This window comes from Oncorhynchus mykiss, chromosome 9, assembly GCF_013265735.2.
Source record: "Oncorhynchus mykiss isolate Arlee chromosome 9, USDA_OmykA_1.1, whole genome shotgun sequence".
In the NCBI taxonomy this organism is placed as follows: domain Eukaryota; kingdom Metazoa; phylum Chordata; class Actinopteri; order Salmoniformes; family Salmonidae; genus Oncorhynchus; species Oncorhynchus mykiss.
This window is the reverse complement of record NC_048573.1, coordinates 55027270-55155002: the sequence shown is the minus strand read 5'-3', so window position 1 is coordinate 55155002 and position 127733 is coordinate 55027270. Positions and strand designations below refer to the sequence as shown.

At 42.1% G+C, this 127733-nt stretch overlaps 1 protein-coding gene across 4 annotated transcripts; it reads left to right on the top strand.

Moving 5' to 3' along the window:
* Positions 1-40262: 40262 nt before the first annotated feature.
* LOC110532402 (vitamin D3 receptor A) lies at positions 40263-120059 on the top strand. 4 transcript variants are annotated; one of them, XM_021616277.2, is made up of 10 exons: positions 40263-40377; positions 40857-40998; positions 91181-91328; positions 94050-94180; positions 106365-106549; positions 106765-106864; positions 107457-107640; positions 115386-115540; positions 118498-118614; positions 118773-120059. In XM_021616277.2, the coding sequence occupies exons 3-10, from the start codon at positions 91183-91185 to the stop codon at positions 119024-119026; spliced, it is 1272 nt and encodes a 423-aa protein (XP_021471952.1). In that variant the 5' UTR covers positions 40263-40377; positions 40857-40998; positions 91181-91182; the 3' UTR covers positions 119027-120059. The 4 variants fall into 4 exon arrangements, with proteins under 4 accessions (XP_021471952.1, XP_036844243.1, XP_021471953.1 ...); XM_036988348.1 differs by lacking the exon at positions 40263-40377 and adding an exon at positions 40558-40650; XM_021616278.2 differs by lacking the exons at positions 40263-40377; positions 40857-40998 and adding an exon at positions 49694-49899.
* Positions 120060-127733: the final 7674 nt, after the last annotated feature.

The following is a 127733-nucleotide window of genomic DNA, read 5'->3' as shown; positions in this document are numbered from 1 at the left end:
TACTCACTCACTCATTCTACTCACTCACTCTACTCACTCACTCTACTCACTCACTCTACTCACTCACTCACTCACTCTACTCACTCTACTCACTCTCACTACTCACTACTCATTCACTCTACTCACTCACTCTACTCACTCACTCATTCTACTTACTCACTCTACTCACTCACTCTACTCACTCACTCTCACTCACTCTACTCACTCTCACTCACACTATTCACTACTTACTCACTCACTCTCTACTCACTTACTCTACTAACTCTCACTCACTCACTCTACTCTACTCACTCCCTCACTCTACTCACTATACTCTCTCACTCTACTCACTCACTCTACTCACTCACTCAATACTCACTCTACTTACTCTCACTCTACTCACTCACTACTCACTCACTCTACTCACTCTACTCACTCTCTACTCACTCTATTCACTCACTCTACTCACTCACTCACTCTACTCACTCTACTCACTCTCTACTCACTCTATTCACTCACTCTACTCACTCACTCACTCTCACTCTACTCTACTCACTCACTCTACTTACTCACTCTCACTCTACTCACTCACTCTACTCACTCTATCCACTCACTCTCTACTCACTTACTCTACTCACTCACTCTCTACTCACTCACTACTCACTCTACTCTCTCACTCTACTCTCTCACTCACACTACTCACTCTACTTACACTCTCTCACTCTACTCTACTAACTCTACTCACTCACTCACTACTCACTCTACTCACTCTACTTTCTCACTCTCACACACTCTACTCACTCTCACTCACTCTACTCTACTGACTCTACTCACTCTACTCTACTCACTAACTCACTCACTACTCACTCTACTCACTAACTCTCACTCTACTCACTCACTCTACTCACTCTACTCTACTCACTCACTCTACTCTACTCACTCACTCTACTCACTCACTCACTCACTCTCTACTCACTCTACTCACTCACGCACTCTACTCACGCACTCACTCACTCTCTACTAACTCTACTTACTACTCACTCTACTCACTCTACTCTCTCACTCTACTCTCTCACTCTACTCACTCACTCTACTCACTCACTCACTCACTCACTACTCACTCTACTTACTCACTCTACTCAATCACTCTACTCACTCACTCTACTCACTCTATTCACTCACTTTACTCACTCACTCACTCTACTCACTCTACTCACTCTATTCACTCTACTCATTCACTCTACTCACTCTCACTCACTCTACTCTACTCACTCTACTCACTCTACTCTACTCACTCACCCTACTCTACTCGCTCACTCTACTCACTCACTCACTCACTCTCTACTCACTCACTCTACTCACTCACTCTACTCACTCACTCACTCTACTTACTCACTCTCACTCTACTCACTCACTCTACTCACTCTATTCACTCACTCTCTACTCACTCACTCTACTCACTCACTCTCTACTCACTCACTACTCACTCTACTTACACTCTCTCACTCTACTCTCTCTACTCACTCACTCACTACTCACTCTACTCACTCTACTTACTCACTCTCACTCACTCTACTCACTTTCACTCACTCTACTCTACTCACTCTACTCACTCTACTCACTCTACTCTACTCACTAACTCACTCACTACTCACTCTACTCACTAACTCTCACTCTACTCACTCACTTTACTCACTCTACTCTACTCACTCACTCTACTCTACTCACTCACTCTACTCACTCACTCACTCACTCTACTCACTCACTCACTCACTCTCTACTCACTCTACTTACTACTCACTCTACTCATTCTACTCTCTCACTCTACTCTCTCACTCTACTCACTCACTCTACTCACTCACTCACTCACCCTCACTCACTCTCTACTCACTGTACTCACTCACTCACTCATTCTTCACTCTCACTCACTCTCTACTCACTCTACTCACTCACTCACTCTACTCACTCACTCACTCTCACTCACTCTACTCACTCTCACTCACTCTACGCTACTCACTCACTCTACTCACTCTACTCTACTCACTCACTCTACTCACTCACTCACTCACTCTCTACTAACTCTACTCACTACTCACTCGACTCACTCTACTCTCTCTCTCTACTCTCTCACTCTACTCTCTCACTCTACTCACTCACTCACTACTCACTCTACTTACTCACTCTCACTCTACTCACTCACTCTCTACTCACTCTATTCACTCACTTTACTCACTCACTCTACTCACTCTACTCACTCTACTCACTTACTCTCACTCACTCTACTCTACTCACTCTACTCACTACTCACTCTACTCACTAACTCTCACTCTACTCACTCACTCACTCACTCTCTACTCACTCTACTCACTCACTCACTCTACTCACTCACTCACTCACTCACTCACTCTCTACTCACTCTACTTACTACTCACTCTACTCACTCTACTCTCTCACTCTACTCTCTCACTCTACTCACTCACTCTACTCACTCACTCACTCACTCACTCACTACTCACTCTACTTACTCACTCTCACTCTACTCACTCACTCTACTCACTCTACTCTACTCACTAACTCACTCACTACTCACTCTACTCACTAACTCTCACTCTACTCACTCACTCTACTCACTCTACTCTACTCACTCACTCTACTCTACTCACTCACTCTACTCACTCACTCACTCTCTACTCACTCTATTCACTCACTCACTCTACTCACTTACTCTAACTCACTCTCACTCACTCTACTCTACTCACTCTACTCACTCTACTCTACTCACTCACTCTACTCTACTCGCTCACTCTACTAACTCACTCACTCACTCTCTACTCACTCACTCTACTCACTCACACTACTCACTACTTACTACTCACTCACTCACTCACTCACTCACTCTACTCTACTCACTCTACTCACTCTACTCTACTCACTAACTCACTCACTACTCACTCTACTCACTAACTCTCACTCTACTCACTCACTCTACTCACTCTACTCTACTCACTCACTCTACTCTACTCACTCACTCTACTCACTCACTCACTCTCTACTCACTCTATTCACTCACTCACTCTACTCACTCACTCACTCACTCACTCACTCACTCACTCACTCTCTACTAACTCTACTCACTACTCACTCTACTCTCTCACTCTACTCTCTCACTCTACTCACTCACTCTACTCACTCACTCACTCACTACTCACTCTACTTACTCACTCTCACTCTACTCACTCACTCTACTCACTCACTCTACTCACTCTATTCACTCACTTTACTCACTCACTCTACTCACTCTACTCACTCACTCACTCTACTCACTCTACTCACTCTACTCTACTCACTACCTCACTCACTACTCACTCTACTCACTAACTCTCACTCTACTCACTCACTCTACTCACTCTACTCTACTCACTCACTCTACTCTACTCACTCACTCTACTCACTCACTCACTCTCTACTTACTCTACTCACTCACTCACTCTACTCACTCACTCACTCACTCTCTACTAACTCTACTCACTACTCTCTCTACTCACTCTACTCTCTCACTCTACTCTCTCACTCTACTCACTCACTCTACTCACTCACTCACTCACTCACTCACTCACTCACTACTCAGTCTAATTACTCACTTTCACTCTCACTCTACTCACTCACTCTACTCACTCACTCTACTCACTCTATTCACTCTACTCACTTACTCTCACTCACTCTACTCACTCTCACTCACCCTACTCTACTCACTCTACTCACTCACTCTACTCTACTCGCTCACTCTACTCACTCACTCACTCTCACTCACTCTCTACTCACTGTACTCACTCACTCACTCACTCTACTCACTCACTCTACTCACTCACACTACTCACTACTTACTACTCACTCACTCACTCTCACTCACTCTCTACTCACTCTACTCACTCACTCACTCACTCACTCACTCTTCTCACTCACTCTACTCTACTCACTCTACTCACTCTACTCTACTCACTCACTCTACTCACTCACTCTTCTCACTCACTCTTCTCACTCACTCTACTCTACTCACTCACTCACTCACTCACTCACTACTCACTCTACTTACTCACTCTCACTCTCACTCTACTCACTCACTCTACTCACTCACTCTACTCACTCTACTCACTCTCACTCACTCTACTCTACTCACTCTACTCACTCTACTCTACTCACTCACTCTACTCTACTCGCTCACTCTACTCACTCACTCACTCACTCACTCACTCACTCACTCTTCTCACTCACTCTACTCTACTCACTCTACTCACTCTACTCTACTCACTCACTCACTCACTCACTCTTCTCACTCACTCTTCTCACTCACTCTACTCTACTCTACTCACTCACTCACTCACTCACTCACTACTCACTCTACTTACTCACTCTCACTCTCACTCTACTCACTCACTCTACTCACTCACTCTACTCACTCTACTCACTCTCACTCACTCTACTCTACTCACTCTACTCACTCTACTCTACTCACTCACTCTACTCTACTCGCTCACTCTACTCACTCACTCACTCACTCACTCACTCACTCACTCACTCTACTCACTCACTCTACTCACTCACTCTCACTCACTCTCTACTCACTCTACTCACTCACTCACTCTCTACTCACTCTACTCACTCACTCACTCACTCACTCACTCTTCTCACTCACTCTACTCTACTCACTCTACTCACTCTACTCTACTCACTCACTCACTCACTCACTCACTCACTCTTCTCACTCACTCTACTCTACTCACTCTACTCACTCTACTCTACTCACTCACTCACTCACTCACTCACTCACTCACTCACTCACTACTCACTCTACTTACTCACTCTCACTCTACTCACTCACTCTATTCACTCTATTCACTCACTCTTCTCACTCACTCTACTCACTCACTCACTCTACTCACTTTCACTCACTCTACTCACTCACTCACTCACTCTACTCACTCTACTCACTACTAACTCTACTCACTCACTCTACTCACTACTAACTCTACTCACTCACTCACTCTCTACTCACTCTACTCACTCACTCTCAATCTACTTAATCTTACAAATCGGAAGAGGGAATTTATTGCAAACCATTAAAATCAAAAAAGGGAGGTGGTATTTTTTCCAGACTCTTTTCATCGTATGTGCCGGTGGACAGGGCCTGTTTCAATCCTGTCTTGCTGGAAATGAAAGTTACCTTTTATGGGCTGATGGTGTTACTGTTCGGTGGCCTAGTTTAACTAGATAGAATTGTTTTATTATTGTGAGAAGCCTTAAGTGTATACGTGATCACATGAACCTAATAAATAATGTTGGCCTAAATTAAATGTAGGCCTAATGGCGAATCCCTGTGCTACGCCATTGGCACAGGTTCATGAGGCGTCCACATATATATGCCTAATTCACTTTCCCAACAGGTCTTTAGTTGGGTGATGTTACTATTTATTGCAGATAGAAGTCAATGAAAGTGTAACTTTGCATGATTAAATAGGCCCACCGTAGGTTCCAACATTAAGATGGTGCTCTACACAAGCATTTTTCCGTAAGAAGTGTATGCTCTCCTCTCACCTGTGTTGCGCTCAGAATGACAGAACGGTGTGCAACATTGAATTCACCATAAATGGTACTGTAGTGAACGACCAATTGAAAAACATTGTAATTACGGTGGCTAAGGTTGCAAACTTTTGAAGTTTACCAGTAAACTACCAGAATTGTGGTCTCTTTCAAGGATTTTATGTAATCTATCACAAGACATCTAGTGTCCTTTTTGGGTACTTCAAATGATCACAGGTTTCTCTTCATGTTTGGCCTACTGTGTGGCCTTATCATATGTAAAAGCATTAAACAGTACCCGCAAAACACCAGTCTCAACGTCAACAGTGAAGAGGCGACTCCGGGATGCTGGCCTTCTAAGCAGAGTCTGTATTCTATTGCCCATCTTAATCTTTTATTTTTATTGGCCAGTCTGAGATATGGCTTTTTCTTTGCCCCTCTGCGTAGAAGGCCAGCCTCTTCACTGTTGAAGTTGAGGCTGGTGTTTTGCGGGTATTATTTAATGAAGCTGCCAGTTGAGGACTTGTGAGGCGCCTCTTTCTCAAATCAAATCAAATCAAAATCAAATGTATTTATATAGCCCTTCGTACATCAGCTGATATCTCAAAGTGCTGTACAGAAACCCATCCTAAAACCCCAAACAGCAAGCAATGCAGGTGTAGAAGCACAGTGGCTAGGAAAAACTCCCTAGAAAGGCCAAAACCTAGGAAGAAACCTAGAGAGGAACCAGGCTATGTGGGGTGGCCAGTCCTCTTCTGGCTGTGCCGGGTGGAGATTATAACAGAACATGGCCAAGATGTTCAAATGTTCATAAATGACCAGCATGGCCCAATAATAATAAGGCAGAACAGTTGAAACTGGAGCAGCAGCACGGCCAGGTGGACTGGGGACAGCAAGGAGTCATCATGTCAGGTAGTCCTGAGGCATGGTCCTAGGGCTCAGGTCCTAGGAGAGAAAGAGAGAAAGAGAGAATTAGAGAGAGCACACTTACATTCACACAGGACACCGAATAGGACAGGAGAAGTACTCCAGATATAACAAACTGACCCTAGCCCCCCGACATATAAACTACTGCAGCATAAATACTGGAGGCTGAGACAGGAGGGGTCAGGAGACACTGTGGCCCCATCCGAGGACACCCTCGGACAGGGCCAAACAGGAAGGATATAACCCCACCCACTTTGCCAGAGCACAGCCCCCACACCACTAGAGGGATATCTTCAACCACCAACTTACCATCCTGAGACAAGGCTGAGTAACTAGACACTCTAATGTACACTCTAATGTACTTGACCTCTGTACATAGCCCATCTGTATATAGCCCATCCAACTACCTCATCCCCATACTGTTATTTATTTATTTTGCTCCTTTGCACCCCAGTATCTCTACTTGCACACTCATCTTCTGAACATATATCACTCCAGTGTTTTATTGCTAAATTGTAATAATTTTGCCACTATGGCCTATTTATTGCCTTTCCTCCCTTATTTGCACACACTGTATATATACTTTTTCTATTGTATTATTGACTGTGTGTTTGTTTATTCCATGTGTAACTCTGTGTTGTTGTTTGTGTCGCACTGCTTTGCTTTATCTTGGTCAGGTCGCAGTTGTAAATGAGAACTTGTTCTCAACCAGCCTACCTGGTTAAATAAAGTGAAATAAAAGAAAAAATATATAATTGTTTTATTTATTTTATTATGTCAACAAATGTATTTGTTGTCAATGTTTTGGAGTCAAACTGGTGGCAGTAGTGAAGAAAGTAAATAGTTGGAAAAGTTGCAGAGTTAATTGAATGTTAATGCTCTTGTTGATTAGTGTAACGATCGTCGTTGGTGGAATTTGACCAAGATGCAGCGTGGGGTAGGTTAATCATATTCTTTAATGAAAAACAAGCAAGCGAGCACCAACACAACGTACAGCCTTGTAGGGCTCAACAGCAACAATACAAGGACAAGATCCCACAACATAGGTGTTAAAAGGCTACCTAAGTATGATTCCCAATCAGAGACAACGATAGACAGCTGCCTCTGATTGGGAACCACACTCGGCCAAACACAAAGAAATACAACACATAGAATGCCCACACAACTCACACCCTGACCAAACCAAATAGAGGCATAAAAAGGCTCTCTAAGGTCAGGGTGTGACAATTAGACAGTTTCAAATTAATTAGGCTATTTTCTCTTGAACCATATGGTATCTGCTACTTCCGGCGCCGACAGAGATGGCCGCCTCGCTTCGCGTTCCTAGGAAACTATGCAGTTTTTTGTTTTTTTACGTGTTATTTCTTACATTAGTACCCCAGGTCATCTTAGGTTTCATTACATACAGTCGAGAAGAACTACTGAATATAAGATCAGCGTCAACTCACCATCAGTACGACCAAGAATATGTTTTTCGCAACGCGGATCCTGTGTTCTGCCTTACAAACAGGACAACGGAGCGGATCCCATGCAGCGACCCAAAAAAACGACTCCGAAAAAGAGGGAAACGAGGCGGTCTTCTGGTCAGACTCCGGAGACGGGCACATCGTGCACCACTCCCTAGCATTCTTCTTGCCAATGTCCAGTCTCTTGACAACAAGGTTGATGAAATCCGAGCAAGGGTAGCATTCCAGAGGGACATCAGAGACTGTAACGTTCTTTGCTTCACGAAAACGTGGCTCACTGGAGAGACGCTATCCGAGGCGGTGCAGCCAACGGGTTTCTCCACGCATCGCGCAGACAGAAACAAACATATTTCTGGTAAGAAGAGGGGCGGGGGCGTATGCCTTATGGCTAACGTGACATGGTGTGATGAAAGAAACATACAGGAACTCAAATCCTTCTGTTCACCTGATTTAGAATTCCTCACAATCAAATGTAGACCGCATTATCTACCAAGAGAATTCTCTTCGATTATAATCACAGCCATATATATCCCCCCCCCAAGCAGACACATCGAGGGCTCTGAATGAACTTTATTTGACTCTTTGCAAACTGGAAACCATTTATCCGGAGGCTGCATTCATTGTAGCTGGGGATTTTAACAAGGCTAATCTGAAAACAAGACTCCCTAAATTTTATCAGCATATCGATTGCGCAACCAGGGGTGGAAAGACCTTGGATCATTGTTACTCTAACTTCCGCGACGCATATAAGGCCCTGCCCCGCCCCCCTTTCGGAAAAGCTGACCACAACTCCATTTTGTTGATCCCTGCCTACAGACAGAAACTAAAACAAGAGGCTCCCACGCTGAGGTCTGTCCAACGCTGGTCCGACCAAGCTGACTCCACACTCCAAGACTGCTTCCATCACGGGGACTGGGACATGTTTCGTATTGCGTCAGACAACAACATTGACGAATACGCTGATTCGGTGTGCGAGTTCATTAGAACGTGCGTTGAAGATGTCGTTCCCATAGCAACGATTAAAACATTCCCTAACCAGAAACCGTGGATTGATGGCAGCATTCGCGTGAAACTGAAAGCGCAAACCACTGCTTTTAATCAGGGCAAGGTGTCTGGTAACATGACCGAATACAAACAGTGCACCTATTCCCTCCGCAAGGCTATCAAACAAGCTAAGCGTCAGTACAGAGACAAAGTAGAATCTCAATTCAACGGCTCAGACACAAGAGGCATGTGGCAGGGTCTACAGTCAATCACGGACTACAGGAAGAAATCCAGCCCAGTCACGGACCAGGATGTCCTGCTCCCAGGCAGACTAAATAACTTTTTTGCCCGCTTTGAGGACAATACAGTGCCACTGACACGGCCTGCAACGAAAACATGCGGTCTCTCCTTCACTGCAGCTGAGGTGAGTAAGACATTTAAACGTGTTAACCCTCGCAAGGCTGCAGGCCCAGACGGCATCCCCAGCCGCGCCCTCAGAGCATGCGCAGACCAGCTGGCCGGTGTGTTTACGGACATATTCAATCAATCCCTATACCAGTCTGCTGTTCCCACATGCTTCAAGAGTGCCACCATTGTTCCTGTTCCCAAGAAAGCTAAGGTAACTGAGCTAAACGACTACCGCCCCGTAGCACTCACTTCCGTCATCATGAAGTGCTTTGAGAGACTAGTCAAGGACCATATCACCTCCACCCTACCTGACACCCTAGACCCACTCCAATTTGCTTACCGCCCAAATAGGTCCACAGACGATGCAATCTCAACCACACTGCACACTGCCCTAACCCATCTGGACAAGAGGAATACCTATGTGAGAATGCTGTTCATCGACTACTCGGCATTCAACACCATAGTACCCTCCAAGCTCGTCATCAAGCTCGAGACCCTGGGTCTCGACCCCGCCCTGTGCAACTGGGTACTGGACTTCCTGACGGGCCGCCCCCAGGTGGTGAGGGTAGGCAACAACATCTCCTCCCCGCTGATCCTCAACACTGGGGCCCCACAAGGGTGCGTTCTGAGCCCTCTCCTGTACTCCCTGGTCACCCACGACTGCGTGGCCACGCACGCCTCCAACTCAATCATCAAGTTTGCGGACGACACAACAGTGGTAGGCTTGATTACCAACAACGACGAGACGGCCTACAGGGAGGAGGTGAGGGCCCTCGGAGTGTGGTGTCAGGAAAATAACCTCACACTCAACGTCAACAAAACTAAGGAGATGATTGTGGACTTCAGGAAACAGCAGAGGGAACACCCCCCTATCCACATCGATGGAACAGTAGTGGAGAGGGTAGCAAGTTTTAAGTTCCTCGGCATACACATCACAGACAAACTGAATTGGTCCACTCACACAGACAGCATTGTGAAGAAGGCGCAGCAGCGCCTCTTCAACCTCAGGAGGCTGAAGAAATTCGGCTTGTCACCAAAAGCACTCACAAACTTCTACAGATGCACAATCGAGAGCATCCTGGCGGGCTGTATCACCGCCTGGTACGGCAACTGCTCCGCCCTCAACCGTAAGGCTCTCCAGAGGGTAGTGAGGTCTGCACAACGCATCACCGGGGGCAAACTACCTGCCCTCCAGGACACCTATACCACCCGATGTCACAGGATGGCCATAAAGATCATCAAGGACATCAACCACCCGAGCCACTGCCTGTTCACCCCGCTATCATCCAGAAGGCGAGGTCAGTACAGGTGCATCAAAGCTGGGACCGAGAGACTGAAAAACAGCTTCTATCTCAAGGCCATCAGACTGTTAAACAGCCACCACTAACATTGAGTGGCTGCTGCCAACACACTGACACTGACTCAACTCCAGCCACTTTAATAATGGGAATTGATGGGAAATTATGTAAATATATCACTAGCCACTTTAAACAATGCTACCTTATATAATGTTACTTACCCTACATTATTCATCTCATATGCATACGTATATACTGTACTCTATATCATCGACTGTATCCTTATGTAATACATGTATCACTAGCCACTTTAACTATGCCACTTTGTTTACATACTCATCTCATATGTATATACTGTACTCGATACCATCTACTGTATCTTGCCTATGCTGCTCTGTACCATCACTCATTCATATATCTTTATGTACATATTCTTTATCCCCTTACACTGTGTACAAGACAGTAGTTTTGGAATTGTTAGTTAGATTACTTGTTATTACTGCATTGTCGGAACTAGAAGCACAAGCATTTCGCTACACTCGCATTAACATCTGCTAACCATGTGTATGTGACAAATAAAATTTGATTTGATTTGAAACTCAGGGACAATATTGACACATAAATTAATACTATATATGAATACATACAGCTTGGGTGAAGGCCTTGTCTGCATAAGCATTGGACAAAACACAGAACCGTCGACATTGGAAACAAAATGTTGCATCTGCAGCAATCGAGCTTTGCAGCTACTCTCTTCCTATGACCAATTGTTATTAAATTAATGTTTTTGGACAGAAAATCTGCAGCGGCTGGATTCTCTGTTCCAAGAGAATCAGGAACAGTCGGAGGTGGAGGGGGCTGTGGAGCTATTATCGTGGCGGCGCTTGTGGAAGGGTGGGTAGGCTCTGCATGCGGAGCTACCTGGAGCTCGGCAGCCTCATTATTTTACTGTTAATAATATCCTGTTGTGACTAGGGGGCAGTATTTTAATTTTTGGGAAAAAAACGTTCCCGTAGTAAACGGGATATTTTGTCAGGACAAGATGCGAGAATATGCATATAATTGACAGCTTAGGATAGAAAACACTCTAAAGTTTCCAAAACTGTAAAAATATTGTCTGTGAGTATAACAGAACTGATGTTGCAGGCGAAAGCCTGAGAAAAATCCAATCCAACAAGTGCCCCATGTTTTGAAAGCTCTACGTTCCAATGAGTCCCTATTGAGCAGTGAATGGGCTATCAACCAGATTACTCTTTCTCCGTATTCCTGAAGGTGTCTACAGCATTGTGACATAGTTTTACCCATTTCTGTTGAAGAATACCCGTAAGCGGCTACATTGCGCAAGTGGTCACATGATGCTGCCAGAGAGATTCTTGCGTAAAATACAGAGGTAGCCATTACTCCAATCGGTCCTACTGAAAAACGAATTGTCCCGATGGATATATTATCGAAAAGATATTTGAAAAACACCTTGAGGATTGATAATAAACAACGTTTGCCATGTTTCTGTCGATATTATGGAGCTAATTTGGAATATTTTTTCGTAACTGCAATTTCCGGGCAATTTCTCAGCCAAATGTGAAGAACAAACGGAGCTATTTCGCATACAAAAATAATATTTTTGGAAAAAAGGAACATTTGCAATCTAACTGGGAGTCTCGTGAGTGAAAACATCCGAAGCACATCAAAGGTAAATGATTTAATTTGATTGCTTTTCTGATTTCTGTGACCAAGTTACCTGCTGCTAGCTGGACAAAATGCTATGCTAGGCTATCGATAAACTTACACAAATGCTTGTCTAGCTTTGGCTGTAAAACATATTTTGAAAATCTGAGATGGCAGGGTGATTAACAAAAGGCTAAGCTGTGTCTCAATATATTTAATTTGTTATTTTCATGAATATGAATATTTTCTAGGGATATTTATGTCCGTTGCGTTATGCTAATTAGTGTCAGGCGATGATTACGCATGCGGTATGGGGAGTCACTAGAGTTTTAATGTAACTAGCCTAAATATAGATTGTGTTGTTTACTAGGGCCTACTTGGTATCGCTGTTTTGTTCTGTTTGCATTAATTTGTTCTTATTCACAGTTGTGTCCATTTTCTAAGCCAAACTGCTATTCAGTATTTTTGTTTGCATGCATGAATAACTAGGCTACTACTTTCGGCATTTAGTTTGCATTCTTTTAGTAAGACAGCTGTGTGTACGACTGCATTCACATAGGATAATTAATCTATTACAAACAGTGTATCTATCTTGTAGCCTATATGCATTACCAAAACCGACTTGCTTTAGTGTGTAGGGCACGGTCCATTGTGCTGATACAGCGGAGATAGGCAACAGAAATACTGAAATACCCTAGCCATAGGTTTTCTGTCTAAAAAATGTCAAGTAATAACAACTGGTCATAGGAAAAGAGTGGCTGGAATACTTGGTTGCTGCAGATGCAAAAAAAACAACATTTCCCATGTTGAAAGTTCTGTGTTGGGTCCAATGTTAAAGCAGACAAGACCCCAGCTGGGTATTCTAACTGGAAGCATGCGATTGATAGTACCAAAGGATTCGCTAGGCATGCATCAAGCAAGGAGCATTTGAAAGACAAGGAACTAGCCAAGGTGTTTAGCCATACCCTACAATGCCACATACAAGTCACACGATATTAAAAATTAAATCATAGGGCTCATGAGTGGGGCGTCCACAGCTACATGTGAGAACTCATTTTCCACCTTGACAAGGTGTTCAGTCAGCGTAGAAGAAGCATGCTACACCTGAGGACAGATCAACTAATCCAACTAGCATTTGACTAGCATTTTACAAGAAGATTTCGGGGAGATTGAAATGATCAATTACTCAGGAAGTTCCACAGTGCTTCAAGGAGGCTGCAACTCTCCTGAAAAGGTAAGAAACAATCTAGCTGGTTGGTTATTATTAAAATCTTGGCGGTATAGCCAGTGGAGTCATTTCAGCAAAAATCTAGGGTATGGAATGACAAATTACTTTCTTAGAAAGGCCTAGGTTTTCAACAGTTTTGTGTGTAGGGCGCTGTTCATTGTGCTGATACAGCACAGCGGAGATAGGCTACAGATTGCGTGCCAACCTGTCACTTCAAAAGCACTCAGTGGTTTTGAATTCTCTTCATTTGAACTTTGTTGTGGTATAGCGTGATATAAGCATAATTCAATATAATTCCAACGCAAGAACCCTCCCTGAATTGTGCCCCCTTACCGATTACAACTGCCTCCTTAGTCACTTTATCCTCGAGGCGGATCTGCCTTTCTCTACTTCTCCAGAGTCAGATGAACTTGTGGATACCATTTTTATATCTCTGTGTGCAGTTTGAAGGAAGTTGCTTACTAGCATTAGCGCAATTTCTAGCATGTTAGTAGATGCTAGCCACCAGGGGTATTTTCACAGTCCCCAAATTCAGAACAAATTCAAGAAAGAGTACAGTATTACATAGAGCCCTTATTGCATGGAACTCCGTTCCATCTCATATTGCTCAAGTGAACAGCAAACCTGAAAAAGCAACACCTCACGGCACAACAGCTCTCCCCTATTTGACCAGGATAGTTTGTGTGTATGTATTGATATGTAGGCTACGTGTGCCTTTTGAATCTATTTATGTCCTTGAGCTGTCCTTGTCTATTAATGTTCTATATTATGTCATGTTTCTTGTTTTATGTGGACCCAGGAAGAGTAGCTGCTGCTTTTGCAACAGCTAATGGAAATCCTAATAAAACACCAAAAGCCTGTTATTATTTAATGAAGTGTACTTTAATATAGAAATTTCAATGCATCTGATTTTTTAAATATAAATAAAGACTTGCTGAAGTGCCAAAATTCAGCATTTTGACATGTCCCTCTGTGCTCCCTCTCTGACTTTGAGGAAGATTTGAACCCACTTAACCCCAACGTTTCACCATCATTGTAAAGCCCTAGTTATTTTGTTGCTTTGACAAAGTCATTTCTGAAGATTATTTATTTCATGTGATTCATCTAATCACATGAAATGTCTGTCCCTCATTGTAAGGTCAACCCTATTAAGTGAAAGGAAAGGGGGACAACCTAATCAGTTGTACAACTGACTGCCTTCAAATGAACAGTGAACTGAACTCTCATTTTAACATGGTTAAACTATTCATTTCAAAAGGAACATTGAACATATACTGTAACAGTGGAATCAGAGTGTAAAAGCAGGGTAGCTGTTTCTACTCTATTCGGACATGTTCTGGTGTTTTATGGTGGAAAACTGAACGGGTCGAGCATAACACGCCATCCCTGTTACGCATAGATAGACAGGTTAAAAATGTTTTAACAATAACATGTTTGGGTAAAGCTTGCATTCAATTGTCCCTTCCTGTTACACAAAGCAAACTTCCATCCCCCTGTCACAACAGGATTTATGGCTGATTTGAAATGAAATGGTCAACCCTGTTACTTTATTTGGCACTTAGTAGGCACTTACTATAATTTATTTTTCCATTTAACCTCTTGAGATGTGTTTTACTAAGCTAAAAATAGGTGAATATATACAGTACCAGTCAAGTTTGGACACACCTACTCATCAAGCGTTTCTTTTTTCTTTTTACTATTTTCTACATTAGTAGTGAAGACATCAAAACTATGAAATAACACATTTGGAATCATGTAGTAACCTTGTTTCATCGCGCACCAACGACTCCTGTGGTGGGCCGGGAGCAGTGCGCGCTAACCAAGTTGGCCAGGTGCACGGTGTTTCCTCCAACACATTGGTGCGGCTGGCTTCCGGGTTGGATGCACACTGTGTTAAGAAGCAGTGCATGCTTGGTTGGGTTGTGTTTCCGAGGACGCATGGCTTTCGATCTTCGTCTCTCCCGAGTTGTAGCGATGAGACAAGATACCACGAAATTGGGGAGAAAAGGGGGTAAAATAAAAAATAAAATTGCTTTTACACAGCCTGGAGGTGTGTTGTGCTGTTGAAAAACAAATGACAGTGGGACTAAGCACAAACCAGATGGGATGGTGTATAGCTGCAGAATGCCATGTTGCCTTGAATTCTACATAAATGAATTCTAAACAATGTCACCAGCAAAACACCCCCACACCATTACACCTCCTCCTCCATGACATATGGAGATCATCCATTCACCTACTATGTGTCTCACAAAGACAGGGGTTGGAAGAAAAAATCTCAAATTTGGATAAGACCAAAAGGACAGATTTCCACCGGTTTAATGTCCATTACTAATGTTTCTTGGCCCAAGAAAGTCTCTTCTTATTATTGGTGTTCTTTAGTAGTGGTTTCTTTACAGTAATTCAACCATGAAGGCCTGATCCACGCAATCTCCTCTGAACAGTTGATGTTGAGGTGTGTCTGTTACTTGAACTCTGTGAAGCATTTATTTGTGCTGCAATCTGAGGTGCAGTTAACTCTTATTAACTTGTCCTCTGCAGCAGAGGTATCTCTGGGTCTTCCTTTCCTGTGGCGGTCCTCATGAGAGCCAGTTTCATCATAGCACTTGATGGTTTTTGCGACTGCACTTCAAGAAACTTTCAGAGTTCCTGAAATGTTCTGTATTGACTGATGTCCATGTCTTAAAGTAATGATGGACTGTCGTTTCTCTTTGCTTATTTGAGCTGGTCTTGCCCTAATATGGACTTGGTCTTTAAACAAATAGGGCTATCTTCTGTATACCACCCCTACCTGTCATGGCTGTTGAAGGAGGAGGACCAAGGTGCAGTGTGGTGAGCGTACATATTCTTTATTTAAGATGACGCCGACAAAAACAATAAACACGACACACAAACCGTGAAGCTAAAGGCTATGTGCCCTAAACAAAGTCAACTTCCCACAAAGACAGGTGGGAAAAAGGGATACCTAAGTATGGTTCTCAATCAGAGACAACAATAGACAGCTGTCCCTGATTGAGAACCCTACCTGGCCAAAACATAGAAATACAAATAATAGAATATAGAATACCCACCCCAACTCACACCCTGACCAAACCAAAATAGAGACATAAACAGGATCTCTAAGGTCAGGGCGTGACACTACCTTGTCACAACACAACAGATTAGCTCAAATGCATTATGGAAATAAATTCCACAAATTAACTTTTAACAAGGCACACCTGTTAATTGAAATGCATTCCAGGTGACTAGCTCATGAAGCTGGTTGAGAGAATGCCAAGAGTGTGCAAAGCTGTCATCAAGATAAACGGTGGCTACTTTGAAGAATCTGAAATATAAAATATATTTTGATTTATTTAACACTTTTTTAGTTAGTACATGATTCCATATGTGTTATTTCATAGTTTTGATGTCTTCAGTATTATTTTACAATGTAGAAAATAGTAAAAATAAAGAATGTGTAGGTGTGTCCAAATTTTTGACTGGTACTGTATATTTATTTTACTAAGTTTCACTAAAGCTTTTGAAGAACAGTGCACACCATTTTGGGGAAATGTGTCATTCGGTACACACCGTCACGCAATGTAGTGTAGTGACCTTAATCAAACACCTAGCAATCTCATCAAGAGGTTCTGTCCTCTTGGGGTTGGCTTCACAGTCGCTGGACACGGAAATGTGTTCAATATAAATAAATATACACAAAATGTAGAAACCAGCTCCTCCTTCACCAGGGACCGACTAGCCAGCAGATCTGAACTAGTGTCGGACAGGCTTCCTGTGTAAATTATGAGACAATTTATGCTTAATCCAGAAATGTGGTCGTAGACTCCGTATGGAGGGTGTGACGCAATTCCTGAGCCTCCGGAGGCACACAGAGGCCAAAATGAGCCCCGTACAGCATCGCTGTGGGCCTCCGAAAAGTTGTAACAATGAGGAGGGCTCAGTATAGGTTGGTTGACAGTAGATGGGGGCGGGAGGTCCTGTATTAACACAAACTCACTTCCTTGGCAACTTCCTTCACAACAGTTCTGCTAACATCTCTGTGCTGCTCCTCGAAGCGTAATAAGTATGAATGTCCTGACTTCTGCAGAGGTCGTATCACTGTAAATGCTGCACGTCCAATGCAGACAATGGATAGACCATGCAGCGCCTTTAAGATGTGTGGAGCCAGCGCAAGATATGTCTCGGAAAACATACCTCAATCCAGGGATGACAAATGCATTGTACTCTGAATTGTCTCATTATCTAAACTGTTGCACTGAGAATATTGAACAAATGTGCTGTCATTGAATCTTCTTGGTGTAACAATTGGAATAATGGGACAATTAAAAAGTACAATGCATTTCTCATCCCTGGATTGAGGTACTTTTTCCGAGACATATTCCACGCCAGCTTCGTGGTGTCTTAATCTACACAGGAAGCTTGTCCAACCCTAATGCAGCTGTAAGCAAGCAGGTTTGATCTGTTGACTAGGGACTGATCTAGAGCAGATAAGATGCTTCGACCCACCACCGGTAATATCAGAACTCTGGATGACATTATAAGGTCCTACCGAGATTTGAACTCGGATCACTGGATTCAAGTCCAAAGTTCTATCCATTACACACTAGGAATGGATGACAACATGGCAGCTGAATTTAAGTTTATAAAAGATGGTCACAGCAACATTCTATTTCCTGTATTCAGAACAAACCTACTCTACTGTTTGACATTTTGATTCACCTGAGTAGTATTAAGTTCAAAGCAATGATGTGTAGTAGCTCAACAGCTTTTAGCCATCAGAACCCGCTTGGTTACAGCTGCACTCGGGTCGGACAGTCATTTAATCTTCTTGGTGTAACAGTTGGGATAATGGGACAATTTGGAGTTCCATGCCTTTCTCATCCCTGGATTGAGGTACGTTTTCCAAGACATATCTCTCGCCGGCTCTGAGGTCTCTTAATCTACACAGGAATGCTGTTCGACCCTAGTGCAGCTGTAAGCAAGGGGGTCAGATCTGCTGGCTAAATAGTAGTAAACCACATCAAAGATTATGCATGCGCATGCAAACAACCTAGATAGCTAGTTTAGCTCTTCCATGCTAAATTTGCACTGCAAATGTGAATAGATGCACAATAGAGTTGCTATACAGATTAAAATGAGTCTGAACTAAAGTATTGTTAGCCTGTTTCTATAGAAAATATTAATATCATGACGCCAGTGCAGACATGTCTATAATAAATGAATAATGGTTTCTGCAGGCCAGGCATAACCAGTGCATTGACATAAATGATGGAAACCCAAAGCTCCATGTTTGAATTGAGGCGTGAAAGTGATTGAATCCATTATTCATCATCCTAGTCCCTCTCTATGGCAATGTAGCAGGTTAGACCTTTAGGCCATTGCAAAACATAGACACCAAGAACTTTTCAGAATAGGCCTGCCAGTGATGGTAAGTGCTGTCCCTTTACAACACACCTAAGTGCCATTGCTGCTATATCTGGCAAGTGTTGCCATTGATAATATAAATATTATATCAGCTTTGAAGTGAATGTTAGCAATGGAAGACTAGACAGAGAACACGCCATTTCACAGTTTGTTGAGCCCCAACATGTTTATGAGTGCACACACTCTCTGGCCGTCGGAGAGACAATGGAAAACAAGGCACCTCACTCAATGTTTTTGTCATGACCATAATAGGTATCACAACCTGCAAACCTGCCCTTACACCACCATCACCATGGGATCACTCTCTGCAGGGTTGGATAAAAGCGGATGTTTCCCCTAAAAAACTGATATGGGGACTCCGCTCAGGTGTCTTTTTATGCATGCTATGCTAGGTTACCATGGGATTGACCAGTACTCAAGGACAACATTCGATGAGTCCCATTTGGGTAGCTTTAGATTAGCTGGGTTGACCAGACAGATAGGCTCTTGCTGAAATTGGATCACTATCTGTCTGGTCAACCAGGCTAGGGCAGCTTATCATAGGGCCAATGCTTCAGCTTTTTTGGGACCCCAACTGAAAATATTGTCTGGATGCTCATTAAGCATTAAGAAATTAGGTACACAGAACCCTTTCAAAATCTATGATGCCCTGGATCAGCGTTTCCCAAACTCTGTCCTCAGGACCTCAAGGGGTGCACATTTTGTTTTTTGTCCTAACACTACCCAGAATCAAATGATCAAAGCTTGATGATAAGTTGATTCATTGAATCAGCTGTGTGGTGCTAGAGCAAAAACTAAAACGTGCTCCCCTTGGGATTGCGAGGACCGAGTTTGGGAAACTCTGCCCTAGATAATCCGGTTGGTGTTATAGTAAGTGTCTTGTTTAGAAATATCTCAATCATAGCAGCTGGTTTCGCTAGGTCTAGTCTAGGTTACTACCACCAGAGAGCGCTAGAGCCTACAGATTTACTCAGCGTCCATCCGGCATGTTCTTGTTTTGATATGATGATCTTCATCTCTGTCTTGTGTCATACTAGAAAACACTAACAGTTTTGTCAGTTTAGAGGGTTATAATAGCATAATCTTATGTCACTCCATCCACATAAATTAGAAGAGGATAATTTAGTCTTATGGAAAAATTAGACCGAGACTAGAAGATGAGCATACATTACCTTGATCACCGAAGGCTTGCCATGTACACCGTCATGACAATCCTCCTATACTAGTGTGCGTTTGGTGTGCGTGTCCATACCGCCCAAATGCATTTGACCTCTTCATAATTCACCATTAAGGTCAACCACATGGGCTGCATTTACGCAGGCAGCCCAATTCTGATCTTTTTTTCCCACAAATTATTATTTTGACCAATGAGATCAGCGTTGAAAAACATCTGACGTGAATGGTCAAAAGTCAAACGTGAATGGTCAAAAGTCAAATAAGTGGAAAAATATCAGAATTGGGCTGCCTATGTAAACGCAGCCATGGCAGTAGCAACATGTCAATTTGAATCTTTACAGGGGACATCTACAGTCTTCAACGTGTAGTTCTTTACTATCTCCTGTGCATCAGAGGCAGGGGTGCAAATTTGTTTTTAGAAGTGGGGGGGACATATCTATTTCTTATTAAAAAATAAATAAATCCTGAAGGATAAACACTCCAAACAGCCTACCCGACCACTCGGCGGCATCTGCATGGTCCTAAAGCACACATCGTTTTGTATCCCAATCCAATATATTTTTTATTTTATAAAAATGTTTTACCCCATTTCCTTCACAATTTCATGGTATCCAATTGGTAGTTACAGTCTTGTCCCATCGCTGCAACTCCTGTACGTGTCCTCCGAAAATCAACCGTGTCAAGCCGCACTACTTCTTGACACACTGCTTGCTTAACCCGGAAGCCAGCCGCACAAATTTGTCGGAGGAAACACCATCCAATTGGCGACTGTGTCAGCTTGCATGCGCCTGGCCCGCCACAGGTGTTGCAACAGCACGATGGGACAAGAACATCCCGGCATGCCAGACCCTCCCCTAACCCAGACGATGCTGGGCCAATTGTGCACCTCCTCATGTGTCTCCCGGTCGTGGCCGACTGGGACACAGCCCAGGATCAAACCCAGATTTGTAGTGACGCCTCTAGCACTGTGATGCAGTGCCTTAGACCACTGCGCTACATGGGAGGTCCTCACATTCCAATGATAAAACTGGGGGGGACAAAAATGCAATTTCAGAATGTGGGGGGGGGGGGACAGAATGTATCTGAGACAATCCTTAATCTGATTTGAGCTAAGACCCTGATGAGTGTTAATCAACATTTTTGCCTAATTAGCACCACCTACTAGACCCTTTGCTAATCTGCATTTCCAACCCGTCCCCGGGATGCTGTACGGTCTCCTCTCATCCATTTGATTAACCAGAACAGAGCTGTCTTGACCTGCCTCCACAGCCGACATCTTGGAATCCCATGGCTCTTACAAAGTCCTCAGACTCACAATAAGACATTCAGACAAGGGCAAACCAATTCCACAATGGACCATAAGCAGACGACATAGGCTGCGTTTAGAGAGGAAGACCAATTCTGATATTTTCTCCACTAATTGGTATTTTGACCAATCACATCAGGTCTTTTCACATCAGCTCTTTTAAAGAGCTGATCTGGTTGATCAAAAGACCAAATATTTCCTGTCTAAACGCAGCTACAGAAACATAATGTTTACATTTGCAGGATGAATGGCTTTCTGTCAGAAACCTTTAGGTCTATTCCCAATGTATGCATTTATTTGTAATGAAGACTTCTATATGTATTGAATGTACTTAGACATACACTTACTATAGATTAATCACACGTCAGTGAACTGCCAGCGAGTAAAAATGTCCTTAGAAAAAGCCATTCTCTCTCCAGAGAATCTCAAATTGGGATGGAGCTACATAAAGGGTTCATATTCAAATTGTGGATGGTAATTAATGATGGACTTTCTCATTCCCCCTCACTCCATATCTCTCTCTCTGGACACACCTCAATAGAGCAAACAAAAACAATCCTTTTTGTGGGATTTTGGTACAGGGAACAGTTTGTGGACTTAGAATGTTAGCTGTGTCAAGTCAGGTCGAGAGCAAACACAACAGCTTTAGAGATTTATTGCAAGCCGGGCTTCAGGAATGAATGAGGAGTATTTGTGCTGCAGAGTCTCAATAGTGCTCTTGTCAAATGTACCATGCCTATGTGGCCAGCGGGGTGTGAGGATGCATATCTATTTTCATCATGGGTGAATCGGTCATGCCGATCTAACGGTCATCTGATGAGGAAGGATCGGACCAAAGCGCAGCGTGATAAGTGTTCATGATTTTTATTAGCACTGAACACTAGAACAAAATAACAAAGTGAGAAACGAAACCGAAACAGTCCTGTCAGGTGCAGAACACTAAACAGAAAACAACTACCCACAAAACACAGGTGGGAAAAGGCTACCTAAGTATGGTTCCCAATCAGAGACAATGATAGACAGCGGTCCCTGATTGAGAACCATACCCAGCTAAAACAAAGAAATACAAAACATAGAAAAATGAACATAGAATGCTTCTAGTGCGGGGACCCTCGCTGCCGACCCCGGACTGAGGGTGAGGGTGACTCTGGAGGTTCCGGACTGGAGACCGTCATTGGAGAGAGGAGACGCAGAGACAGCCTGGTGCGTGGGGCTGCCACAGGGCCCACCAGGCTGGGGAGACCTACAGGAGGCCTGGTCCTTAGAGGAGGCACAGGATGAACCGGTCTGTGGGGGAGCACTGGAGATCTGGTACGCAGCCTTGGCACAATTCCTCCAGGCTGAATGCCCACTTTAGCCCAGCACCTCCAGAGTGCAGGCACAGGTCGAACCGGGCTGTGGGGGAGCACTGGAGATCTAGTGCTTGACAATTGCACCTCTCCACTTGGCTGAATGTCCACTTTAGCCCAGTAGGGGCAGAGCGCAGGCATAGGACGCACTGAGCAGTCCCAGCGCACCGGAGATACAGTGCGCAGAGCTGGCGCAGGCTACCCTGGGGGCTATGAGCATGCACTGGAGACACCATGCGCTTTACCGCATAACACGGTGCCTGACCAGTTCCACGCTGCTTCTGGTAAGCACAGGGAGTTGGCTCAGGTCTATAGCCTGACTCCGCCAATCTCCCCGTGTGACCCCCCCCTCCAAAACATTTTTGGGGCTGCCTCTGATGCCTGCTTCACTGACTTGCCTCATATCGCCGCCTCTCAGCTTTAGCTGCCTCCAGTTCCTCTTTTTCGGACAGCGATATTCCCCAGCCTGTCTCCAGGGTCCCTTTCCATCCAGTATCTCCTCCCAAGTCCACGAATACTGAACCCTCTGCTCCTCCATACCAAGCTGCTTGGTCCACTTGTGGTGGGTAGTTCTGTAATGGTCATCTGATGAGGAAGGATCGGACCAAAGCGCAGCTTGATAAGTGTTCATGATTTTTATTAGCACTGAACACTAGAACAAAATAACAAAGTGAGAAACGAAACCGAAACAGTCTTGTCAGGTGCAGAACACTAAACAGAAAACAACTACCCACAAAACACAGGTGGGAAAAGGCTACTTAAGTATGGTTCCCAATCAGAGACAACGATAGACAGCTGTCCCTGATTGAGAACCAGACCCGGCCAAAACAAAGAAATACAAAACATAGAAAAATGAACATAGAATGCCCACCCAAATCACACCCTGACCAAACCAAAATAGAGACATAAAAAGCTCTCTAAGGTCAAGGCGTGATAGCCAGTGTATACTGTATCTGGAGGACTTCATAGGCCTGTGAGCACATTCTTGCTTCTTAGGATCAGAGGTGGAGATAATATGGTATCTGATTCAGCTGGATTTATTGTTTGTTTGTTGTTGACATTGTAATCTCATCCTTTGAGTAAGTGGCCATTGTGAATTTGGCTCTTGTTTCATCTAGTCTGTAAATAGTGAATTGTAACAAGAGACAGACCTGTCTCTATTGAGAATCAAAGGTGTAGTACAAGAAAGAACGAGACAACCATTTCACACTCATTTGAACGAATTAAGAGAATTTGCAAACACGATCATGTTTGACAGATATGTCTACCAAGGAACTCAACTATTTATTTAACCAGGTAGGCTAGTTGAGAACGCGTTCTCATTTAAAACTGCGACCTGGCCAAGATAAAGCAGAGCAGTTCGACAAAAACAACAACACAGAGTTCACATGGGATAACCAAACGTACAGTCAACAACACAATGGAAAAATATATATACAGCGTGTGCAAATGTAGTAATAACTATCACAATACATTGCTGCAGTAGCAATAAGTGTAAAGGGGAGGTTGTCTGAAGATGAGAAAGATAGACATGGACACAGGGAAAAAGAAAGGCCAGTGGCCTCCAGGGGGAGGGAAAGGGACAGCTAATCTGTGACGTCTGTTACATAAGACCTACTACTTGGGCACTGCAAATTATGCCAGAACTCTGGTAGGTCGCAGTCATAAGGAGGCCACCTCCAAAGGGCCCCTGTGACATAAATAGCAACGATGGACACACAGTTAGTCAAACATTTACTCATCTCGGGCAAGAAGCTAATAGCGTTGCCTGGAGAGTTTCACAAGGCCTGTTTACTTATTTTACGAACCGCCATTTAAAGATTGGACGAGTCCACATTGCATCACTGGTTTGGCAAAGAGGCCATCTCTCTACTGCGCTGTAAACAACCAGGGTAAATAAGACAGCAGAGTGCTGTTTTATTTACTTGTGTTCGGTCAAGATGTGATGGGAGCCCTCTTATTTTACCTCTCTGTCTCATCTTCCCTTGTATTTTTCAAGGGCAGTGTCGGCAGGGTTTGGCAGGGAAGGGTGTAATTTTCTAAGTATAACCCTGGCTAAGGGGGTAGTTGGACATGAGTTGCCAGTTTATGTTTGCTTTTTTAAATTGGATCCAAACACAGGCTCAGACGTACAACCCAAAGTCCTCCTGTAGCAGCTCAACTCTTATTTCCCACCTCTGTCTATTCTCTCTTTCTCTGCAGGAAGGAAGTCTCAGGAGAAATGTGAAGCTGACTACAGTGTTGGGAGGAGTAGGTGACGTCTGAAGGTCCAGCAGGATGACATGCTGTTGTCATGACTGTCCTGATCAGGTCAGGTTACAGGAGACCACAATCCTACAGATTATCTCTCAACCCCAACAGAGGAGGAGTGATCTAGGGGTCTGAAGATGTGTTTTTTTATTACCCCTCACACCCATGGTAAATCTTAGGCCACAGACAAATTCCTTTGTCCTGTTACTATGGAGAACCAGCCTCAGAACATTAAACATGAAATAAAGGGATTTGAAACAATGGTTTCCGTCAGCCACAATGGTGGTCATGACGATAGATGGAATATGAAAATGTATGTCATTTTTGTTTTGTTATTAAAGGTTAAATCGATGACGTTATTACGGAAACATTGTAACGTGAAGAGTTTTCCTAGTATATGTTTGATGTTTATACATTGTACGTTGTATGGAAAATATCCAAATCAAAGAGAATGTTTTGGGAAAGATTAATGCCCAGAGTATTGCCCTAAAGGCGGTTACGCCCACTTCTGACCCAAGGGTATAAAACCTGTGAGTAAAGAATTTACAGACAAGACTACGTGACCCAAGCTGCAGCCAAGGTCTAAAAAGTCAACTAACCCAAAACGCAACGCAAGTTTGAAGACAAACCTTTTTCTACCCAAGCTACGGATGAGTAGCTGTGTCTAAGCGGGTGAATTCAAGTAGAATCTACGCTGTTTCATTCCTATGCTGTGAGCTCTGAGCTACAGAGCTGTCTGTCCTCAGAAGACCCCTTCCAGAGAAAGAGTGAGGGAACAGACTCTTAAGCCAAAAGGACACTGACATCGGGAGGATGATCAGAGAGGTGCGCTGGAGAAGTGCGTCATCGAGCAGCCTGAACGGTCCCTGAACGGTCTACGCAGAGAATCCTCGGAGGTCCTCCCCACTTAATTACATCATTATATTCTGACCCATAAGAGTGGCAGTGTGGGGCAAGACTAGGGTTAGAATAGCATAGCTGACAAATTCACCCAAATGTATATTTCTCTCGTGTACTTTCTTTTTCCTCTTTCTCTTTGAAATCCCCATTTTGGGTAACATGCGCATAGTGTGTTGGCCCGTTATACTAATTTCTAATCAATAGCCCATAATGTGTATCTATCATCATTTTAGCTTTTTAGTAAATAAATATTCAACTAAGATTGGTGTGGTACGAACTCATTGGTGAGACCCGGGTCCGTGCAGATTCACGGACTATACGACGTTCAGAACCAGATTGTAGAGGTAACTGGTTAATTAGCGGCTGTTGTAAAATCGATATGCTGATATTCTTTGAGTTAATTTGGGAAATAGAAACTCAATAAAAACTAGTTTTCCCATGGTGCCCCAGGTTAATGAGTTAATAATTGCTTGATTCAGTTAATCACGCAATTAGAAACTTTTAATAATTTGATGAGCAACAGTCGTCATATGAACTAATACAACGTCACGACACTGTGATGCCTCATCATAAGTCAACCCTAAGGAGAACATGGCTGACTATACCATATAATCTCGTCTGCATAAATCAGGGCCGTTCAAAGAGCCGACCATCTACAATGACAAACATAATGGTCTGCATCTAGCTTGGATACTAACTTTGTGTTATTCCACCTGTAGCCTTGATAACTACTGTTTAAACGTTGTTCTGTTTAACTGAGCCATATCAAACCATCTATTCAGGACATATTCAGATGTTCCATGATCACAGTTATGAGAGGCCATGGTGCCATGGTAACTAGAGACCATTCTTCTCAGCTGTTGCAATGTTTCTGAAAGTGCATCTGACAGGGTGATGATATCCCACTTTATTGTTTCTGTGTCACAAATCTCACTCTGTACTATAAGGGGTAAAGGTATTTGGTTTACTAAACATTTGAACATGTACAGAGTATGCACCTGTTGTTTTTAGAAGATAATAAGACATAACTGAGGTTTGAGTTACAAGGGTGCCCTAGCAAGCAGGGCAATCCCATAACAAATCAGGGCACCCCCATGAGATAATGTATGCCCATTTCTTTCCACACACCCATTAGTCTGTGTGGCAAAGGTCAAATGATTGGGAAATATTAAACGTTGGTCCAGCGTTTTACGCACACCGTCTAGAATCAATGTGCAACAAATATCCTGCATAAAATAAATGTAAGTCTTTATTTATTAACATTTAAATATATCCTGATATATTTAAATATATATCTTCATTTCATCTTTCACTCATCAATGTATTTTATTTCCTATGGAAAAAAGCTAGTACAAAATTACAGTATATCAACATGTGCTGCATGTGCTGCCAATGCACGTTAATATGAACACGTGCAAACAAAGTAAATGAACATTTTCAAACATATATCAATATGAACATGTGCAAACAGAGTATATATCAACCTCCACACCCAAGTGACAACCCACTGGGCACAAACTGGTTGAATCAATGTTGTTTCCACATCATTTCAACAAACAAATTCAATTTGATGGATGTTAAATCAATATGGTAAATTGATTGGATTTGCAAAAAATCATCACTGTAAAGACCTTTTTGGGAATGTTTGTCTATTTTTCACCCACTTTTTTAACCTTCATCCAATGACATTGTTAAATGTTTTGTTGAATTCACATTAGTTGACACCTCAATTAAATGTAAATCAAAATTAGACGTTGAGCGGATTGTCTGTGTCCAGTGGGAAGCGCTAATCAATTCAAAACAGAAAACACTTACACACTCGGGTCTATGATTGACATGTCTCGTTCATTTCCGCTCTCTCTTTTGTTCTCTTCGCCATACGTTTTTCCAGGAACGGTCACATGTTCTGTGTGCTCCTTAACCTCTGATCTGGGGAAGTTCTCACATGCATGGTGCTGTGCTGTGTGTCCAACCCCTCCCTTATCTCCACACAGAGCCAAGTGGGGCAGAGGTGGAGGGCCGGTTGTTGTGCAACACTTGACATTGATCTGGGGCTGATGAGCAATGACACTGCAGTTTACTGGTGTTAAACAGCCGTACAACATGCCTCCTTCCTTTTCACTCTCTGCTCTGCCTGGATTCTCTAGTAATACACACATTGTTGTTGTTTTCCTTTTTCTCTGGTGTATCATGAGTCGTCCCACCTCCTCTCTGTCCTCTTTTCCTTTCCTCCCACTGCTCCTCTTTTCGTCTCTCTCACTTCTCTGTATGTCTTTCACCCAACCAATAATTTTACTGCAGTTAATAAGGAACCTGCATGTAGTATTTTGCGTCAATATTACATTCCAGTGTTCTACAAAACAATTACAGAATATTACAGTTTCTCTGTTGATATGGCCCAATGTGTAGTGGGTTAACAGTTGGAAGAAAATATGAATCAACACTCATGAAATGGGCTTTATGTAGAGACTGGCTGGATATAAAAATTCTGGGGTCTTGGCTGATTTCATTTGATTTCCCCATGATGTCAAGCAAAGAGGCACTGAGTTTGAAGGTAGGCCTTGAAGTACATCCACAGGTACACCTCCAATTGACTCAAATGAAGTCGGAAGTTTACGTACACTTAGGTTGGAATCATTAAAACCTGTTTTTCAACCACTCCACAAACTTCTTGTTCACAAACTATACTTTTGGCAAGTTGGTTAGGACATCTACTTTGTGCATGACACAAGTCATTTTTCCAACAATTGTTTACAGACAGATTATATCACTTTATAATTTACTGTATCACATTTCCAGTGGGTCAGAAGTTTACATACACTAAGTTGACTGTGCCTTTAAACAGCTTGGAGAATTCCAGAAAATGATGTCATGTCTTTAGAAGCTTCTGATGGGCTAATTGACATAATTTGAGTCAATTGGAGGTGTACCTGTGGATGTACTTCAAGGCCTACCTTCAAACTCAGTGCCTCTTTGCTTGACATCACGGGGAAATCAAATGAAATCAGCCAAGACCCCAGAATTTTTTGTTGTAGAAAACCACAAGTCTGGTTCATGCTTGGGAGCAATTTCCAAAAGCCTGAGGGTACCACGTTCATCTGTACAAACAATAGTACGCAAGTATAAACACCATGGGACCACGCAGTTGTCATACCGCTCAGGAAGGAGACGCGTTCTGTCTCCTAGAGATGAACGTACTTTGGTGCAAAAAGTTCAAATCAATCCCAGAACAACAGCAAAGGACCTTGTGAAGATGCTGGAGGAAACAGGTACAAAAGTATCTATGTCCACAGTAAAACGAGTCCTATATCGACATAACCTGAAAGGCCGCTCAGCAAGGAAGAAGCCACTGCTCCAAAACCGCCATAATAAAGCCAGACTACGGTGTGCAACTGCACATGGGGACAAAGATCATACTTTTTGGAGAAATGTCCTCTGGTCTGATGAAACAAAAATAGAACTGTTTGGCCATAATGACCATTGTTATGTTTGGAGAAAAAAGGGGGAGGCTTGCAAGCCGAAGAACTCCATCCCAACCGTGGAGCACGGGGGTGGCAGCATCATGTTGTGGGGGTGCTTTGCTGCAGGAGGGACTGGTGCACTTCACTAAATAGATGGCATCATGAGGCAGAAATTACACAAACAACAACACAGAGTTGAATAAACAAACATACAGTCAATAATACAATAGATTAAGTCTATATACAGTGTGTGCAAATGAGGTAGGATAAGGGAGGTAATAAATAGGCCATAGCGGCGAAATAATTATAATTGAGCAAATAAACACTGGAGTGATAGACGTGCAGAAGATGAATGTGCAAGTACAGATACTGGGGTGCAAAAGAGCAAAATAAATAAATAAATAACAGTATGGGGATGAGGTAGTTGGATGGGCTATTTACAGATGGGCTATGTACAGGTGCAATGATCTGTGAGCTGCTCTGACAGCTGGTGCTTAAAGCTAGTGAGGGAGATATGAGTCTCCAGCTTCAGTGATTTTTGCAGTTCGTTCCAAGGCGACCAAAGTACAGTGCCTTGCGAAAGTATTCGGCCCCCTTGAACTTTGCGACCTTTTGCCACATTTCAGGCTTCAAACATAAAGATATAAAACTGTATTTTTTTGTGAAGAATCAACAACAAGTGGGACACAATCATGAAGTGGAATGACATTTATTGGATATTTCAAACATTTTTAACAAATCAAAAACTGAAAAATTGTGCGTGCAAAATTATTCAGCCCCTTTACTTTCAGTGCAGCAAACTCTCTCCAGAAGTTCAGTGAGGATCTCTGAATGATCCAATGTTGACCTAAATGACTAATGATGATAAATACAATCCACCTGTGTGTAATCAAGTCTCCGTATAAATGCACCTGCACTGTGATAGTCTCAGAGGTCCGTTAAAAGCGCAGAGATGAGGGTGAGGAACAAGGAACACACCAGGCAGGTCCGAGATACTGTTGTGAAGAAGTTTAAAGCCGGATTTGGATACAAAAAGATTTCCCAAGCTTTAAACATCCCAAGGAGCACTCTGCAAGCGATAATATTGAAATGGAAGGAGTATCAGACCACTGCAAATCTACCAAGACCTGGCCGTCCCTCTAAACTTTCAGCTCATACAAGGAGAAGACTGATCAGAGATGCAGCCAAGAGGCCCATGATCCCTCTGGATGAACTGCAGAGATCTACAGCTGAGGTGGGAGACTATGTCCATAGGACAACAATCAGTCGTATATTGCACAAATCTGGCCTTTATGGAAGAGTGGCAAGAAGAAAGCCATTTCTTAAAGATATCCATAAAAAGTGTTGTTTAAAGTTTGCCACAAGCCACCTGGGAGACACACCAAACATGTGGAAGACGGTGGTGCTCTGGTCAGATGAAACCAAAATTGAACTTTTTGGCAACAATGCAAAACGTTATGTTTGGCGTAAAAGCAACACAGCTGAACACACCATCCCCACTGTCAAACATGGTGGTGGCAGCATCATGGTTTGGGCCTGCTTTTCTTTTCTCCTTTTGCAAGGAGGAATGGGGAAAAATGTCAGTCTCTCGATGTGCAAAACTGATAGAGACATACCCCAAGCGACTTACAGCTGTAATCGCAGCAAAAGGTGGCGCTACAAAGTATTAACTTAAGGGGGCTGAATAATTTTGCACGCCCAATTTTTCAGTTTTTGATTTGTTAAAAAAGTTTGAAATATCCAATAAATGTCGTTCCACTTCATGATTGTGTCCCACTTGTTGTTGATTCTTCACAAAAAAATACAGTTTTATATCTTTATGTTTGAAGCCTGAAATGTGGCAAAAGGTCGCAAAGTTCAAGGGGGCCGAATACTTTCGCAAGGCACTGTAGGAATTGGCTTTGGGGGTGACCAGTGAAATATACCTGCTAGAGTGCGTGATATGGGTGGGTGCTGCTATGGTGACCAGTGAGCTGAGATAAGGCGGGGCTTTACCTAGCAGAGACTTATAGATGACCTTTAGCCAGTGGGTTTGGCGATGAATTTGAAGCGAGGGCCAGCCAACGAGAGCATACAGGTCACAGTGGTGAGTAGTATATGGGGCTTGGTGACAAAACGGATGGCACTGTGATAGACTACATCCAATTTGCTGAGTAGAGTGTTGGAGGCTATTTTGTAAATGACATCGCCGAAGTCAAGGATCGGTAGGATAGTCAGTTTTACGAGGGTAAGTTTGGCAGCATGAGTGAAGGATGCTTTGTTGCCAAATAGGAAGCCGATTCTAGATTTAATTTTGGATTGAAGGTGCTTAATTTGAGTCTGGAAGGAGAGTTTACAGTCTAACCAGATACCTAGGTATTTGTAGTTGCCCACATATTCTAAGTCAGAACCGTCCAGAGTAGTGATGCTGGACGGGCGGGCAGGTGTGGGCAGCAATTGGTTGAAGAGCATGCATTTAGTTTTACTTGCATTTAAGAGCAGTTGGAGGCCACGGAAGGAGAGTAGTATGGCATTGAAGCTCGTCTGGAGGTTAGTTAACACAGTGTCCAAAGAAGGGCCAGAAGTATACAGAATGGTGTCGTCTGCGTAGAGGTGGATCAGAGAATCACCAGCAGCAAGAGCGACATCATTGATGTATACAGGGAAGAGAGTCGGCCCGAGAATTGAACCCTGTGGCACCCCCATAGAGACTGCCAGAGGTCCGTACAACAGGCCCTCTGATTTGACACACTGAACTCTGTCTGATAAGTAGTTGGTGAACCAGGCGAGGCAGTCATTTGAGAAACCAAGGCTGTTGAGTCTGCCGATAAGAATGTGGTGATTGACAGAGTTGAAAGCTTTGGCCAGGTCGATGAATACAGCTGCACAGTATTGTCTCTTATCGATGGCGGTTATGATATCGTTTAGGACCTTGAGCGTGGCTGAGGTGCACCTATGACCAGTTCGGAAACCAGATTGCATGGCGAAGAAGGTACGGTGGGATTCGAAATGGTTGGTGATCTGTTTGTTAACTTGGCTTTCGAAGACCTTAGAAAGGCATGGTAGGATAGATATAGGTCTGTAGCAGTTTGGGTCTAGAGTGTCTCCCCCTTTGAAGAATGGGATGACCGCGACAGAGAGGTTGAACAGGCTAGTAATAGGGGTTGCAACAATTTCAGCTGATAATTTTAGCCCAGCTGATTTGTAGGGGTCCAGATTTTGCAGCTCTTTCAGAACATCAGCTATCTGGATTTGGGTGAAGGAGAAATGGGGGAGGCTTGGGCAAGTTGCTGTGGGAGGTGCAGGGCTGTTGACCAGGGTAGGGGTAGCCAGGTGGAAAGCATGGCCAGCCGTAGAAAAATGCTTTTTGAAATTCTCAATTATCGTGGATTTATCAGTGTTTCCTAGCCTCAGTGCAGTGGGCAGCTGGGAGGAGGTGCTCTTATTCTCCATGGAATTTACAGTGTCCCAGAACGTTTTGGAGTTTGTGCTACAGGATGCAAATTTCTGTTTTCCTAACTGCCTGTGTATATTGGTTCCTGACTTCCCTGAAAAGTTGCATATCACGGGGGCTATTTGATACTAATGCAGTACGCCACAGGATGTTTTTGTGCTGGTCAAGGGCAGTCAGGTCTGGAGTAGACCAAGAGCTATATCTGTTCCTGTTTTTCTTTTAATGGGGCATGCTTATTTAAGATGGTGAGGAAAGCACTTTTAAAGAATAACCAGGCATCCTCTACTGTCGGAAGGAGGTCAATATCCTTCCAGGATACCAGGGCCAGGTCGATTAGTAAGGCCTGCTCGCTGAAGTGTTTTAGGGAGCGTTTCACAGTGGTGAGGGGTGATCGTATGACCGCAGACCCATTACGGACGCAGGCAATGAGGCAGTGTTCGCTGAGATCATGGTTGAAGACAGCAGAGGTGTATTTTGAGGGCAGGTTGGTCAGGATGATAACTATGAGGGTGCCCGTGTTTATGGATTTGTGGTTGTACCTGGTAGGTTCATTGATAATTTGTGTGAGATTGAGGGCATCAAGCTTAGATTGTAGGATGGCCGGGGTGTTAAGCATGTCCCAGTTAGTTCACCTAACAACATGAGCTCTGAAAATAGATGGGGGGGCAATCAATTCACATATGGTGTCCAAGGCACAGCTGTGGGCAGAAGGTGGTCTATAGCAAGCAGCAACGGTGAGAGACTTGTTTATGGAAAAGTGGATTTTTAAAAGTAGAAGCTCAAATTGTTTGGGCACTGACCTGGATAGTAAAACAGAACTCTGCAGGCTATCTCTGCAATAGATTGCAACTCCACCCCCTTTGGCAGTTCTATCTTGTCGGAAAATGTTATAGTTAGGGATGGACATTTCAGGGTTTTTGGTGGCCAGGATTCAGACACGTCTAGGACATCTGGGTTGGCAGAGTGTGCTAAAGCAGTGAATAAAACAAACTTGTGGAGGAGGCTTCTAATGTTAACATGCATAAAATCAAGGCTTTTACGGTTACAGAAGTCAGCAAAAGAGAGCGCCTGGGGAATGGGAGTGGAGCTAGTCACCGCAGGGCCTGGAGTAACCTCTACATCACCAGAGGAACAGAGGAGGCGTAGGATAAGGGTATGGCTAAAGGCTATAAGACCTGGTCGTCTAGTACATTTGGAACAGAGTAAAAGGAGCAGGTTTCTGGGCACGGTAGAATAGATTCAAGGCATAATGTACAGACAAAGGTATGGTAGAATGTGAATACAGTGGAGGTAAACCTATGCAGTGAATGACGATGAGAGAGATATTGTCTCTAGAAACATCATTTAAACCAGGTGAGGTCACCGCATGTGTGGGAGGTGGAACTAAAGGGTTAGCTAAGGTGTATTTAGCAGGGCTAGAGGCTCTACAGTGAAATAAGGCAATAATCACTAACCAAAACACCAATGGACAAGGCATATTGACATTAGGGAGAGGCATGCGTAGCCGAATGATCATAGGGGTCCCGTGAGTAGCTAGGCGGGCTGGAGACACGATGATTCAGACAGCTAGCGGGCCGGGGCTAGCAGGTTAGCAGAAGGGTCTTAGAGGGACGTCGCGACGGAAGAAGTCTATTGTAGCCCCCTCGTGCGGTTACGTCGGCAGACCAGTCGTGATGGATCAGCATCACTTGAGTGACTGAAGGATACAAAGTACATTGAAAGCAGGTGCTTCCACATATGTGTCGTTCCCTGAGAAATTCCTTAGCAATTAATATCTCATCATGCTTAGGGTCATGAATAAAAATGGCTCAAACCCCATATGATGACAATGCCCCCATCCACAGTGCACAAGGGGTCACTGAATGGTTTGATGAGCATGACCACGATATGAACCATATGCCTTGGCCGTCTCAGTCACCTTAAACCAATTGAACACTTATGGGAGATTCTGGAGAGGCGCCTGAGCATTTTCCCACACCATCCACAAAACACCAAATGATTGAATTTGGTGAATTTGGAAGAAGAATGGAAGAATGGTGTCGCATCCCTCCAATAGAGTTCCATATACTTGTCAAATGTATGCAAAAGTGCATTGAAGCTGTCCTGGCTCGTGGTGGCCCAACGCCACATTAAGACACTTGGGGGCGGTTTCTTGGACAGAGATTAATTTAAATCAGGACCAGGCTAATTCTACTTAAATTAATCCAGATTTAAAAAATGGCTTTCTGAGACTTTGCTTAACTTCAGACTAATTAGTTCTAGACTAGGGAGTCACAGGCTAAGGTAAATAAGGACTACCCAGTTAATTTTTGTGAAGCCTAATTAGATAAAAAATGTGGACCGTGTGCTAACCTAAGGATGCTTCTAAAACCAGGGATGGGACATTAATACATAATCTTACTGACACTTGTGGCTGCTTTGCGTGATGTATTTGGGGTCTCTACCTTTTTGCCTTTTGTGCTGTTGTCTGTGCCTAACAATGTTTGTACCATGTTTGTGCTGCTACCATGTTGCGTTGCTGCTTTGTTGTTGTCATTCTGTGTTGCTTGTGTTGCTGCCATGTTGTATTGTTGTCTTAGGTCTCTCTTTTATGTAGTGTTGTGGTGTCTTGTCATGATGTGTGTTTTGTCCTACATTTTAATTTTATTTTAATCCCAGCCCCCCTCCCCAGGAGGCTTTTTGTCCTTGGTAGACCATCACTGTAAATACGAATTTGATTATTGACTGGAATTGGAGCAAGTCATCTAAACCAAACAATGGACGGAGGTAAAATAAAACTTTGAAAAAACCCTCAAAGTGAATTGTGTCAAATCACCCAATTATTGAGAACAAACAGAATGATTCATCAACAGAAAATAAGAAAAAGAATGCCTGGACCACCATTTGTAATGAATTGAACTCTAATAAAGTTTTTTTTTAAATCACAAAAGGATGCTACAATAACTTCAAACAAAATGCTATATTTATTGTTGCCTCACTTTTACAAATCAATAGTTTTCTTGCGTAATAACACAGTGGGGCCTAAATGTATTTGTGACAGTAACAAACGCCTGAGTGGTGCAGTGGTGTAAGGCACTAGGTGCCATAGGTGTCACTACAGACCCGGGTTCGATTCCAGGCTGTGTCGCAGCCAACCGGGAGATCCATTAAGTGTCGCACAATTGGCCCAGTGTTGTCCAGGTTGGGGGAGGGTTTGACAGCCCGGGATGTTCTTGTCCCATCGTGCTCTAGTGACTCCTAGTGGCAGGCCGGGATGTTCTTGTCCCATCGTGCTCTAGTGACTCCTAGTGACAGGCCGGGATGTTCTTGTCCCATCGTGCTCTAGTGACTCCTAGTGACAGGCCGGGATGTTCTTGTCCCATCGTGCTCTAGTGACTCCTAGTGACAGCCCGGGATGTTCTTGTCCCATCGTGCTCTAGTGACTCCTAGTGACAGGCCGGGATGTTCTTGTCCCATCGTGCTCTAGTGACTCCTAGTGACAGGCCGGGATGTTCTTGTCCCATCGTGCTCTAGTGACTCCTAGTGACAGGCCGGGATGTTCTTGTCCCATCGTGCTCTAGTGACTCCTAGTGACAGGCCGGGATGTTCTTGTCCCATCGTGCTCTAGTGACTCCTAGTGACAGGCCGGGATGTTCTTGTCCCATCGTGCTCTAGTGACTCCTAGTGACAGCCCGGGATGTTCTTGTCCCATCGTGCTCTAGTGACTCCTAGTGACAGGCCGGGTGACTTTGTGTCGCCAGCTGACCTGTGTTTCTTCTCAAACATCGGCGTTTCTGGGTTAAGCAAGCAGTGCTGCTTGGAGGGGTTGTGTTTTGGAGGAAGCGTGGCTCTCGGGAGACCTTTTTCTCTCCCGAGTCCGTACGGGAGTTGCAGCAATGGGACAAGACTTAACTACCAATTAGATATCACTAAAAAGTAATACCAAAAAATATATATTATTTTTTAAATGTAACAAAACAATATCATACATAATTACGAATAATTTCTATATTATCTTGTCTTTCTAAGGTCCTGTGGAAAAACATAAAAATCAACTAAAAGAAGACAAATGCTGTTGCTCATAGGGAGTGTTTCAAGACTGGTGGCTGACCCCCTAGTAAGACCACAGACAGATCAGATTGGGGACCATTCCAATCCTCATTTGGTAGGAAAAATGCATTCAACATGTGCCATCCCCAGACTGCAGGGAATATGTAATGTTGTAAGTCATGTCTTGTACTCCCATAATAAAACATAATGCAAGGAACTCAACTCTAGAAGAAATAATGTTCTCTAATGCAGCAATGTCATCATTTTCTAGAGGCTGATGATCACCTTAGATTGTAGGGGACAAGACAGGATGAAGGGCAAATCACTACATCTGCAGCAGCCAGGAGGGAAGATTGTGTCACTAACTCGGGCTGGAAGACAAAGACAGAAGCTGAGCATGCATGAAAAACTGACCATGGAATTTAATGAGCGCAAACTAATGTATTTAAAAGAAGAGCATGACATGAAGATGCACATCCTTCATGTTGAGTTGTCTATGAAGGAGGAGGAGAGAAACATGAAGCAGCAGTAGTACCAATCTTCTTCTCAAATAAGCACCAGTTCGGGGTCCCGGTATTTCCATTTGTGAATAAAAAATGTTTTGGATATTACTTGTTTCAATCACCTGAGCTGTCTTTGTTGGGAGAAGTGCTGCATAGCAAAAGCATCTCTGCAGGCGAGTCCATTTCTGTCATTCTCTGCCTCAACCATGGGAACCATCCTCATCTTCAATGCGAGGATCTGGGCAGCCATGCTGTTTGGGGTAATTGTGAAGCACTGCTGTTGGAATTATGACAATGCAGCATCTTCTTGGTAAAAAGCGCAATGTGTTTCAGAGACACTAGAAACAACTCTTTCATACACCAAACGTGCGCTCCACTACACCACAGGTGCCGATGTGAGCTTGGTTGTAGCGTTGTTGCTAAGGTCCTATTACATGAAGATGAGCCTTCCCCTAAGAGTCAGATGAAAGCCTTGGCTCAAGCAAATAAATTATGTCAACAGGATTTTCTTTGTACATACGGAAATTGTCACACAAATTGATTTCATCAAAATCATTCAGAGGGTTGCTCCTCTCTATAACTGCCTTTCTGCCTGGCCTTGATGGTGTTCTGTGATCATCATTGAAAGTCCAGGCAAACAATTTTCCTCCATTGCCAAGGTCAACCTGGGGACCAACATCCATTCATCTGAAGTTTAACCTGCCTCTGGCCAGGTTTCATTTAAGGCTTCACTTAGATCTAGATTAAGGCCATTTCAGTTAGTCCAGTTTAAAAGTGCAATTTAGTCTATGATTAGGCTTAATCTGTGTGCGCAAAACCACCCTTTTATGTTGGTCTTTCCTTTATTTTGGCAGTTACCAGTATTTTTTCACATATTTGATTATGTGTTTATTACCAGGATGATTTGTGTTGTATTGTTTTTCTCTATACTTTATCTCAGAGGAAGGGTTATACGTAGATAGGTGAGAATCCTTTTCAGACAAAGCTGCTGCTTGTTAATGTTCCTCAAATAAGTGGAAATTGTCTATCAAACATTTCCCTTGGGTTAAGTGGGCTGGGAACTCACCCAAGCCGCCTACAGGCCTGTATAAAATGAAGTCAACTTTTGTAAATAAGGCATAATGCAGCAAGAGGTCACAATAAGTGTTAGGATTTATGAATATGTCATATCATTGATCATTAAATGGTAAATGATTACTTTTATAGCGGATAGAGCCTCTATTTCAATTCATTTTAAACTTACTACATTCCCCATGAGTTCAAGTTCAAGACAGCATTCATAGAGTCATGGGCCTGGTCAGTGAGCTTTTATTTGCTTTTCCAGCTGGACTCACTGTGGCTCTGGGGCTTTTTAAATAGGACAGTCTGGGATATGTGCCCTTGTGGTGAACACAGTAAAAGCAGAACAGTAAACATGATGGACTGAAAATTGCAAACGTCCTTTGTGCATCATCCTTTAATACACATTTCACTCACCATCAAGAGCACTGGGCAAACGGGAATTTCCACCAATGGAGGTGAATCCAGAGAATTTGTGGCTTGTTTATGTTCCAGTGGAGTCTGCATTCGGGAGAGAGGATGCCTAGTGTATGGAGGGGGTGTGAGCATGGGGTGGAATTTGAGAAGGAGAGAGTGTCTCCTGTTCCTCAGTTGCACTGTGTTTACACAGTGGACACACCCCTGACCCAGGAACCACCACACACCCCCATGCCTCACTTCCCCCACATACACTGATCCGCCCCTCAGACACAAAGCCACAGGGATGGCCTAGATTCCTGCACGTGCAGACGCAGGCACATAAAGGCACAGGGAAAATATTACATGCCTGTTCTGTTGCACATGCGACCCACATACCTTGCCAGATGTTAATTTACATGTACACATAGCACAATGATGCTCATGCCAGATTCACACACTCCATCATATGCTGTGTGTATGAGCATGTTGAAAGACTGGACTACTAACAATTGCCTACACATTCACACACATGTATACGCCCACACAAGGTATGCAGACAAAGCTTCATGCGGTCACTGTTACACACTGAGCCCCCTCCTCCACACTACACACATCTCGCCATCTGCAGAGTGCTTTGTGAGGAGAGTTCTGGTAGGTTCGATTTGAGAGACACACCCAGGTCGCAGGAAACCATCCGAGTGGGGCCCATGTGACTCTACAACAACACCACTTTCCAATGAGTGATGAGTGAGCATGTGTCCTACTGTTCACAATATGGCTTTGAGGAACCACTTGGTGCTATAACAAATCTAATAGCCTACTGGTCAAAGATGTGGCTCTGGTTTAAAGGTCTGAAATTCTCTATTATTTGTAAGTGAAACCAACCTACCCAAGCTCAGCTCGCAACATGATCACTGACAGACAAAGAGCCCTGACAGTCATTCCTTCAGACTACCTCCAGAAAGGCATGTGCCCCAAGTTAAGCTCTATATCAACAACAACACTGGGCTGCATACAAAATCAGTTTCCCTAACCTGCATTCGTTTTCAATGCAGAGAGGAATAGAGGTTTTGATGCAGCCTTTGACAATGTATAATTCATAACCAGAAACACTTTACATTTTTGTATCCACATTGTTCATGTCTCTTTCTTGCAATATAATCATAGATCACTGTAGAAAAACAGCAACATTCTCCAATTCTCCTTTCAGTCATTATGAGAAATCCCCAAATACACATACATAATTCCAAACTTCACAACAGCCGAATTGTTTAGCGTTTAGCTGGTTTTCTATGACGTCAGGACACACCCCTACATGGCAGGGGGGCATCGTCTTCAATAAATTCCGAGGAGTTCTATTCGACCAAAAAGATGAGACTGTCATGCTCCTGTCCAATAAAAAGAGAGATTATTCTTACATGTTTGTTATGATTGGTTGCTTGCGGTGATATACTTACAGATATGCCTTTCTGCTGAGCTATGGGGCGGGACAACGCAGAAGTGGTGGTCGTAGCTATTTATGGGTAGATTAAAGATTTGCCTCCGTATGGATTAATGTAAGTTGTTTTACTAATAAGCTTACAATTAGGTCCTTATAACATACAAACGTTTTAAATACATTTGATAATGAGCCACTGACTTTTAGTAATATGTGTTTTGATGCGTTTGAGACTGAAAAAAATGGTTCGCTCGCGCAGCGCTGCACGCTTTGCTGGCGCTTCGCAACTGCGCGGCTAGCTCGCGGCATTTTAGCCAGCTAGTTTGTTAATATTTTAACATGCTGACAATGTAGTTAGTTAATGTAATTTTACTGCGTTTAATTTGGAAATGTTGGTGAATAGTATTCTTATATACTTTACGAGCTACTTAATAGGTCTACCTAGCTATCTTGCTACAATATTACTTGTTAGCGAGTTATACTCCTAACGTTAGCTATTTTGTTCTGCATAATAAATGTTTTGATTTATCGTCTTTAGTCATAGCTAGCCCGTTACGGTTACGTAAAGTTTGTGTGATCCATTGCCATTTCTTTCAGTTTAACACCAGAAAAGTTTCCATTGAACGAAGAATACGTTCACCAGCTACCAAACATTTGGAAAATTCTCGACCTGGCTTCAAGTTTAACAGTCCCGGAGACCCTACCCAGCAAAGTAAAGAAACGTGACATGCCACATCAGGTATGAACATAACTAGCATTATGCAAACTTGCTAAAAAGCTAACTAACGTTAGTCACAAACTCAATTCATCCAATACAGCAGGGACTGTGATGCAGCTAGTTGAGGAACGCTCTAATCCTTTCTCTTATCGAGGCTGAATTGAGTTTTGATATCTGGTCGCGGGATTTTCTAGCAACAACATTCAGTGCGCTTACATGCACACAAAAGCGATTATTTTGTATAGTCTGATTATTATAATAGTTAGATTAAAACGTTTACTTTGCAAGAAGAACCTAATAATCATTTTTACATGAACACATCTGAAATCAGGTTACCTGATGGTAATCTGATAAATGCAGAAAATAGTGCTGAGTGATAGGTGCTTTTTGGTTTCGGTTCGATCATAAAAAAAACTAACATCAGATGCATTATGTGGGTTGAATGCTGTAACAAGACAGAATAAAACGGGTAATAAAAGTCCCATGATGGTAGTGACTGCCCATTACTGCTTATTACTTATTAACTATTTATTCACATTACTTTACTTAATTAAAATGTTTCAGTTGTGTATATTATATTTGTTTTATTCACTGACTATTTCATTCCAAGTCATCTCATCTCTATAGAAGTGCTGCCTATGCTATCTGACAAAATCACTATTTTGTAGTTATTCAAAGTAAATGAGGCATACTTTTGAATATCAACTATCAATCACTGAATACCAACTATCAATCACTTAGATCATGTATTTTCAAGTAGATGCTTCCCAAAGCAACTGTTATTAGTTGTTTGAAAACCGAAAAGTAACTTGCTCGGCACTAGCAGAAAACTGGCAATCAAAATAAACGTTCCACCACAGCGAACATGTTATTTTTGCTAAGCGTATTCGATGCGGAATTCGTACATATAAAGTTTGAATGTGTAAGCTACTTCTAAGATGCATGCATTCAGTTCCGAACACAGTTCTCATGCTTAAGAGGGAGACTTGCTCGGCTGGTGCTAGCACATGCGCAGATTAACTGCACCGCTGGTATGTCGATTTTAAGGTCATTACGTGTCGTAATCATTTTGAAAGATTGCTTAGAAATCCAGGTGTTTTAATCTGCGAATGCTCTCTTGATTTTGACTTTACGCAGATTAAAGCTGCAATATGTAACTTTTGGGGACCTGAGCAAATTCATGTAGAAATGTGACTTATCGATCTGTCATTCTCATTGCAAGCAAGTCTAAGAAAAGGTACATCTGTTCTACCTTCCCATTCTTAATTTTTGTTTTTGCATCTTTTAGTTTCTGTTTTGTACACCAGCTTCAAAAAGCAGAAAAATACAATATTTTTGGTTATTGAAAAGATGTTTAACAGCGATTTAAATGGTACAATGATTCTTTACATTTGTTTTCTCACAAACTGAAATGGATGGATGGATTTTAGCAACTAGGAAATGGCAGTGATTTTTCTGCCTAGTGTACCTTTAAGATAAGATAAGCAGAGTATGGTGTTTACATGACTATTGCATAATCGGTTTAATATAATTTTTATTGGGTAAACTTATTAATTGTAAACCTACTTATTGAGTTACTATCAGTCGATCCTTGTGAAAATGTCAATTCTGAAAACGATTCTGTTTTTCCTGTACATCTGCGGTCCTGCTGAAATTCATATTTTTAATAACTTTTTGCTAATACGAACACTGACTTTAAAAAAATCTTAACATTTAGGTAATGTACTTTTACCTTTGCTGCTATTTCCCATAGAAACACATTGAATTACTCATTTGTACATGGCAAAACAGATAGTCAAAAAATAAATCATAAGTTTCTGACAGGTCTGTCCTAAATTGAATCAAATAGGCTTTGCAAAAATGTGGTAGAATGTTTATTTTGATTGCCGATTTTCTTTTACGTGCCATCAGGTAGCCTGCTTTTAAATGTGTCCATGTAAACAAGATTATTAGGGAAATAGTTATTCTTGAAAGCATGTAGATGTTTTTTTAAACTATTATATTAAAGGGAAACTCTGCAACTTCATATTTACTATCTCTGCAGCAAACCAATTGTCTACATATGTGAAAAAGGCACGTTTCTATCATCTGTGGTTAAAAAAAGATCAGAAAGTTCCTAAAAAAAATGCAGGGTAGGATTTAAATGTAAAAAAAACAATGATTTTCATAGCCTGCCATTTGTTTCTAGCCACACGGATGGTATTTCTTTCTTCCCAAATCACTGTGAATCTGTTTGAACATCACTGATTTTAAAATGTTTAAACTTTTGATATCAGTTAACTTCTTTACGTTCCATTTTTTCTTCTTCTGCGACTTAGAAATGTGACATTTTTTTCTTATGTAGACACTGGTTTGATGAGGATGGAGATAATGAATATGAGGTTGAAAAGTTTCTGAGTTGCCCTTTTTAATGAGTATCCACAAACCCTAATTACTCACTAAAGTAGCTGTATGGGTCCCAAAAAAAGATAAGGGAACTAAAATGTTACATTTTTTATTTCAACCCTTAGTTTAGTGTCTGAAATATCTCCATATACTTCCATTCATTTTTTAAAAACTGGTTCCAGGGACCTTCAAACGAGGCTTGTGGGCATCCTAGATCAAAGCGGAGAACACCTTTGTGAGAGTCTCTGGTTTCAATAGTGGTCATAATAGGCCAAACCATTTGGATGCTACAGATGTTTTCATGAGAAGACCAATTTTCGGGAAGTGTATGGTCTGACAAACACCACTGTAGCTCTGCCACCTTTCACCGCAGATGCGGAAGGGAGATATTGGCGGATGTGGTGGATTGAGACACAGCCCATGCAAAAAAAACACATCTCTATCTAGGTTTGCAAACTGTCTGAAACTTTCCACTAAATTACCTGTAATTTCTCTAGAAATTTTCCATGGGAATTTAAGCCCTGGAATTTTGCTTAAATTCGTCAAAAAAGTTAGCTTGTAACTGAACTTTTTTTGTGGGATCTGATACACATAAGGAAATCTAGGTATTGTGGCTTATTTTGGTTAAACTATCCCCAATTCAATGAAATTGCAACCCTCTGCATGCACACTGCTTGCACACTAATGAGATTCTATTGAGCCCACACACTACTACACTGTCTGAGCCAAGGACTACATGCGTTCTGGTAAGTTTTGATTACAATACTGGGTGGGGTGAATATATTTTATGACACATGATTTGTTGTTAACTAGTAAATAGTAGCCTACAGCAAAGTGTGTTTAAATAATTTACAACTTGTTAACAATTTCTGCTAGTCAGTTTTTGCTACCATGTGGGTTTTTAGCTTGGTTAAGCCTGCTATAACTGAGTGTTAATTCACCTGTTTCCATACATGTTTCATTTTAAAACATTTATCTTATAAAGGAGTTTAATCTAACTGCTTAACTATTTATCTGTACATGGAATTATATATATTTTTTTACTAAGTTTTTATTTTATTTCATCAAATCTTTACAGGAAAAAGCCACAGGCACTATCTGATGTGTGGAGACATTTGACTGCAGCTAATATAGAAGGAGAAAAGCTGTGTACATTTGCTAATACTGTGCCAAATCATATGTGAAGAATGCAACAAAGATGCAGAATCATCTGGCCAAGTGCATAAAGTTCCCTCAGCACACGCAACAAACAAGCTCTGACAAAAGTCCCTCTACTTCTATTCAAGGTGAAAATTATGAATCTGACACCTTATTGATAGCAACAGCTCAGGGTCCTCCTGGAATCAGAAGTTTTTTTTTGACTCAATGGAGGAATGTAGTCAGAGATGCTGATGAATGTCTTGCTTGAGCCGTGTATGCAACTGGTTCACCTCTGATGCTCACAGGCAATGTGTGTTGGAAGAGATTTCTGAATGTTTTTTTCGCCCAGCATACACCCCTCCAACCAGACATGCTTTATCTACCAAGAGTTCAAGTGAAGGTCAAGCAAATCATAGAGAAAGCAGACTGTATTGCAATCATCTCTGATGGGTGGTCGAATATTCATGGGCAAGGAATAAGTAACTACCTCATCTCCACCCCTCAACCAGTATTTTACAAGAGCACAGACAAGGGACAACAGACACACCAGTCTCTACATTGCAGATGAGCTGAAGGCAGTCATCAATGACCTTGGACCACATAAGGTATTTGTACTGGTGACAGACAATGCCGTGAACATGAAGACTGCTTGGTCTAAAGTGGAGTAGTCCTACCCTCAAATCACACCCATTGGCTGTGCTGCTCATGCATTGAATCTGATCCTCAAGGACATCATGGCACTGAAAACAATGGATACACTCTATAAGAGAGCCACGGAAATGGTTAAGTATGTGAAGGGTCATGAAGTTATAGCAGCAATCTACTTCCCCAAGAAAAGTGAGAAAAATAAGAGCACAACATTGAAGCTGCCCAGCAACACCAGTTGGGTTGTGTTGTCATCATGTTTGACAGTCTCCTTGAGGGGAAGGAGTCTCTCCAAGAAATGGCCATATTACAGTCTGCCCATATGGACAGCACCATCAAGAGGATCCTCCTGGATGATGTATTTTGGGAGAGAGTGTTAAGCAGCCTGAAACTCCTGAAACCTATAGCAGTAGCCATTGCACAGATTGAGGGAGACAATGCCATCCTGTCTGATGTTCAGACTCTGCTTGCAGATATAAGATAAGGAATCTGTACTGCCCTGCCCAGTTCACTGTTGCTCCAAGCAGAGGAAACTGTAGTTCTGAAATACATCAAAAAGCGTCTGATGAAGTACACTTCCCAGCAAGGGCTTTGGGATGGAGATGCAATATGGGATTCGTGCCAACATATCTCATCAGCCACCTGGTGGCAGGGACTTTGTTTATCTGAGGGTCTTTCCTCTTTTGTCTCCATCATCCTCCAAATCCCACCAATGTCAGCCGCCTCAGAGCGCAACTGGTCCTTGTTTGGGAACACACACCAAAGCAAGCAACAGTCTGACCAATACTAGGGTTGAGAAATTGGTGGCCATCCGGGCAATTTTGAGGCTTTTTGAGCCTGACAACGAGCCATCCTCAAGTAGTTTGAAACATGAGGCCACAGAGTCTGAAGTTCAAGAGGTGGACATTGAGGAGGTTCAGGAATAAGACATGGAAGTCTGAGAGGAACACAACCAAAGCTTTAGTTTCTGGACTATCATTTTACAGATGTATGTTGAAAATGTTTTTGGGAGATGCGATGGATCATTGGGGATCATTATTCCCTTATCAGTATTCCCATGTGAAGCGTCAATTCATTTAATTAAAGTTCATTTTGTAACTAAATTGTTTTTTTTCTTCTATTGGAATGGTTTAATAATTTGCAGTTATGTCTACTTATGGTAAGGTAAAAGGTTTCTGTCTCCATATGATATTAAAACCTCTACATTTAAATGGTATCTTAATATTAATTGCATATAATCCCATGGAAAGTTTACACTTCTGAATATTCCCTAAGATGTGCAACCAATCTTAAACAGATGGATTTTTAAAAATGTATGTAAATTGTGTTAAAAGTAAGAAAAACAATGATTTTCAAAACCTGCAATGAGAGAGGGTATTTTTCCCCCCCATATCACTGCAAATCTGTGTTTGAAAATGACTTACTTTTTAACACACTTTTTGTTTTCTTCCTACAACTTACAAATGTGCCATTTTCACACACACACTGGTTTGATTCTGGAGATAATGAATATTAGATTGAAAGGTTGCTGTGTCGCCTTTTTAATCTGACTATCCACAATACTCATTATTGTGTGCATGTAACCCTACTCACTAAAGTAGCTATGTGGGTACTGTTACATCCTCCTGTATGTGAATCTATAGAGACATTCTCTGTTGCAGACACATTTCTAGTGACATGGCAGTGTTCATAACTTTACCAGACTATTAGCTTTTTTTTTTACCTTAGTGGTTAATTTAATTTATTTATAATTTATTTCCCCCCCAAATTCTGTTCTCTCTGTTTTGTTGCTTCAGGTTTTCACTGTCAATCACTTGTTTAACACTTGCTTAAACCACAGACTACTTTTGAGGCCTGGGGAAAAATATCAAATGTTTTTGTTTGAGTAGTTACTCTTTTAATGGAAGTGTATACCAGCAAGAGACTGTTTCATTAGCAGTGTTTCTGTAACCCTCATGTGATTGCAGAGTTTGCTAAACAAATGGCCACTGGATTCATAGGCTAGTTTGTAGTTCACATTTAATTGAGAAGGTTTTGGGAAAGCCTTTCCGTCTGATTCAGAAGATGCTTATCGTTAGCATTGTCGCTAATGGCTACACATGTAGACATGCGTACGCACGACACACAGACGAGCATTCCTGTGCTTTTGCATTTTGTCTTATGATGCATTTTATTCATGTCTTACGTTTAACTTGGGAAAATGTAATGCATTTTCTAATAAGTTAATACATTTAGTTGATTTCAATAAAAGTTAAATTTATTTAAAAAATATTGTTAATTTTTATGTCTGGATTCTTTTCAGCGGTCTCTGCAGCGCAGACTGTTCCTAAATGTTGTAGTCTGGCCTTATTTGTGGTCTGATGTATGGATAAATTTGATGTTTTTAGCACCATTATCCCATAGGCTAAATCTCGTACCTCTGTGAAAAGAGACTTTGTCTACGGTACTTTTTGTGGCCGATGGCCATATTACGTTGGGAGTCACTGTATTGTTTCAGAAGCCATTACCATGCAGAGATCTTTGCTGGCATGGTTGGGCTGTTTGATGTGGTCAGATTGTGAGGCACTCCATGCTTTTCCGAGGCAGTGCTGATAAAACCCTTTACCCCTCACCTCCCCAGAGCAGAACAGAGGTTCACTTCGATAGGGAAAGAGCCAGAAGATTTAGCACTGCCAATGATCTTTGTTTACCCTCAAACTGTAGGCAAGAGTTGTTATCAAAGAGATTTTATGTGATGGTGGAGTTTGAAAATAATCATATAATTCTGCCAAGTAAGCATAGGCTACTTTGTAGTTAACATTTAATTGAGAAGGTTTTTGGGAAAGAGTTTCCATCTACCAGAAGACTTTCATTAGCATCATTGCTAATGGTTACACAGTGGTACACTCGCGCACCACACATACCCAAATGGGGAATTGTCAATGTCTCTTCAGAAAGTTGCAGGAGATACAAATCACTGATGCATTCTGTTCATGTCTTATGATAAACTTGGGCAAATTAATACATTTTCATTACATTTAGTTGATTCCCTAAGTGCCAATATGTTTTTGAATATTGTTGAATACGATTTTAATGTCTTGTATTCCTTCCGCGTTCTCCGCATTGTGCATTTTATATGGCCCTACATAATAGGCCCCCATTCAGGCAAGTGTTCCCAGCTCATCTGAGTTCTGCCCTAGTAGCTGGTTAGTTCAAAGTGCAGTACAAACTGTCAAGCAGAAATGTTTCCAACACCATAAACAAACACGTCCAAGTATCTTGGCTATTGCTGGTCTACAGCAATTCCCTGGCTTGTGGTGTGAGTGCACGTGTTGCTGTACAGACGGTGAGCTTTCTCTTGACGGCTCCCATATGGGCAAGGCTTGTGAAATTTTGTGTACATGCTTTGAAAACAGAACTGAAGGTGTATCATTTGTGTTCCCCCAACCACACATTGCAAACAAATAACTTGCTGTGCAGGAAGGCCCCTTGTGCATTGCGTAGGACCACCCAGCTATGAGTGACACGAGGGAGATCATTCAACAAGATAAAAATGGTCAGTTTTTTTAATGAGTGGAGACCCATGCCATTATTAATTAATACCCTTTGCCTCACTGTCTTTCACTATTTTCCTTGAAGATGCAGGTTACGCCTAAGTATTTAACTGTTAAATCACTACACTCCAGTAGCCTTGCAGCCTGAGTAGTGGATTACTTTGAAAAGGGGGCTAATGGTTTCCACATGAGTGTAATTGCAATGGAACAAAATAAGTGTAGGTATAATTCAGGCCTTTAGAAAAATCGCTGATGTTATAGTTTTGTGATTAGGCCTTGGCCTTAGGGGCTTTGAGATCCCCAGGGGTGGCCAATGTTTGTAACAGGCAAGCCAGGCGGCTTTCTATGACTGATCTGTACACCTTGACACTGTTAGTCTCCAAGCACGTTGACAGAAGCCACATGGCTGGTTAATCCTGTGCTAGCATTCAATACCGACAGAGAAAACGACAAGTTGAAGTACTCCATTGAATTATTTAAGTTTTAACAAAACCGCTCTTGGAGAGGACATTGACTTTTTCAAAAGGTTTTCATAGTGTTAATTTTTTTCTAAATAGGTGACTCGATCAATGGTAAAGGCCTTGCACAGTGCATACAACATGGAATTAAAGTTACCAGAGAACAAGGATTACTTCAGATTTGTTTTACTTTTGGCTACTCGATTACACTAGTTTAACTACCACTACCTTAATGTTTTTACTGCTACAATAACATTTGCTCGTAGTGCTCATTAAGCCTTAATGGGCAGTGTTGATGTGCTGCTGTGTAAAGTGTATCCCTGGGGCTTGCAGTGCAGGAATTCACATGCTTTTGTCCTGTGCAGGGTATGATCCCTGGACTTGGAGAGAGCATAGCAGTAGGGAGGGGCTGTGTTTTGTAAAGGACTCTGGTCTGAGCTCTCCCTCTCTGACCGGTTGTCCTCACAAAGAGGCCCAGCGCAAGGGGGGTATCCACTCCTCCCTCCCGCTCTCTCGCTCCCCTCCTTCCTCTCTCCGCAGCTCATGGGTCGAGTGGATCAGGGAGGGATGGGGTGTAAACTGAGTCCACTGGATGGGATTGGTTGAGAGACAACAAGCCCCCCACTGCAGCCTCCTCCCCTTCCTGTTTGTGTCCTAGTCATGCGCACCCCAGACCCCCCACCCCTCATCCTCACCACCGCCACTACTGCACAGAAGAGCTGCTGACTCCTGTGGATCTTCTGTGAATACAGAACACAGGGGTAAGCCCATGGAACAGGACTGAGCATGTTTGGCTTGAAGTGTTCTTCTCCACACTCTCTCCCTTTTCCTTCCACTCCTGTCTCTTCTCTCCTCCTGTTTTTGAATGGTTCTGATTTTCATTTTGGTGTCTGTCTCAGAGGTGTGTAATATGAGGTAGCTTGTTGAAATGTTTTTCTCGCTCTGGGTTTCTGTCTTTGTTTTCCTGTTGTTCTTGTCCTTGGTAGCATCTGTTTGGTTCTGTGCTGTGCTGGGGCCATTCTGAGGTCTTCTCGGGTCAGATTTGTTTTGTGTCTGTGCTTGTAGTCTGCCAGCTATAGTATTCTTTAAACCAACACCCACGTTCCTCTCTCTTAGGAACTCTGTCAGATCAGATGACAGATATTACCCAGTGACGCAGCATGCATTAGAGTGACTTAATGGGGTAGTTAGATATTATTTTTTGTTTGGTTTCCTCTGGCATGATGTATTTGTCTGATTGCTGTATGTGGGGTTCCCTGTATGGATGTGAAAGCTGACACCACTATGCTTCAGTGACCTTTCTGCCTACACCACAGGCTACAGTTACGCTCATGCTGCGTTCCTGTGTTCACCTTTCATCCCAGGGATGTTATTGACTTAACAAAATGCTGTTGACTATTGAAATGGAGTACCTCTGGAATGCATATGGGAAACCTAAAGAGAACGGATACAATGTGATTGCAAATATTGTGCGAACTAAGGACATCTGACATTTATGCTTATTCTTTGATGCTGTTAACACAGGAAACCATTAAACCTTAGATTGGGGCTATTGTCTCTATTGCATAATGTGTCTGTAATCTCAACAATCATTTTTAATGCTCAATTGCACTGTTGTAGTGCGGGGTGTTAACATTTAGATGAAATTTGGATCCTTAACGTTATGAAAATCCTAGACTGAAATGTCCCCTCCACAAAATTAAAATCACAGTGCAGTTATCACAAACATTATTGTCCGTGTTATAGCCCAACTAGACAATAGGCTATAAAGGCCTGGGAAAAGTTGTGTTATTTAAATAAAACCAGAGCGGAAAAGGCTAACTTTGGTGAATTTTGCGAAGCATGCAAGACAGATTACCAAGACACATGCACACCCAGCCTGCCTCTCTCTCCGTCGCGCTGGCTCGCCTGGTGCGTATTCATTATGCTGATTATGTTACAAAACATTTCTTAAATGGGTGCAAATGGGACCTTCCTGAATTTGGCCAATAGAAACTCATTTTAGATGAATGATTACACCCCTGCTCTTTCTCTTTGCTAATGATGCAAGTGTATGTTGTGTGTAGAATATCCTTGCCTATTCATTTTTCTTAGGTAGGCTAGTTGAGAACAAGTTCTCATTTGCAACTGCGACCTGGCCAAGATAAAGCAAAGCAGTGTGACACAGACAACAACACAGAGTTACACATGGAGTAAACAATAATCAAGCTAATAACACAAACAAGTCAATGACAGTAGAAAAAAGAAAGTCTATATACAGTGTGTGTGCAAAGGCATGAGGAGGTAGGCAATAAATAGGCCATAGGAGCGAATAGTTACAATTTAGCAGATTAACACTGTAGTGATAAGTGAGCAGATGATGATGTGCAAGTAGAGATGCTGGTGTGCAAAAGAGCAGAAAATTAAATCAAATAAAAAACAATATGGGGATGAGGTAGGTAGATTGGGTGGGCTATTTACAGATGGACTATGTACAGCTGCAGCGATCGGTTTGCTGCTCAGATAGTTGGTGAGGGAAATAAGTCTCTAACTTCCGTGATTTTTGCAATTAGTTCCAGTCACTGGCAGCAGAGAACTGGAAGGAAAGGCGGCCAAATGAGGTGTTGGCTTTGGGGATGATCAGTGAGCTATACCTGCTGGAACTTGTGCTACGTGTGCGTGTTATTGTGAACTGAGATAAGGCAGAGCTTTACCTAGCATAGACTTACAGATGACCTGGAGCCAGTGGGTCTGGCGACGAATATGTAGCGAGGGCCAGCCGACTAGAGCATACAGGTCGTAGTGGTGGGAGGTATAAGGTGATTTGGTAACAAAACAGATGGAGCTGTGATAGACTGCATCCAGTTTGCCGAGTAGAGTGTTGGAAGCTATTTTGTAGATGACATCGCCAAAGTCGAGGATCGGTAGGATAGTCCGTTTTACTAGGGTAAGTTTGGCGGTGTGAGTGAAGGAGGCTTTGTTGTGAAATAGAAAGCCAATTCTAGATTTGATTTTGGATTGGAGATGTTTAATATGAGTCTGGAAGGAGAGTTTACAGTCTAGCCAGACACCTAGTTATTTGTAGTTGTCCACATATTCTAGGTCAGAACCCTCCAAGGTGGTGATGCTAGTCGGGCGGGCGGGTGCGGGCAGCGAACGGTTGAAAAGCATGCATTTGGTTTTACTAGCGTTTTAAGAGCAGTTGGAGGCCACGGAAGGAGTGTTGTATGGCATTGAAGCTCGTTTGAAGGTTAGTTAGCACATTAATGCTAAGTCCTACTCTACTGCAGTTGCGATACATTGCAAGCTAAGAAATTGTGAGATTAAGCATTACATTGCAAGATACAGCTTTTGATTGCCAATCGAAGGCCTAGTACACAGGTCTGACTGTCTAGCTGGGGGCCTATACTGTGCCTCTCTTTCTCTCTCTTATGAAAGATACAAGTGTTTGATTAGCTGCCGTACTTCAGAGAACAGTCTCCTCCGTTCCAAAAATACTGAATCTTAGGTGTCGATTCCTAGCGGAAACTAATCTTTACGCTCAGAAATATGAGTCGACGTGCAAAGTTGAGGAATCAATTATTTTAGTCAACTCACCACCACTACGTCGTTATCCTTTGGAAAAATAGCAGAGGAAAGGCAAGCAACAGCAACAAAGTTTAATGAGAAGGAAATGTAAACTTTGCGACGTGGAATTGAGGTAGGCCTACAATAATGTTAGTTGAGTTGCAATGCTTAACCATCTGAAACGGACACATGAGACCCAAGCACAGAAAGTCCGTGGCACCTTAATTGGGCAGAATGGGCTTATGGTAATGGCTGGAGCAGAATAAGTGAAATGGTGTCAAACACATGTTTGATGCAGGGGCATAGCCAGAATTCTTTGGGGGGATAGGTCTAGATAAATTTGAATAGGCATTTTTTTCCTACTTGTTTATTACATTTATTTTGCGATGTACACCGTATATTATTTCGTAATCCAATCATTTTATACTAGTGCATAGTACTTGGAGCAAACTTGTTACATATACAAATAATGACTTATCCCAGCATAATAAAATAAGACAGTTGCCAACAACATAAAACTGATCTTCAGGCACACTTTAATCTCGATGGGCAAATATGCCTATATTTGATGCTACCATGTATACCACGACAGGCAGTAGTACTATAAAAGGTACCTTTAGTAGACGTATCATAAGGCGTGACCTACATCACAAGGTGCAGACGGTGAGGCTTTGCGTTGACTATAGTGATGATTTCATCATAATCCAATGTATCCATCAGTTCACACTCAAAAGACAGCAAACTGAAGTGGATCAGCCGGGCCGGGAATATACGTTTCTCTTGTTTTGGTATGTTTGTTTTATTGCTGTTATTGGTCTGTTTAATTGTGTCGTATGCTTAATCTAGTTCTGATCACATACGCTGTGCAGTTTTATAGTATTTTTGATGTGCGAAGATGTGCGAAGTCATTGATGTGCGAAGACTATTTAAAAAAAATCCTAGTTGTTGAGAAAAGTCTCTCTGCACTGCATGATGTCATTGGAAGTGTGACAGTGATTCTTAACAGAGAGTTTATATTAGGGAAAATATCATCAGGGCAGCTATCAAGTACACTCATTATGGAGGAAAAGTCACTCTTTCCCATGTTCATTTTGTGACTCAACTGCTGAATAAAAACAGTGAATTCAGCATCCTCAATTGATATTGCATAATGATCGCATATGGTCTTCAGCTGCTCTTTAAGGCCGCAGGTTTGGGATTCTTTGGAAAAGTAGACGCTTGCATGATCCCATATGTGTCTTCTTGAAATCTTGAGTTTAACTCAGTAATCTGTCTGTCTAGAATATTGTTCCAAAGTTGCCTCAGGTCACTGTCACTCTTGATGCTGGATCTTTTCCCTAATGAAGTTGTGACTACACTGACTACAGACAGTTTTCGCTGCCGTGATGCGCTCACATCCCAATTACTAATATCATGCTTAATCATCATCTCTTCAGTTAGCTTGAACTTTATCAAAGTCTCCCCCGAGTTATCTCTGAATGTAGAAAAGCTGCTTTTAAGGATTTCAATTAAGCCAATACAGTCCGTCACAGATAATGTATAGCTTTGTAATCCCTTCGTAGCAAAATCACTAGTGTCAAACAATTTGCTAAACGTGACTAACAGGAATAAAAACGTATTGTTCTGGCTTTGTTGTAAGAGGGCATTGGCTTCTAGTTTGGTTTGTCCACAAGCCTCTGAAAAATCTGCAAGAACCATTTTGAACTCCAAAGTACATCTGTGGATCTTTCTAGTTCGATACAAGTTCTATCAGGATGCAACTCTTACTGCGCTTCTATGAATAGAGCATGTCAGTGGGATCCACTCATAAATGTGTGTAGCTGGTTTACTGTGTCAAAAAAAGTACTGACATGTCCCGACACTTTTGCCGCGGTATGATATGACTGAAGCGCCATCAAAACCCACACACATAGTGGGATCCAACTCCAGGGGTTGAAACACTTCAAGTATTTTCAGAGAAATTCCTTGTGCAGACAAATCAGCTGTTTCCATAAACCCAACAGCTCTTTCTTTAATCATTCCAGCATGAATGTATCGGATGCACACAGCAATAAGTTCTCATTTAGATTGTTCTTTACATTCATCTGCTATTATGGCAAAATACGCAGAAGGTGCAGAATGAACTTCATATTTTATCCTGCACAGTAACAATGATGCTGCACACTCCAGCAACTCGTTCTGAATTTTGGGGCTCATAAGTGTGGCATTGCGAGGTAGCTCATTAAGCCTATTTTGTATTTCTGATTCATACTTTGAGATGAAATTGAAGATTTCTAAAAAGTTACCTTTTGTTGATTGCCTCTTCGGTTTCTCTATGCCCTCTGAGTGGAATATCCTGCTCTGCACACATTAGAACAATATCTATGACCACTTTAACATGTGCACAGTTTCTTTCTATGAAATCCATGTTTGCATCACCATGTATTTGGTTTAACTCAGTCCCACGACTTCTAGGCCTATGGGTCGCCTTGTAGGATTCACAATTTGCAAGGGCACTAGCATGTAATTTTCTATTCTCATGTTTGCAGCAAGCATTTCTTGTGAGTTTCCAGTTTTTAAATCCATCTCGTACAAATCTGAATTTGACATTTGCCCCAGGAAAGTGACTGCAAAACTTACAATAAATTGCATCTTTTGCTTTACTATACTCAATCCACACAAACTGGTCCACCTTGAAGAGAAGCAGCGTGATTTATCATACTTGAAGGGAACTATGCTAGCTTTGGTTGACAGGCTGGTCCATCAACGGCAGACAAATCTGTCGGTGGACCTACTGCAGGTTCACCCCCGCCCGCAGCATCAAGAACGAGAGGAGACTGTGGGGTAGGCAAGCATGCCTGGCTCAACGTGGCATTTGTGGTTGTGATGGCTTTTGCCATTGTTTCTATCCTGGTGCCACCTGTTAATGTCTCATTCTGGAAGATATCGGTAGATTGAGCCAAATTATTTTCTGGCACACACTTTTCAAACACCCAGGCCTACCTGTGGCTACGCCGCTCGTTTGATGCCATTTGCTCCTGCAGTTTTACTATGAGCCGTCCTCCCCTCAGCCTCCACTGGGCCCAAGCCATTGCAGGCAGCAGCGCAGCTGCATTGTGAATTTCTGGAGTTCTATGATTTTTTTTGTTGTTGCATTTTAATGGACAAAGTGTCTTAAAGATTGTCAAATTGTAATATCCCTAGTTGTAGTCGTCAAGTCATACTGACTATAACAAAAGTGAATTGACTGACTGGTCTAAGATCTGAGGGACTTGCTTCTTTGAGAGTGGTAGGCATGCACAGTAGTGACGGGTCAGCTATTTGTTTACCTTCCCGCAATTGGTAATAACCCTCTTTCGGCAACCGCCCGACAATATGTGATAAAGTGAAAATCTGAGGCCCGACCCTCCCCTGCAAATATAAAGAAAATGTGTTGTACAGTCAGATGGCAGAGCAAATATTTTTGGTGGGATAGGACTATCTTTGTGCTTAGAATTTCTGACATTTTGGAAGGCTACTTGTTCGCTAGAGAACACATTATCACATGTTATAATACCTTTAAAACGATAACCTGCACTCCAGATCGCCAAATCAGCCAATAGATGGTATGGGCATACTTGTCTAGAACACATCCATCAGTCTATATCGTCATGACAGAGTATGTGCCGTCAGATTAATACCCTTAATACTGCAAAGCAGTTTTCCCCTCGGCTCCCTGCCAGCGGGTTCTTGCCCTTTGCACGTTTCCATTGCAAACTCAGCAACTCAGTTTTGAGCTAAACACATGATCTCTACCAGATTCAAAATTGTGAGAATGTAACTCCTAAGTTGATAGTGCAGTGTGTTTCAGGGATTTTACAGCTAGCTACCAACGTCACATGCTGATACTGACTTTGGTTTTATTGTATGTAGCTATGTTTTCTAACTAGCTAGCCAGCCTGTACAGAGGTAGCATTGAGTTTTGTACCAAACAAATTTCCAAAACCATTTTCATGTGTTGCTTCCTACCTTATCACAATTAAATGCAAAAAAAAGCATGGTATGTTATTACATTTTCCCTATTTAACCCCCTTTCGGTATTTTAAAGGAGTAGTTCATTATTTTACTACATGATGTTAGACTACTTTCAGGGTGAGGAACATCTATGGGCCGGGAGAAATTGTAATCCATGGTTCGGTTTTCTTAAAAAATTCACTACAAACTTCAGCTAACTCTAGCTACCGCTACCTAAAATGAAATGGTAATGATAGGAGCATGTGAACACGTATTTATTATTTGATTCAAAATGCAGAAATCACTCCATTTCCTGGTTACAAAAGTTCTAATAGTTTGCCTAATTTCAGTTTGTGACAAAACAAGCAAGTATAGTGTGGAGAATCATTGTACTGTCTAAACCGCTGTGAAATATGCTTTCCATAACCAAAAATATTTTGTTTATTCAGCGGTTTAAAACTGGTGTAAAAGACGCAAAAACTAAACTTAAGAACGGGAAGAATAGAAATAGTGCTCGTAACAGATCTATAACACTAATTTCTATGGGAATTTGGTCAGGTTGACATATTGAAGCTTTAAAATGGCCAAATCACCTTTAAGTAACATCAAACCAAATATGAAGTTGATTTCCAGTGATTGTGGTCACAGGTGATTTCAGGCCCCCACCACTGCCATTTTAGATTTTTAGCTGCATATTGTAGTGGCGGTTTAAAGAACCAATCTATGGAGCAGAATTTCTTCTTTCTCATAGCCTACTTTCAGGGTGAGGAAACATCTAACATGTTGTAAAATAGTAAACTACTCCTTTAATTTCCCTTAGCCAGGAATTGAAATCCTTCAATGGATCTGCACTCATAACTCTGTCCTGTGTGCCAGCTGGGCCTGGTCAGCTTTAGTAGATGTAGGCTACAGCAGTAGTGTAATGGTGGTGCAGTAGTAGTGGATGATGTGAATGGTAGGCTGCAGCACACTCCCCCATTGCAGTACCAGCCAAGAGCCAACAAAACTGTGCCTTTTTCTCCTGTGTACTGCTGCTGCATTAACACAGACAATCCGTCGTTTCCCTGAGTAAGGGTGGGAGGGAGAAACGAACTAAGCCAACACCAAATAAGAGCGAGGTAATGATTTTCGGAACTGCCTCTCTCCCGCTCTCTCTCATTATTTTCCCCATATGGGCTTGGTTGTTGTTTTTCCTCCCTCACGTAGGTTTCATGTGGGAGCGACTCATGCCTGGCTGAGGAATACAGAGAAACATCCAGCTCCTCTCTGGACTGGAGGGACAATGTAGCTGTTTGCTGCTGTGCCCATTCTGTCCATAAGGCCTTGTTGTTTACACTTCTGTTGGATAGAGGTGGTGTACCAGATTTTGCAATCAGATATTCACTGTTCACTGTTCAAACAGATGTTTTACTGTGATCTGATTTATGATTTTTAAAATTATGATTGGTCAATCTGATTTAAATCCTCTGTGATAATTCAGTGATAGAGAATTATTTGACTCCATGGCAGACAGCAGTGGTTGGATCCACCAGTGTGTATGTGTAGTTTGGGGCTTGGCTGTGTGGAGCCGAGTAGCTTTCCCTGCAGGTACCTCCCACACTGTACAGTAATGAACTCTGACTCTTGCTGTGTGTGAGGTCTTTTTCTGCTGTCCTAGACAAGTGTGGTAAGTGCAGCAAGTGGGTCTTGAATTAGTGGCATCTATGTGCTTTCCCCACTTGCCCTCTTCCACGTTTTGCTATAAATCTCCTCCCCTGACTTCAGCTGTGGGCTGCATTTGCGCTGGCATGATTGTCTACTCACCCACTCGCTCGCTCACTCACTCACGCTCTTCCTCGCTGTCAGTTTCTGGAACAGCCTGTAGATTTGTTTTTTTTCTTAAACGGATGTAGCAGGCAGCGATGGATGAGTCATTTTCTTTGTTGCGTGTAAACCTTTTTTCCACATCTCTTTTTTTATCATTAATTGATGCCAGGGTTGCGTGGTGGAATATATTTTTTTCCTGTTCTTTTTGCAATGGTGGAGATGTGTGGAGGGAGATTCAGGGCTGGCTGAATCCCTGAGCAGATGGAGTGGTGGTGTGTGTCTGCTGAAGATGTGGGTTTGGACACCTGACACCAGGAAGGGTTAATATTAGGTGAACTCTACAAAGTGAGTGGAAAGCAAAGTGCTCCAAGCCAATTACAGACCTACTGCAAATCATCTATTTTCTAAGAATTAAAAAAATATTTAAATATGATTTATTAGAAATATTTTCATAGTTTCTTATACTCATGATGGTTAATTTATGTCTACCCCTTTAACACTAGAACCACTAAAGCAGTCATTCTGACTGCTCATGATTATGAAACATTTTCTCTGCCATTTTTAAAGTCATGACCCCCTCTGTCCTTGACTTTTCCTAAATATTTCAACACGCTGCTGTTTAAATGTTAATATCACAAACAGAACTGGAGTTATAACAAGTTTTAGGAGGGTATGTCATTTAAAAAAAAAAAAAAAAGGTTTTCCCTCATTGCCCCGCTTCCCGACAGTAGGGCCGATCTGCGCCTTCTCCCAAGTTGCCTCAACTGAACCTAAACTATACCGCCACTAATTTAATTTATGTATCTCAACAGATGAAATGAATGAAGTGAAGTATGATGGGTGAGTTGATGAGCGAGGGGAAGTGAACAATACATAGTTATGTAATCACCAATTGTGAATGAAGAACATGGTGGGCTGTTCTGCTTTTTAATTTTCTAATTATAATCTCAAAATGGTATGTACCCTATCTCAGTCCACCAAATCCAAGCCGTTTTAACAGTCTACTCTGGCCTACTTGGGAGTACACAGTGAGAGCGTGCACAATTTACCATGTCAAGAAGACCAAGACGAATGGATGCACATGCTAGGTTAGCGCTGCTACAAGAGCTGAAGGAAAACTACTTGGATAGTGGGAAAGAAATTAATCATGACATCTCTGATTATTCTTCTGATTCTGGGCTTCAGCCTGAAGAGCAAAAAAGCCAGAACGGTGCACACTGAGCAGGGGCCCCGCTCCACCACCCAAATGAAACGGTGAGAGGGGAAGGGACGGCACCATTTGGATAGAACAAGCCGGTGACAATGTTACGGGACAATTATCAGCACAAAATGTCAGGCCCTACACCTCTTAAGCAAAAAACATCAGCAACGCACTCACCAGCTTTCATTGTTTATGTGAGATGGACAATGCTACAGCACATCAGGGACAACTGCGTCTGAAACACTGCCTGGGATCTGTCTGTTGATGAGCTGGAAGCATTCATTTCAATCCTGTGTGTATGTGGAGCATTCGGTGGAAAGAGCGTGTATATGGAGAGCTTCTGATCAGATGTATTGGATACCTTTATTTGGAGAAACCATGTCACGGGATTGCTTCAGAGATCACGTGTTACCTTCATTTTGATGACTAAGAAACGTGACCATGACGCCTGGAAACAGACATTCACTGTGGTGTCCTACATATAAATAATTGACTATTGGTGACTGCTGTCATATCCCCACTATTTTTTATTATGCCATTCATTTATTTTGTGCTGAATTTCTGAGCCAGAAAGAAAATGTAGCTCCAGTAAAATGGGTATTTAAAAAAAAAAAGAAGTTTTGAATGGTTTGAGCTACAGACAAGCGGTTTTCTGTATTGTGAAGGTGCAACCACAGGCACAAAGCCATGCTCTGTTTGTTTCTATGGCAAAGGCTGTGGTATGCCTAATCAGACTTGCCTGTGCTAATGGTTTTCAGAAGTAAAAAATGGCACATGTTTAAAATCTGTGAAATTTTAAAATGTATTATCTGAGCGGCGCTAGTGCTCCCAAGTAGGGATGTTAACCGATAATCGGTTAGCCGCCGAAATTACATTTGACTGGTTATGCTTATCGTCTATAGGTTTAATTTGTGTAATTTAGTTTAAATTGGTGCGTATATTTTCATTACCCATCACCTGTCAGCTGGTTTTGGAGTGAAACGTGCTTTTATAAGCCCAATCATTTGCAACAAATAGCAATTCTAAATGCAATCGTGTATTAAACTGTAACGGCTGATTTTTTTTAAATTACTTTTTCTTTTCTCAACTCGTAATTTAAGCTTGCATCCCATTCTCCATTCGAGTGCATAGGCTATCAGTGCGTCACCCAATGTCAGTTCCAAGTATGCATGCATAGCATTTTCTGTTGGTCTCGTCATTTTACTGTTTGGAAAACGTTTAACCATTTGTTGACTGGTTAATGAGGGTCGGTTAGTCGGCTGAAAAATGTACCGACATGTGCGTCCCAAGTCAAAATTCCACAGGCATTCCTGTGAAGTAAAAAAATATATAACAAGATCAGGAAAGGATTGGTGGCACACCTGAGTTCCTCAAGGTTTAGAGCCACTTATAGATCACAGGACTTTATAGATCCTTGGTTTGTAGGCTCTCTTATTTTTCCCCTCTCCTCTGAGACGGGCACTTACAGTGGGGCAAAAAAGTTTAGTCGGCCACCAATTGTGCAAGTTCTCCCACTTAAAAAGATGAGAGGCCTGTAATTTCATCATAGGTACACTTCAACTATGACAGACAAAATGAGAATTATTTTTTCCAGAAAATCACATTGTAGGATTTTTTATGAATTTATTTGCAAATTATGGTGGAAAATAAGTATTTGGTCACCTACAAACAAGCAAGATTTCTGGCTCTCACAGACCTGTAACTTCTTCTTTAAGAGGCTCCTCTGTCCTCCACTCGTTACCTGTATTAATGGCACCTGTTTGAACTTGTTATCAGTATAAAAGACACCTGTCCACAACCTCAAACAGTCACACTCCTAACTCCACTATGGCCAAGACCAAAGAGCTGTCAAAGGACACCAGAAACAAAATTGTAGATCTGCACCAGGCTGGGAAGACTGAATCTGCAATAGGTAAGCAGCTTGGTTTGAAGAAATCAACTGTGGGAGCAATTATTAGGTAATGGAAGACATACAAGACCACTGATAATCTCCCTCGATCTGGGGCTCCACGCAAGATCTCACCCTATGGGGTCAAAATGATCATAAGAACGGTGAGCAAAAATCCCAGAACCACACGGGGGGACCTAGTGAATGACCTGCAGAGAGCTGGGACCAAAGTAACAAAGCCTAGCATCAGTAACACACTACGCCGCCAGGGACTCAAATCCTGCAGTGTCAGACGTGTCCCCCTGCTTAAGCCATTACATGTCCAGGCCCGTCTGAAGTTTGCTAGAGAGCATTTGGTTGATCCAGAAGAAGATTGGGAGAATGTCATATGGTCAGATGAAACCAAAATATAACTTTTTGGTAAAAACTCAACTCGTCGTGTTTGGAGGACAAAGAATGCTGAGTTGCATCCAAAGAACACCATACCTACTGTGAAGCATGGGGTGGAAGCATCATGGTTTGGGGCTGTTTTTCTGCAAAGGGACCAGGACGACTGATCCGTGTAAAGGAAAGAATGAATGGGGCCATGTATCGTGAGATTTTGAGTGAAAACCTCCTTCCATCAGCAAGGGCATTGAAGATGAAACGCGGCTGGGTCTTTCAGCATTACAATGATCCCAAACACACCGCCCGGGCAACGAAGGAGTGGCTTCGTAAGAAACATTTCAAGGTCCTGGAGTGGCCTAGCCAGTCTCCAGATCTCAACCCCATAGAAAATCTTTGGAGGCAGTTGAAAGTCTGTGTTGCCCAGCAACAGCCCCAAAACATCACTGCTCTAGAGGAGATCTGCATGGAGGAATGGGCCAAAATACCAGCAACAGTGTGTGTGAACCTTGTGAAGACTTACAGAAAACATTTGACCTCTGTCATTGCCAACAAAGGGTATATAACAAAGTTTTGAGAAACTTTTGTCATTGACCAAATACTTATTTTCCACCATAATTTGCAAATAAATTCATTAGAAATCCTACAATGTGATTTTCTGGATTTTTTTTTCTCATTTTGTCTGTCATAGTTGAAGTGTACCTATGATGAAAATTACAGGCCTCTCATATTTTTAAGTGGGAGAACTTGCACAATTGGTGGCTGACCAAATACTTTTTTGCCATACTGCAGCTTTTTGTCTCTGAAGTTCCCTGTCCCACTTCAACCCTATACATTTTTCCCTCAAGGCTACAGTAGGGCTGTGAATCTGTGTTTAAATGAAGTTGAATCTTTTTTCTGCCGCAATTAAAATCAGTGTAATTAGTACTGGTTTGTGATAACGGGTACCAATCATCATAAATTAACAACAAAAAAACATTGTCTTGGCAATGACCCCAAGCATACAGCCAAAGCAATGCTGGAATTGCTTCAGAACTAGAATGTGAAAGTCCTTGAGTGGCCCAGCCAAAGCCCGGACTTGAATCCCATTTGAAAGTCTGTGGAAAGACTTGAAGATTGCTGTTTACTGCCACTCCCTATCTAACTTAACAGAGCTTGAGAAAATCTGCAAGGACGAATGGGAGAAAATTCCCAAATCCAAATGTGCAAAGCTGATGCAGACGTACCCAAGACGACTCAACAGTGTAATGCCCACCAAACGTTCTTCCACAAAGTATTGACTCGGGTGTGAATACTTGTAAATTAGATTTCTTTCATTTTTCAATACATTTGCAAGCATTTCTAAAAACATGTTTTCACTTTGTGTGTAGATGGGTGACAATACCCCATAATGACAATCTATTTTTTTCCATTTTGAATTCAAGCTGTAACATGTGGAATAAGAATAATTTCTAAAGGCTCTCGGTGTGCACGTTACAGCCTTGTTACGTTACAACCTTATTCTAAAATGGATTAAATAACAATTCAATCTACACACAATACCCCATAATGGCAAGGGACTGGGAGACTAGTCAGGATCGAGGGAAAGATGAATTGAGGAAAGTCCTTGATGAAAACCTGCTCCAGAGCACTCTGACTGGGGGGTGATGGTTTACTTTCCAACAGGACAATGACCCTAAGCTCGGTGGGGAGCCTGTATACATTTTGTCTCCCTGGGCCTCGAGGAGCTCTCTGCCTCTAGGGTGCTACTTTTCACCATTTTTAAACTGCCCGGAACAGCTTTTTATCTGGAGTACCAATCACAACCATTTCCTTCCAAAAAGTACATGAAGATAGAGTCCGTGGCCTTTTGCCCCTTTACCAAACCTACTGTAAACGGCCAGTACGACATGGCTAGACACTCAGATATGCATAGCCTAAACATTGATCGCAATTTGGATTAACAAAAGTTTCTGATTAGTTAGCTGATTGGCTATAAATCATACTACTCTCACGCTTGAAGTTTTCTGGTGTGTGATATCATAGGGCAATTCCACCGTTATAGAGTGACACTGAGACTGATTGTTCACTTTAAAATCTGTCAAACAAAAACCAATGATTGCAAAGTTAAAGAACCCGTAACTCTATGCACAATGCTTACTTTTAACAATTCCCACTGAGTTGTATGGCTTAACTTGGAAATCATTGGATTTTGTTAGACATTTTAAAGTGAAAGATCTGAGTCTGTCACTCTTACTGTGGAATTGCCCCATAATTACCCAGCATACCACTCACTGACCTGAATCGCTCCCTGTCGTACCGTTTTCTCAGCTGTGTTTGATATGTAGGCTAATGCCTGCTGGCTTTCTCTGATAGAAACGCCATGGAGTAAGTATAGCGATCAGTGCATTCGGAAAGTTTTCAGACCCTTTGACTTTTTCCAAATGTTGTTCCCTTACAGCTTCATTCTAAAATGGATTACATTGTTTTTTCACCTCAATATTCACATTACCCCATAATACATTTGCAAACATTTCTAAAAAACAGTTTTTGCTTTGTCATTAAAATAAAATTGAACTCACATTTACATAAGTATTCTGACCCTTTACTCAGTACTTTATTGACGTACCATTTGCAGTGATTACAGCCTCGAGTCTTCTTGGGTAAGACACTACAAGCGTGGCACACCTTTATTTAGGGAGTTTCTCCCATGCTTCTCTGCAGATCCTCTCAAGCTGTCAGGTTGGATGAGTGAGCATCACTGCACAGCTATTTTCAGGTCTCTCCAGAGATGTTTGATCGGGATTAAGTCAGGGCTGTGGCTGGGCCACTCTCGGACATTTAGAGACTTGTCCCGAAGCCTCTCCTGTGTTGTCTTGGCTGTGTGCTTAGGGTCGTTGTCCTGTAGGAAGGTGAACCTTCACCCCGGTCTAAGAACCTGCTCCAGAGCTCACAGGACTTAATGAAGGATCTCTCTGTACTTTGCTCTGTTCATCTTTGCCTAGATTCTGACTAGTCTAATTGTCCCTGCTGCTGAAAAACATCCCCAGAGCCGCCACCACCATGCTTCACCGTAGGGATGATGCCAGGTTTCTTCCAGACTAGAGGTCGACCGATTTTATGATTTTTCAACGATGATACCGATTTATTGGAGGACCAAAATAAAGGCTTAATTTATTTAAAAATATATATTTAAAAAAAGTGTAATAATGACAATACTCAATGAACAATTATTTTAACTTCATATAATATATAAATAACATCAATTTAGTCTCAAATAATGAAACATGTTTGGTTTAAATAAGGCAAAAACCGTGTTGGAGAAGAAAGTGAGAGTGCAATATGTGCCATGTGAAGAAAAAAAGCTAATGGTAAGTTCCTTGCTCAGAACATGAGAACATTTGAAAGCTGTTGGTTCCTTTTAACACGAGTCTAAAATATTCCCAGTTAAAATGTTTTAGGTTGTAGTTATTATAGGACTTCCTCTCTATACCATTTGTATTTCATATACCTTTTGACTATTGGATGTTCTTATAGTATTGTAGTATTGCCAGCCCAATCTTGGGAGTTGATGGGTTTGAATTCATAAACAGCGCTGTGCTTCAAGCATTGCGAAGAGCTGCAGGCAAACGCAGGAAAGTGCTGTTTGAATGAATGCTTACGAGCCTGCTGCTGCCTACCACCGCTCAGTCAGACTGCTATATCAAATCATAGCCTTAATATAATAAACACAGCAATACGAGCCTTAGGTCATTAATATGGTCAAATCCGGATAACTATCATTTTGAGAACCAAACGTTTATTCTTTCAGTGAAATACGGAACAGTTATGTATTTTATCGAACGGGTGGCAAGCCTAAGTCTAAATATTGCTGTTACATTGCACAACCGTCAATGTTATGTCAGAATTATGTAAAATTCTGGCAAATGAATTACTGTCTTTGTTGGGAAGAAATGGTCTTCACACAGTTTGCAACAAGCCAGGCGACCCAAATTGCTGCATATACCCTGACTCTGCTTACACTGAACGCAAGAGAAGTGAAAAGATTTCAGGCACCGCATTGATTATATGCAACTCAGGACAAGCTAGTTAACTGCACATGGTTGATGATAGTACTAGGTTAACTAGTGATTATGTTAAGATTTTTTTTTTTTATAAGATAAGTTTAATGCTAGCTAGCAACTTACCATGGCTCCTTGCTGCCTGCATTCACATAACAGGTGGTCAGCCTGCTACGCAGTCTCCTCGTGGATTTCAATATAATCGGCGTCCAAAAATGACTTATGAAAATTTGAACTCGACCTTAATTAATCGGTCATTCCGATTAATCAGTCGACCTCTACGTGAGGGACGTGAGGGTTGGCATTCAGGCCAAATCTTGGTTTCATCAGACCAGAAAAATCTTGTTTCATGGTCAGTCCTTTTAGGTGCCTTTTGACAAACTCCAAGTGGTCTGTCATGCGCCTTTTACTGAGGAGTGGCTTCCGTCTGGCCACTTTACTATTAAGGTCTGACTAGTGGTTCCAAACTTCTTCCATTTAAGAATGATGGAGGCCCTAACCCTGTTCTTGGGGACCTCCAATGCTGCAGACATTTTTTGGTACCCTTCCCCTGATCTGTGCCTCTATAAAATCCTGTCTCGGCGCTCTTATGGACAATTCCTTCAACCTCATTGCTTGGTTTTTGCTCTGACATGCACTGTCAACTGTGGGATCTTATTTAGACAGGTGTGTGCCTTTCCAAATTATGTCCAATCAATTGAATTTACCACAGGTGGACTCCAATCAAGTTGTAGAAACTCTATGGAAACAAGATGTACCTGAGCTCAATTTTGAGTATTATAGCAAAGGGTCTGAATACTTATGTAAATAACATATTTCTGTTTTTATTTTTAATACAAAAATGTCTAAACCTGTTCACTTTGTCATTATGGGGTGTGGTGTGTAGATTGTAGACTATTTAGTCCATTTTTAGAATAAGGCTGTAACAAAATGTGAGGGTCAAGGGTCTGAATGTTTTCCGAAGGCACTGTAAATGTCATGTGATCTGTGGATATGGTGCATAAGGAGTAGAGGATGGAGAGTAGGAAGGAGGGGCTTTGGATGACTAAGGTGACCCACTCTGCCCTGATACCTATTCCTATGCTAGCCTGTATGCTAGTGAGGTATGGTACACTTAGTACTATCATTTGCATGACCACTTAACTTTTTTCTACACTTTCTTCCAAGATTTTTTTTCTTCCACATTTTCCTATCCCTACTCTTGTTTCTATTTCATTCTTTTAGGAAAATTAGTGAATTTCTAATGAATTCCTTCAAGTGAGCTGCACTGGCAAATCGGAGATCATTTCCATGAGAGCTTCATATTGATCTTTGTTTTGCTTGTTATCAGACTGATGTCATCATTTAGCTAGGCAATCTCCTAGCACCCCACTCCTTCAGTCAATGGCACCAGTTTTCTTGGTTGATCGTCACCCTTGCCTGGCGGGGGGGGTCTACATGCTTGGCCTCGTAGACCGGAGGACTCATCACAGTGCTCCCATGATCAATTGTGGTGATAGTTAAGGTATTATTGCCATCATTACTTTCAACAACAGCATTTGCAGCAATTCAGATGGAATTAATTAGCCTTCCTTCACACTTTGTCTACCAGACAACGAGTCAGGTGACTGAGTCGGGTGGCAAGAATCTGCATGACTCAATGAAGGTATAGGCTGGCCTAGCTTATGCATTTGTATGGGCACTATTTGGATGTGCTGATTTGTTGTTTGTAGTCAAGCATGCCTACTATGTGGGTGCACTCTGCTGATATGTTTCTTGTGTTATTAAAGTACCCACATATGACTGTCTAGGCCTGAAACTGCTTTCCTCAATTTCCTTGCCAGTATCTGTTCATTCAGATGTGGACAAAATGGAGGATAAATATGTTGCCTTTTGACTGTTCCTGGTCGGAACAGAAGATGGGATAGAGTTGCATAGGCCTACCTGTTGAGGTTATCTTCTGCTTTTGGCCTCCCCACCACACAAAAAGACCAGCACACCTTAGCTCACAAAATGCTATCTAAATAGGTCACATTTTCTGCCAAACAGTCTGATGTGGACAGATATGAGGTGAATCTTTTGGGATGAATTGTGTTAAGTATGTTTTGGAGGCCAGTGTTCCTGAGATCAGTATGGTTGCAATCAATGACAACATGGAGATATTGAGGGTAATTTGACAGTTGGAACTAAGGGGCTCGGGGGGTCCTGACGGTGGTAAAGCATTAGGAGAGGCGTGACCGTTTGGTTTGCTCCATGGAGGCAGCATCTGTTGTAGACTGCTGAGTGCAGCCACAACTTTGTTTGGTTAAACCCACATTTATTTGATTAACTTTCCCTTGTTTGTTTTTGTAACCACCTCTGTCTTGGCCCAGACGGTTACTTCAGTGCAACCAACTCTACCCCTGTCTGCCTAGGGCTGTGACAGTCATGGAATTTTGGATGGCGGTGATTTGTCTGTCAAATGACCACGGTCACCAGCGGCAGGTAGCCTAGTGGTTAGTGTTGGGCCAGTAACCGAAAGGTTGCAAGGTTGAATCCCCGAGCTGACAAGGTAAAAAATCTGTCATTCTGCCCATGAACAAGGCAGTTAACCCACTGTTCCTAGGCCGTCATTGTAAATGAGAATTTGTTCTTAACTGACTTGCCTACTTAAATAAAAAATCATTAGAATAGTCCATTTTTAATAATTAGAATAGTCCATTCCCCCCCCCCAAAACACACATTTTCACTCCTGCTCATGACTGTCAGTGTGCCCTGTTTTTGGTGCATGAATTTCATGATACTCGTTTGCTACAAAACTTTGCTGAACAAGGAACAACAAAGTTTCCTCATGTTAGAAAGTGTCTGTTACCATGAGAAATGGACCACACTGCACAGCTGCAGCTGTTTCATACAAAAAAAAACTGCCTTTTTTCCTTCTCTCCTTTTATCGGGTGTTACATGTGAACCAGGTGTAAGTTAACTGCTTTTTGGCTAAAGTTAGTCTTTAATTAAGTTCAGAAAACTTAAAGATTATGACTTGTTTTCATTATGGTCTTCATCATAATCGTTGTAACACGATTATTGAAATGACCATGTAAGCCCTATGCCTGCCAAAAACAAACATCACTTGAGTTTTCATATCCTCTAGCCTCTGTCAACTAGATGTCCCATAAATTGGTGTTTTCTGCTGTTATTACTGTGATATCAGCTGCATTTCTGTACAGTAGTATTAACTAAGGGTGTGCTGAGTACTCTGACAAAATGAGTATTATAACGGATATGGAGAATTCTTCGTAATGATCAGTGATCGACAAAGTTATTTTCAGCTGTCAACACGCATCTCTTTCACCGTGTGAAGCGTTGTGTGCTCCAAACAGCTATTGGCTAGTTCTTCTGTCTGTAATGAAGCGGGCGGGGTATTGGTTGAGCCTGCTGCAGAGACTAGGACAATCCCCTCTCATTTCCAAAGACAGGCACGCGCGACTGTTTCACTCACTCAGTCACTTATCTCAGGGCACAAGCCTCCCCTTCTCCAAAGATGATGTATGAATCTGTAGCTAGACATTGTTCAACCTAATTATTTTCTGTACACATTGCTGAAGCCTTTTGGGAAACTCCAAGTGGGTTGTCACGTGCCTTTTTACTGAGGAGTGGCTTCCGCCTGGCCACTATCATAAAGGCGTGCTTGGTGGAGTGCTACAGAGATTGTTGTCCTTCTGGAAGGTTATCCCATCTCCACAGAGGAATTCTGGAGCTCTGTCAGTGACCAACAGATTATTGGTCACCTCCCTGACCAAGGCCTTTCTCCCCTGATTGCTAAATTTGGCTGGGTGGCCATCTCTAGGAAGAGTATTGGTGGTTCCAAACTTCTTCCATTTTAAGAATGGATGCCACTGTTTTTGGGGACATTCAAAGCTGCAGAATTATTTTAGGTACCCTTCCCCAGATCTGTGCCACAACACAATCCTGTCTCTGAGCTCTGGACAATTTCTTCAACCTCATGGCCTGGTTTTTGCTCTGACATGCACTGTCAACTGTGAGGTCTTGTAGACCAATGTGTGCCTTTCCAAATGTCCAATCAATTTACCACAGGTGAATTCCTAGTTGTAGAAACATCTCAAACATCTCTACTCAGCAAACTGGATGAAGTCTATCACAGTGCCATCTGTTTTGTCACCAAAGCCCCATATATTACCCACCACTGCGACCTGCATGCTCTCGTTGGCTCCAGGTCATCTTTACTAGGTAAAGCCCCGCTTTATCTCAGCTCACTGGTCACCATAGCAACACCCACCCGTGGCACATGCTCCAGCAGGTATATTTCACTCATTATCCCCAAAGGCAACACTTCCTTTGGCTGCCTTTCCTTCCAGTTCTCTGCTGCCAATGACTGGAATGAATTGCAAAAATCTCCAAAGCTGGAGTCTTATCTCCCTCTCTAACTTTAAGCGTCAGAGCAGCTTACCGATCACTACCTGTGCACAGCCAATCTGTAAATAGCACACCCAACTACTATCTCCATGTTGTTACTTATCCTATTGTTATTTTGCACCCCTGTATCTCTACCTGCACATCTATCACTCCAGTGTTAATGCTAAATTGTAATTATTTCGCCTCTTTGCTTTCGCTTTATTCCCCCCCCCCCCCCCCCCCCCATACAGCCTTGTCCCATTGCTGAAACGCCCCTACAGGCTCGGGAAAGGCAAAGGTCAAAACACAACACTGCCAAGCCGCACTGCTTCTTGACACACTGCTCACTTAACCCGAAAGCCAGACGCACCAATGTGTTCGAGGAAACTCAGTCCATCTGGCGACCGAAGTTTGCTTGCAGGCGCCTGGACCACCATGAGTCACTAGAGTGTGAATAGACAAGGAATTCCCAGCTGGCCTAACCCAGACAACCCTTGGCCATTTGTGACACAGCCTGGGATCGAACCCGGGTCTGTAGTGATGCCTTAAGCACTGCAATGCAGTGCCTGAGACAGCTGCGCCACTCTGGAGGCCCCTAACTTTGCTTTCTTGGGTACAGGAATAATGGTGGGCATCTTGAAGCAAGTGGGGACAGCAGACTGGGATAGGGAGAGATTGAATATGTCTAAACACTCCAGCCAACTGGTCTGCACATGCTCTGAGGATGCGGCTTGGGATGCTGTCTGGGCCGGCAGCCATGCAAGGGTTATTGCACTTCAATGTCTTACTCGCATTGGCCACGGAGAACGAGAGCTCACAGTTTTCGTGAGCAGGGGTGGCCTTTTTTTCTTTGAAGCAGCAAAGATGTTAAGCTTGTCTGGTAACGAGGTGTCCGCAACCTGGCCGGCTTTCCCATTTTAATCCGTGATTGTATGGAGTCTGTCACATACTTTTTGTATCTGAGTCGATGAATTACAACTCCACTTTGGCCCTGTACTGTTTTGCCTTTTTGCTTGCCTTATGGGGGTCATAGCTGGTCTGTACACGCCCACGTTCCCAGTCACTTTGTCGTGGTTAAATACAGTGGTTCGCGCTTTCAGTTTTGTGCAAATGCTACCATATATCCATGGTTTGGCTAACTCAGTCACCGAGTCATTGTATATGTCGATACTGTTCTGAGGCAACCCGGAACATTTCTCAGTCGGTGTGATCAAAACAGTTTTGAAGCATATGTTCCAATTTTTCTTCCCAAGGAATGTTATTTGTCTCAGCACCTCTCTGCTCAATCACTGGATTTCTTTGTCTCTTACGCATTTGTTGTCAGTTTGATGTATATTCAAACCTATATCAACTTCTGATTCCATGTCTCTCTTGTCTCCAAATCTAAAATGCATTCTGCAGACCATCCCATAGGTTACTACTGGAAAGATCAGTGTAACCTTGTCACCACTCCATTCAGTTCCAAACCGCCAAACCACTATTAGAGGAAAATAAGATTTAGAGAAAAATATGATCAATGACGGAGCTACTGTTTCAACTGTCAAGGACTCTGGGCCAACGAGAGCGATGAGGGGCCTCAAGTAGCAAAAAGCTTTCCCAGGCCCATCTCCCCATGGTAACCCAAATGCCCATCTGATGTCCATTGCATCATGTACATCCCATGCCCTATAGCTGTACATAACCTAAATGAGGTATAATAATATTATAGCTAAGTACCTTTAAAGCCCACCCAAATGTAAGTTTAGACATTTCTAAGGTACAGCCCTATTTAACATTTTTTTTATAATAATATTTTTTTAAGAGAAGTGGAAATAAAATGAAACATTAGTCATGACTTAGTTTTATGATGTATGTATGTACAGTGCCTTAACTTAAGGGGGCTGAATAATTTTGCACGCCCAATTTTTCAGTTTTTGATTTGTTAAAAAAGTTTGAAATATCCAATAAATGTCCTTCCACTTCATGATTGTGTCCCACTTGTTGTTGATTCTTCACAAAAAATACAGTTTTATATCTTTATGTTTGAAGCCTGAAATGTGGCAAAAGGTCGCAAAGTTCAAGGGGGCCGAATACTTTCGCAAGGCACTGTGTGTGTATATATATATATATATATATATATATATATATATATATAAGTCTGGATTGAACTTAATAGGTACTGAATGTACCCATTAAGACCATAGATATTCCAAATAAGCCAACCTCTTAAATAATTTTTTTTTTTTTGTAATTTCCAAATGTTCAAAACTTGCAAACTGATATTTCTTATGGGGAGATTAATATAATCCAAATGTATATTAATCTCCCCAAAGTTATTCAAATAAACTGATCATTGCTGTTAATCATGAAAGTAGCAGTTATGAGAGGAGGGTGTCCAATCGTATCCACAGAGATCAATGTGGACTTAGGCTTTTGTTCTTGCTAACCAGTACACACACACCTGACTCAATTAATCAGACTTCAATCAAGACCTGATTAGTAGAACGGTGTTGGTCTGTTGCTTGGTCAGAACACAACCCTGTACCCACACGGGCGCTCTGTGGATAAGAAGCCATGCAACAAAGACCATAACTTTAAATGAATTATCTGGAAGGTGATTCACATTTGCTGTACTGGTTTTCTTCTTAATTAGTCCAACTTGTCTTCCTAAAGTCTATTTAATGTGTATTAAAAAGGTACCGGTGCTAAATCAACAACAGAAAATCACCTGGATGAATGAAGGACAACAATATGACGATGCCCCCACCCAAAAGTGCATGAGTAGCTGTCTCTTGTCCCTCACCTGTTTGCATTTTTGTCCCTCACTTGTAGGTCTTCTGTCCCTCTAACTTGATCATATTCTTCCCACTGCATCGACTACCTGTCCACCCAGTCTTGGATAGATTACAGAGGTTTCACATTTTTCCTAATTGTTTCTAATCTTGGTAAAGATACAGTATTTAAGCTCATGTTCATTGAAATATTAGGGATATCATACACTATCGACATGTGTTTCAATGCAAACAGGGCTTAATAGGAGTGATTTTTATGGTGACAAATATAGAATAGCAGTCTACTCATAAAATATTTGGAAACCAATGGTTTAGGGTATAAATATACACTATGGATTACAATATTATGCAAAGTTAGTATTGAAAAATATGTATTTTGTCATTTACATTCTGTATAGAGGGAGTGCTTTTTGTGTTCCTGTACCATTTAAGCCCACCTGAGAAATGTCAAATTTACAAAATGGAATCTATGTATAACAATGCAAGGTTCAAAATTACTAACAAAAAAGTAGCTGTGAATGCCTGATATGTTGTAGTTCACCAAGTTATGTTGCTACTGTGTGATATGTAGGTATGAAAAACCCATATTTTCAATTGGCAGGAAGTAGTAATACATGCTCATGAAATATGCTGTCATGAGAATTTACAGTATCAGTACATGAATCTCTTAATTTGACCAAGTATGATCACATATCTGAGAAAGTATCTGATGTGTATCTGAGGGTCGCCTTAAGTTTTTTTTTAAATTTTAATGTAATTTTTTTCATCTTTGAAATTGGCCAATACTGGGAACTTAACCAATGAACAGTAACTTAATAATAACTTCTGATTGGCTTATTATTATAATAACCAGTTATGGATATAATAACCAGATGAATAAGTTGAAACATTAAACAGCAGATATTTGTTCCTATATTTTAGTTTTTTAAATCCAAAAATGGAAGTGGGCTTAACCCTTGTTTGGGTCTGTAGGACCTATATCCAATTATTACTAAAAGGAAAATGATACAATTCAAAAAATGATTAATCTGAGACACATTGGCCTTGGCTCATCTTCTGTGAAGAACATGCAAAATAACAAATTTTCATTGAGTGCACACTGTGCACCTCCCTGCACATTTATAATACATATGTGGTGTTCAGGTCCAATGGATCCGAGGGTAATAAAAGTGTGTGTGTAGGTGAAAACCCTGTGCCGGCTGTTTCAACATAGGCAGGTTATTGGTGCGGTCTCCCGCTTTTCTCAGAATCTTTACCCTTTGTAGTGTGTGAAACTACACAATGACTTGCGGGAACCTGCACAATGTTATTACAATATATTATGTTGATACATTGTAAAAAAGAAGAAAAAAAAGAAATGCTGTACATTCCCACTCTACCCCAGCCAGGTGCAAATTGAGGGAGGGACAACAAATAAATAGCTTAGCATGTGTGGCTCCTTACCACAATCAGTATGGCAAAAATAATCTCTGCCTCTGAATTTTCCAAATATGAGGATCATGTCTCTGTCACTTCGGAGTCTGAAAGTGAGATGGAAGGAGATTGACCCTCAGCCAGCCCCAGGACCATCCCGTCAGCAGCCAGCCCCAGTACCAGCTCGCATCTGGGCTGCCTGTGATGCTGCTTCATCATATGCGTGGAACTTCCAAGTGTATACGGGAAAGCCAGATGGAGGAGCCCCTGAGAAGAACCAAAGGATGCAGGTTGTCCTGGATGTGACACAGGGACTCCGTTGCCACAACATCACATGCAATAACTTTTTAATTTTTTACTTTGCACAAGCTGGGACAGGAGCTCCTCAAGAGGAAGCTGATGATGGTAGGAAGAGTACGAAAAAACAAGCCAGAGCTCCCACCTCAGCTATTAAATACACGGAACAGGCTTATCAATTCCTCTAAATTTGTGTTCACGGCCGACACGTGCCAAAGAAAGGCATGAATGTGGTACTCGTGAGTACTCTGCATAGTGATGGGAGAATCTGTGGCCAGGAACATCAAAAACCAGAAATCATAATGGATTACAATGCCACAAAAGGAGCGGTGGACAATTTAGACAAGCTGGTGACTGGCTACCGCTGCAAAAGAAGGAAAACCCTGCACTGGCCACTTGTGATATTCTTCAACATCTTGGACATCTCACCGTACAACGCGTTTGTCATCTGGAAGGTGTTGAACACAGACTGGAACAGAGGGGAGCTCCAGAGAAAATGTCTCTTTCTCGAGGAGCTGGGCAAGGCATTGGTAAGACCTCAAATCCAGGGGAGGCAGCATATCCCAAGGACCCCAGCTTCTGCAGCCATCGTGAGGTGGATGCTTGTGACCCATCTGCCCGACCCACAGAACCAACAACTCCAATACTGGAAGTAAATGTGAATGATATGGTGTGTGTGTGTGTGTGTGTGTGTCTGACTCTCCTATCCTGGTGTGTGTGTGTGTGAGAGAGAGTAAAATTCCTCAACGAAGTGTTCATTATTCTAGTTTGCAGCCGGTAGCAATAAGAAGAAGCGCTGTGATGTGTGTGGACCCAAGAAGGACAGGAAGACACAATACACATGCATCAAGTGCAAGAAATACATTTGCAACACACACACAGTAAAATTCTGTCCCTCTGCCTTAATTTGTGTTCAATGGCACTTAAAAAAAAAAAAATCATAAAATACTGTATGTACAGTTTGTCCTTCCAATTTGTTCATTTCAACGCAACAAACATCAATAGTGATAAACCTTGTTTCATTTATATTTGTTCATGATATCATGATTTATTCCACCAATGTTTTTTCAAACAGCGCTTTTATTAATAAATGTGATCTAGCAGATTTAAATGGCAAATAGTAACCATGTAAGCTGTCTATATTGCTTGTAATTTAAGTCAACATCTAAGTTAAGTATTTTTACGTAAATTGTTATGGCTGTATTGTTTTAAAAACCCAATAATGTTGTGGGTCCGTCAGACCTGCGAACATTGGGTGAATAACAAAAACATGAACACCACACAAGGGTTAATAGGTACGCTTACCCTAACTCTCAACCAATTTAGTAATTGTTCAATAATCTACAGATCTAAAATGAAGGGAATTTCTTAAACTAATTTATTTTGAGTGGCTGAAGTGAAGATGAATGTGTTCCTAATCATAAATCTTCTCATGTTGCATGTAGGGCTATTACTGCCATATTAGGCACCTTTTTATTCAACAGGCTAATATGTTACGCTTGGCACTTTTTTTTTTGGCCTAACATGAAGATTTGGCAGGGAACAAAGCTAGCTCAGATCTTAATCTGTTCCCCTTCTTAACCAAGTTGATAATCTCAATGTTCTTGTTGAGTCCACCCCTATTAGCTGAGGAGAACTTAATGTATAGTTTCCTCAACCCCCTCACAAACTTGAGGTCTCGGTGCTGTACAGACAATGTGGCGTTTCCCAAGGTCATATGTCGCTACCAGTATGTTTAATAGAGATGCATAGCCTGATGATTCTCTTTTGAAGGGCTCATCTGCCATGTCTTGTCTTGAGGTTAAGTGCACTCCCCGACAATTTCCATCGCCTGTTTGTTTTTGAAATGCAGTACTGTAATAAAATCCAAACCTTCCTGTCAAGTGAATTTTTTTATGTAGGCCCTACTCCCATTGGTCAGGTGATGTAACAACGTACTGGTCGGTGGCTCAGTGCACACGGCAAGCAGAGCTAAACTCTTCAGACATTTCAGAACATGGTTCTGCTAACCTACAACATTCCAATGTCATGTGGGCTGTTCCAGCTTATAGCCGATTCCATAGAAAAAAATCTAAATCAAAGGGGCTTATTCAGCTAGAATGTAAGTTTTACTTTGCCAAATATTGGTTGAAAGCCATCTCACCGTAACTATCGGAGCACCATAATACCGTTACGCTGCATTATGTTAATATAATGCTAACTTTGATCTGTCCACACATCCTACTTACTTACTGTGTTTATGTAATTATTTCCACACTTAAGTGAATGTCAAGTACATACTCTTGTTTTAAAGGCTGGTCTGTTAACTGTTGCGGTTTCACTACCTAGCCTTTCCTTGCTCATGGTCCTTTTTATTTTGATTAATGCAATTGCATGTCAGGATGTTATGAGAACATTTGTACTGCGTCTCCCTGTGTTATGAGCACATTTGTGGGCCACATCTCATATGTTGGTGGACCTCTCTCCTTTGCCCACGCCAATCCTGGAGTTTGCACTGCTGACCCCATGAGTATGTTAAACATTAACTAACACCACTCACCTCTTTCGCATCACTACCGAACCGGTACAAAGAGAGACATTACTGCACCTGAGGGGTTGAAAGAATAAGAGAGCCACCAAAAGGAGTGTTAGGCAGAGGAGAGAGGAGAATACTATTTTTCTCACAGACCTTGGGGGATTTTGTCTGGAAACTGTATTTTCTAATTCAGAGGAAATGGATCCACAGACCCCTCTCTAGTCGCTCAGGTCAGTGCTCCTGTGTTTTACCTAGTTTGATGAAGTCTGACTTATCAATTCTATGTTTATAGTCATTTAAGGAGTTCTTGTAGTTTCTGCCTAATAGTGCCCACTGTATGTAAGGTATTCTAGCTTTTATTTTAGGAGGTGAACACTGAGCCGTTTCTTTGGGAGCTTATCTTTGTGCATTGGACTATTAAATTAGCCTGTGTTCAATCCCCGGCAATGAATGTGTGAACACAAGCTGTCGAAAGAAAAAGACCACATGGTGAGCACTGAGCACTCATTGACAGCTCCACTCCTCGGTGAATGCTTAGTGAGCCCATCTAATACTTGAATGTGAGTACCTAGCCTCTTAGGTTTTAATGGGCACGTTTTAATGTGACTCTACAGGGAAAAGTGATGGTGGCCATAGTAAAATTGAGCCTAGTCGGACATTAGCTAAAAGTGTGTCAGTTCAGTTCATTTTTCATGCACTGCAGCTGTCTGCTGGGCGTTTCATTGACGCTTTGGTTCTATACTGCAATTCTGTAATTGACAGAATTCCATTGATCTTTGCGTGACCTCTCTGCAGCTGAGTTGTCACACTGGTGTTGAAATCTGACTTGAAGAGACCCCACGTGGCTTTCCAGCAGAGGGGGCATTGTTCCCCACAGGAGAATCACTTTACTACAACATCTATATTGATGATGAGCAGCTATTTTGTTTACTAACAGTCTTAACATATGTTAACAAACAAAACGTGAAAGGGATTTGCAAGAACGGCAAAATATGAATATACTAGTCCCTTGTATTTTTGCAGTTTTGGTAAATCTCTTTCAGGTGTTTTTGAAAAAAAAATGTTTTGCTACTTTCCTAGCTCTGCTCTAAATGAGTTCAAAAATGCTGTGTCATTTGTAGAGCCCAACCGATAAATCGGTTGGCTGATATTATCGACTGATTATTAGCCTTTCACAGAAATATTTGGATCAGTCTTTATTCCACCGATAAAGCATAAATATTATATACATAGAATGAACAAATGTGCTCGTTTGCGGCTCATTGAACGTCATTCAGCCCGTAAGTCCCAACGTGACTCAGTGGGCATGGTGGTTTGACGGTGGTGCATGGTGGTTAGCTTGCGACAGCGTATTTCAATCAGTAAACAATCAAAAGTACACTTCACCAAACAAGCAGCCCTGTCATCACATGCTCACTTGGTTAACATTAGCTGACTAGCTAACCAGCAAGGTAGTTAGCCAGGCTAGCTTGCAATCTATGCTACTTATGTGAGAACACTAGACTGCTGCCAAAGTTAACGCTGACTCATCCTTCATACAATAATAACACTGTTACCGTCTGGGCCTGTTATGTTAGTGGGCTTATTTAGATTGCGCAGATAAATCATTCAGCCCATGTGCATCATTAGTAATGAGAATGTTAGCTAGCTAAATTAGAACTAAATTAAAACCAGTGGCAGGCAAGCATTTTAATGCATTAACTTTTTCAGTCATCAGTGCATGCAATTTGCAGTTGAGATATATAGCCAGTACATTTTGTATTGAATAACAGTGTAATTTAAGGTTTCAGTCATTTTTTTTGTAATGAACAGCTAGCCTGTGCTTGTCATAACACAGTACATTGTGATAACAAGCCAGAGAGAGAAAAGAGGGGATAGGAATCGCATTGGGCAATGAATGGAGGAACGTATAACACCTCACAGCACTTTCGATCAGTCGCGTTCACGTTGTCATGCTGTGTTGAGTGATTGGTGAGCTAATCGCCAGGCAATTGCTTCTCAGTCAAGAAACCTGCCTATTTTCCTTAAGTACGTAATGTCACAATTCCAAAACTCTGCGATATTTCAGAGAACAAGTTAATTAACTCACATCTCTGAAAAATATTTGTTGTACTTCTTGTTGACAAAATTCATGCTAATGTTTTTTTTTTTTTTTGAGCTAGTGCCCAATTGACTCCATACAGTCCTCGAAGGAGAGCTGTATGGAGTTGCCAGAATGCACTGCGCGTTCCATTGACGATGCATGGGAAACATACACAATGGCTGTTAATACAATGGAGTTATCTCCGAACAAGCTCTCATTGCGAGGCTGCCGTAAAGTGTTTATTTACATGACATTTGACTGTTGCAAAGCGCTAGTAAATCTACTCAATGCAAAGTGGTGGCATTATGAACCGCATGTTACAGGATTTCACTGCATAGTTTGATCTTGTGAAAAGTGCAGTTTCAGGTTTACTTTGAGACCAAGTTCAATTCATTCGTTCCTTGTTTATTAGTGTGCTTGTGGTTCTTCAGCACAAACACTTCTACATTCTTATCTACTCCCATAGATATGTATAACTTAAAGTTGTGTCTAAGAAGGTAAACTGAAGAAGTGTTTTGTATTTACTTTCATATTTATAGAGGATAAAGTTGTTTTTGGTGGTTCATGTAAACCACAAAATGTTCTTTAAATAATGTAATTGTAATGTTAAGAAAATTAATGTTATCTGTGAATCCTTTGGAGCACAATTTTGAAAAATATTTTGAAGTATTTTTTTCTTTCCACACAATCGGCAGATGTCATTTGTGATTTTTGCCTCCCTAAAATCAGTATCTGACCCAAAAATCACATTTCGGTCGGGCTCTAGTCATTTGCCTTATTTGGTTTTTGCTTGTTATTTTACACAACAATATCCTGTTTCCCAGATGTTTAAGAGTACACTACTTTTCTTTGCATTACACAGGGATGTAGTACATGCTTGTGCTCTCGTGCAGTTATTTGACTAGTTGTTTCAGCAAGGTAGGAGGATTTGCCACATCTAAACCTTTGACCAGGTATGTTATTACTGCCCTGTGGGGAACATACAAGTCATCTCTCCTTTTACCTTATCGGTCTGCCCTCCATTCTCTCTAATTGTCAGTCAAAGCTGCCTGAGTAAGATGGCTGACATATCAGTCATACTAGGAGAAACAAGTGGCTTGCTGCTCTATAAGGAAGTTCATCTCCCTCCAGCTCATCATGCACTGTGATAACCTGTCAGCCCGATAGGCCATACCGTTGGACGTGTCTCACGCTAGTTTAAATCCCAAAGGTTACAAGCCAGTCTGTTTTTGTTAACTGCTTTATGCACTTATCGGGGATATCAGAGTTCAGGCAATCATTCCCAGAGAGAGGGATTTCTTTGCTGTGGTAATCTGATTTGTGTTTCTGTCTGTGTGCATCCTCTGTTGTTGCGCCTCTGAACTTTGAACTACAGCCCTCTTGATTAAGTCAAGGCAAATGGAGGATGGGCTGAAAGCATATTTTAGAGAGGGGACAGGGTGGGAGGTTAGATTTTGTGTGGTCACAACTCTTCTAATTTGTGGTCACAAGATGACACACCTTGACCCCAGTCAGAGATACCATACTTCATCCTGTCCAGTTTCGGAGACCATAAGCACTACAGTTCTTTTTTTAGTTTGCTCTTAAATGTATCTATTAATGTAATGACAGTCTCTTACTGTTGAAGAAAATAAAATATTGATCAAAGGGAAAGTTGGCTTAGTTACTAATAATACATAGCTAGTAGAATTCAGATATACATTCCACCATGGTTGCGAGAGTGGGGTGTGGACAGTCGGCATCGTAAAGCACTGCTCAGCTCAGTTATGCTGCTATGCAAGTTTATGTTCCTGTTATTCATCCCTACGAGGCCTCGCCGAAGGGATTTGGGGTCCCCCATACCACAAGTTGTTTTTTTTCTCTCTCCCTTCTCACTTTTGTCAGCCTGCCAACAACACGGCGGCCTATTCATTTCCAGCCAATGCCGAAAACAAGGTCCAAAGTTCAGAGTCGCTGCAGCAGTGTGGATCTGGGGAACGGGATAATGTTATTTTATTTTATTCTATTGCTTTGATGAGCAAGAGAATAATATTAGTTATCCAGTTTCGGATGCCCATATCCAGGGATGCTTAGGGAAGCCTGGTGAATTCATTAGCATAATATCAGTTTGTACAGTCATCGACAAAAGTTGAGAATGACACATTAATTTCCACAAAGTTTTCTGCTTCAGTGTCTTTAGATATTTTTGTCAGATGTTACTATGGAATACTGAAGTATCATTACAAGCATTTCATAAGTGTCAAAGGCTTTTATTGACAATTACATGAAGTTGATGCAAATAGTCAATATTTGCGGTGTTGACCCTTTTTTTAATAACTCTGCAATCCGCCCTGGCATGCTGTCAATTAACTTCTGGGCCACATCCTGACTGATGGCAGCCCATTCTTACATAATCAATGCTTGGAGTTTGTCAGAATTTGTGGGTTTTTGTTTGTCCACCCGCCTCTTAAGGATTGACCACAAGTTCTCAATGGGATTAAGGTCTGGGGAGTTTCCTGGCCATGGACCCAAAATATCAATGTTTTGTTCTCCGAGCCACTTAGTTATCACTTTTGACTTATGGCAAGGTGCTCATCATGCTGGAAAAGGCATTGTTCGTCACCAAACTGTTCCTGGATGGTTGGGGGAAGTTGCTCTCGAAGGATGTGTTGGTACCATTCTTAATTCATGGCTGTGTTCTTAGGCAAAATTGTGAGTGAGCCCACTCCCTTCGCTGAGAAGCAACCCCACACATGAATGGTCTCAGGATGCTTTACTGTTGGCATAACACAGGACTGATGGTAGCGCTCACCTTGTCTTCTCTGGACAAGCTTTTTTCCGGATGCCCCAAACAATCTTAAAGGGGATTCATCAGAGAAAATGACTTTACCCCAGTCCTCAGCTGTCCAATCCCTGTACCTTTTGCAGAATATCAGTCTGTCCCTGATGTTTTTCCTGGAGAGAAGTGGCTTCTTTGCTGCCCTTCTTGACACCAGGTCATCCTCCAAAAGTCTTTGCCACACTGTGCGTGCAGATGCACTCACACCTGCCTGCTGCCATTCCTGAGCAAGCTCTACTGGTGGTGCCCCGATCCCGCAGCTGAATCAACTTTAGGAGACGGGCCTGGCGCTTGCTGGACTTTCTTGGGCGCCCTGAAGTCTTCTTCACAACAATTGGACTGCTCTTCTTGAAGTTCTTGATGATCCGATAAATGGCTGATTTAGGTGCAATCTTACTGGCAGCAATATCCTTGCCTGTGAAGCCCTTTTTGTGCAAAAAAATGATGACGACTCGTGTTTCCTTGCAGGTAACCATGGTTGACAGAGGAAGAACAATGATTCCAAGAACCACCCTCCTTTTGAAGCTTCCAGTCTGTTATTCGATCTCAATCAGCATGACAGAGTGATCTCCAGCCTTGTCCTCGTCAACACAAACTCCTGTGTTAACGAGAGAATCACTGACATGCTGGTCCTTTTGTGGCAGGGCTGAAATGCAGTGGATATGTTTTTGGGGGATTCAGTTAATTTGCATGGCAAAGAGGGACTTTGCAATCCATCTGATCACTCTTCATAACATTCTGGAGTGTTTGCAAATTGCCATCATACAAACTGAGGCAGCAGACTTTGTGAAAATGTATATTTGTGTCATTCTCAACTTTTGGCCATTACTGTACAGCTGGGCATGTGTTGAACCCTGCTTACTGTGCTCACCGTTAAACAACCATGTCTCTGCTGCAGAAGTGCCCAGGATTGATGACTTGGCCCATATGCCACCATGTGTTTTTTTGGCGTGTCATGTGTGTGCATCTCACCCAGGTCTTACCCTCGCCTGCTCCTTGTCTGCCCTCAGCTCACAAAGAATAGGAGACCGCCCACCTGCTCTTTAGCTCAATTCTGCCCCTATGATTGTTGCTTCAACAACATGCACAACAAGTGAGGCAGCACAACAAGTGAGGCAGCACGCAATGGTGCTGTGACCAGGTCTTTGTTTTTTTTTTTTGCTTGTAACTTTGGCCAGTGAAACCGCACCTTATCAGAGCGATGTGTCCATGGGGGGCGCGGTAGCCGCGGTAGCCAATCTGAACATTGTGTGTATTTTTGGGGGAAGGCTTGGGGAAGGCTTCGTTCGTCGTTGGGTTTTTATGTCTGTGACTAAATGCGACTCTCACATGGCCCCTTTCCTATGGCCCCCTATCTTAATGGTTTCTGGGTCGTTTGCTCTATGAGCGAGCGTCCGGTTAGATAACATCAGCGCTTTCTTCCCTCTTGTGTGATGTCCTGTAGCTGCACTGAGGTTGGTTGTTTCTCAGGTCAGGTCTGGAGCGACAATAGGAACAACGTGTAGTGACTGGTGACTAAACTAATCATCCTGATTAATAGTGTAATAGTTAGGTCCCTGAGTAGCAAACTCGATTGCACAGCAACGTAACATTCAACCTAGCCCAGGGCTCTAGCCTGCGACCATTTAGTCGCATTTTGCAACCCTTTGACATGGCTCTGCGAGTAAAATGTTTAATTTGTCGCATCAGTGCAGGTTACAAATTCGCTGGTCACCTCACTCAAAACCAAGGCTTGAAGTGAATTTTTTTTTGCCACTCGTTCTTTTGGACAAGTAGGAAAGATATATATATTTTTTTACTTGTCTGAAAGCTGAAGTCTCAAACCATTTTTGCTGCATTGTATGACGCAAAGAACCACTTTACAAAATACAATGCTTTACTATCCTTTTTCAATAGAACCAGACAAATGTAGGCTACACTCTGCCTATTAGGCTTGAATATGCAAAATGAGCCGTCTCAAAATACAACATTTCCCCTTTAAGGCTCTCCTGGAGGATGGTTGGACACAGTTTGAAGCCTATAAAATATTGCAACATTACAATTTACAACCAATTTTTTTTTTCTTGATAAAATAATTCCATCCAGGGCTTAATTAATGGCGTCCCGTCGTCCCTGGGACGATTACAAAAAAAAGATGGCTAAGACCAAAACACACTCTGGGACAGTTCTGGGATGACAGATCCAAAAATCATACAACCACTCCACATCCAAATATTGTAAAGCAATGAGGCTGATGCAATAGATCAGACCATTTAGCTTAAAATACTGACAGTTCTCAAAAGCTCACCACACGTGCGAGCGGTTTCATGTGATGACGATCTCTGTTAGAGGGGAGATCTAAAGATGCATCAACTGGCATGGGTTACTAATATGACTAGGATTATCATCATCTAGCATGGGTTACTAATATGACTAGGATTATCATAATCTAGCATGGGTTACTAATATGACTAGGATTATCATCAACTGGCATGGGTTACTAATATGACTAGGATTATCATCAACTGGCATGGGTTACTAATATGACTAGGATTATCATCAACTGGCATGGGTTACTAATATGACTAGGATTATCATCATCTAGCATGGGTTACTAATATGACTAGGATTATCATCATCTAGCATGGGTTACTAATATGACTAGGATTATCATCAACTGGCATGGGTTACTAATATGACTAGGATTATCATCAACTGGCATGGGTTAATAATATGACTAGGATTGTGCCTTTGGCTGCTGGACAATAAAGTAACATTGATTTGAAAACCTATAGAACATGAGAGAAATGCTGGTTTCAATGACATATGAAGTGTTTTTTTATTTTTTATATTGCCCTCAATATGTCTGTAGTTATATTTTGGCTAGGCTACTTTGAAACCAGGTAAGACATGCATCATAAAATGACATAAAACGTTGATTTTAAACAATTACGTTTATGGTTAAAGTTTCAAAATGCTGATTTGCCTCTGCCCAGATTCCATGTGGGTGACGTGTGGTGCACAAGAGGCGCTGTCCTTCACTTTCCGGTCTTGTGACTATTTGATCTGAACGAACCGTGCCTCAAGCATGTCGACAGAATCAAGTCTTTTAGACATTAATGTAAATTATCCTTCATTATATCTGGTCAAACATGACTGGCGTCTAGCCTATATTTATATAATTAAAAGTCTCATTAAAGTTTCGCTACATTTTCTGGCGCTTCGTGTCTGTGTTTTGGACATGTAGCCATTCGAACAACTTAAATCAATGTTCTTGTCTGATTTTTTTTTTTTTTTTTTTTTTTTTTTTTTTTTTTTACTTGTCCAGAACAACCATTAATGTTGAACATTTGGCTTCTAAAACCATGATTTGGTCAAACCATACACCTAAATTAAAGTGCATTGATTCCTGCCATGAAAGTGCCTGCCCTGCCTCTGACTGTACCTGCTGTGATGAGAGAGCTACTCACATTCCCTCTCCCTCCCCTGTGCAATGCATTTTGAGGAAAGAAATGCATTCTTCAAAATGCAATTGTGGGAAAAACTGTTTAAAAAAAAGTTATAAAATATGCTGTTAGTTGGAGAGAGGAGTGTCTTTTCTCAACTCAATATTGTGCGATTGACACAGTTTTAAAAATCAACGTTTCAGGCATGTCTTTGAGCTGTAGAGCGTGCAAATGTTTTTGGGATATTACTGCTAGATGAATCAACTACACAGCTAACTATCAACACTATTTAAAAGTTGCCGCTCTAGCTAATGTGTTTTTTGGTCCTCAGGTCTTGAATTATCCCCAAATGAATTAGCCTATTAGCTAGTGCATAAAAACATTTAGGCAAATGGATCTCTATTGAGCAAAAAGAAAATCTCAATTCTAGAGTGCTATTTTGACAGTAGTGTATATATCAAGAATAACCTAATTGTCAACTCAAAATGTTTGATTAAAATCACTCGTAAAGGTTGAACATGTTTGGTTAAAAAAAATCTATCATACCATCTCAGGAGTCGATTTTTTAACAACAAAAATTTGCGCTGAATGCATTTTATAAGGTGATTACTAATTTAATGGGCTGGTGCCACCAACTGAGAACGTTAGTCTGGAGCCCTGACCTTTCTTTTCATTATCTTCTCAGTGTGAGACTCCAGGCAGGCGGTCGTTCACTGTCAGAGGTCTGTTGTGGAACATCAGATTTGTGATGGCAAGAACTCACAAAGAGAAGACTGGCACTGTACTACTAGTTAGTGGATGGTGCGTGCCAAGAGACCAGAAGACATATGCAGTCAAAGCAGGGTGGAGGATCCATGTTTTGTCTCCTGGCCTGCATAGATCAGATGAAACTAGCATAATATTGTTGCTTTATTGCACTTGTTCCATTTGTTTACATAAGAGCCCCCATCCAGTGAAATAGCATACATTGCTGCACCACATGTGTTGATAGTTGGGTGTTTACTGGGTCTTGTTGAGCATCTGCTCAAGGACTAAATGGCATTGACCTGACTGAGATTTGACTTCTTGCTCTATTCATTACACAGCACTGTTGGCGGGTGGATCATGTTTCGAAAGAAAGTGATTATCCCCATGTTGTGGAGAGCACAGAATTGTTTTATGGGACAACTGGCACTGTCCATGTCAGAATGACAATTAAACCAAGCTACCAGCCAAGCTAACAAAAATACAGCAGATGTTGAAAGTGCACATACACTGACAAAGACCCAGCACTATTAGGAAAGTTAGTCCTAGTTTCCATTCAGCTCTGTGTTTGGGAAGTGATGGGGCTTTAAAAGCCTGTGTTTCAATGATTGGCACAATGATGGGGAAGCCCTGGCCCAATCCTAAATCGACCCCTAAGCCCTACTCCCTATGCACTTGTGGAGATCTGAGTGGTTTTGGCAGGTGTAAGAAATATGGTAATCGTTCCATCTTGCCCTCTGATAGGCTAGGGTGTAGGGGCTTGGGTTGATTTGGGATTGGTCCTCTATCTCATATGAGACAGGCAAGTAGCAACGCTGGAATAGTCTACCGTTGGGGCAGCCTGGCTTTATATTAGGCACCTCTCTCTCTATGCAATTCTTTGCCAGTCAGACCAACAACCTAATGATTGCTTCCAGGAATAGAGAGGGACTCGCTTCGCCAGTCTGCATTATATTTTCAGCTTCCAGCTAAAGAAAAACAACTTGTTTTTCTGTTCTGGCCCTGTGGTGAGCCGTGGACGAAAGAACAAAATGCTCAAACCAACCAGTGCCTTTGTCAGCAGAGAAACAGATGACAGCTGTTCAATTATTCAAATCTTGGCTAAACCTTGTTGATTTCTCTAGTACAATGATGAATTATGTTATAGTCTGTGGTTGGCCTGATTTGATAGTGTGTCGCCCATGTTTATCAATCAACATCATGCGTCTGCATTGAATCTCCATGCATATGTACACACACCCCTGTTACACATGGGTCATTTACTTGCTGAATAAGAATTTTATTATTGCTGTTTTTCAGTCTTATGGTTCAGAATGTGCTAGTACTGTGTATTGAGAAATGGCATGTCCTTGTTTTCTATGTATAAGGGGGTTATTGGTGTCTGGAATTTGATGGGAATGCCTAATCAGTAGGTTTGGGCGATCTATATAAAATTAATTCAAATCTATTTTTGTGCGATATTCCTAATGCCTGTAATATTTTTAATGTTTTTATGAGCTTTTGTGCTCTTGTTTTTGTGTTGTCTTTTTGGTCTCATCTCCTTTGCTCTTTCTGTGCTCTGTATACCTTCCCATTTACACCAGAGATCTGTATATAATGACAAGATGCTCATGTCTCTGCCTTAACAATGGGAGTCGTTGTCCAAAGGCGGGAAGGCAGGCAACAAGCTTAGGCCCAAAATAAGCCCATAGAAACGCATTGGGTTTATTTTGGACAGATTATAGCGAGAGTGAAACCTCTCGCTTTGCTTCTTCCTCTATGGTTTACACACAAACCAAGCCTCTGCCACTCAAAACAACAAAGATGAGCGATCACTTCTTCCTCTCTGACGAGCGATTTCAACTATTTGAATTTGAGGTTTGGCCCAACAGAATTGGTCATATGGACAAATGTTTTGAGACATTATTTTACTGTAATAGACAAGTTAACCTTTTCTATCGATAACCTATATATGTCTCAACTCTTCAAATTGCTAGCAGAGCAGACACTACTAAAATGAGACTATCAGTGAACACTGATTCTGGAAAATAAATGCTCAGTTTGTCGCGTGCATCCTTGTGGTACCACGTGCTGCTAGCAGCTTTTTATCTGAAGACCGTTGTACTAGCTGTCTAGTCTGTGTTTTTATACATGTGCAACAATAAACACAATTATAAGGAATTGGCAACTCATTCTGCGAAATAAGGTAGGCCACTTGATTTTAACATCTGAACAAAGTGGACAACTGGACAAGCTAACATGCTGTTCAAACCGTTAGGGACGGACCAAAGGGTGTGTTTCATATCAATTCTAAGTTGGCTAAACTTGAAATATAACGATTAGCTGGTTACTCACTAGCAGGTGGTCTTGTGCTTGAGGTTGTTTTATATACTGAGCTGAAATAAAAGATCCCAGACATTTTCCACAAAAAAAAGCGTACCAACTGTAAAAAACTCGTCATCCTCACCAGGGTCTTGACCTGACTGCAGTTTGGCGTTGTAATCTACGTCAGTAGGCAAATGCTCACCTTTGATGGCCACTGGCATGCTGAAGAGGTGTTCTTCACGGATGATTCCCATTTCAACTGTACTGTGCTGTGGTGTATGGGTGAGGGGTTTGCTGATGTCGATGTTGTGAACCGAGTGGTGGGGACTAGTAATGGCCAGGCATAAGCTACAGACAACAAACACAAGATCCTGAGGCCCATTGTCGTGCCATTCATCTTTTTGTTTTTTTTATTTTACCTTTATTTAACTAGGCAAGTCAGTTTAGAACAAATTCTTATTTTCAATGACAGCCTAGGAACAGTGGGTTAACTGCTTGTTCAGGGGCAGAACGACAGATTTGTACCTTGTCAGCTCAGGGATTCGAACTTGCAACCTTTCGGTTACTAGTCCAACGCTCTAACCACTAGGCTACCCTGCCGCCATCACCTCATGTTTCAGCATGAAAGTGCATGGCCCCATGTCACAAGGATCTGTACACAATTCCTGGAAGCTGAAAATGTCCCGGTTCTTCCATGGCCTGCATACTCACCAGACATGTCACGCATTGAGCATGTTTGGGATTCTCTGGATCGATGTGTACAACAGCGTGTTCCAGTTCTGGCCAATATCTAGCAACTTCGCACAGCCATTGAAGAGGAGTGGGCCAACATTCCACAGGCCACAATCAACAGCCTGATTAACTCTATACGAAGGAGATGTTTGCATGAGGCAAATCTTAAGGTATCTGTGACCGACATGCATGTCTCTATTCCCAGTCATGTGAAATCCATCGATTTAGGGCCTAATGACTTCATTTAAATTGACTGATTTCCTTATTTGAACTGTAACTCTCAAGTCTTTGAAATTGTTAAATGTTGCGTTTTATATTTTTGTTCAGTGTAATACCCGTGTTCATTTTATATAGCCTCATGCTTATTCGTAGAAGTTACGCATGGTTCTGGTTATATTTGTAACAAAACGAGCATTTTTATAGACTCTTAAAAACCAGATCAGTGAATATTGAAAAAAATAGCATGTTAAAATGATAAAATTATTACTGGATCTCGTGGTTGTGGAAGGCTTGGGCCTATATTTAGCATCACAAGCCCAGAATTAATTTGATTATTGGTGACTGTTTGAAATGCTGTGTATTTTACCAGTATAGCAATGTTTATTTAGAGAACAGTTAAAAAACAAGATGCATGTTGTGAATCACTCTTAAGTTGAGAGGTGATTTTTAGGCCATATCACCCTGCCCTGCTAATCCGGGTGAATGGATTTATCCCACGTTTTTGCCTTTTAACATTTTAGTTATTTATCAGATGCTCTTATCCAGAGCAGTTAAGGTTACGTGCCTTGCTCAAGTGCACATCGACAGATTTTTCACCTAGTCGGCTTGGGATTCAAACCAGTGACCTTTTTGTTACTGGCCCAGCGCTCTTAACTGCTACACTACCTGCCTGGACCTGTTCCCAGTTCCCTACTCCATCCTCTAATGCAGGGATCAACTACATTCAGCCACATTTAAAAAAAAATTCTTGTGCGGATGGTCAGCGGTCAGAACATGATTACAAATAATAAATGCTATAAAATTTTACTAAAACATTTCACATCTTTCTTACATTTATATTCAATCCCATCTCTAATTATGCTTGGGGATACATTGGAACATATTATGAAAATGTAAAACCACTTGGAGCTCATTTGCTGGTGTTTTCAGTCTAAAATCCCCCACAGGCCAAATTCAGCCCGCGGGCCACCAGTTGGGGAACCCTACAGGCAGGCTAAACCCTGTCTGGCCATGTGACTGACTGACTGACCTCTCACGCCCCGTCAATCTCTTCCCGGTTCTCTTTTCTTTTGGTCCAGCTTTCTGTTCTGTGTTAGATCTGCTTCATCCTCCTGGGAGGTCCCTAATTCCTATATGTAACACCACTAATAGGATATAATGTCTCTCTGCTCTTCTCTCTCCATACAATGCTAGAGGATCTTTGGCTGTCAAAGGAAATTAGTCAGAGTGAGATTGAAAAGGGGTTTGGGTGTGTTACCTCTGGTGTGCATTACTCCAGTTTTTTTTCATTGACAGGGACAAATGGCGTTAACTCACTACAGAGCCAATAACAGGAACAATCATTGGGCTGTTTCTTGTCTTGTGGCTTATGATGATTTCTTCAACACCTGTCTCTATAATTTGAGTTGCAACACATGCAACCTGTCTGATACAGCCTTGCTCTCACACATGGGAAGGATGGACTGCACCAGACCACTGCTAACCAAACACACCCTCTCCTCTCTCATTGCAGTGATGGAGACCATGGCTGTGAGCACGTCTGTGGTGGGGCCTGATGAGTTTGACCGCAACGCGCCGCGGATCTGTGGCGTCTGTGGAGACAAGGCCACAGGCTTCCACTTCAACGCCATGACCTGTGAGGGCTGCAAAGGCTTCTTCAGGTGGGTACTGACCAGGACAGGTACACTATGCATGGGATGGTTTTGCTGGAGGGTCCAGTTTGACTTGAAACAGAAAGGGTTATCTTGAAAGGGTTGTCTATTTCCGGTTGCTTGCCCTAATGAACACAATGTAGTGGAGTAGTCTGTGGGGCTCCAGGGCTTATTATGGCTCAATGTTTCCCACACAGCGGAGGACATACCACACTGTCCGGGAATAAAAACAATGTAGTTTATTAGGTAATATTGAAATGATCTGACAGCCTCCGATCCAAGCCAAACTAAAGTGCTGTCCATATGGAAGCTTATTATCTGGAATCTTTTTAAAGCTAGAGCAAGCTGGTCTTTTGAGCGGGAACGGGAGAATGTATTTTTGTTTAATGACAAGGAATAGGCCGAGAGGGTGTAACTTTATTAATGTGGCCTAGAGACTGTAGGCAATTAAGGTCACAGTTATGAAAACTTAGGACACTAAAGAGGCCTTTCTACTGACTCTGAAAAACACCAAAAGAAAGATGCCCAGGGTCCCTGCTCATCTGCATGAACATGCCTTAGGCATGCTGCAAGGAGGCATGAGGACTGCAGATGTGGCCAGGGCAATAAATTGCAATGTCCGTACTGTGAGACGCCTAAGACAAGGAGACAGGACGGACAGCTGATCGTCCTCGCAGTGGCATACCACGTGTAACAACACCTGCACAGGATCGGTACATCCGAACATCACACCTGCGGGACAGGTACAGGATGGCAGCAACAACTGCCCGAGTTACGCCAGGAATGCACAATCCCTCCATCAGTGCTTAGACTGTCCGCAATAGGCTGAGAGAGGCTGGACTGAGGGCTTGTAGGCCTGTTGTAAAGGCAGGTCCTCACCAGACATCACCGGCAACAACGTCGCCTATGGGCACAAACCCACCGTCGCTGGACCAGACAGGACTGACAAAAAGTGAGGCGAAAAGACGAGTCGCGGTTTTGTCTCACCAGGGGTGATGGTCGGATTCGCGTTTATCATCGAAGGAATGAGCGTTACACCAAGGCCTGTATTCTGGAGCGGGATCAATTTGGAGGTGGAGGGTCCGTCATGGTCTGGGGTGGTGCATCATCAGACTGGGCTTGTTGTCATTGCAAGAAATCTCAATGCTGTGCGTTACAGAGAAGACATCCTCCTCCCTCATGTAGTACCCTTCCTGCAGACTCATCCTGGCATGACCCTCCAGCATGACAATGCCACCAGCCATACTGCTCATTCTGTGCGTGATTTCCTGCAAGACAGGAATGTCAGTGTTCTGCCATGGCCAGCAACGAGCCCAGATCTCAATCCCATTGAGCACGTCTGGGACCTGTTGGATCGGAGCGTGAGGACTTTTGCCATTCCCCACAGAAATGTCCGGGAACTTGCAGGTGCCTTGGTGGAAGAGAGGGGTAACCTCTCACAGCAAAAACTGGCAAATCTGTTGCAGTCCATGAGGAGGAGATGCACTGCAGTACTTAGTATCTAGTGTGGCCACCAGCTGCATTGACTGTTACTTTTTGACCCCGCCTTTGTTCAGGGACACATTATTCCATACATGTCTGTGGAACTTGTTCAGTTTGTCTGTTGTAGATTCTTATGTTCATACAAATATTTACACATGTTAAGTTTGCTGAAAATAAACGCAGATGACAGTGAAAGGATGTTTATTTTTTTGCTGAGTTTATATGCCAGGTTGATTTGATTGCCAGGTCGCAATTGTAAATGAGAACTTGTTCTCAACTTGCCTACCTGGTTAAATAAAGGTAAAATAAAATAAATAAATAAATGGATTAGAGAAAGTTCCTACAAGAAAGAAGGAATAATGCCAGACATCTCAGTGTTGTTCTCATTAAACTCAACCATTAACTCTTAAGTCAGCTGTCCTCTCATGTCTGTCGTTCCCAATTTGTTATTTTGGAGAAAGGTGGGAACAATAGGGACTCAAATACTTATCTATGGGTGTTTTATTTATGCTTTTGGTGTGTTAATCTATTTCTGAACTTTGTGTGTGTGTATCTACCTGTGTGTGTGTGTGTGTGTGTCTACCTGTGTGTGTCTACCTGTGTGTGTCTACCTGTGTGTGTCTACCTGTGTGTGTCTACCTGTGTGTGTGTGTGTGGGGGGCTTGTTGTAAATGGGAGGCTGTATGAAAAAACAACAAATTCCTTCAAAGTAGATTTTTGATTTTTCAACGCCGATACCGATTATTGGATGACCAAAAAAAGCCAATACTGATTAAATCTGCCAAATTTAAAAAAAATGTATTTATTTGTAATAATGACAATTACAACAATACTGAATGAACACTTATTTTAACTTAATATAATACATAAATAAAATCAATTTTGCCTCAAATAAATAGTTGAACATGTTCAATTTGGTTTAAATAATGTAAAAACAAAGTGTTGGAGAAGAAAGTAAAAGTGCAATATGTGCCATGTAAGAAAGCTAACGTTTAAGTTCCTTGCACAGAACATGAGAACTCTACTTCAAAGGGCACGCTGCGTGACTGCTCATGATATGTTTTTTCTGTGAGAGGGGTAGTGTGTCTTTCTTATTCCGTTTGTATGTCTGCAAATGTAATCCAGTTGAGTAATAATCCCATCTGCCTCCATTTTGCAAAAGAAATCCAGTGTTTTTAATGTCTCTGTGTATATTTGAACGTGTCAGTGAGCCAGGTTTCAATATCTCTGTCTCGCTGTCCCCACCAGACGCAGCATGAAGCGTAAGGCCAGTTTCACCTGCCCCTTCAACGGCAGCTGCACCATCACCAAGGACAACCGACGGCACTGCCAGGCCTGCCGGCTCAAACGCTGCGTGGACATCGGCATGATGAAGGAGTGTGAGTGCTCAGAGACTGATTGCTAAATGGTCATAAATACAGTAACTTCAGCACTTTAAGTGCTAGGCTCATGCTGGCTAAAGACTACATCATATAGGCCTAATGTAAAAAAGCAGTACAGTGTACTGTACAAAATGTTAGTAGAATCTGTTTTACTGTACATTCATGCATAGTCATTGTTGCCTGGACATGCTCTTTATGTTTTAGATATCTGTATTTTTTACCTGTTTCAGGAAACTAGGCGTATGTCACTACTTCACACGAGAGCCATTTGAACATAATCTTAATTTTTTTAATCAAAATGTCTTTTTTGGCAGATATGCCTTCTGGAACATGTGAACTTTCATGTGCCTTAATAACGAACTTGTATGCCATCAGTAAATACGAATAAAATTACTTAATTACAAGCCTAGTTGGTTTAGCCACAGAAAAAGGAAGTAACCTTCCCGCTAGCCATGATTGGCTGAGATAATGAGTGGGCTGGACATGCCGAGAGATGAGTTCGGATTGGTCTGCCATATAGCACGCTTCTGTCTATTTGAGCTGGTCAGTATGTGTAGGTAATCACGTCTAACGCTGGTTTTAATTTTTAGGACACTAAAAGTTTACATAGTAGAACTGCATAAGTGTTGCTCTCCATTTTCTGGAGGACCGAGTTTTGAAATCAGTGGAATTAGTTTGATAGCTAAGGAGATGAAGAACACCTGTCTCCGGATTACATCTTCAAACTAAGGGCAACCTTGGAATCTGTAACAGGAAGAGGCGTCCATCCATGATAGTCTAGCTAGCTACATTTTCAGATTTTAGACATTTCAAATTTTGACAGAATTTTCTTTCGAGTTAGTGTACTGTTAGCTGACTCGCTAGCTAACGTTACGTGTATGATCTTGTTATTCGTATCTGAGCCATTTTGTTTGGCTAGTTATAGCCTAATGTTGTCTAGCTAACACTGAACCTGGTTTGTTAGCTACTTGCAGATTCATGCAGGGTAGTAACGTCATGAGTTGGGATTATGGTTAATTGTTTACCTAGCTAGCTACATGTCTTAACAAAATACTCCACTATGCAAGTAACGATTTCAGGTGCTTTTGTAAATTCAGTCTTGCCATCTACTTTGATTTCAGAGCACTCTTGTCTGACTGTGCCAGAGCGCAGAATAACTGATGAATTTATGAACGCTCAACACTCGTTGAATATGACTGGTGTCAGTAAGCGTCCAGCAAAAAATAATAATTAAATTGTTGGCAGCAGCACAGTTAGTCACCAATGCTCTGGATAACATGAAAACAGCCTAACCAGCTCTGCTAGGGCAAGTAAAGTGGTCAGAGTGGGGTGTTCTCTCATTTGTGTCTGGAAGTAGCTAGCAAAGTAGCCAATGTTAGCCAGTTAGCTTGGGTGCTTGACTGCCGTTGTGAGGTCAGAATGCTCGGATCACCTCATCAAATGTTGTCCAGTGTTCGCTCTGAAAGCTCTGACAGCACATTTGCAGCCACCATCGCTCGGGATAACATAAAAACAGCCTAGCTCTGCTAGGGTGAGTAATGTTAAGTGAGCTGTTCTCTCATTTGTGTCTGGAAGTCATTAGCCAGTTAGCTTGGGTGCTTGACTGCTGCTGTTAGTACAGAACGCTTGTGTCAACCCTTAAAGATGGGTCAGGCTAAAGCTTAAGAGGGTGTGAACGATGGTGAATGGGTGAAGACAAAGAAGCGCTCTCCAGTTGGTACCAAAACGTTCAAAGGTCATTTTCTCAAAAGTGAAGATACAAGTTTAGCAACTTTCAAAGCAGAATTACTTCTCCATTGTTCCTCAAATATATTGTATGATTTACCATTTTGTAGCTCTCTGTGTCTGCTTTTATCCAATGTAAAAACACTTTATAATTTTGCTACACAAGATTAAATCAAGGCGGTCGGTCACATTTGGGTTGCATTCAGCCAGAAAATAGACCAGGGCTGTACTATTTTACATTCTGTACTGTATTAGAAAATATGTGGTGGTTTCAGAATATTTAGACAAATTTACTGGCTAAGTCATATTAATCCTGCTTTATGAAATACCCTCCACTTTACTGTGCCGGAACACCAACAAATCCGCATGGTTATGAAAATAGACAAGTTGTGCATTTTGAAGTGACAAAGAGAGAAGGGGAAAGAGTGGGAGAGAAATAAAGACCAGTCCAACAATGATACTCTTTCTCCTGCCCGTTACACAATGGTCCGATACAGAGTGGTGCTGCTGTCCTGTAGCCTAGCCTGCAAACAGTCACAACCCTAAATGAGCCCCCTGGAAAATAAAGAGGATTCAAACCACTAAAATGGCCTCTATGTCTGCACAAGTGCTATAGCTTCAGGCCATGGGGTCATGGATGAGGAGGGAGCTGCCTGGCGCTGCATGCCCCAGTCATGTGGACCTCACTCATGTAAAAAACGATGTGGTATGAAACATTTCAGGCAGAGGTCTGGCACAGAATGAGACTTGCGATTGGATGAGCATGGTGACTGAGCAATTGTCGAGCTGTGCTAAGCTTGATGTGGATACAATCTGAGGCGGTTATTTAAAGTGTTAAAATGTTGATCTTCTATAAATGTTGCCTGTTGGTCCTCTTTTTTGGACTGCTACAGTTACGGTATGTGTCTCATTTAGCACTGTATGTACACATTAATAAATCAGGTTTTTGTGTGTTAATGACGGTTGACATTGATGAACCATGGGTGTAGTCTTAACACTGTAATTGGTCAATCCGAGCCTCGCCCCTAAAGATTTTTTGTTGCTTCTTCAAAGCGCTGCTGCCATGCTGAGGATCCAGCCACATTGTCCGCAGTTGTTAGTGTTAGTGCCAAGACAACAGAGCAGGCCTGCCCACTCGGCGCAGCCTGCCAAATCAGTGAGCAGTACACAATTACTCATGCTCCCTTAAGCTGCAGGGTTGCCAGGAATAGCGCCTCTGTGCTCATTCTGCATGGAGGTGCCTCCTACCTTACTTTCTCTGAGTAATAGAGGGATTGTAGTAGTTGTGGTGATATTAACAATATCCTGACCCAGAGTATAAACACCCTAGAGTCGATGTCCGCGCCCCGAGAAAATAGTTTAAATCTTCTGTTTGGGAACATTTTGGCTTCACAGATTACAATGGCGATGGACAGAGTTGTGGATAAAACGTTAACTGAATGTCGCCATATCCTATGCAGTGGCTTGTTGTCGGCCACTCACAAGTCAAAGCGAAACTACAGTCATAGAGCCTCCCTATGTGGCAAAGCAAGTTGCAAGATTATCTAATCAATGGAAAATGGAATTCAAATGAAGGATATGCTACAACAACCAAGAGCCAACAGGTACGCTGCTACTTGATAATTTGAATAGAGGTGTTATTTGGATCTGTAGGACAGGGAGAAAGCACATGATGCCTTAGTTAGCCTAGCTAGCTAGCTTCTCTCAGTTTGATGCAGTCAAAACAGGTACCACATAATCATATTGAATGATAAATACACTAGCTGTGACAAACTAGAAGTTAGTACACTAGCACAAGTTTGGTTGGTTGCTGTCTCTCCCTCATCCTTACTCCTGTATCACTTGCTCACATTACTCACACCACAAGGCCCCTCCTACACCTGCTAGAGGGTCTGTCCCTCACACTTTATCAGCTCTGTTAATAAAGTCGCTTACAAATTCACATCGTTGCTGCTTCCCTCACTCTGACCAAGTCTCTCTTGCCTTCTCTCCTCTTTCTCCCCCTCTTTCTCTCTGCTGTCCTTCTCTTTCACTCTCCTTTCACCTTTCTCTCTACTCTTGCTCTCCTTTTCCCTCCTATATCCTTCTCCCTCTCTGCTCTCTTACTCCTTTGCTCTCCTTTCCTCTCTCCTTTTGTTTCTCCTATTTATACTTCTTTCTCTCCTCATTCCCTCGTTCTTTCTCCCGCTCCTTCCTCTTTCTCGCTCTACTTCTCCCGTTTCTCTCGCCTTCTCTCCTCCCTCTTTTCTCTCTGCTCTCTCCTTGCTCTCTTCTCATATTTCTCTCTTGCCTTCTTTCTCTCTCCTTTCTCTCCTTCTCCTTTCTTTTTCTCTTTCTCTCTTGCCTTCTCCTTTCTCTTCTTCTTCTCCTGTCTTTCACACTCCTCTCCTTTCTTTCACTCTCCTTACTATCTCCTCTTTCTCTCACCTTCTCTCTCCTTCTTTTGTTCTTTCTTAATCCTCTCTCTCACCCTGCAGCACAGTCCTCTGCCATGTCGATCCAGGCATGAGGCTAATGAATAAATGTGAACAATTTTGTGGTAAACAGCTCGATTTTCTGGCCTCCGCTGTCTCACACTTTACCGCTGTGCCATCCAAACAAAAAGGCACTGTGAAATACTATCCAGACAGCACAGCAGACTATTGCTGGTGAACTCTGGGAAATTACCACACGCTTGCCTGGCTGCGGCAGTGGTCCTTCTGACTATGTCATGCTAGATGGGCTACTCGGTGTCCCATTCTGGCCTGATGTCAGCCAGGCAGCAGTAGTAAAATAAGATTCTATCATAGAGTAAAGCTGGTCCAACTCTAGTTCTGAACAGTGTTACTGTATGTTGTTGCCATTGTTGATAATCCTTAAATATGGCAATAGATTAAATAAAATGTTTAGCCGCAGTGGACTAGTCCAAAAGCTAGCATATAACACAAACCAGATGCCTGGTTGTGGTTAGTCAGCTCCTAAAGTGTTTTGGTTTTATCACCTACATCATGTACGTTTCCTTCAATCTGCTGTTCAGTGAAGACTATTGGCAAGTGATGAACATAATGTATTTGACCACAGCTGCTGTTAATGGCAGACAAACTTGATTTAGCAGGAATTCCATCTGTCCATGTGTGAAACAGGCAACATTTGTTTTACTGTTGCGTAATACATTTTCTGACATGGGTGGTAAAAAGCCATTTTTTGCTAATGAAGTATGCAGGAGTTTGTAGAAAACATCAGGCATGACAAGATTGCCCTGCCATGAAGATGATTCCCATTTTGTGATGGGGGGGGAAATCGATAGTTGCATATTGGGGTATTATTTTTGACGATATATTGTATCGTTTTGACAATCACAATATAATTTTTGCGCTAGTTGGCTGTACCTGCAACAAAACTCCCATATTTTTCCTTCATAGAGAGCCAATTTGTTTTCAGCCCTTTTATTTCCATGACTGAGAGACTCGTTTTCTCATGTTGTATCTTGTCCATGTGCAGCACACATATGGTGTTTGGAATATCAAATAAAATGTTATTAGTCACATGCATCGAATACAACCATACAGTGAAATGCTTACTTACGAGCTCCTAACCAAAAATGCAGCTTTAAAAAATACGGATAAGAAATTAAAGTAACAAGTAGTTCAAGAGCAGCAGAATCGCAATAAAATAACAGTATTGAATCGCAATCCACATAGAATCGTGAGAATCGCAATATATATATCGGCACCTAAGTATAGTGATATCATGAGGTCCCTGACATTTCTCAGCCCTATTCACATTCAGGAAAGGATTTTAGCTTTTTATTGCTAGTTATTTACAGTTATTTAGCAGTTAGTCTGTCTGATTATTTGTATCATCATTGAAACTAAAATTAGCTTTTAGTTTCTATTTATTTACTAGTGTGTAGTAAAGCTGTCCCTGACTATATATGTATACACTGTCTATATCCTGGGCAACCTAGAGTAGTTTGTTCTTTCGACCAATCGCTTGATTTACATTTTTAAACGTTATTGTTCCCTATATAGACACACCCTATGTGTTTTAATAAAATAACTTATATTGTCATTGCCAACTATGTTAAAATAGCCTACATAAAGCCAACAATAATTAACCTTGCAACCTGCAGGTAGAAAATATCCTGGTAAAAACATTGGCTACACATGGCCTGAAACAGAACTTGGGTCTGGCCTGAAGCTGGCACGAGCAAACTTGCAACATTTGTATAAAATATTCTGGGCCCTCAGTTTCCTGCCCAGTGAGCTCTAGACATAGGCTATTTGTGCCAGGGATAAGAAGTAATCAGGTAGGCCTATTTTATGACGTTTCCACCAGATAAGAGCAATACCTTTTTCTCCTTTCACGCCGAGTGGTTACCAAGAGAGCTGGTAAGATATTTCAGATATCAGATCCCCAAATGGGCACACATTTGTGCGCAAGCCAGGTGGCCTGGGCATACTTCTATGCATAATCCGCTGCGTGTCCTTACTCAACATTGACAGGAGCACCACAAACAAAAGTCTGACTATATTGACAACTCCTAAATGGAATGAAATAAACCAACTTGCTCCTCACAAGTGTAGCCTAGGTTGTGCGGTCCTCGAACAACGTGTTCACTCTGACAATGACAACGGTAAAAGACTAATAATATATTGAACGCATTAACAGAAATCAAATCAAATCAAATTTTATTTGTCACATACACATGCAGATGTTAATGCGAGTGTAGCGAAATGCTTGTGCTTCTAGTTCCGACAATGCAGTAATAACCAACAAGTAATCTAGCTAACAATTCCAAAACTACTACCTTATAGACACAAGTGTAAGGGGATAAAGAATATGTACATAAAGATATATGAATGAGTGATGGTACAGAGCGGCATAGGCAAGATACAGTAGATGGTATTGAGTACAGTATATACATATGAGATGAGTATGTAAACAAAGTGGCATAGTTAAAGTGGCTAGTGATACATGTATTACATAAAGATGCAGTAGATAATATAGAGTGCAGTATATACGTATACATATGAGATGAATAATGTAGGGTATGTAAACATTATATTAGGTAGCATTGTTTAAAGTGGCTAGTGATATATTTTACATCATTTCCCATCAATTCCCATTATTAAAGTGGCTGGAGTTGAGTCAGTGTGTTGGCAGCAGCCACTCAATGTTAGTTGTGGCTGTTTAACAGTCTGATGGCCTTGAGATAGAAGCTGTTTTTCAGTCTCTCGGTCCCAGCTTTGATGCACCTGTACTGACCTCGCCTTCTGGATGATAGCGGGGTGAACAGGCAGTAGCTCGGGTGGTTGTTGTCCTTGATGATCTTTATGGCCTTCCTGTGACATAGGGTGGTGTAGGTGTCCTGGAGGGGATGTAGTTTGCCCCCGGTGATGCGTTGTGCAGACCTCACTACCCTCTGGAGAGCCTTACGGTTGTGGGCGGAGCAGTTGCCGTACCAGGCGGTGATACAGCCCGACAGGATGCTCTCGATTGTGCATCTGTAGAAGTTTGTGAGTGCTTTTGGTGACAAGTCAAATTTCTTCAGCCTCCTGAGGTTGAAGAGGCGCTGCTGCGCCTTCTTCACAATGCTGTCTGTGTGGGTGGACCAATTCAGTTAGTCTGTGATGTGTACGTCAAGGAACTTAACTTACTACCCTCTCCACTACTGTTCCATCGATGTGGATAGGGGGTGTTCCCTCTGCTGTTTCCTGAAGTCCACAATCATCTCCTTAGTTTTGTTGACGTTGAGTGTGAGGTTATTTTCCTGACACCACACTCCGAGGGCCCTCACCTCCTCCCTGTAGGCCGTCTCGTCGTTGTTGGTAATCAAGCCTACCACTGTTGTGTCGTCCGCAAACTTGATGATTGAGTTGGAGGCGTGCGTGGCCACACAGTCGTGGGTGAACAGGGAGTACAGGAGAGGGCTCAGAACGCACCCTTGTGGGGCCCCAGTGTTGAGGATCAGCGGGGTGGAGATGTTGTTGCCTACCCTCACCACCTGGGGGCGGCCCGTCAGGAAGTCCAGTACCCAGTTGCACAGGGCGGGGTCGAGACCCGGGGTCTCAAGCTTGATGACGAGCTTGGAGGACACTATGGTGTTAAATGCCGAGCTGTAGTCGATGAACAGCATTCTCACATAGGTATTCCTCTTGTCCAGATGGGTTCGGGCAGTGTGCAGTGTGGTTGAGATTGCATCGTCTGTGGACCTATTTGGGCGGTAAGCAAATTGGAGTGGGTCTAGGGTGTCAGGTAGGGTGGAGGTGATATGGTCCTTGACTACTCTCAAAGCACTTCATGATGACGGAAGTGAATGCTACGGGGCGGTAGTCGTTTAGCTCAGTTACCTTAGCTTTCTTGGGAACAGGAACAATGGTGGGAACATTGAAGCATGTGGGAACAACAGACTGGGATAGGGATTGATTGAATATGTCCGTAAACACACCAGCCAGCTGGTCTGCGCATGCTCTGAGGGCGTGGCTGGGGATGCCGTCTGGGCCTGCAGCCTTGCGAGGGTTAACACGTTTAAATGTTTTCCTCACGCCGGCTGCAGTGAAGGAGAGTCCGCATGTTTTGGTTGCAGGCCGTGTCAGTGGCACTGTATTGTCCTCAAAGCGGGCAAAAAAGTTATTTACTCTGCCTGGGAGCAAGACATCCTGGTCCGAGACGGGGCTGGTTTTCTTTTTGTAATCCGTGATTGACTGTAGACCCTGCCACATACCTCTTGTGTCTGAGCCGTTGAATTGAGATTCTACTTTGTCTCTATACTGACGCTTAGCTTGTTTGATTGCCTTGCGGAGGGAATAGCTACACTGTTTGTATTCGGTCATGTTTCCGGTCACCTTGCCCTGATTAAAAGCAGTGGTTTGCGCTTTCAGTTTCACGCGAATGCTGCCATCAATCCACGGTTTCTGGTTTGGGAATGTTTAAATCGTTGCTATGGGAATGACATCTTCAACGCACGTTCTAATGAACTCGCTCACCGAATCAGCGTATTCGTCAATGTTGTTGTTTGATGCAATACGAAACATATCCCAGTCCACGTGATGGAAGCAGTCTTGGAGTGTGGAATCAGATTGGTCGGACCAGCGTTGAACAGACCTCAGTGTGGGAGCTTCTTGTTTTAGTTTCTGTCTGTAGGCGGGGATCAACAAAATGGAGTCGTAGTCAGCTTTTCCGAAAGGAGGGCGGGGCAGGGCCTTATATGCGTCGCGGAAGTTAGAATAGCAATGATCCAAGGTTTTTCCAGCCCTGGTTGCGCAATCGATATGCTGATACAATTTAGGGAGTCTTGTTTTCAGATTAGCCTTGTTAAAATCCCCAGCTACAATGAATTACCGTAACCAAACAAACATTGTAGATTAGAAAATTATAGGAACGGTCGATGTTGGTGTGCCATCCCCGCGGCCTCCACAATGGATTAGTCCATTGAGACAGGCGTGGATCAGACGGGTGTCTTGTGTCCCATTAAAAAAAATATATACAGTACCAGTCAAAAGTTTAGACACCTACTCATTCAAGTGTTTTTCTTTATTTTGACTATTTTCTGCATTGTTGAATAATAGTGAAGACATAAACTATGAAATAAGACACATGGAATCATGTTGTAACCAAAAAAAAGTGTTAAATTGAAATAAATTATATTTGTGATTCTTCAAAGCCACACTTTACCTTGATGACAGCTTTGCACACTCTTGGCATTCTCTCAACCAGCTACACCTGGAATGCTTTTCCAAAAGTCTTGAAGGAGTTCCCACTCTGGTCCAAGTCATCTCAAACCATCTCAATTGGGTTGAGCTTGGGTGATTGTGGAGGCCAGGTCATCTGATGCAGCACTCCATCTCTCTCCTTCTTGGTCAAATAGACCTTACATATGATAGTCCCACTAGGTGCAAACCAGATGGAATGGCCAATCGCAGCAGAATGCTCTGGTAGCCATGCTGGTTAAGTGCGCCTTGAATTTTAAATAAATCACAGACAGTGTCACCAGCAAAGCACATCACACCTCCTCTGTGCTTCACGGTGGGAACCACACACCCGTAGATCATCCGTTCACCTCCTCTGCGTCTCACAAAGACACGGTGGTTGGAACCAAAAATCTAAAATTTGGACTCATCAGACCAAAGGACAGATTTCCACCGGTCTAATGTCCATTGCTTGGGTTTCTTGGCCCAAGGAAGTTTCTTATTCTTATTGGTGTCCTTTTGATAGTGGTTTCTTTGCAGCAATTTGACCATGAAAGCCTGATTCAGTCTTCTCTGAACAGTTGAGATGTGTCTTAATCATTTGTTTGGGCTACAATCTGAGGTGCAGTTAATTGACGATTTCTGGGGCTGTTAACTCTAATGAACTTGTCCTCTGCAGCAGAGGTAACTCTGAGTTTTCCTTTCCTGTGGTGGTCCTCATGAGAGCCAGTTTCATCATTGTGTCTTAAAGTAATGATGGACTGTCGTTTCTCTTTGCTTATTTGAGCTGTTCTTGCCATAATATGGACTTGGTCTTTTACCAAATAGGGCTATCTTCTGTATACCACTCCTACCTTTTCACAACACAACTGATTGGCCAAAACGCATTAATAAGGAAAGAAATTCCACAAATTTAACAAGGCACACCTGTTATTTGAAATGCATTCCAGGTGACTACCTCATGAAGCTGGTTGAATGCCAAGAGTGTGCATAGCTGTCATCAAGGCGAAGGGTGGCTACTTATGTTTTACACTTTTTGGGGTTCTGATTCTGTTTGTTATTTCATAGTTTTGATGTGTTCACTATTATTCTACAATGTAAAAAATATATATTTTTTAAAGTAAAGAAAACCCCTTGAAGGAGTAGGTGTGTCCACACTTGACTGGTACTGTATGTATGTGTGTATATATATGTGTGTATGTATGTATGTATGTATGTATGTATGTATGTATGTATGTATATATATATATATATATATATATATATATATATATATATATATATATATATATATAACGACTGCTCGACTAAAATAATCTTGCTCGACCAACAGCCTATCGATCAAACAATCGATCAGTCGACTAAAAGGAGTCCGCTCTATTTTGTAGTTGTTAGCCTCTGTCTGGTACTGTTCTATTTTGTAGTTGTTAGCCTCTGTCTGGTACTGTTCTATTTTGTAGTTGTTAGCCTCTGTCTGGTACAGTTCTATTTTGTAGTTGTTAGCCTCTGTCTGGTACAGTTCTATTTTGTAGTTGTTAGCCTCTGTCTGGTACTGTTCTATTTTGTAGTTGTTAGCCTCTGTCTGGTACAGTTCTATTTTGTAGTTGTTAGCCTCTGTCTGGTACAGTTCTATTTTGTAGTTGTTAGCCTCTGTCTGGTACAGTTCTATTTTGTAGTTGTTAGCCTCTGTCTGGTACAGTTCTATTTTGTAGTTGTTAGCCTCTGTCTGGTACAGTTCTATTTTGTAGTTGTTAGCCTCTGTCTGGTACAGTTCTATTTTGTAGTTGTTAGCCTCTGTCTGGTACAGTTCTATTTTGTAGTTGTTAGCCTCTGTCTGGTACAGTTCTATTTTGTAGTTGTTAGCCTCTGTCTGGTACAGTTCTATTTTGTAGTTGTTAGCCTCTGTCTGGTACAGTTCTATTTTGTAGTTGTTAGCCTCTGTCTGGTACAGTTCTATTTTGTAGTTGTTAGCCTCTGTCTGGTACAGTTCTGTTTTGTAGTTGTTAGCCTCTGTCTGGTACAGTTCTGTTTTGTAGTTGTTAGCCTCTGTCTGGTACAGTTCTATTTTGTAGTTGTTAGCCTCTGTCTGGTACAGTTCTATTTTGTAGTTGTTAGCCTCTGTCTGGTACAGTTCTGTTTTGTAGTTGTTAGCCTCTGTCTGGTACAGTTCTATTTTGTAGTTGTTAGCCTCTGTCTGGTACAGTTCTATTTTGTAGTTGTTAGCCTCTGTCTGGTACAGTTCTGTTTTGATTTGATTCATCCATTGCCTTGTGCATCATCTTCTAGTTTTGGGGTATCAACTCATTCCATGGAGGGCTGCAGGTTTTTGTTTTTTCCTTTCAATTAAGACCTAGACATCCAGGTGAGGGGAGTTCTTTATTAATTATTGACCTTAATTCATCAATCAAGTACAAGGGAGGAGCAAAAACCCGCGGGCACTCTGCCCTCTGTGGAATGAGTTTGACACATGGTGTATTGGCATGTAAAATTATTCTTGTCTGTCAGATTAGTTTGAGAAACAGCACGGCTCAGATTACACTGCAGCACTCGTGGTGCTAATGGTATTCTCCTTGGAAGATTATTAGCCTACACATTCTAGAGTCTCGCATAGCTAGCTGCTGTTTGTGTGAAGAAAACAGCAAGTGACAGTCACTTAACGAACACGGTTGTCAGTAGATCTGAGGCTCCTGTGTGAGGCAATCAAGCTAGCTGTTGTTCTTCCTTCTCTCGCTCTCCCCCACCGCTCCTCTTCTCACCCGTCTCCCCCTCGCCTCTCTCTGCCCCAGTCATCCTGACAGATGAGGAGGTGCAGAGGAAGAAGGACCTGATCCAGAAAAGGAAGGAGGAAGAGGCGGCGCGGGAGGCCTTGAGACCTAGGCTGAACGACGAGCAGAGCCAGGTCATCGCCTCATTGGTGGAGGCCCACCACAAGACCTATGATGACTCCTACTCTGACTTCTCACGCTTCAGGGTCAGTACTGGTCAAACTAGCCGAGCCGCTCACGTCCTCACTTTTTTTGCAATATTGTTTTTATATACTAAACCACAGATATTGCATGATGTTAATGTAATGTTTTACCATTCTCATTTCAAGTGATTATGGGTCTGTTTTATTAATCACTTCTATGTGCACGTTCCAAGACAAATCAAAATATGTTGCATTATGTTAATTGTATGTGTTTGCAGCCCCCAGTGCGAGAGGGCCCAGTAACACGCAGTGCCAGTCGTGCAGCCTCCCTTCACTCTCTGTCAGATGCCTCCTCAGACTCCTTCAACCACTCACCAGGTGAGGGACACATGTACACGCACATATAGCACTCATACACACAGTATACATGCACCACAATCACATTTTCCATTAGCAAGATGTGTTGGCATTAAAAGTCTCAAAGGTCTCCTTACAGTGATAGGGTAAAACCAAAGGCCATAACTTGGCCGTTGAAAAATTCACAATCACACCACGCCGAGGTTTGTTACACAGCTGCTGTGTACCATACATTTTGCTTTTATAAAATGCCTGCCTTGGGTGTCTTTTTTTTTTAAATCTCTCAAACATAGTGTCCAGGTGTACCAAGGTTCTTCAACAACACGTGTGTCCCTGCCTTACTTCTACACTACATAATGGCATAATGGGCAGTACCTTTCATTGTAAACCTGTTGCTTCTTTTAGCAACCATTTCTTTACATTCCCCATGAACTATTATATTTCTGCTCGCTCTGTCTCTCTCTAAGTCTCTCTCTTTCTCACTCTCTCTCTCATGCTCTTTCTCCCTCCTCTGTCTGTCTCTCGCTCTGTGTCTCTCGCTCGGTCTCTTGCGGTCTCTCTGTGTTTCTGTATCGCTCTCTCGCTCTCTGTCTATCTCTCTCTGTATATGTAGAGTCTGTGGACACCAAGCTGATGAACTTCAGCAGTCTGTTGATGATGTACCAGGACAGTGCAGGCAGCCCAGACTCCAGTGAGGACGATGGCTCCAAGCTCTCTATGCTGCCCCACCTGGCTGACCTGGTCAGCTACAGCATCCAGAAGGTCATCGGCTTCGCTAAGATGATTCCTGGCTTCAGGTGGGACTCTAGCATACCGTGTGCCTACTAAAGGTGTGGGGTGGAGTTGCCCTTAGATTCTGGTCTTGGGTCAGTTTTGTTTTTCCCCCCACTAATGTTAAAGGTTAGGATTGGGGAAGGGGACGCTGATCCTATATCTGTACGTAGTGGAAACGTCGCCCAGGAGCCTTAATATAGTACATTAAAAGGATTGTGTAGGACACATGATTGCTCCACCATATATCTTTAATTAGGCCATTACACAACAACCTTTCAATCTGAAATTGGATCTTAGTTAGGCTTCTACTGTCCATTAAGCTTGTAATAGTTATTTGTGGGTGGATGACTTCGGTAATTGCATAGCTACATGCTTTGGTACAGTGTGTTATTATGTATGTAAGGCATTTAATAAAGACCTATGGCTCAGTGGTATTCCTGGAATACACTGGAACAGACTATTCACCAGTTCAGTAAAGGTTCCCTATCCATCTGCTCCCCAGATGCAGTGCATTCAAGAAGTATTCATACATCACTTATTCTACACGTTGTTACAGCCTGCATTCAAAATGGATTAAGTGTATATATTTTTCACCCATCTACACACAATACCCCATAATGACAAAGTGAAAAGATGTTTTTAGAAATTTTTGCAAATGTATCGATATCTAATTTACGTAAGTATTTACGCACCTCAGTCAATACTTTCCAGAAGCACCTTTTTCAGAGATTAAATCTGAGTCTTTCTGGGTACATTTCTAAGAGCTTTCCACACCTGAATTATTCAACATTTTCCCATTTACTATTTTCCAATTTATTCAAGCTTGTCAAGTTGGTCGTGGATCATTGCGAGACAAACAGGTCTTGCTATAGATTTTCATGTCAAAACTTGAACTTGGCTACTAAAGAACATTCACTGTCTCATTGGTAAGAAACTCCAGTGTAGATGTGGCCTTGTGTTTTAGGTTATTGTCCTGCTGAAAGGTGAATTAATCTCCCAGTGTCTGTTGGAAGGCAGACTGAACCAGGTTTTCCTCTAGGATTTTGCCTGTACTTAGGTCTGTTCCATTTGTTTTTTTTATTCTTAAAAAATACGACTCCCCAGTCCTTAATGATGACAAGCATAACATGATGCAGCCACCACTTGAAAATGTGTTGTATTGGATTTGCCCCAAATATAACACTTTGTAATCTGGACAAAAAATATTTATTTAGTGCCTTGTTGCAAACAGGATGCATGTTTTGGAATATATGTATTTTGTACAGGCTCTCTTCTTTTCACTCTGTCAATTAGGTTAGTATTATTTGCTAACTATAATGTAGTTGAACCATCCTCAGTTTTCTCCTATCCCAGCCATTAAACTTTGTAACTGTTTTAAAGTCACCATTGGCCTCATGGTGAAATCCCTGAGCGGCTCCCTTCGTCTCCGGCAACTGAGTTATTTTTGTAGTGATTTGGTATATTTCTACACCATCTAAAGTGGAACTCAACTAGAGTTATGTTTTTTTGCATGAGCTACGTCTCAATCCACCGCATCCGCAAATGGCGGCGGTGGAAGGTGGCCAAGCTACAGCGGTGTTCTTCTCATGAAAACATCCGAACGGTTTGGCCTACGTGTCACAAACACAATGGTGTTCTCCATTTTGCTCTACAACCCCCACAAGCGTCACGGGACTCTGCCAACTTCTGTCTGTAGCGTTCGAACAGTTTGGGCTACACACTATATGACCCCTCTATAGAAAGGTGAGACTTCCACCAACACGTACGTTGGTTATTTTGCTCTAGGATGCTCACAAGACTCGTCTGAAGGTAGCCCGAAAACAGTTTAAACAAGTTTGTGCTTTGTTAAAACTAAAAAACATTGCTGATCGTACTTATATAAGGAAACTATAGGACACTTTAAAACAACATTTTGATTACATTTTGTGCTCTGGTTGTTCGTGTATGAATCTGTTAAATTATTATATATCAAAATATATTTTATATTTGAGATTCTTTAAAGTAGCCACACTTTGCCTTGATGGCTTTGCACACTCTTGGCATTCTCTCAACCATCTTCATAAGTGTGAATTTGTGCTCACCTGGAATGCATTTCAATTAACAGGTGTGCCTTGTTAAAAGTGAATTTGTGGAATTTCTTTCCTTAATGCGTTTGAGCCCATTAGTTGTGTTGTGATAAAGTATGGGGGTATATACAGAAGACAGCCCTATTTGGTAAAAGACCAAGTCCATATTATGGCAAGAACAGCTCAAATAAGTAAAGAGAAACAACAGCCCATAAGGCTGTAATGTAACAAAATGTGAAAAAAAGTCAAGGGATCAGCAAAAACTTTCCCACTGGGTTTTTACTCACATCCAAAACGTGATTAGTTTAATAAAGTTTTGATGATTTAAGACTTATTTCAAAGAGGTGTCACGAGCCAAACCCTTATCAATAGTCTTGACTACTTGAGTCCAACGCAACTGATATACTGCTTTCTCAGGAACGGGCCAAAATCCCTTAATTTGCGTGAAGAAAAGACGGAGAAAAGGGGGGGGGATTTCGGGCTGCCTTTTGAGAATTCGTAGGCGAGTGAGTAAACTCCCCACTGTCATCTGTTCTATTGGCCACCGTGCAATCATTGGAAAATAAAATGGATGACCTATGATCAAGATTATACTACCAACGGAACATTTAAAAACTGTAATATCTTATGTTGCACCGAGTTTTGACTGAACTACGACATGGATAATATAGAGCTGGCAGGATTTTCCATGCATGGGCAGGACAGAGAAGCTAGGTCTGGTAAGATGAGGGGTGGGTGTGTGGGTCTTTTTGTCAATAACAGCTGATGCGCAATGTCTAATATTAACCTGTCTAGGACTGGGGTTCCGCTAGCGAAACCCCAGTCCTAGACAGCCAACGGCCAATGAAACCCAGTCCTAGACAGCCAACAGCCAATGAAATTGCAGGGCGCAATATTCAATCAACAGAAATCTCATAATTACATTTTCTCAAACATACAAGTATTAGGCACCATTTTAAAGATAAAATTCTCCTTAATCCAACCACAGTGTCCGCTTTCAAAAAAGCTTTTTGGCGAAAGCAGAACATATCATTGTTAGGTCAGCAAATAGTCACAGAAAGCATACAGTGATTTTTCAAGCAAAGAGAGGAGTCACAAAAAGCAGAAATATTGATAAAATGAATCACTAACCTTTGATATTCTTCATGAGATGACACTCCCGGGACAACATTTTACACAATGCATGTATGTTTTGTTCGATCAAGTTCATATTTATATCCAAAAACCTCAGTTTACATTTGGCTTTGCCTCCAAAACATCCTGTGAATTTGCACAGAGCCACATCAAATCACAGAAATACTCATAATAAACATTAATAAAAGATACAAGTGTTATTCACAGATTTAAATATATACTTCTCCTTAATGCAACTGCTGTGTCAGATTTTTTAAAAACTTTACAGAAAAAGCAAACCATGCAATAATCTGAGTATGGCGCTCAGACGACATACAAAACCCAAGAATATATCCGCCATGTTGGAGTCAACATAAGTCAGAAATAGCATTATAAATATTAACTTTGATGATCTTCGTCAGAATGCACTCCCAGGAATCCCAGTTCCACAATAAATGTTTGATTTGTTCCATAAAGTCCATAATTTATGTCCAAATTCCTCCTTTTGTAAGGGCATTTAGTAAACAAATCGAAACTCACGAGGCGCGGGCAAGTCCAGCGGAAATGTCGGACGAAAATTCCCAAAAGTTATATTACTGGTCGTAGAAACAAATCAAACGATGTATAGAATCAATCTTTAGGATTTTTTAAATCATAAATGTTCAATAATGTCCCACCTGGAGAATTAATTTCTCTGTAGAAAAGCAATGGAACGAGAGGTAACTTTCTCATGACCGCACGTCACGAGACCGAGGATGCTGGCAGACCTCTGACTCATTACCCTCCCTTTCAGCCCCCCTTCACAGTAGAAGCCTGAAACAACGTTCTAAAGACTGTTGACATCTAGTGGAAGCCACAGGAAGTGCAAGATGACCCATACCCCACTGTATATTCAATAGGGGCAGAGTTGAAAACCTACAAACCTTAGATTTCCCACTTCCTGGTTGGATTTTTTTCTCAGGTTTTTACCTGCCATATGAGTTCTGTTATACTCACAGACATCATTCAAAAGTTTTAGAAACTTCAGAGTGTTTTCTATCCAATACTACTAATAATATGCATATATTAGCATCTGGGACTGAGTAGGAGGCAGTTTACTCTTGGCACGCTTTTCATCCAAATGTGAAAATGCTGCCCCCTATCCATAACAAGTTTTAAAGGAGTCTCGAGGTATTTCTCGCCTGAGGTAGAGTACCTTATGATAAGCTGTAGACCACACTATCTACTAAGAGCATTCTCATCTATATTATTCGTAGCCGTCTATTTACCTCCACAAACCGATGCTGGCACTAAGACCGCACTCAACCAGCTGTATAAGGCCATAAGCAAACAAGAAAATGCTCATCCAGAGGTGGCGCTCCTAGTGGCCGGGGACTTTAACCTGTTGCGACGAGCAATCCCGTATCCGGGAGCGTAATTATAGCCTCAAGCTCATTACCATAACGCAACGTTAACTATTCATGAAAATCGCAAATGAAATGAAATAAATATATTGGCTCACAAGCTTAGCCTTTTGTTAACAACACTGTCATCTCAGATTTTCAAAAAATGCTTTTCAACCATAGCTACACAAGCATTTGTGTAAGAGTATTGATAGCCAGCATAGCATTAAGCCTAGCATTCAGCAGGCAACATTTTCACAATAACAAGAAAAGCATTCAAAGAAAATAATTTACCTTTGAAGAACTTTGGATGTTTTCAATGAGGATTTTCCAAAAATATTATTTGTGTATGAGAAATCGCTCCGTTTTGTTCATCACGTTTGGCTAAGAAAAAAACCCGAAAATTCAGTCATTACAACGGCAAACTTTTTTCCAAATTAACTCCATAATATCGACAGAAACATGGCAAACATTGTTTAGAATCAATCCTCAAGGTGTTTTTCACATATCTATTCGATTATAAATCACTCGTGGCAGTTTGGTTTCTCCTCTGAACAAAATGGAAAAATGCACGCACCTGGAGATTATGCAATAGTTTCGACGGAGGACACCGAGCGGACACCTGGTAAATGTAGTCTCTTATGGTCAATTTTCCAATGATATGCTTACAAATACGTCACAATGCTGCAGACACCTTGGGGAAACGACAGAAAGTGTAGGCTCATTCCTTGCGCATTCACAGCCATATAAGGAGACATTGGAACACAGCGCATTCAAAATCTGGCTCACTTCCTGTATGAAATTTCATCTTGGTTTCGCCTGTAGCATTAGTTCTGTGGCACTCACAGACAAGATCTTTGCAGTTTTGGAAACGTCAGAGTGTTTTCTTTCCAAAGCTGTCAATTATATGCATAGTCGAGCATCTTTTCGTGACAAAATATCTTGTTTAAAACGGGAACGTTTTTCATCCAAAAATGAAATACTGCCCCCAGAGGTTCAAGAGGTTAATGCAGGGAAACTTACTTCTGTTTTACCTAATTTCTACCAGCATGTGCAACCAGAGGGGGAAAAAAACTCTAGACCACCTTTACTCCACACACAGAGATGCATACAAAGCTCTCTCCCGCCCTCCATTTGGCAAATCTGACCATAATTATAGCCTCCTGATTCCTGCTTACAAGCAAATACTAAAGCAGGAAGTACCAGTGACTCGCTCAATACAGAAGTGGTCAGATGACGTGGATGCTACGCGAAAGGACTGTTTTGCTAGCACAGGCTGGAATATGTTCCGGGATTCATCAAAGGGCATTGAGGAGTATACCACCTCAGTCATCGGCTTCATCAATAAGTGCATTGACAACGTTGTCCCCACTGTGACTGTACGTACATATCCCAACCAGAAGCCATGGATTACAGGCAATATCCGCATCGAACTCAAGGAGCGGGACACTTATCCAGATGCTTAAAATAAATCCTGCTCAGGCTTCCGATGAACCATCAAACAAGCAAAGCATCAATACAGGATTAAGATTGAATCCTATCACATCGGCTCTGATGCTCGTTGGATGTGACAGGGCTTGAAAACCGTTACGGACTACAAAGGGAAACTCAGCCACGAGCTGCCCAGTGATGCGAGTCTACCAGACAAGCTAAATTACTTTTATGCTCGCTTCAAGGCAAGCAACACTGAAGCATGCATGAGAGCACCAGTTGTTCTGAACGACTATGTGATAGCGCTCTCGGTAGCCGAGGTGAGCAAGACCTTCAAACAGGTCAACATTCACAAAGCCTCGTGGCCAGACGTATTACCAGAACGTGTACTCTAAGCATGCGCGGACAAACTGGCAAGTGTCTTCACTGACATTTTCAACCTCTCCCTGACTGAGTCTGTAATATCTACATGTTTCAAGCAGACCACCATAGTCCCTGTGCCCAAGAACACTACGGTAACCTGCCTAAATGATTACCGCCCTGTAGCACTCACGTCAGTAGCCATGAAGTGCTTTGAAAGGCTGGTCATGGCTCATATCAACAGCATCCTCGCGGATACCCTAGACCCACTCCAATTCGTATCGGGGCACCCTGTATATAGCCCCGTTATTTATTTTTTTACTCATATTTATTTGGTAAATATTTTCTTAACTCTTTCTTGAACTGCACTGTTGGTTAAGGCTTTGTAAGTAAGCATTTCACAGTAAAGTCTACACATGTTGTATTCGACACAGGTGACAGTTTGATTTGCATTGGGCAGGACAAAAACAACTGCCTTTATTGAGAGGAGGGGAGGCTATATGCTTGTTTTTTAATCGAATGAAACGAAATGGGTAAGAAACGTTATTCATACTTCGGTCTTAGAAAGCATTCAGGTAAATGGCTGAATCCTGTATTTGTGACGAAGGGTTAGATCACAGGTGTAAACAGATCTCCATTTCTAGCCATGTCAGTCAGTGTTGCATGTATTCAGGATTCCCTTTGTGTCGGAGGATCTGTTTAGAATAACCTGGCTGGCTGTGTGTTAGCCACACTAACAAAGGCTGTCAGGCTCATGATGACTCATCATAAGAAGGGAATAGGCACAGAGACAGAGCGGATAGAGTTTCCCGTTAGTTTGGTGTTAACCTTCGTACCGGTGTGTGAATATGGAAGGTTGGATGAGGTAAAGCCTGTGTGCTCATGCCTCCAATAGCAACATTTAAGTGAAGCACACGCTGCAGTGCACCATGGAAGGCTGTTGTCCCGGTAACCATAAAATTCATTGTGCTACCTGTCCTTTCCGGTCTCCCCCTCCCTTAGAAAATTCTAGAAAACAGTGCTCATTCAATTCATTCATCTGTGTGTACAAAAAAATAGAAACGAGCAAAAGATGGCAATTAAATATTTGTCAGACAATGACAATGAGGCAATTCCAGTTTCAAGGTTAAGAACTACTTCGTTTAGTTTGGAAATAGAAGAATGACATCGCCCAATGTGCTGTAAGATTCCAGCCTTTGATTGTTGTTATGCCGATTCCCTCATCTTTTGGTACCAATGAAACACTGTCTCTGCCATCAAATCTGGAATGAATTTCACATTGGGAGAAATAGGTTGCTATTGCCACAGTTTCTCATCAGGTAAAGTAAAAGCAGATAAGGCCCTCTGTGTATGATGGGGTGAGGGCACCCTGTCAATCTGCATGTTTGGCTCAATACATGTATTGTGTGTTTCCAGAGGGCTGACTGCTGAGGACCAGATCGCCCTGCTGAAATCCAGTGCCATCGAGATCATCATGCTGCGTTCCAACCAGTCCTTCAACCTAGAGGACATGTCCTGGAGCTGTGGTGGTGGTCCTGACTTCAAGTACTGCGTCAACGACGTCACCAAGGGTGAAATACATGTACACACACACACACTCTACACACTGTATGTACACTCCCCTCCGCATGTTTAAATTTGGCTCTATACTTCAGCCTTTTGGTTTTGAGATCAAATGTTTCATTTAAAGCAACTGTGCAAGAATGCCACCTTTTATTTTAGGGTATTTTCATATGTTTTACTGTTTAGAAATGGAAGCACTGTGTACAGTGCATTTGGAAAGTATTCAGACTCCGTGACTTTTTCCACATTTTGTTAAGTTATACTTATTCTAAAATGGATTAAATAGTTTCCTCAATCTACACACACTACCTACCCCTTAATGACAAAGCAAAAACTGGTTTTTAGAAATGTTTGCAAATGTATAATAAAAAAATATGAAATATAACATTTACATAAGTATTCAGACCCTCTACTCAGTACTTTGTTGAAGCACCTTTGGCAGCAATGACATCCTCAAGTCTTGTTGGGTATGACGCTACAAGCATGGCACACCTGTATTTGGGGAGTTTCTCTCATGCTTCTCTGCCGATCCTCTCAAGCTCTGTCAGGTTGGATGGGGAGCGTCGCGGCACAGCTATTTTCAGTTCTCTCCAGAGATGTTCGATCAGGTTCAAGTCCGGGCTCTGGCTGGGCCACTCTAGGACATTGAGACTTGTCCCGAAGCTACTCCTGCGTTGTCTTGGCTGTGTGTTTAGGGTCGTTGTCCTCTTGGAAGGGGAACCTTTGCCCCAGTTTGTTTCTGAGCACTCTGGAGCAGGTATTCATCAAGGATCTCTCTCTACTTTACTCTGTTCATCTTTGCCTCGATCCTAACTAGTCTCCCAGTCCCTGCCGCTGAAAAACATCCCCACAGCATGATGCTGCTGCCACCACCATGCTTCACTGTAGGGCTGGTGCCAGGTTTCCTCCAGATGTGACGCTTGGCATTCAGGCCAAAGAGTTCAATCTTGGTTTCATCAGAGCAGATAATTTTGTTTCTCATGGTCAGAGTCCTTTAGGTGCCTTTTGGCAAACTCCCAGCAGGCTGTCATGTGCCTTTAACTGAAGAGTGGCTTCTGTCTGGCCGCTCAACCATAAAGGCCTAATTGGTGTAGTGCTGCAGAGATGGTTGTCCTTCTGGATGGTTCTCCCATCTCCACAGAGGAACTCTGGACCTCTGTCAGAGTGACCATCGGGTTCTTGGTCACGTCCCTGACCAAGGCCCTTCTCCCCCGATTGCTCAGTTTGGCTGGGCAGCCAGCTGTAGGAAGAGTCTTGGTGGTGCCAAACTTCTTCCATTTAAGAATGATGGAGGCCACTGTGTTCTTGGGGACCTTCAATGCTGCAGAAATGTTTTGGTACCCTTACCCAGATCTGTGCTTCTACACAATCCTGTCTCTGAGCTCTATGGACAATTCCTTCAACCTCATGGCTTGGTTTTTACTCTGACATGCACTGTCAACTGTGGGATCTTATATAGACAGATGTGTGCCTTTCCAAATCAAGTCCAATCAATTGAATGTACCACAGGTGGACTCCCAAGTTGTAGAAACATCAAGGATGATCAATGGAAACAGGATGCACCTGAGCTCAATTTTGAATCTCATAGCAAATGGTCTGAATACTTTTGTAAATAAAGGTATTTCTGTTTTTTATTTTTAATACATTTGCAAACATTTCAACAAACCTCTTCGCTTTTTCATTATGGGGTATTGTGTGTATGTAGATTGACGAGGAGGAAAAATATATATTTTTTAACATTTTAGAATATGGCTGTAACAAAACAGAAGAATTCATAAGTATTTGAACAAATTCACTTATAGTGTATTAAATTAGTCAAGAGTTTTAGTATTTGGTCCCATATTCATAGCACACAATGATTACATCAAGCTTGTGACTCTACAAACGTGTTGAATGTATTTGCTGTTTGTTTTGGTTGTGCCCAATATAAAAATTAATGGCAAATAAGGAATTATCATTTTGGAGTCACTTTTATTGCAAATAAGAATAGAAGATGTTTCTGAATGCTTCTACATTAAAGATGCACTATACAGAAATTGCTCCACAATTTCTTTGTTGATAAAATTCTAATAGTATAGTTTAGTGTATCATTGTACCATGTAAACCGGTGTGAATGATATTTTCCGCAGTTTAAAACTGGTGTACAAACCCGAAAGAAAAAGACGCCAAAACGAAGCTTAAGAACGGGAAATAGAAATAGCGCACATAAAACAGATCTACCGCTGCTTAGACTTGCTTTCAATGAGAATGACAGACAGATCTATAACACACTTTTCTAAGTTGAATTTGGTCTGGTCGCCCAAAAACTGACATATTGCAGCTTTAATGTAGATGCTGCCTTGATTAGGAATAGTTGAGCAATAAGGCCCGAGGGGGTGTGGTATATGGCCAATATACCGCGGCTAAGAGCTTTCAGGCACAACTCAACGCTGATGAGTGGGAATGTTAGAGGCACAAAGACCATACACCCCCCCTTGTTATTGGTAATGGTGAGAGGTTAGCATTTTAGGGGGGAGATTATCTTTATTATTTTGGGGTATAATCATCATTATTCAAGATTCATTCATGATTATCCCTAATCATGGCAGCATCCACATTAATGTAGAAATGTTCAGAAACATCAAATTTCATTTTTCAATAAAAGTGACTCCAAAATGACACTTATTCACCATTCAGTTCCTATTGGGCAAAGCATAATACAAAGCACAACCAAAACAAACTGCAAATGCATTCAACAAGTTTGTAGAGTCACAAGCTTGATTTAGTCATTGTGTGCTTGGAATATGGGACCAAACACTACACTTTTGACTACTTTAATACACTAAGTGAATTTGTCCAAGTACTTAGTGTACCTGGAGTATCGAGACAAATGTAAACATTTTAGCTTCACTGTCCAAATAAATATGGAGGACCGTGTCAAACCACATGAGCACACACTTAACCCACTGTCGGCCCCTCCCTGTAGCGGGTCACACTCTGGACCTGTTGGAGCCACTGGTGAAGTTCCAGGTGGGCCTGAAGAAACTCAAGCTCCATGAGGAGGAACACGTGCTGCTCATGGCCATCTGCCTGCTGTCTCCAGGTATCTACCCGCTTGCTGTCATGTGTGCTTGTTAGTGTGCTTTGGATGCTTTTGTACATGTTTGTGCGCACATGTACAGCATCTGTTTGTATGGTATTTTTGTGTGCATTCCCCTCTCTCCACCCCTCCTTTTAAGGGCCTCTCTCTCCTCCCTGTAGATCGACCTGGGGTGCAGGATCACGCTAAGATCGAGGTTCTCCAGGACCGTCTGTCAGAGGTGCTCCAGGCCTACATCAGAGTGAACCACCCAGGAGGACGGCTGCTCTACGCCAGGATGATCCAGAAGCTGGCCGACCTGCGCAGCCTCAACGAGGAGCACTCCAAGCAGTACCGCTCGCTGTCCTTCCAGCCAGAGCACAGCATGCAGCTCACCCCGCTGGTGCTGGAGGTGTTTGGGAGCGAGGTGTCATAGCAGCCCCTCTGACCCCTCCCCATGAGGGACCCCCAAGATGGCGTTGAGTTGCTGGATGGAGGGTTCAGCGATGGAAGGGTATCTGAGGGGGGATAGCCGAATGGACCTGATAGTGTCACTGTCAAAGAAGGTTTTGGGGGGTTAATTAGGGGATTATGGGTAAAGAGAGTGAGGGGCTTTGATAAGGTTGGAATTTCCCATTGATAAGAAAAAGGGAATTTCAAACAGAATGTATTTATAAATATATATACATACATACATAAGCTAATATCTATATTTAAAAAAAGGTTGTTTCGATTAAAACAAATGGATGAGTAATCTAATGTATATGATAGGATATGTAGGCCCTATTTGTGTGCATATGAATGTGTGTATGTGTTGACATGGTGTTTCAAATGTAAAAAATGTAATGCATGCATACAAGCATACACGCACAGACACACCCCGAGTAGAGTGTGAGGGGCCTTCTATTTTTGATGTTTGTATATTGAATGACCACAAGAGGGTGTTGTGCACAGGCTCTGACTGAGTGTTTAGTAGTGGGACTAACATCTGTGTTTCAGTAACAGTTAATGGATTGGTTAAAGTGCAGGCTACATGGGATATGTGTGGAAAATCTGGAAACTATTTGGATCTGTTGCCCCTTCAAATATATACATTTGCCACTCAAAAAGCTCTTGCCTTCATAAGAGGAAAGAGCAACATGTTTTTAGTTCATTTTCATTATGGATTATTGGCTAGCTAAAATAAAATGAGCTAAACTAACCTAGTAAGGTGGCTAACGGCCATGCCTCAGGGAGAAGTTAGCCGTTGCTAAATACATATGTACAGTTGAAGTCGGAAGTTTACATACACCTTAGCCAAATACATTTAACTCAGTCTTTCACAATCCCAGTAAAAAGTCCCGGTTTTAGGTCAGTTAGGATCACCACTTTATTTTAAGAATGTGAAATGTAAGAGAATGATTTCTTTCAGCTTTTATTTCTTTCATCACATTCCCAGTGGGTCAGAAGTTATACACTCAATTAGTATTTGGTAGCATTGCTTTTAAATTGTTTAACTTGGGTCAAACCTTTTTGGGTAGCTTTCTACAAGCTTCCCACAATAAGTTGGGTGTATTTTGGCCCATTTCCTCCTGACAGCTGGTGTAACTGAGTCAGGTTTGTTGGCCTCCTGGCTCTCACACGCTTTTTCAGTTCTGCCCACACATTTTCTATAGGATTGAGGTCAGGGCTTTACGATGGCCACTCCAATACCTTGTTGTCCTTAAGCCATTTTGCCACAACTTTGGAAGTATGCTTGGGGGTCATTGTCCATTTGGAAGACCCATTTGCGACCAAGCTTTAACTTCCTGACTGATGTCTTGAGATGTTGCTTCAATATATCCACATAATTTTCCATCTTCATGATGCCATCTATTTAGTGAAGTGCACCAGTCCCTCCTGCAGCAAAGCACCCCCACAACATGATGCTGCCACCCCCGTGCTTCACGGTTGGGATGGTGTTCTTCGGCTTGCAATCCTCCCCCTTTTTCTCCAAACATAACAATGGTCATTATGTCCAGACAGTTCTATTTTTGTTTCATCAGACCAGAGGACATTTCTCAAAAAGTACAATCTTTGTCCCCATGTGCAGTTGCAAACCGTAGTCTGGCTTTTTTTATGGCAGTTTTGGAGCAGTGGCTTCTTCCTTGCTGAGCGGCCTTTCAGGTTATGTCGATATAGGCCTCGTTTTACTATGGATATAGTTACTTTTGTACCTGTTTCCTCCAGCATCTTCACAAGGTCCTTTGCTGTTGTTCTGGGATTGATTTGCACTTTACGCACCAAAGTACGCCCATCTCTAGGAGACAGAACGTGTCTCCTTCCTGAGCGGTATGACGGCTGCGTGGTCCCATGGTGTTTAAACTTGCGTACTATTGTTTGTACAGATGAACGTGGTACCTTCAGGCTTTTGGAAATTTCTCCCAAATATGAACCAGACTTGTGGAGGTCTACAATTTTTTTCTGAGGTCTTGGCTAATTTCTTTTGATTTTCCCATGATGTCAAGCAAAGAGGCACTGACTTTGAAGGTAGGCCTTGAAATACATCCACAGGTACACCTCCAATTGACTCAACTGATGTCAATTAGCCTATCAGAAGCTTCTAAAGCCAAGACATAATTTTCTGGAATTTTCCAATCTCTTTAAAGGCACAGTCAACTTAATGTATGTAAACTTCTGACCCACTGGAATTGTGATGCAGTGAATTATAAGTAAAATAATCTGTCTGTAAACAATTGTTGGAAAAATTACTTGTCATGCACAAAGTAGATGTCCTAACAGACTTGCCAGAACTATAGTTTAACAAGAAATTAGTGTAGTGGTTGAAAAATAGTTTTAATGACTACAACCTAAGTATGTAAACTTCCCACTTCAACTGTGTGCAAGCCTACAAAAAAAACAGTTGTCCTCTTTAGTCAAACCTGTCTGTCATGACTAGTAATTACGCAAACTTTTTAATCTAATCTGAAGATGCTTTTAACGCTAGATCAAATTCTAATCACAATGAAATACAATCACAAATTCACTCCCACCAGTTTGTTTGAGAGCCGTTTGGTTTTGCTTAGTAGGTCGAAGGGTCAGCATATCACAGTTGTGTTCTGCAGGTCTGGCTCTCCCTCTTGTGGTCATTGCCTGTAAATACCACTCATTTCTGTACATAAGGAAGAAGATGGCAAATACTAAGATAATTCAGTTGAGAAGTATGCTCTGGAGATATATGCAAAAATGAGATGGACTATTTTCTTATGTTGTACCTCTCTTTGAGGTCTCAATAAGCTTTGACAACTATATATCTATACTTGTTTTGATGCAAACTCATTACTTTGGACTGGTTTGATTTTAATCAAGATTGTTTCCTAAAATCAGCGTTCATTCAGCTGCGTCAAGACCTTCTCACATACCAAGGAGACGTTCTGACTCAACCTGCTGCTCTATAAAGCTGCTCTGTAAAGCTGCTCTGTAAAGCTACCACACCATTGGAACCAGGAAAAAGACAACAATCATGCGCTTTACTACTAACACTGCCTCAACTCAAACTGACAAGGATACAGGTCAATCAATCAGTCACCGTAGCGACGGGCATGCCTCTCTTCAACAAGCCAATCAACGCCTCTTTTTCTGCAATAGAACAGCAGCCAGCCTCGCAGGACTCTTCATAGCTTTAACGCGACCGCAGCCATTCAGGCCCAACTCGATGGTTGTAGTGCACCAAGGGCTGATGGGACAGAATTCGTGTGTAGTGGCTTTGAATATGTCACTCTGATTGATAGGTGACGTCCCTTACATAGGAAGTGACTGACACTGAACTGATCTAGCGAGGAGCGCTTGGGGAGTTGGACTCGGGAGTGAACCCTGAGACTGTATAGCAAATTTAAAGATGAATTTTAGAATAAGAATCATAGAATACCGGTGTGCAGAGCGTATATGGATGTGTCCTCCTCCCGGCCCAAAGTGGTTTTCTCACACTGCAGCCCTTGTCCAGACCCCACTGTGTGTAAGCCAGGTCATGTGGAGACAGCTGGCTTTTTTTGAACCTATCACGTATGCATAAACCAATGTAAAGGAATGTAGGGAAGATGGGGTCAGGGGCTCTAATGGGAGGAACTCCTCCAAGAGCTATCTGCCTGCTGCCAAGCTGGCTCAGAAAGACACACCCCAAAAACTGCACCCCTCTCTCCCGACGCAGGTCAGCAACTTCACCTCGGTAGCCTTACAAAACTCTCAGTTCAACATTTAACAGATACCTCATTGAAACTGAAAACTTTCATAATAGCATAGAAGGGAACCAAACGTAACACAGTGACACACACACACACACACACACACATATGCATACATCCACACATGCCATGACTTTCTCTTCGGCAACCTCTGCAGTGTTCTGTTTTTCGTCAAGTTCTTTGTTTGAAGTGAAACTGCCTAGAGAGATGCGTTGCAGACCCAGTATAGAGGGATCCCATTGTTTTCACACACAGGGTGTCGGTCTGTTTTTCTTTATCACAGCAAGACAATCATGTGTACAAGAGGCAGGCCGCAACATTTCACACAAAAAACTATGAGTCATAGTGCGTCTGACTCGATGGTTCCCGCTGCCACTGTGTCCAGTCCTGCTCAGTATTGTTATTGAGAGGAATATGTGATGCTGAGGAATGACTAATAATATGTATATCATGCAGTCACCATGGCTGATTTGAGGCAGTGTCTCTGTGATCAGTGCCTTGTCAGGTTTAACGACATGAAATAACCTGACTTGGCAGAAATGTTACATAGAAGTAATAAATGTCTTGTTTCAGTGTAATATTAAGCTCTGTAAATGGTTGCAGACAAATTCCTGATAAGGCACTGCTCACAGCGGCCCAGCATTCGTTTTTGGTGGCTCTGTTGTATTCCTCTGGTGACGTGTGAAGCCAGCTGAATTCTGAATAGAGTTGCAAAAAACTTTTATTGACATTTCCTGGAATTTTGCAACCCTAATCCTGAATCCCAGTTAGAGTTGATTGTATACAGAGTTGTGCCGCCAGGCGCTGTGTTAACCAAAACAAACTACCTCTCCCATCCGCACATGTATTTTTGGCATGATTGTTTCATCTATTTTAACACTAATTCATTTTATTTATTCCTTTTACTTCTCAAATGCTGGATGATTTACCTCAACACATCTCAAAATAAGCCTACAGATCAAGAGGGGGCTGTCGCCACTCCACGTCTCTTAGTGTTGGGGGGGTTGAAATGGCTCCTCTTTTTATTAAGTGTCGCCTTCAATGCATTGATGCTAACAACTTGGTTTGGACAGCTTGTAGCTGGGATATTATGACATTGCTTCCTCATGCTAGAGGCCTTAGTTAGCGTCAGTTAGCAATCATACACAGTTAGTTGGTGTATGATGTAGTGTCAAGATTTATGAAAGGTTTTATGAAATGGTTATGTGGGGATCCTGTCTTGATGTTTTAGTTGTCTCTGTCTTGCGTCTTTGCCATTGCTTGCTCAGGCTGCTCTCAGCAAAGTGTTCTACTGCCCCTCTTACTCATATCTCATCGCTCTGGAATCCAGGTCTTTATTGTAAAACGCTGACGTACAGGACACAGCCCTATGGTGGCACAGTGCTTTACCAACAAAGCATGCTGTTTAAATGTTTCTGTAAAGGACTCAAGGAAGATGTGTGTGTATAATCATACTTTCACCCCCCTTCCTATGTCTTTTTGAAAGGCAAAGTTTTATTTGGCTAGAGAGCGATGAGAAAAGATATAATGGAAATTGTATATCTCTGAGGAGGAAAGCCTCTTTTAGTCTGTAGTCATATTGGTCACTTTTGGAATATTTTTGTTTTGCTGTGATCATTATCTTCTACCTCTTAATATGCGCTTGCTTACACACATGTCACAAACAAACACAGAACTACAATATGTGCACACACTCAGTGTCCACACTTTCACCAGCAGTTTTTGCCAATGATATACTCATGTTTCTGTCTCTGTGCTCTGACTTACGTCTGAATTCTATTACTGATGATCACTATAGCAAATCTGCAATGATGTAGGCATCGCAGGGTCATTTAACAGTTTGTCTTTTAACATTGAATGCACATTTTAGCTCCGTTACCTTGGTGTGCCTAGAACCCAGAGCCTTATTTTAGGACAATATCAGGGGTTTAATGAAACAAATTACTTTTTTCCCCTGTTTTAAGACCTTGTTCAAGTGGCTTTTCACAACTACATTCCTTTTATTGTCAAATCAATCTTTAGTGGTTTAGAGAATAACCATCGGCTCACCCCTTCTGGGAAGCACATGTCAAATGATGATCCACCGGACGTAAATATGCTTCACTTCTTTAAAGCTATCGGGCTCTCTTTAGACAGATCCCTTAAAACATAGGTGATGCTTTAGGGACGTACGTAAGGCCAACATAACATGTATATAGACACCATGTCACACCTGACAGTTTTTATTTAATACTATAGACCATCATAGTGCAATTGCTCTGCAGAGAGGATGTGGTTCAGTATATTTGTGTGAAATATAACAAATGGCCATTCTTCCTCATATTTATGTTAAGTGCCATGCTATGCTAACGTAGTTGTTATTAGAGCCTATGTATACTTCTGCCAAATACAGTTGGTACGCTGTATGTAGCGAAAGTGTCACTGGAATGGAAGGTGTGACTGTTCTGAATCTTTACTCCTATTGGATGCCAGTAAATAGTTGTTAGCAAGCACTAGTGGTCGAGTTCTCCTTTTGTATTTTTGTTTATAATCCTAACCGCTTTCCTTGATGCGTTCTCAAAGGACAATATGTTACTATTGAGTTTATGAAGTAGCATCTGAATTGATCTTGTGAAAAAAATGCAACGTAAACTGGTAAAGTCTTGGACTAGTTGGACGTGGAATTTTGTTGACTCTGACTTCTGCTAACCATACCATTTCTCATTAGTAATCAATCATTGTAATTGATCTCAAAGTCCCAAGATAAGTACTTTTATACATGCACACCATGTAATTCTCAAGACTCGATGCTTCAAACTGTCTTTCAACATAGCCTTGTCATTGATCTAATTGATAGTATTATCATTGTCTTTGTTCAATCACCGCCCGTTCTGTATCTTTTACGTTTCTTTTATTCTTAAGTTGATCCATTGTACATTGATTTATGTGCATTGTATGTAGTATATAATGTTTTGGAAAATCACAAATAAACCGCTGTACATAATAATGCAAAGATCATGTGTATTTTCCTATTTCTCAAGAAGAAACATACTAGATTTGTTACCCTCAAGTAGGGCCTGTATAAATCTTGAACATTTGAATTCATTTGTATACATGGCACAAAAGCTCTTGCTGTTTCTTGATGCCTTCTTCACCAAAATAATTGCTCTTGTTTTGTCCCATTTGGCCAGTAGAGAGAGCTAGTCTCCTGCTTAGTCAACTTCTTTCTCTGTCAACTGGCCCACCTCCCCAGTCATTTTGGGACTAATGTAAATCATGCATATATGAATGGGTTCTAGGGATCAGCGAGAGGCCGAGTGGGGAAAACAAATGAGGGTTTTGTTTGTCAGTGCACATACGTAGTTGGTTGGTGGTTGTGATCATATGGCTTGCCTTCTGAAAGTTTAACGTGTGAGATTTGTAAGTGCAATTCAGTGTGTGGGGGTGTTTTTTTAATCGCCCTTACTTTACACATTCAAATTGGGCCCCATTATTGCTGAGCAGATGCACTCACAAGGAGGAGGAGGCCAGCTGTTTGGCTTCTTTTATGAAAGTCATCCAAACAACATTAGGCCAATCTCTGCAATGTGACTATCGAGAATGACTTCGATGTACTTCCTGCGAGAGGCAGAGAGATGGTTGAAGAAAAGGAGAGACAATTCTGGGATATTTCTTCTGAGATGCAAAATAGAAAATAATTCCTTAGTCTCGACTTGTCGGCATCGTAGGCTTGTGGGGTTAGGTCTCAGCACAGCGTCTGATGTGGCTGTGAGGTCCAATCCATGAGAGGCAGACTCGGCCACAGATGTCACATTTGTAGGCTGGCCCGAATGTTGTTACCTCTTTGCTTCTCTGTTGAGCTAAGGCTAGTTTCTCTTGTCTGCAGCCCTCTGCGAAGTCCCTGCTGTCAGTGGAGACGATCCTAGGTGGCATCTTCCCAGGTGTTGACGTTGATGGCAAAGGACTTGAGGTCTTGCTTGCAGACATCTTTATAGCGTAGCTGTGGGTGGTCAGTTGGTCTCTTTCCAGCGGACAATTCTGTATAGAGAATATTAATTCCAACGAACGTGGCCCAGCCTGTGAAGTCGTCGCTGCCTCAGAGGGAACATACTGGGTAGCTGTGCTCTCTCCAAGTGATGTCCAGTATTTGCCTCAGGTGGTGCAGGTGGAAGTTGTTTTGCCTTCGCTCTTGTTGTGAGTATGGTGTCCAGGTTTTGCTGCCATACAGGAGCGAGCTGGTGACACAAGCTTTGTACACCTGTACCTTTGTGTGTTCTGTGGTTGTTCCATACCCTGTATGCCAGTTTACCAAAGGTGGAGACTGATTTTCCGATGCGGCTGTTGGTGATGGTGGACCCAAGGTAAGTGAAGTTGCTGGTGAGTTGGGAGGCAGCACATCTTGTTTAATTCCACCTCAGATTTTGAAGGGGTCTGAAGTGGACACGTCGAACTGGATGGTGCCTTGTTGCATGTTGGTGTGGAAGGACTGAAGTCTATGGGTTGGCAATCTCGTTTTTATGAGTGCCTTGAAAACACTAGCCAGATGCTATGCAACACAGTGTTGATTGCTAATTATCTGTGTGCGTCATGATTGCCTCATGAAGGACTCACTCGGAAGTGTTTATAAAATCACATTCCTGCGTATTGCTTAGCCAACCGCTAACAGTCAAGTTATTGATTCAGCCCCCTTCTGAGATGATTAGTCATATCCTGCTCTGCTCAGAGATTCAGATGTTCCTTCCTGGAACATCGCTGAGTATAACAGAATAAATACAGTGCATTCGGAAAGTATTCAGATCCCTTGACTTTTTCCATGTTGTTATATTACAGCCTTATTCTAAAATGTATTAAATTGTTTTTCCCCTCATCAATTTACACACAATACCCCATAATGTCAAAGCAAAAACAGGTTTTTAGACGTTTTTGCAAAAAAATGTAATCTAACCCCATTACATAAGTATTCAG

What these genes read in the sequence shown, in the direction of transcription:
- LOC110532402 (XM_021616277.2), top strand. Translation starts at nt 91,183, where the DNA reads ATGGAGACCATGGCTGTGAGCACGTCTGTGGTGGGGCCTGATGAGTTT. An exon ending in GGCTGCAAAGGCTTCTTCAG is followed by an intron (nt 91,329 to 94,049) that starts GTGGGTACTGAC and finishes TGTCCCCACCAG; the next exon opens with ACGCAGCATGAAGCGTAAGG. An exon ending in CTCCTTCAACCACTCACCAG is followed by an intron (nt 106,865 to 107,456) that starts GTGAGGGACACA and finishes CTGTATATGTAG; the next exon opens with AGTCTGTGGACACCAAGCTG.